This window comes from Coregonus lavaretus (genome assembly GCF_964263955.1).
Source record: "Coregonus lavaretus genome assembly, chromosome: 25".
Taxonomy (NCBI): domain Eukaryota; kingdom Metazoa; phylum Chordata; class Actinopteri; order Salmoniformes; family Salmonidae; genus Coregonus; species Coregonus lavaretus.
The window spans coordinates 17,642,177-17,762,742 of NC_140012.1; the positions used below are offsets into that span (position 1 = coordinate 17,642,177).

A 120,566-nucleotide genomic window follows, 5' to 3' on the forward strand; every position below is an offset into this window, starting at 1 on the left:
AGTGGAAACATCTACTAGCAACAACGGCTCAGCCGCGAAGTGGTAGGCCACACAAGCTCACAGAACGGGACCGTTGAGTGCTGAAGTACGCGTAAAAATCGCCTGTCCTCGGTTGCAACACTCACTACCGAGTTCCAAACTGCCTCTGGTAGCAACGTCAGCACAATAACTGTTTGTCGAGAGCTTCATGAAATGGGTTTCCATGGCCGAGCAGCCGCACACAAGTCTAAGATCACCATGCACAATGCCAAGCGTCGGAGTGGTGTAAAGCTCGCCGCCATTGGACTCTGGAGCAGTGGAAACGCGTTCTCTGGGGTGATGAATCACGCTTCACCATCTGGCAGTCTGACGGATGCATCTGGGTTTGGCAGATGCCAGGAGAACTCTACCTGCCTGTAAAGTTTGGTGGAGGAGGAATAATGGTCTGGGGCTATTTTTCATGGTTCAGGCCCCTTAGTTCCAGTGAAGGGAAATCTTAACGCTACAGCATACAATGACATTCAAGACGATTCTATGCTTCCAACTTTGTGGCAACAGTTTGGGGAAGGCCCTTTGCTTTTTCAGCATGACAATGCCCCCGTGCACAAAGCGAGGTGCATGCAGAAATGGTTTGTCGAGATCGGTGTGGAAGAACTTGACTGGCCTGCACAGAGCCCTGACCTCATCCCCATGGGATGAATTGGAACGCTGACTGCGAGCCAGGCCTAATCGCCCAACATCAATGCCCGACCTCAGTAATGCTCTTGTGGCTGAATAAAAGCAAGTCCCCGCAGTAATTTTCCAACATCTAGTGGAAAGCCTTCCTAGAAGAGTGGAGGCTGTTATAGCAGCAAATGGGGGGACCAACTCCATATTAACTTTTGGCCATGTAGTGTAATATCCTGCAATTCTACACATTTTACCATAAGGCAGAGAGAACACTTTGCAGTTTTAAATACATTTTGGGGAATAGTGTTGAGTTGAAAAATGTATAATTGGTGTAGTACTGTGTATACCAATATCCCTGTAAGCCTCCCAGGCCCATGTTGCCCAGGGTTAAGAATTGTAGATGTTTATATTAAATTGTATTGTATTGTATTACTCACTTTAAACTTATTCCACGGATCCCTTGGCCAAAAGTCGTTTAATCTGTTGTTAGTAATATTAATAATATTATTATTTATGTTTTTAATTTTATATATATATATATATACACTACTGGTCAAAAGTTTTAGAACACCTACTCATTCAAGGGTTTTTCTTTATTTGTACTATTTTGTACATTGTAGAATAATAGTGAAGACATCAAAACTGTGAAATAACACATATGGAATCATGTAGTAACCAAAAAAGTGTTAAACAAATCAACATATATTTTATATTTGAGATTCTTCAAATAGCCACCCTTTGCCTTGATGACAGCTTTGCAAACTCTTGGCATTCTCTCAACCAGCTTCACCTGGAATGCTTTTCCAACAGTCTTGAAGGAGTTCCCACATATGCTGAGCACTTGTTGGCTGCTTTTCCTTCACTCTGCGGTCCAACTCAACCCAGACCATCTCAATTTGGTTGAGGTCGGGGGATTGTGGAGGCCAGGTCATCTAATGCAGCACTCCATCACTCTCCATCTTGGTAAAATTGCCCTTACACAGCCTGGAGGTGTGTTGGGTCATTGTCCTGTTGAAAAACAAATGACAGTCCCACTAAGCCCAAACCAGATGGGATGGGGTATCGCTGCAGAATGCTGTGGTAGCCATGCTGGTTAAGTGTGCCTTGAATTCTAAATAAATCACAGACAGTGTCACCAGCAAAGCACCCCCACACCCCCACACCATAACACCTCCTCCTCCATGCTTTACGGTGGGAACTACACATGCGGAGATAATCCGTTCACCCACACCGCGTCTCACAAAGACACAGCGGTTGGAACCAAAAATCTCACATTTGGACTCCAGACCAAAGGACACATTTCCACCTGTCTAATGTCCATTGTTCGTGTTTCTTGGCCCAAGCAAGTCTCTTCTTCTTATTGGTGTCCTTTAGTAGTGGTTTCTTTGCAGCAATTCGACCATGAAGGCCTGATTCACACAGTCTCCTCTGAACAGTTGATGTTGAGATGTATCTGTTACTTGAACTCTGTGAAGCATTTATTTGGGCTGCAATTTCTGAGGCTGGTAACTCTAATGAACTTAACCTCTGCAGCAGAGGTAACTCTGGGTCTTCCATTCCTGTGGCGGTCCTCAAGATAGCCAGTTTCATCATGGCGATTGATGGTTTTTGAGACTGCACTTGAAGAAACTTTCAAAGTTCTTGAAATGTTCAGTATTGACTGACCTTCATGTCTTAAAGTAATGATGGACTGTTGTTTCTCTTAGCTTATTTGAGCTGTTCTTGCCATAATATGGGCTTGGTCTTTTACCAAACAGGGCTATATTCTACCTACCTTGTAACAACACAAGTGATTGGCTCAAACGCATTAAGAAGGAAAGAAATTCCACAAATGAACTTTTAAGAAGGCACACCTGTTAATTGAAATGCATTCCAAGTGACTACCTCATGAAGCTGGTTGAGAGAATGCCAAGAGTGTGCAAAGCTGTCATCAAGGCAAAGGGTGGCTATTTGAAGAATGTCAAATTTAAAATATATTTTAATTTGTTTAACACTTTTTGGTTACTACATGATTCCATATGTGTTATTTCATAGTTTTGATGTCTTCACTATTATTCTACAAGGTTGCTAGTTTGAATCCCTGAGCTGGCAAGGAGGAAAAAGCTGCTGTTCTGCTATTGAGCAAGGCAGTTAACCCCCAAAAACTACTCCTGGGCGCTGTGGACCTCGCTTAAGACAGTCCCCCGCATCGCTCTGATTCAGAGGGTTTGGGTTAAATGCATAAGACACATTTTGGTTGAATACATTCTTCCTGAGAGAAACTCAGAAATTAAGGTAATGGTAATGTTAGAAAATGTAAACAAATGTAAATTATTATTTTAAACAGGAAGACATTTAGACTTGGATCAGGCTCCGTGCATTTTGTTTGATATGTTTAGCACTTGACTATGCACCTTTTAAAGCCAATGTTCCGCGTTCGCGGAGACCGCATTCACGCTAAACACTTCATATGTCGGCTCAATCAGAAATTACCTTTAAATGTCAAGGGAGCTGTAACAGGGATCTAGCGCTGATTGGATTGAATCCCGGCCTGAAAGCAGTATGGGAGGAGAGCCAGAGAGAGAGGGAGGGCAGGAAAGGGGGATATAAAAGAGACAGGCTTTAAGACTTTACAATACAATGCGACTCTCAGTAGCTAATTAGTGTTATGTGTTACTCTAGTGATCCGCCTGAGTGACCATCGGTTGTTGTTGTTGTCTTGGTTGTTGTTGTTGTTGGTGGTTGTGTGTGTGTGTGTGTGTGTGGTGCAGCCAGCTATAAGGGAGGCCATTGTGTGTGTGGACAGTAGATTGTCTTTCACTGTGCTGGGCTGTGGTGTCACCAGCCTCTATCAACTACTACAGTGAGAGGAGGGAGAGGGGGAGAACTGGAACACATCAATGGTGTAGTGACCGATATGGGTGGAGTAGAGTAGGGCATTGCGTGTTGATGGTGTTGAACCACAGGGTCTTAGAGTTTGATTGAATATTAGTACTACTCTAACTCACCCTGGCTGCCAGGAACTCTCAACCGTCAATACACATCACCACCATCACCGCTAGGTTCAGGCTCTGGCCGTGTGTGTGTGTGTGTGTGTGTGTGTGCATTGGACCAGTGCAGACTACAGTGTGCTAAAGCACATGGTTCGGCTTTTCCCCCACGTGCCTGCAGCTTGGCCTATTTCCATGGTAACTAGCCGAGAAAATTACCACACACACACTCACACACACAGACATACGCACACACACAAGATCACATCAGTTCAGTACTGGATGTTGTTGTTCTTTTGAGGAAAATGTCAATGGGGACATGAACGTCACACAAATCCAGTATGAATCCATCTCTAGTTTGTCTCTCTCTCTCTCTCTCTCTCTTTTTTTTCTTTCTCTCTCTCTCTCTCTCGCTCTCTCTGTGTGTGTGTGTGTGTGTGTGTTTTAGGCCGCCCAGTGCTGTGGGATCAGGACGTCGTGAGCAGGCTGTTGATTGGAGGGTTGTTTACAGCAGGCCGTGCTTCCCATGGTGACCAGGGGGGAGGGGTTATGTAAGAGAGGATTTCTCTCTCCCCCCTCCCTCTGTTTGTCTCTACATTTCCCTATTTTGACCCCCCCCCCCCCCCCCCCCCCCCCCCCCGTTCCTCTCTCATTCTCACCTAAAATAATACAGTATAATTAGAGTAGCATAGTCATATGCTACTTGCTCCAATCAACATAGACAAACATTGGTTAGGTGTTTATGTCCTGTCGATGATGTAGTGTTGTTATTAACCGTATACTAAGTACAGCAAAGTGACTGTCCAGAGGGTACACACTGTGTCTCTTTTAATGCCCATGACTGTGTCCTGCTGTAGCCATCGCTATAGAAACAGCCCACGCCATCTTACACACACACACACACACACACACACACCACCACCCGTACACCGCAGCATCGCTGTGCCCTCTGGCCCGTCGCCAAGGGGTCGCTATGGCAGCACGGCAACGAGGGGAGGGAGGGCACTGCGGCTCCACTACTGCCCAGTCTGTTACGCAACACACACACACGCGTTTGTTTTACTATCCTTGTGGGGTACAAACAATTGATTTCCTTTCAAAATCCTATTTTTCCTAACCCCTAACCCGTAACCCTAAACCTAACCCTTAACCTTAACCCCAAACCCCTAACCCTAAACCTAACCCTAAACCTAAACCTAACCCTAACCCCTAACCCCTAACCCCTAACTCTGGTTATAACCCTAACCGTAAAACTAACCCCTAAGCCTAAAATAGCATTTTTTCCTTGTGGGGACTGGCAAAATGTCCCCACTTGTCCGAATTTTCCTTGTTTTACTATCCTTGTGAGGACTTCTGGTCCCCACAAGGATAGTAAAACCAAAAACACACACACACACAGTGGCAGCAACAACGCACAGACACAGACAGTGACAGTGACAGTACCCACACAAACGATTCAGGCATGTGCGCTGACATTCACACACACACACACACTGAGTAATACTGCTCCAAAATAAGGCTCAGATAAAACTGACCTAATATTTACATAACAGACAGCTTATCACTACTCTACTGTCTGACACAAAACTGTCTACAGTACAATACAGTACTATACTCAGTGCTATGCTCGAACTTTCAGGAACATTTTCAGGCTACAATATTGTGAGTATTATGGTATTCCTTGGAGACTTCAGTGCAGTTTTGTGGAGGTAAAATGTTGCGATGATGTAATAGGCCTATACGCTGTGAGTGTGTTTCATTAGAGATCTAGCTACCTCTGTGTTGATTGTGTTGTGTGGTTTGTCTCTTGCAGGCAGAGTGAGAGAAGAGAAGAATCAGGAGACAGAATATCGGCAGAAGTAAAGGACTGCAGACACCTGCCAGTCAAGACTTACCTGAAAGAGACCACAGCACTCTCTCCCTCTTTTTACCTCTTCTCTTTATTTCTCTCTCAATCCCGCTCTCTCTCTAATGGGAGTAACTTAGAACATGTTGTTCCATCTCATGCCCCGCCCCCTCCCTGTGTTTCCGTGGTGATGGAAGCGCCCAGCAGGAAGTGATGTCGTGGAAGAGGAACTACTTTGCGTCGGGCGGTGGCAGCGGAAGTCCCGGTGGAGGTCTACAGGGCCTGATCACGACCCCGCGGACTATGGCCTCCTTTGCCCCGAGTAAAGGACTCAGCAACGAACCTGGACAGAACAGCTGCTTTCTAAACAGTGCCCTGCAGGTACACACACACACACACACACACACACACACACACACACACACACACACACACACACACACGTAGTACCAGTAAAAAGTTTGGACACACCTACTCATTCAAGGGTTTTTCTTAATTTTTTACTATTTTCTACATTGTAGAATAATAGTGAAGACATCAACACTATGAAATAACACATATGGAATCATGTAGTAACCAAAAGAGTGTTAAACTAATCAAAATATATTTTTACATTTGAGATTCTTCAAATAGCCACCCTTTGCCTTGATGACAGCTTTGCACACTCTTGGCATTCTCTCAACCAGCTTCATGAGGTAGTCACCTGGAATGCATTTCAATTAACAGGTGTGCCTTCTTAAAAGTTAATTTGTGGAATTTCTTTCCTTCTTAATGCATTTGAGCCAATCACTTGTGTTGTGACAAGGTAGGGGGGGGGGGGTATACAGAAGATAGCCCTGTTTGGTAAAAGACCAAATCCATATTATGGCAAGAACAGCTCAAATAAGCAAAGAGAAACGACAGTCCATCATTACTTTAAGACATGAAGGTCAGTCAAAACGGAACATTTCAAGAACTTTTAACGTTTCTTCAAGTGCAGTCACAGAAACCATCAAGCGCTATGATGAAACTGGCTCTCATGAGGACCACCACAGGAATGGAAGAACCAGAGTTACCTCTGCTGCAGAGGATAAGTTCATTAGAGTTACCAGCCTCAGAAATTGCAGCCCAAAGAAATGCTTCACAGAGTTCAAGTAACAGACACATCTCAACATCAACTGTTCAGAGGGGACTGTGTGAATCAGGCCTTCATGGTCGAATTGCTGCAAAGAAACCACTACTAAAGGACACCAATAATAAGAAGAGACCTGCTTGGGCCAAGAAACACTGGTGGAAATGTGTCCTTTGGTCTGGAGTCTGAATTGGAGATTTTTGGTTCCAACCGCCGTGTCTTTGTGAGACGCGGTGTGGGTGAACGGATGATATCCGCATGTGTAGTTCCCACCGTAAAGCATGGTGGACGAGGTGTTATGGTGTGGGGGTGCTTTGCTGGTGACACTGTCTGTGATTAATTTAGAATTCTGCATGGCTACAACAGCATTCTGCAGCGATACGCCATCCCATCTGGTTTGGGCTTAGTGGGACTATCATTTGTTTTTCAACAGGACAATGATCCAACACCCCTCCAGGCTGTGTAAGGGCTATTTGACCAAGAAGGAGAGTGATGGAGTGGTGCATCAGATGACCTGGCCTCCACAATCCCCCGACCTCAACCCAATTGAGATGGTTTGGGATGAGTCGGACGGCAGAGTGAAGGAAAAGCAGCCAACAAGTGCTCAACATGTGTGGGAACTCCTTCAAGACTGTTGGAAAAGCATTCCAGGTGAAGCTGGTTGAGAGAATGCCAAAAATAAAGAAAAACCCTTGAATGAGTAGGTGTGTCCAAACTTTTGACTGGTAGTGTACATATGTACAAAACATTAGGAACACCTTCCTAATATTGAGTTGCACCCCCTTTTGTCCTCAGAACAGTGTCAATTCATCGGGGCATGGACTACAAGTTGTCAAAAGCGTTCCACAGGGATGCTGGCCAATGTTGACTCCAATGCTTCCCACAGTTGTGTCAAGTTGGCTGGATGTTGTTTGGGTGGTGGACCATTCTTGATACACACGGGAAACTGTTGAGTGTGAAAAACCCAGCAGCATTGCAGTTCTTGAGACACTCAAACTGGTGCGTCTGGCACCTCCTACCATACCCTGTTCAAAAACACTTAAATATTGTGTCTTGCCCATTCACCCTCTGAATGGCACACATACACAATCCATGTCTCAATTGTCTCAAGGCTTAAAAATCATTGTTAACCTGTCTCCTCCCCTTGATCTACACTGATTGACATCAATAAGGGATCATAGCGTTCACCTGGATTCACCTGGTCAGTGTATAGCTGTGCTAGACTGTCATTCTCAGTGAAATCTCACTCTGTGTCCCTGGGGAGCAATGATTGGGTGATGAGATAGTGAGAGGGAGAGAGAGAGAGATACAGGGACATAAAAAAAGAAAGAAAGGAAGAGAAAGATATAGACAGAAAGAGAGAGAGAGAGACAGAGATAATTAGACAGTGAGTGAGTGAGGGAGGAGAGAGAGAAGGAGAGGGTAAATAGAGAGAGGGAGGGATGGAGGTAGAGTATGTCCTCTCTCTGTCCGCTGTAGTGATGTTTCACAGCTGGAAGCCGATTAATCATAAATAAATAAATGAAGGAGGGATGGAGGAGGGAAGAGGGAGGAGGAGGGCATACACTAGCGTCAGCATGCACTGTCACCTTCCTCCTTCTTTCCCCTACACTTTTTGAATAAGGTTGAATGTCTTAATTTGAAGACTTTTTATGATTCTCTTTTTGCTGTCACAATACCCGACTCGCATCCCACCAAATGTTTACCAACAGACCTGGGATTCAAACTGTCAACCCTTCGGTTGCTGGTCCGACCTCTTGGTTACATGCCTCCTCTTAAAAATGTAAATATATCCAATATATAAAATGTAAATATATAAAGCATTTGTTTTCTCCTTAGGTTCTGTGGCATCTGGATATCTTCCGTAGAAGTTTCCGGCAGCTGACCACTCACAAGTGTATGGAAGACTCTTGCATCTTCTGTGCCCTCAAGGTAGGTACAGCTCTGTGAAGTAATAATAATAATAATAATAATATGCCATTTAGCAGACGCTTTTATCCAAAGCGACTTACAGTCATGCGTGCATACATTTTTTTGTTTTTTGTGTATGGGTGGTCCCGGGGATCGAACCCACTACCTTGGCGTTACAAGCGCCGTAGAAGTCTCTATGTAGCTAGCAACGCGCCTGCCCCGCCCATCTGAGGATCTGTCTTTTTCAGCCATATATTTCCTGTGTTTTAGGGGTACAAAATCCACTTGTCAGTCATTTAGATCTCGCTGGATTGATTGCTTTCATTTAACTCCTGCGACTCTTTCATACTCTTGCTTTTGCCTGTCATTTTTTCCCGTTAACGTTACAACCACGGAAATGTTTGTAATGACCTGTCAGACACACCCCGGTAATGGCTGAAATGGGCTCAATGGAATACATTGTCTTTCCGTTGCATCTATAAGAACGCTAAATCTTCGTCTGGGATTTAACTCATCATCTCGACACTTACATCTCAAGAAAGAGAAGAAAGATAACATTATTTTGATGTGTGTTCATTTTTGGTGGAATTGAAAAAAGTAATCATTTGATACAGTTGAAGTGTTTACAAATTAGACACGCTTAAATGAAAGCAACTTCCAAAAATGAATTATAGTGGACTATAGGGATATTATGTCTGATCTTGCAAACAATGTACAGTATAGTATGTATAGATAGGTGTGATCTAGAGCCAAGCGTATTGATTTTTAGTCCGAGGGTATACTGCTATTGACACACTTGTTGAATTATGCAACAGAACGTGACAACAACAGTAATTAATGAGGCAGTTTAGACAGCTCAGGTGAGTGCCAGTAGGCCTAGACAGAGGACCTTTTTTTTTATTGCAGCCCTATTCCACCCCTTTATGTTAATCAAATACATATATTTTTATTTAAAATAAATAAATTAAAGAAATACCTGATTCCGTTAGAACATTTATATGTGAGTGCATTCTAAGAAAAAAACAGGGACATTTTACAATAAATGTAATACCTGCAATCCCACCAAAATCATTAGATTCCATTCATTATTTGTCCGTGCCAGTAAAATGTTTTATGTGCTATAATTCATTCAATACCTGATGGATAAAAAAAATTAGTTTCTTAGAATTGTTTTAAAAACGTTTTAACAATTTTGATGACCGTTGCTAATGTAGCTCCTACTGTATGTAGCTCAGAGCATGCGCTGACCAGCTGGCAAGTGTCTTAACTGACATTTTCAACCTCTCCCTGACCCAGTCTGTAATATCTACATGTTTCAAGCAGACCACCATAGTCCCTGTGCCCATAAAAGCCAAGTCTAAATGACTGTCACCCTGTAGCACTCACATCTGTAGCCATGAAATGATTTGAAAGGCTGGTCATGGCTCACATCACCACCATCATCCCAGACACCCTGGACCCACTCCAACTCGCATACCGCCCCAACAGATCCACAGATGACGCAATCTCTATTGCGCTCCACACTGCACTTTCCCATCTGGACAAAAGGAACACCTACGTGAGAATGCTGTTCATTAACTACAGCTCAGCATTCAACACCATAGTGCCCTCCAAGCTCATCACTAATCCAAGGACCCTGGAATTAAACTAACTCTTTTGACTCATCACATACGCTGCTGTTACTGTTTATTATCTATCATGTTGCCTAGTCACTTTATCCCTACCTATATGTACATATCTACCTCAATTACCTCGTACCTCTGCATATCGACTCGGTATTGGTACCCCGTGTATATAGCCAAGTTATTGTTACTCATCGTGTATTTATTCCTCATGTTATTATTTTCCTCTCTTTTTTTCTCTCTGCGTTGTTGGGAAGGGCCCGTAAGCATTTCACTGTTAGTCTACATCTGTTGTTTACGAAGCATGTGACAAATAACATTTGATTTGATTTGTCGGTTATATCTACTGTGTGTTTAGTCCCTAAGCTCTTATGTAGCATTTAGCGCGTATAAGTGTGTGTGTTCTACAGTATACTGTGGGTGTATTATTGATGCTGGGTATCAGAACACATAACAGTGTGTGTTTCGTATGGTGTGTATAGCAATGCATTCTAATGATGGTGTGTGTAGGGAAATGTATTAGGTTGTGTGTCAGTCTGAGTACATTGTGTAGTGTAGCAGTGTTAGTGTGTGCATAGTATAATGTAGTATTGTCGGTGTGTACTATGTTTGTCTATAAGTGTGTGTCGGGCAGGGTGTGTGTGTGTGTGTGTGTATAGTGGTGTATTTGTTAGTGTCTCCTGAGCCTCTGTAATTAATTGGCTGACTGAAAGAGCTGAGACAGCAGAACACACACACACACACACACACACACACACACACACACACATACACACACACACACACATACACACACTTGCACGCAGGCACACTGGCTTGTAGGTGAAGAAGTATGGTTGGTGTATATGTGAGGCTATAGAAAAGCTAGAGTTGAACAGATTCTGTCTGCTGATTAGACATCAGGTTTTTTATCATCCCTAACTTGGGACACAATGTTCACCACCCCTTGGCCCTCCGTCCGCACCGGTAGGAGAGTGTGGGAGTGAGAAGGAGAGAGAGAGAAAGGGAGAGGCTGTGTTTACACAGGCAGCCCAACTCTGATCTTTTTTCCACTAACTGGTCTTTTGACCAATCACAACAGACCTTTTTCAGATCTGGTTGGTCAAAATACCAATTAGTGAAAAAAAATCAGAATTGGGTCTAAATTCAGCCATAGAGAGGAAGATAGCGGGGGAGTGACCGCGGGAGGGAGAGATGAATGTGGTAGTGGTGTCGATTGCTCCTGTCCTCTCTTGCTGTAGTAGAGTGATGCTTAGGAATTTTCCCCTCAGCTCAATCACACACACCTCCCTCCTCCCCCTTTCCCCTCAGTTCAATCACACACACCTCCCTCCTCCCCCTCTCTATATCTCCCCTCCTTCCTTTCTCGCTCCTTCCCTCCCTCCCTCTCTGTAGTGTATAGTCCCCCTCTACTCTCCTTGGCGCATTGCTGCAGTCAGCAGAGCCACCGTGACACACACACACACACACACACACACACACACACACACACACACACACACACACACACACACACACACACACACACACACACACACACACACACACACACATTCACACACACCTCTCTAGCCTTAAAGGGGCATCCCAGTTTGGCTATAGTGAAACAATGAGCGAACAGGTAATAGTTGTAGTACTGTTGTAATACTACTGCTCTATCCTCACACCATGGTAGACGTCCAACCAAGATGCAACCACTTGGACGGAGTTGTATTATGGGATGTTTTCCTCTGTTAAAGCTGCAATTTGTTCAGTTTTAGTGTGTGTGTGTGTGTGTGTGTATAGAGTATCTTTGCCCAATTCCAGTTCAGCAGTGAGCGTGTGTTACCGTCGGACGTGTTGCGGAGTGCGCTGGCCAAGACCTTCCAGGACGAACAGCGTTTCCAGCTGGGGATCATGGACGACGCAGCAGAATGCTTCGTAAGTCTAACACACACGCACGCCTGCACACACATACGCACGCCTGCAGACACACACGCCAACCCTCCTCATGGAGAGCTACTGGGTGTGCATGCTTTCACTCCAGCCCTAACACATCTAATTTTACTTGATTAGCTAAATAAGGTGTGTTTGAGCAGGGCTGGAACAAAATCCTGCAGGAGGAGGGTTGTCCATCTAACTCCTGTCTGTTTTGTGTCATTCTGCCTCTATTAAGACTCACAGCCCAGCTCTGCTAGCATTAGCCATTTAGCTAAGCACACTGTCCCTCTCTATAGGATTATACAAGAGTCGTGTGTGTTTATCCTAGTGTGTAAACATTGATACAGATAATTGCTTTTAAGCTAATAAGAGATGGAGAGATCAGTCAACGGACAGAGGAGGGGAGAAGAGGAAGAGAGTGGGAGGAGGAGGGGAGGGGGGGACAGAGACAGAGCTAAAGGGATAGGTGCTATTTTTCAGTGTCCCTCTCCTACACAGCGGAGTTAGATCCTCTCCTCGCCTCCACGCCTTGTGTGTGTCTGTGTGTATGTTTGTGCCTGCATACGTGTGTGTCAGACAGGTACTATTTGATCGATTGGTAGTAAATGTGTTCAGTCAGAACATCCAGCAGGTCTTATAAAATATAGATGCTGCTACCACAATCACATTAACTAGAGCACACACACACACACACACACACACACACACACACAAACACACACACATACAATCTGTGTAACTCTGTGTGTGTGTTTTTGTGTTTCAGGAGAACCTGCTGATGCGTATCCATTTCCACATCAGCGCCGAGACCAGAGAGGACATCTGTACAGCTGAACACTGTATACCACACCAGAAGTTCGCCATGACGCTGTTCGAACAGGTGGGACATTCATATATTAAACCACTTCCATAACACATTCATAGGGATATTCTATTTACAAAAGTGACATAAATGGTTCAAAAAGTGTCGGAACAGAAGACCAGCAGACACTCAGGCCCCTGAGGACTGGGGATGCACATCAGTTGTGTTCCTGCACCCATACCGGCCCTTTGTGGATAAGAGGACAGAATGTCTCTGTATGTCTTTATAATATATATATTTGTATTTTTTTCAGTGTGTCTGTAATAGTTGTGGAGCCACGTCGGACCCCCTTCCCTTCATTCAGATGGTTCACTATATCTCTACCACGTCCCTCTGGTAAGACAGACATACAGTGGCTTGCGAAAGTATTCACCCCCCTTGGCATTTTTCCGATTTTGTTGCCTTACAGCCTGGAATTAAAATTGATTTTTGGGGGGTTTGTATAATTTGATTTACACAACATGCCTACCACTTTGAAGATGCAAAATATTTGTTATTGTGAAACAAACAAGAAATAAGACAAAAAAACAGAAAACTTGAGTGTGCATAACTTTTCACCCTGCCCAAAGTCAATACTTTGTAGAGCCACCTTTTGCAGCAATTACAGCTGCAAGTCTCTTGGGGTGTGTCTCTATAAGCTTGGCACATCTAGCCACTGGGATTTTTGCCCATTCTTCAAGGCAAAACTGCTAAAGCTCCTTCAAGTTGAATGGGTTCCGCTGGTGGACAGCAATCTTTAAGTCATACCACAGATTCTCAATTGGATTGAGGTCTGGGCTTTGACTAGGCCATTCCAAGACATTTCAATGTTTCCCCTTAAACCACTTCAGTGTTGCTTTAGCAGTATGCTTAGGGTCATTGTCCTGCTGGAAGGTGAACCTCGGTCCCAGTCTCAAATCTCTGTAAGACTGAAACAGGTTTCCCTCAAGAATTTCCCTGTATTTAGCGCCATAGATCATTCCTTCAATTCTGACCAGTTTCCCAGTCCATGCCGATTAAAACATCCCCACAGCATAACGCTGCCACCACCATGCTTCACTGTGGGGATGGTGTTCTCGGGGTGATGAGAGGTGTTGGGTTTTCGCCAGACATAGCGTTTTCCTTGATGGCCAAAAAGCTCAGTTTTAGTCTCATCTGACCAGAGTACCTTCTTCCATATGTTTGGGGAGTCTCCCACATGCCTTTTGACGAACACCAAACGTGTTTGCTTATTTTTATCTTTAAGCAATGGTTTCTTTCTGGCCACTCTTCCGTAAAGCCCAGCTCTGTGGAGTGTACGGCTTAAAGTGGTCCTATAGACAGATACTCCAATCTCCACTGTGGAGCTTTGCAGCTCCTTCAGGGTTATCTTTGGTCTCTTTGTTGCCTCTCTGATTAATGCCCTCCTTGCCTAGTCCGTGAGTTTTGGTAGGCGGCCCTCTCTTGGCAGGTTTGTTGTGGTGCCATATTCTTTCCATTTTTTATTAATGGATTTAATGGTGCTCCGTGGGATGTTCAAAGTTTCGGAAATGTGTTTATAACCCAACCCTGATCTGTACTTCTCCACAACTTTGTCCCTGACCTGTTTGGAGAGCTCCTTGGTCTTCATGGTGCCGCTTGCTTGGTGGTGCCCCTTGCTTAGTTGTGTTGCAGACTCTGGGGCCTTTCAGAACAGGTGTATATATACTGAGATCATGTGACACTTAGATTGCACACAGATGGACTTTATTTAACTAATTATGTGACTTCTGAAGGTAATTGGTTGCACCAGATCTTATTTAGGGGCTTCATAGCAAAGGGGGTGAATACATATGCACGCACCACTTTTCCGGTATTAATTTTTTATAATTTCTTGAAACAAATACTTTTTTTCATTTCACTTCACCAATATGGACTATTTTGTGTATGTACATTACATGAAATCCAAATAAAAATCCATTTAAATTACAGGTTGTAATGCAACAAAATAGGAAAAACGCCAAGGGGGATGAATACTTTTGCAAGGCACTGTATCTGTCTAGTATCAGTGCGAATGTATGTGTGTGTGCGTGTGAATATATATGTGTGTGTGTGTGCGCACGTGCACTTGTGTGTGCTTGTGTGTGTATAGTACAGTGTTTGTATAGTACAGTGTGTGTTCTTGAGGATGTGTGTGTGTAGTGCAGTGTGTGTTCTTGAGGATGTGTGTGTATAGTACAGTATGTGTTCTTGAGGATGTGTGTGTATAGTGCAGTGTGTGTTCTTGAGGATGTGTGTGTATAGTGCAGTGTGTGTTCTTGAGGATGTGTGTGTATAGTGCAGTGTGTGTTCTTGAGGATGTGTGTGTATAGTACAGTGTGTGTTCTTGAGGATGTGTGTGAATAGTGCAGTGTGTGTTCTTGAGGATGTGTGTGTATAGTGCAGTGTGTGTTCTTGAGGATGTGTGTGTATAGTGCAGTGTGTGTTCTTGAGGATGTGTGTGTATAGTACAGTGTGTGTTCTTGAGGATGTGTGTGAATAGTGCAGTGTGTGTTCTTGAGGATGTGTGTGTATAGTGCAGTGTGTGTTCTTGAGGATGTGTGTGTATAGTGCAGTGTGTGTTCTTGAGGATGTGTGTGAATAGTGCAGTGTGTGTTCTTGAGGATGTGTGTGTATAGTGCAGTGTGTGTTCTTGAGGATGTGTGTGTATAGTGCAGTGTGTGTTCTTGAGGATGTGTGTGTATAGTGCAGTGTGTGTTCTTGAGGATGTGTGTGTATAGTGCAGTGTGTGTTCTTGAGGATGTGTGTGAATAGTACACTGTGTTCTGTTCATGATGATATACAGGTAACTGCCAAAATAATGGAAACACTTGAGTAAATGAGGGATACAAAGTATATTGAAAGCAGGCGCTTCCACACAGGTGTGGTTCCTGAGTTAATTAAGCAATTAACATCCCATCATGCTTAGGGTCATGTATAAAAATGCCCAGTTGCCCATTATTTTGGCTGCCATGGCTCGAAGAAGAGATCTCAGTGACTTTGAAAGAGGGGTCTCAAAGGAGCATAGGGGGTGTCAGTCACCAGATTTCCACCCAATTGAACAGTTATGGGAGATTCTGGCGCAGCGCCTGAGACAGCGTTTTCCACCACCATCAACAAAACCCCAAATTATGTAATTTCTCGTGAAAGAATAGTGTCGCATCCCTCCAATAGAGTTCCAGACACTTGTAGAATCTACTGTATGCCAAGGTGCATTGAAACTGTTCTAGTGGCTCATGGTGGGCCAACGCCCTATTAAGACACTTTGATGGTGTTTCCTTTATTTTGACAGTTACCTGTATGTGTTTGTATAGTTTATTCCAGTGTGTGTTCTTGAGGACACGTGTGTATGTTTGTGTCCTTGCTGCAGTAACCAGGCTGTGAGGATGTTAGAGTGCAGAGAGAAGCCCACGCCCGACATGTTTGGAGAGCTGCTCCGCAACGCCAGCAACATGGGAGACCTACGCAACTGCCCGGTGAGTGTACACACACACACACATACACACACACACACACACACACACACGTGTGCATGCATGCAAACAAAAACACTCACGCATTGATGAACACACATTGACAGCTCTTTGTACTGGCTTGCATGCAGGTGTGTGTGTGTGAGCTTTGTGCTGCTGCCTCATGGTAAAGAGCTGTTGGTGTGAGGCTGTGAATAGATCCAGTGCTGCTCCACACACCCTGCCCCTCTCTGCCAGAGAATCCACACAAAGGGCCTCTTCTCCGGGCAGAGCCTGGCAGCTGGCCCCTTCTACAACCCACCAGCTCTCCAGTCCCCAGTCTCCCTGCTAGTCACACCACCATTATCTTGTTATTGTGAGGCTGAGAGGATCCCTTCACTGCCTGTGATAGTTTTGGCCCTATGCTATGTCCCTTGGGCTAACTGACCGTTTATCCCATAGCCCCATGCACTTCTCCCGGTCCTATTGTGTGTTGTTCAGATGAGTGGTGTGTGTTGCTATGAGAGTGTGTGTGTCCCTTTCTCAGGACCAGGTCATCCTGGCATAATCCCTTCCTGTCAGTACCGGTGCCAGCCCAGTCCAACCCGCTGCCCATGAAGGGTGTGTGTGTGTGTTTTTCTTTGTGTGTGTGTTCTGGCACTCTCTCTGGTTGCCAGGGTGTTCTCAGGCTGTTTTCGAGCCGGCATTGCCAGCCCTGGTGTGTGTGTTTGCTTGTGTGTCTGTGCGTTTGTGTGTGTGTATGTGTGTGCGTTTGTGTGTTCGTTTCTGTGTGTGTGTTCTGCCAGCTCTGTGGTGGTTTGTGAGTCAGAGGAAGGGTCTAGAACACACGGTTCTGAACTCAACAGAACAGAAGGCTACTGGACAAACACTACTCAGCAAACTATCCCCCCTCCCTCTCTCTCTCTCTCTCTCTCTCTCTGTCTCTGTCTCTCTCTCAACAATATAGAGTCCTCTTCTCTCGCTCTCTCTCTCTCTCTTTTTACTCCCAGATTCCAAATAAGATTCCTCAGATTCCTTACAATAATCATTTGAAACCATTCTTCTACTCTTTGAATAATGTTATTATTTTCTGTTTTCTTCTGCCTCACTTCCAACCCTGTAGAGTAACTGTGGGGAGGTGTTGCGTATCCGCCGTGTGTTGATGAACTCTCCAGAGATAGTGTCCATCGGCCTGGTCTGGGATTCAGACCACTCGGACCTGGCTGAGGACGTCATTCACAGCCTGGGCACCTGTCTACGCCTGGGGGATGTAAGAGACGCACACACGCAAACACACACAAACACTTACACACGATGATTAACCTTAGCAGGCTTTAGCTCAGTGGGCTAATGTGGTCTTGATTTCTTTAGATTGCCCAGACAACATACCTCATACCTATTCTTCTCTATTTTATCCTCTAGTACATCTGATTTCTCACCTCTCTCTTTCTCTCTTTCTTTCTTTCTCTCTCCTCCTCTCCCTCTCCCCTAGTTGTTCTACCGTGTGACAGAGGAGAGGGCTCGTCAGGCTGAGCTGTACCTGGTTGGTATGGTGTGCTACTATGGTAAACACTACTCCACATTCTTCTTCCAGACTAAGATACGCAAGTGGATGTACTTCGACGACGCTCATGTCAAAGAGGTGAGTCAGTGACTGAGTGAATTAGTTAGTTAGATAGTTGATATGTGTGTTATCTAGAATTTACCTGTATAAAGGATATCATTAATGAATAGAGTGAATAGATACTTTATTGTCCACTTGGTTAGAACGGAAATTCATCGTCCCTGGATCTTTGGGGGTTAAGTGCCTTGCTCAAGGGCACAACAGTAGATATGTTAGTTAGTAGTGTGTGTCTGTGTGTGTTATCTCGATAGATCGGTCCTAAGTGGAAGGATGTGGTGGCGCGGTGTATAAAGGGTCACTACCAGCCTCTATTGCTGCTCTATGCTGACCCCCGAGGGACGCCGGTGGTATCGCAAGACAACCCCTCCTCTAACCCCCAGCTGGACCTGCACTGCAGCAAGGCTGGCTATGACAGCGAGGACTCTGGTAACCTTTAACCCCTGACCTCTGACCTCTAAACCCTAACCCTGACCCTCACCCCAAAACTCCTTAAGCTTGACACTTACCCTAAAACTCTCTCTCTTCTCCTTTTCTGTCTGTCTCTCTCCCCCTCTCTCTGCCTTCCTCCCTCTCGCTCTCTCTCTTTCTCTCTCTCTCAGGGCGGGAGCCCTCCATATCCAGTGATACCCGTACAGATTCCTCAGACAGCTCCAGCCACCGAGCATCTCGAAATCGCTCTCTCCACCAGTCAACAGGCAGCCACCTGTCCAATGATTCGCAGACCACCGTGGTCGGTAACCATGACAGCGGCACTCCTGTACACAGTGCAGACGCAACAGGTGAATTACATAATGTTACAATACCACTTCAGTAACATATCTGATTCAGCAAATGATTAGTTGATCAATTGAATCAGGTGTGTTAGTGCTGGGCTAAAACAAAAGCCTGCACACTCTATAGTCCTCCAGGATCAGAGTTGGAGAACCGTAAACACAAAAACAATCTAACCACCCTCTCTATCTATCTATCAGACTCAGTAGCAGAGGCTCCCCCCCGTCCACCCTCCCCGACCCTGCAGCAGGGGGACTATAAAGAGACAGCTGTGTTCCTCCTCTCCTCTCGTCGTCCCATGTCGTCGTGCTCTTCCTCCCATGCCGCCTCCTTTACCTGTTCCTCCTATCCCGTCTCCTCCTCCTCTTCCTCCCGTCCCATGTCCTCTTCCTCTTCCTCGGGTATAGGGGGGTCTGTGCTGGGATCTGAGGCAGGGGCCGTGGGGCCTCACTGGGAGGATGAGAGCACTAGCAGCGAGTCCAAGTCTAGGTGGGTGCTACTGAACATAAACACACATTTATACTGACACATACAGTGCCTTCGGGAAGTATTCAGACCCCTAGACTTTTTCCACATTTTGTTACGTTACAGCTTTATTCTAAAATGGATTAAATAAATACAAATTCTCAGCAACCTACACACAATACTCCATAATGACAAAGCGAAAATAGGTTTTTAGAAATGTTTGCAAATGTATTAAAAATAAAACACTGAAATACCTTATTTACATAAGTATTCAGAACCTTTGCTATGAGACTCGAAATTGAGCTCAGGTACATCCTGTTTCCATTGATCATCCTTGAGATGTTTTTACAACTTGATTGGAGTCCACCTGTTGTAAATTCAATTGATTGTACATGATTTGGAAAGGCACACACCTGTCTATATAAGGTCCCACAGTTGACAGTGCATGTCAGAGCAAAACCCAAGCCATGAGGTTGAAGGAATTGTCCGTAGAGCTCTGAGACAGGATTGTGTCGAGGCACAGATCTGGGGAAGGGTACCAAAAAATTTCTGCACCATTGAAGGTCCCCAAGAACATAGTGGCCTCCATCATTCTTAAATGGAAGAAATTTGGAACCACCAAGACCCTTCCTAGATCTGGCCGCCCGGCTAAACTGAGAAATCGGGGGAGAAGGGCCTTGGTCAGGGAGGTGACCAAGAACCCGATGGTCACTCTGACAGAGCTCTAGAGCTCTAGAGCCTGAATGCCAAGCGTCACGTCTGGAGGAAACCTGGCACCATCCCTACGGTGAAGCATGGTGGTGGCAGCATCATGCTGTGGGGATGTTTTTCAGTGGCAGGGACTGGGAGACTAGTCAGGATCGAGGCAAAGATGAACGGAGCAAAGTACAGAGAGATCCTTGATGAAAACCTGCTCCAGAGAGCTCAGGACCTCAGATTGGGGCGAAGGTTCACCTTCCAACAGGACTACAACCATAAGCACACAGCCAAGACAACGCAGGAGTGGCTTCGGGACAAGTCTCTAAATGTCCTTGAGTGGCTCAGCCAGAGCCCGCACTTGAACCTGATCGAACATCTCTGGAGCGACCTGAAAATAGCTGTGCAGCAACGCTCCCTATCCAACCTGACAGAGCTTGAGAGGATCTGCAGAGAACAATGGGAGTATCTCCCCAAATACAGGTGTGCCAAGCTTGTAGCGTCATACCCAAGAAGACTCAAGGCTGTAATCGCTGCCAAAGGTGCTTCAACAAAGTACAGAGTAAAGGGTCTGAAAACTAATGTAAATGTGATATTTCAGTTTTGTCTAAAACTGTTTTTGCTTTGTCATTATGGGGTATTGTATGTAGATTGATGAGGGAAAAAACAGTTTAATCAATTTTAGAATAACGTAACAAAATGTGGAAAAAATCAAGGGGTCTGAATACTTTCCGAAGGCACTGTACTTCCATATAGTCCAAGTCCATGTGAGTGTTACACAGTAGAAGGCTTATATAACAAGTGTTGTGGTAAAGTTTGTTCTCCTTGCTTGTTACAGTAAGTTAACCTTTTACAGTGTTACCTGCTATATGTTTGACTCTCCAGTTCCTCTGGTGGTCGATGTTATCGGCCGGCCTGGAGGCCACGGAGGGAGGCCCTGAACATCGACAGCATCTTTACCCGCCAGAGAGGCTCTCCGCTGGGCTACAGCACCCTGCCCGGGCCCGGTCTACCTCCAAAGCTCCATCAACACTGTCCAACTAACATGCCTGATCTGCAAGGGGCAGGAGAGGTGGCCTGGGGTGTAGGGGGCTTGGGGGGAGACACTGAGGGGGTGGCTGGGGTGGCAGGGAAGCCTGGGTTGCTAGGCAACGGTACGGACTGCCCCCCTCCTCCTCCCCTGTTGAGAGGGGCGGAGCTTCAGCCTTGTCTGATCCAGAGAATGGAGAGTGGCTACGAGAGCAGCGAGAGGAACAGCAGCAGCCCTGACAGGTACACACACACACACACATCATGGCAGCGCAATGTGTTTTGTCCTTGTTGTAGTCTCACAGAGTTTCTCTCTCTCTCTCTCTCTCTCTCTCTCTCTCTCAGGGAGGTAGGTCAGAAGCGTGTGTTGATGTCTGGTCCATCGTGGCGCTCGGTGCCCAAGTCTAAGAGCACCAGTGCCATCCTGCAGGAGCTGCCAGCACCTAGCTGGGGCAGGAACAACAACCTGGGTGTGTGTATATATGTGTGTGTGATATGTAATGGTGTCAGAGTGGTAGAGTGTATGTGTGTGTGTGTGTGTGTTTGTACAGTAATTATACTCAAAAGTTTGTTTCTCCCACGTTCCTGTGCGTGTGTTTGCATACGGTGTGTGTGTGTGTGTGTGTGTGTTTGCATACGGTGTGTGTGTGTGTGTTTGCATACGGTGTGTGTGTGTGCATGCGTGTGTTTGCATACGGTGTGTGTGTAGGCGCTGGCCGTAGCGAGCTGGATGAGCTTCAGGAGGAGGTGGCGAGGAGAGCGAGGCAGCAGGAGCAGCAGAGGAGGAAAGAGGCAGAGAGAGAAGCTGCCCTGGGCTTCAACCCCAGACCCTCTAAATACATGGACTTAGACCAGCTGCAACACCAGGGTGAGGGCGGGAGGGTGTGTATGTGTGAGAGGGAAAGTGTGTCACCATGACTTGACTGTCTGTTCCTTACACGTCCTCCTTTGGTGGCTGTCTGTCCCGTCCTTTTGTCTTGTCAGGACGCTAGAGAAGATACTTTTTGTATTGCCTCATTTTGGGTGTGTTTATGGATACCTACTGTGTGTGTATGTGTGTGATGCTATAACAGTGTATAGAAGAGTTTTCTCGACTCCCTGGTCTTGGAGATCTACAGTGTGTGCAGGCTTTTGTTTTGGCCCAGCACTGACACACCATCACTGGGTGGTTAATTTATTAATTGAATCAGTAGGGGCGTGTGTCCCTGTGTGTCTGGTTGTCTGTCGTTCAACTTCTTCAACACACACACACATCCGCACGCACGCATGCACGCACACACACATAACCTGCGGGTAAATCGGTGGCATTATTTATATGCGATATAATGGTTTTAGCGTTGCATACCAATGTTAATGCTTTAAGCTAATAATAACCACCTCAGTCTGCCTAGCCTGGTTCCATGTAACACATCACATCTAACAACAGGAGAGGAACATCACTGCACTTCTTGCACAGTGCAAGTCAACATTGATACAACTCATTGGGAACCTGCTTGTCGTCTCTGAACGTACCCCAGATTTGATGGTTGCTCTCCTGCTGTGTGTCTCTGCATCTTCTCCTAACCCACTAACACCTCAGACAGCACTAGGGTTAAATGCTGCACAAGCTGATACTAGATCTGTTCTGAAGGCCAGCGTCTTCCCTCGACCTCACGACCCCAGCTCTGCTCTCTCTCTTGAAAACCTCATCTCTCTGTCATTGACTAACCGACGCACGCACACACACACACACACACACACACACACACACACACAGACACACACGCATAAAGGAGCTGTTTGCATGCTGGCCCCCTCATAACCACTCCTCTACTCTGCTTCTCTTTTTTCTGCCTCTCTTTCCTCCATCCCTCTTCCCCCTCTCTTTATATTTTATTCCTCTCTTTATTTATTTCCAACTCTCTTTCTCATTTCCATTTCCAACTTTTGCACTATCATCACGCTGCTGTTCTCTCTCTCTCTCTCTCTCTCTCTCTCTCTCTCTCTCTCTCTCTCTCTCTCTCTCTCTCTCTCTCTCTCTCTCTCTCTCTCTCTCTCTCTCTCTCTCTCTCTCTCTCTCTCTCTCTCTCTCTCTCTCTCTCTCTCTCTCTCTCTCTCTCTCTTTCCATCTCTTCTCTCTCTCTCTCTCTCTCTCTCTCTCTCTCTCTCTCTCTCTCTCTCTCTCTCTCTCTCTCTCTTTCCATCTCTCGTTAACATTCCCAGCTGTGCTCAGCCCCTTGCATGAGGCTAATGCTCATAGTGGATTGGCTGTAGCTGCGTGCATGAGGAGCACTTGGGAACCAATCACACAGGATTTGGAGCAGGAGACAAGAAGCGCCCGTCCACAGGGGCATCTCAGGTACCATAACTGTCCCCTGTGTGTCCCCAAAACCCACCCCAGGACCCTTCTGTGTGTGTCCCAGCTCTGCCTGTCCAAAACAAAAACTAACTCCTCTGTGTGTCGTGGAGTGGAAAGTGTTTCTGCTCTGAGATAGGTGGTCTGTACTGGTCTGTATTTGTCTGTGTTGGTCAATGCTGGTCTTTACTGGTTTGTACTGGTACTTGTTGTGTTGATGGTGAGATATCTGGTCCAGACCTGTCTAGGAGTGGGCTGTAGGTCTGTCTGCCTTTCTGCCTGTCTGTCTGTTCGTGAGGGGCTGATGCTGTGTTGGATGGGAAGTGTACTGTATATGTAGTCAGCAGGGGAAGATGAGGAGAGGAGACTAGTGCTTTCCCCTCATTCTTTACTCCTCTCTTCCATCTCGTTATTTATTCCCCTCTTCCTCTCCTACTATGTCTTGTTCTTAACACCTCTATCTCATTTATTCTTTATTCCCTTATTATTCTTTTTTCCTCTCCTCTATCTGGTTCTTTATTTTTCTCTTCCTCTCCTCTTCTATTGATCAACGTTGAGCTGTGATTAATGGGTGACTGCTGCAAAGGCTGCTGGGTAATTACTGAGCCAGCGGAGATGTAGAGAGTTAATGTGGAGGGTGGTGGATTGTGTTTGTGTGTTTGTGTGCTTGCTTGCTGACTGGTGTCTTGATGATTAAGTGTCTTATAGCTTTATAAATCCTACATTACACAGTCATGAGCCTGACATAAGATGCTTTTATTTCAACATATTTCATTTTAAGTGTTTAAAAAAAATCCTTTATTTATTCTGATTGTGAATGGCTGCTGAGCGTCTCTGATCTGCCCCTTTTCTCCTGTCGCCCAATCAGTGAACAGCCTGGCCCGCTCCAAGTACTGCTGACGCCCAATCAGGAGGGGGAAGAGGTCCGGCCAGCCTACCAGGATGCAGCCCTGGGCCCTGGCCAGCCCTCTCTCTCCTATAGACCCTCCCCCAACCTTATCCCTTTCCACTCATCCCTCCAACCCCCTCCCAGCAACAACCCCCCAGCACAGGTTGAGGAGGGGAGAGAACAGGTCAGGAGGGAGGAGGATGGGGGGATGAGTGAGGTCAGGGGACAGGGACTGAGGAAAGTTGAGGAGGGGGAGCGGGTGAGGAGGGGTGAGGAAAGACAGGGGATGAGGCTGGAAGAGTTGTTACAGGTTGGGGGTGTGTGTGTGAGACCTCTAGGCAGACACCTGGCCATCTCTCTTCCCTCTCTACCTCTCAGACTCTGGGATATATCAGACACACACACTACCCCCTCACACACATATTCACACTCTGACTCCCAACACACACAACCTCCACCCCCACATTCAAACCCTGACTCCTCACACATATATACAAACCCTGAGCCCCCACACAAACAGTCTGACCCTACACCCAACCCCCCCTCATCCCGCAGTCAGCCCCACCCCTCTCCCCCCACCATCTCTTCTGATTGGCCCAATCAAGGTTCTGCCTCCAACACCATCACAAGTCATTGGTCCTCCTGGAGCTTGGACCGCCCAGATGCCGTGGTTACGCCATATGACACACCTCCAGACTGCTGCCTCCCCATTAAGGCACACCTCTCCCACCGAAAATACAACTCCCAGCCTGCCCCTGGGCAGCATGACACCTGTGACCCTGAGGAGGCGGAGTTATCAGAGCTGGACTTCCTTTACCGGGCCAGCCTCCAGGCAGGAAGTAGAGGTACGTACTGTAGATATTGTAGTTGTGTGTATGTGTGTTTATGTTTGAAGTGTGTATGTACAGTAGCTGTGTGTCTAGTGTGTGTATGAAGCTATGTGTGTCTATATAGTGTGTATGATCCCTGACCTCCAGCTTTTACCCTGCGTGTGTCTAGGTGGCAGCCCGGCCGGGAGGCTGCAGTGTGGGGTAAGAGGGCCAGCCCGCTCCCTCACTCCCAACACCAACATGGAGAGGAGTGTGTACCGGACTGACAGCAACAGCACAATTGTCCGCAGTCTGAGCGGCACAGTCATCAACCCGCGTCGCCATCGTCTCACTGCAGCACGCAGCTTTGTGAGTTTATCATACACAAACACCACAGGAGGTTGGTGGTAACTTAATTGGAGAGAACGGGCTCGTGGTAATGGCTGGAGTGGAATCAGTGGAATGGTATCAAAAACATGGTTTCCATGTGTTTGATGCCATTCCATTGGCTCCGTTCCAGCCATTATTATGAGGCGTCTTCCCCTAAGCAGCCTCAACTGACACACACACACGCACTGCTGCACTCCAGTGGTCATGTTGTAGAGCTGCATCTCTGTTTTTACCTCATTTACCTCATCTCATCTGCACTATCATCACACTGTTCTCTTTCACTCACTCACTCACTCACTCACTCACTCACTCACTCACTCACTCACTCACTCACTCACTCACTCACTCACTCACTCACTCACTCACTCACTCACTCACTCACTCACTCACTCACTCACTCACTCACTTCATAATCATCATTATCATCACCCAGTCCTTTCATGACCCCTTACCCTTCACCTCTGGGGCCTGTCCGTCACTGTGTTGTCCCTCCCCCTGCAGGAGATGCCCAATGGCGTGGGGAGTTTCTGGTGTCTGACGGGGGTGAAGCTGACTTCAGACCACTTAAGACAGTGGTCTTCAGACCACTGACCTGCCTCCATATGCATCTACGCTACAGGAACCTCCTAGGGCAGCTCTCTGGGCTCCTAACCCTCCACACTGCTACAGGCACCTCCCAGGGCAGCTTGATGGGGTCCTTACCCTCCACACCATTACAGGAAACTCGTAGGGCAGCTCTCTGGGGTCCTAACCCTCCACACCGCTACAAGCACATCCCAGGTTGGACCTCTAGGGTCCTAACCCTCCACACTGCTACAGGCACATCCCAGGGCAGCCTTCTAGGGTCCTAACCCTCCACAGTGCTACAGGCACCTCCCAGGGCAGCTCTCTGGGATCCTAACACTCCACACCGCTAAAGGCACCTCCCAGGACAGCTCTTTGCGGTCCTTACCCTCCACACCGCTACAGGCAGCTCCTAGGGCAGACATCCGGAGTCCTAACCCTCCACACCGCTTCCAAGGCAGCCCTGCACCTCACCCACCGCCACAATAGGGGGTTGGTCTAGGACCCCCCAACCTCAAACACACACCTCTCCCCACGTCCGTCCCTCAGTGGTCTACTAACCTCCCTCTATCCCCATCTCGCGCCCTCCGCCCTTCTTCAACTATTCAGTCTATGCAGTCATTCTCAGTCCCCCTTAGCAGGAATTACTCTGAAACCCAAAACAACAAACTCACCTAATTACTCTTCTAGCTAGCTAGCTTGTGACTTGCTAGCCTGTTAGCCTCCTAATATAGTCAGACTCTGAACGTTATCCTGCTAGCCTGCCCCTCTTTGGGTCTATAAAGGAGGGAGTAGATTAGCTAGCCTGGTTTAGCCTCTGATCTCCCTGCTTTATCTGCCTCAATCAGAGGTTGCTCTGGAACCTTTAGGTGACTGAAAGATCCACAGGGGGTTACTGATAAGCCACGGCTTCTTCCTTTTTCTTCATGGGCATTTCCTGTCTGATGACAGCACAGCACACCTGGATATGTTGTTTCCACAGGAACCCCAGGACTAGTGCGTACGTGCCTACATAGCTACGTATAGACTGAACTCTAATAATAACTAAAGTCATGTACAGAAAAACGATATATGAAACCTGTATGTTATTAAGACCTTATGGAATGTTCATATTAATAATGATAATAATGAAGATATTGATAACTTTAGTGGTGACTCCTGGTCCTGAATTGAGTGACCTTCACAAGTGTCCAGCTGGAGGTCACCTGACTGACCGTTGTAATGGCTAACGCTGCTCTCCCATTTCTATCGGGAGAAACTACCTTTTATTTTTTTTGCACACCTGATGTAACGTGAGAGAGAGCTATGATAGAGGTAGGGTAATGGAACTAAATTGTAATTTGGGAAGGGTATTTGTTGAAGGGTACTTAGGAAAGTGTACTAGCTTAATGGTACTTGCTGAAGTGTACTTGATGAAGGGTAAATGTAATCTAATTTATTTGAGGCCTCAGGTTAACATGATTGGTTCTTAGTTACTGAGATTCTTTATCTTCTGGACCTTTCAGTTCAGCTCTGACCCTGATGTTACTCAGATATGAATGGTGAAACACTATATTATAAATATACTTTATATGTACTGTATGTATTAGAGATATATTTTAAGGCCATGACATGATATACTTTTATCATGGAAATGTCTCTCATCCTCCAGTTATAACAGGGTTAGTAAGTAACACATTTTATTTATCTGACTTACCCCTAACTGAATAACACTGACATGTCTTGAAAATGTTACGATATGATTTAACCTACTGAACATGTTATGACATAATATGTACATATAATATGTATGTACAGTACATACATAATAAGTACATACATTTAATACATTATAACTAATCCCTATTTGGAGACCAATGGCCCAGTGCAGAATGAGATCTAGACAGAACTGATACATGATTGTTGTATTTAAACCAAAGGTTGGCACTTAGACAAAGACACAGATCTGTCTTTAACATTGTGATTTAAAAAAAAATGTATTTATTAATTTGTTTATTTTGTTGCTGTTTGTGTTGTGGATGTTGGAGAATGTAGCCAACTGTAGCGCATGAGTCTGCTATGCAAATCAACCTTCCCTCCTGACCCTTGACCTCTGACCTGACAGGCAGGAAGTGGACACGCCCACGAACGGATGCTTTATTTACGAAATTAAGTAAAGAAGATACGTGATTAAATGCTGCTGTTGAACTCTGTAGTAAGTCATAGGCTCGATCTCAAATGGCACCCAACTCCCTATGTAGTACACACCAATTTTGGCTAGAGCCCTACATAGGGAATAGGGTGTGATTTCCGATTTGTGCCATATACATACATAGTACTGAAGTGCTTCACTATGTAGTAAGAAGGCATACTGTGTATACTATGCTTGGAACAGCCAATGGAAATTCAATGCAAAGAGAGAGAGGAAGAAAGAGCGACGATGAATGAAAGAAAGGATGAAGTAGAGAGGAGATAAAAGTATGTCCTGTGTGTGAAATAGAGATGATGTGAGGATGAAAGAGGGCTAGGAGTCGTTTTTAGAGAGAGAGATGTGTTTGTTTGTGTGTGTGTGTGTGTGTGTTGGTACTGGGTATCATTGCTTGGCGAACGAGGGAAAGAGGGATCCTGTATTTTTGCAATAAAGTTATTACCACTGCTCTCTTACTGGGGCGTAATCACTCATCTGGCTCTGTCTTCTCATTGGCTGCTTTCTCTTTGAAGGGAGGAGCCTGGGTATCATGGCATTTAAGCCTTATTTATACTGTACCTGAGCAATTAGCTATACAAAATGGCTTCCCTGCACAGTTTCGCCCATAGCCGCGCGAAGTAGGGGTGCTGGAGGTGCTGCAGCACCACCTTCTGATAAATTCAAATACATTTTCCAAAATGTTATTACTCCTGTCTGAACAGACATCAATAAAATCGTTCAAAATACTACACCAGAGAGCCACAATTTGGGCAGCACACTCACCAAATATCAAACAGCTTGTTGAGTTGCCGCCATAGAAATATAATCTTAACACAATTGAGATCCCTACCTATATGTACATATCTACCTCAATTACCTCATACCCCTGCACATTGACTCGGTACTGGTACCCTGTGTACAGTGAGGGAAAAAAGTATTTGATCCCCTGCTGATTTTGTACGTTTGCCCACTGACAAAGACATGATCAGTCTATAATTTTAATGGTAGGTTTATTTGAACAGTGAGAGACAGATTAACAACAACAAAAAATCAAGAAAAACGCATGTCAAAAATGTTATAAATTGATTTGCATTTTAATGAGGGAAATAAGTATTTGACCCCTCTGCAAATTATGACTTAGTACTTGGTGGCAAAACCCTTGTTGGCAATCACAGAGGTCAGACGTTTCTTGTAGTTGGCCACCAGATTTGCACACATCTCAGGAGGGATTTTGTCCCACTCCTCTTTGCAGATCTTCTCCAAGTCATTAAGGTTTCGAGGCTGACATTTGGCAACTCGAACCTTCAGCTCCCTCCACATATTTTCTATGGGATTAAGGTCTGGAGACTGGCTAGGCCACTCCAGGACCTTAATGTGCTTCTTCTTGAGCCACTCCTTTGTTGCCTTGGCTGTGTGTTTTGGGTCATTGTCATGCTGGAATACCCATCCACGACCCATTTTCAATGCCCTGGCTGAGGGAAGGATTTGACGGTACATGGCCCTGTCCGTCATCCCTTTGATGCGGTGAAGTTGTCCTGTCCCCTTAGCAGAAAAACACCCCTAAAGCATAATGTTTCCACCTCCATGTTTGACGGTGGGGATGGTGTTCTTGGGGTCATAAGCAGCGTTCCTCCTCCTCCAAACACGGCGAGTTGAGTTGATGCCAAAGAGCTCCATTTTGGTCTCATCTGACTACAACACTTTCACCCAGTTCTCCTCTGAATCATTCAGATGTTCATTGGCAAACTTCAGACGGCCCTGTATATGTGCTTTCTTGAGCAGGGGGACCTTGCGGGCGCTGCAGGATTTCAGTCCTTCACGGCGTAGTGTGTTACCAATAGTTTTCTTGGTGACTATGGTCCCAGCTGCCTTGAGATCATTGACAAGATCCTCCCGTGTAGTTCTGGGCTGATTCCTCACTGTTCTCATGATCATTGCAACTCCACGAGGTGAGATCTTGCATGGAGCCCCAGGCCGAGGGAGATTGACAGTTATTTTGTGTTTCTTCCATTTGCGAATAATCGCACCAACTGTTGTCACCTTCTCACCAAGCTGCTTGGCGATGGTCTTGTAGCCCATTCCAGCCTTGTGTCGGTCTACAATCTTGTCCCTGACATCCTTGGAGAGCTCTTTGGTCTTGGCCATGGTGGAGAGTTTGGAATCTGATTGATTGATTGCTTTTGTGGACCTGTGTCTTTTATACAGGTAACAAGCTGAGATTAGGAGCACTCCCTTTAAGAGTGTGCTCCTAATCTCAGCTCGTTACCTGTATAAAAGACACCTGGGAGCCAGAAATCTTTCTGATTGAGAGGGGGTCAAATACTTATTTCCCTCATTAAAATGCTAATCAATTTATAAAAATTTTGACATCTCACTGTTCAAATAAACCTATCATTAAAATTATAGACTGATAATTTCTTTGTCAGTGGGCAAATGTACAAAATCAACAGGGGATCAAATACTTTTTTCCCTCACTGTATGTAGCCAAGTTATCGTTACTCATTGTGTATTTATTCCTTGTGTTATTGTTTTTCTATTGTTTTCCTTTTTTTCTCACTGCATTGTTGGGAAGGGCCCGTAAGTAAGAATTTCACTGTTAGTCTACATCTGTTGTTTACGAAGGATGTGACAAAATTTTATTCAATTTAAATTGAACACTTATGGGAGATTCTGGAGTGACGCCTGAGACAGCGTTTTCCACCACCATCATTTCATTTACACAACATGCCTACCACTTTGAAGATGCAAAATATTTTTTCTTGTGAAACAAACAAGAAATAAGACAAAAAAAGAAAGAAAACTGGAGCGTGCATAACTATTCACCCCCCAAAAGTCAATACTTTGTAGAGCCACCTTTTGCAGCAATTACAGCTGCAAGTCTCTTGGGGTATGTCTCTATAAGCTTGGCACATCTAACCACTGGGAGTTTTGCCCATTCTTCAAGGCAAAACTGCTAAAGCTCCTTCAAGTTGGATGGGTTCCGCTGGTGTACAGCAATCTTTAAGTCATACCACAGATTCTCAATTGGATTGAGGTCTGGGCTTTGACTAGGCCATTCCAAGACATTTCAATGTTTCCCCTTAAACCACTCGAGTGTTGCTTTAGAAGTATGCTTAGGGTCATTGTCCTGCTGGAAGGTGAACCTCGGTCCCAGTCTCAAATCTCTGGAAGACTGAAACAGGTTTCCCTCAAGAATTTCCCTGTATTTAGCGCCATCCATCATTCCTTCAATTCTGACCAGTTTTCCAGTCCCTGCCAATGAAAAACATCCCCACAGCATGATGCTGCCACCACCATGCTTCACTGTGGGGATGGTGTTCTCGGGGTGATGAGAGGTGTTGGGTTTGCGCCAGACATAGCGTTTTCCTTGATGGCCAAAAAGCTCAATTTTAGTCTCATCTGACCAGAGTACCTTCTTCCATATGTTTGGGGAGTCTCCCACTTGCCTTTTGGCAAACACCAAACGTGTTTGCTTTTTTTTTCTTTAAGCAATGGCTTTTTTTCTGGCCACTCTCCGTAAAGCCCAGCTCTGTGGAGTGTACGGCTTAAAGTGGTCCTATGGACAGATACTCCAAGGATTACTTTATACTATTCCAGGTATTCCTTAAAGAGGTAGGGTTTCAAGTGTCTCCGGAAGGTGGTCAGTGACTCCGCTGTCCTGGCGTCGTGGGGGAGCTTTTTCCACCATTGGGGTGCCAGAGCAGCAAATAGCTTTGACTGGGCTGAGTGGGAACTGTGCTTTCGTAGAGGTAGGGGAGCTAGCAGGCCAGAGGTGGATGAACGTAGTGCCCTCGTTTGGGTGTAGGGTCTGATCAGAGCCCGAAGGTAAGGAGGTGCCGTTCCCCTCACAGCTCCGTAGGCAAGCACCATGGTCTTGTAGTAGATGCGAGCCTCAACTGGAAGCGAGTGTGCGGAGGAGCGGGGTGAATTTAATGGAATTTAGTGGATTTATTGGTGCTCCGTGGGATGTTCAAAGTTTCAGATCTTTTTTTATAACCCAACTCTGATCTGTACTTCTCCACAACTTTGTCCCTGACCTGTTTGGAGAGCTCCTTGGTCTTCATGGTGCCGCTTGCTTGGTGGTGCCCCTTGCTTAGTTGTGTTGCAGACTCTGGGGCCTTTCAGAACAGGTGTATATATACTGAGATCATGTGACACTTAGATTGCACACAGATGGACTTTATTTAACTAATTATGTGACTTCTGAAGGTAATTGGTTGCACCAGATCTTATTTAGGGGCTTCATAGCAAAGGGGGTGAATACATATGCACGCACCACTTTTCCGTTATTTATTTTTTATAATTTCTTGAAACAAATACTTTTTTTTCATTTCACTTCACCAATTTGGACTATTTTGTGTATGCCCATTACATGAAATCCAAATAAAAATCAATTTAAATTACAGGTTGTAATGCAACAAAATAGGAAAAAACGCCAAGGGGGATGAATACTTTTGCAAGGCACTGTATGCCAAAGCGTATTGAAGCTGTTTTTGCGGTTCTGCCAGCTCAGTATTTCCTTTATTTTAGCAGTTACCTGTAACTGTACATTGCATTTTTGTTACACTGTTTATACACACTGCATAGTTATATATGGGATTCTTGACATAGCTCACTCTAATAAACTGAGTGTACAAAACAAGCTCTTCCATAATATGGACTGACTAGGTGAATCCAGGTGAAAGCTATGATTCCAGGTGAATCCAGGTGAAAGCTATGATCCCTTATCGATGTCACTTGTTAAATCCACTTCGATCAGTGTAGATGAAGGGGAGGAGACCGGTTAAAGAAGGATCTTTAAGTCTTGAGATAATTGAGACATGGATTGTGCATGTGTGCCATTCAGAGGGTGAATGGGCAAGACAAAATATTTAAGTGCCTTTGAATGGGGTATGGTAGTAGGTGCCAGGCGTACCTGTTTGAGTGTGTCAAGAACTGCAATGCTGCTGGGGTTTTCACGCTCAACAGTTTCCCTGGTGTATCAAGAATGGACATCCAAAGGACATCTAGCCAACTTTACACAACTGTGGGAAGAATTGGAGTCAACATGGGCCAGCATCCCTGTGGAATGCTTTCGACACCTTGTAGAGTCCATGCCCCGACGAATTGAGGCTGTTCTGAGTGCTAAAGGGGGTGTAACTCAATAGTAGGAAGTTGTTGCTAATGTTTTGTACATTCAGTGTATATCTACTGCTGTACATATAATTCTTAGTATATATTTTCGGTGTATACACACATAGATTGCATTTGGATTACTGATACTAAGTGGCGAGTGGCGCAGTGGTCTAAGGCACTTTATCGCAGTGCTAGCTGTGCCACTAGAGATCCTGGTTCGAATGCAGGCTCTATCGTAGCTGGCCGTGACCGGGAGACCCATGGGGCGGCGCACAATTGGCCCAGGGTAGGGGAGGGAATGGCCAGCAGGGAAGTAGCTCAGCTGGTAGAGCATGGCGTTTGCAACGCCAGGGTTGTAGGTTCGATTCCCACGGGGGGCCAGTATGAAAAAGTAAAAAAATAATGTATGCACTCACTAACTGTAAGTTGCTCTGGATAAGAGCGTCTGCTAAATGACAAAAATATGATATTTGGGTAGTTCATTGTATTTGTTCTGATTATTTTCGTACTTGTTTGACATTTTACTGCACTGTTAGGAGCTAGCAACATAAGCGTTTTGCTGCACCCGCTATAACATCTACTAAAGTGTGTACACGACCAATAAACTCTTATTTGATTTGACTGGTAAACTCATGGGTACACTTGCTATGGCTACCAGTCCTGACTTAAATGTGAATGTCCGTTCTATGGATTGTATTTCTATGGTTCTATTTTCTATTTTTGTTCACTGCTTCTGTGAGTGAACAGCAGCTACAATAGGCCTTTTGCAAATGTCTAAATACAATGGGGGGAACAACTTACTTTGGAAAGCAAATGTTGCCTACTGTTGAAAGAATAAGACTAATATTTATGTAGAAGCTACCAGATATTTTCTCAACAACTTCAATATTGAGCCAACAGCTCTGTTTTTCAAAGTAGCCTATATTGACATTTGGAATCTTGGCTATTGGAATGAGCACATCCGATTCGGCCATCATTGGGTGAGTGAGTGAACTGGAAAGTTTATTTAGTAGCCTATAGCCTACTGTAGCCTTTAATATCTACATTTCCTCCTAATATTGTACAATCTATGTGTCTCCCCTCTTTCATTGGCCTGGGCTATTGGTTGCATTTGTCAGTGTCAGAGTAGACACTCATTTCTGTCATTTGTGTATGTCACGAATTCAGCTGAGGCTGCCCCTCCTCCTTGCTCGGGCAGGTTTTGGCGTTCATCGTCACCGGCTTACTAGCCACTACCGCTCCATTTATCATCACTCCATTTGTCTTGTCTTGTCTTGTCAATCACACACACCTGGTACTCATTCCCTCATTAGTCTGTGTATAAGTGTTCCCTCTGCCCCCTTGTCCTTTGTGAGTGATTGTTCATTGTGAGAGTGAATAGATCGGTTGAGCTACTCTTTCCTTGTATGTAGCCAAGGTGGATTTTTCCCTTGTGCTAAGTTTCATTTTGACGCTTGCTGCGCTTTATTCATGTACATTGTATAAACTCTGGATTTCGGTGTTTTACCTCCTGTGCCTGACTCTGTTATTCACACCTCATCACAGAATCACTCACCTCTATGGAGTCAGCAGGAGAGGAGCGCATGCCTGGAATAGTGGTAAGGGTCCAGGAACATTCCACGATGCTGGCCAGCTTGGGGGAAGCGATGGATCGGGTTCTTCAGGTCGTCCAACGCCTGGAGAGAAGAGGAACCGATCCGTCGAGACCAGCTGGCCAACCGGATCCAGGCACCTACTTCACAGCACCCGGAGGGATCCAGATATCTCAACCACGGGCGTTCGATGGGACGCTGGCTCTATGTCAGGGATTCCTTCTCCAACTGGAGCTGTCCTGCTCCAGTGTCAGGCCGGCGCCATCAGATCGAGAGCAGGTGTCCGTCCTCATTTCCTGCCTCTCGGGGAAAGCCCTGGAGTGGGCCAACGCGGTTTGGAGAGAAGGAGGAGCCGCGTTGGAGGACTACAGGGAGTTCGCCTGCCTATTTCGGGCGGTTTTCGATCACCCACCTGAGAGTCGAGAGGCGGGTGAGCAGCTGGTCCACTTGAGGCAGGGGACGAGGACAGTACAGGAGTTTGCGCTGGAGTTCCGGAATTTGGCAGCAGGATCCGGGTGGAACGAGCGGGCCCTAATCAACCAGTTCCAGTGCCATCTACGGGAGGACGTCCGACGGGAGCTAGCCTGCCATGACACCAGTTTGTCTTTTACCGAACTGGTGGACATGGCCATTCGTCTGGATAACCTGCTGGCAACCAGAGGACGTCCTGGAGGAGGTCTGCCCGTTCCCGCCCCGACCAACGCGGATCCAGAGCTCATGGAGCTGGGTGGTACCGCGCACCAAGAGAGCAGAGGACGACAGCGCCAGTGCCGATCGGATGGCACGAAGGGACATTCCACCACACGTTGTCGTCAGCGCTCTTTTGGGTCAGGAGGCGGCCGGCAGGGCACTCTCGCATCACCCCAGGTATTGAGCACCCACACTTGTTCAGAGCCCTCTGCTGTGCACTGTACCATACCATATACTTCCCTGATTGCATGAGAGTTCCCAAGTGTAAGGCGCTAGTAGATTCAGGCGCAGCTGTGAACTTTATGGATAAAACTTTTGCACGCCGCCAGGGTATTTAATTAGTTCCCCTATCCATTCCACGCCCCATCAGAGCACTTGATAGTCGACCATTAGGGTCCGGGTTGATAAATGAAGTCACAGTACCAGTCACCATGATCACACAGGCGACGCATTGTGAGCAGGTCCCTTTTTCCATCATTGAGTCTCCTGCTTTCCCTGTGGTGTTAGGTATTCCGTGGCTAGCACTCCACAACCCCACTTCTCATGGCCGCAGAGGGTTCTCACGGGGTGGTCGCGAGAGTGTCAGGCAAACGCACTGTCCCGGCTGTATGATACAGAGGAGAGGCCCAGAGACAATAACCCCATACTGCCAGACTTATGCATTTTGGCGCTGGTAGTATGGGCAATGGACACAGATATAGCGCAGGCATTACGCACAGATCCATCTCCACAGCAGTGTCCAGCTGGGCTGCAGTATGTGCCTGCACTTATCTGTGATCGTCTGATCTACTGGGCACACACGTCACCCTCCTCTGGTCACCCAGGTATCGGTCGTAGAGTGCGCTGCCTGACCGAGAAGTACTGGTGGCCTACCTTGGCTAAGGACGTGAGGGTGTATGTTTCCTCCTGCTCAGTGTGCGCCTAGAGTAAGGCACCTAGGCACCTCCCAGCAGGTAAGTTAAAACCTTTACCAGTTCCACAAAGACCATGGTCTCATTTAAGTTTTTTTTTAACTGATCTGCCTCTTTCTCAAGGGAACACCACCATCCTGGTCGTTGTGGACCGCTTTTCGAAGGCCTGCCGCCTCCTTCCTCTGCCCGGTCTCCCCACGGCTCTGCAAACTGCGGAGGCCCTGTTTACACACGTCTTCCGGCACTACGGGGTACCAGAGGATATAGTGTCTGACCGAGGTCCCCAGTTCACGTCAAAAGTCTGGAAGGAGTTCATGGAACATCTTGGAGTCTCGGTCAGCCTGACCTCTGGGTTCCACCCTGAGAGTAATGGGTAGGTGGAACGGGTAAATCAGGATGTGGGTAGGTTCCTGAGGTCCTATTGCCAGGACCGGCTGGGGGAGTGGACAGTGTTCCTGCAGAATATGCCCAGAACTCTCTCCGGCACTCCTCTACGAACCTAACGCCATTTCAGTGTGTTTCAGGTTATCAACCGGTTCTGGCACCGTGGCACCAGAGCCAGACCGAAGCTCCTGCGGTGGATGACTGGTTTCGGCGCGCGGAGGTTCACCTCCAACGCGCCGTGCGTCGTCAGAAGGCCAACGCTGACCGTCACCGCAGTGAGGCCCCTGTCTTTATACCGGGGGCTCGGGTATGGCTCTCGACCCAGAATCTGCGCATCCGCCTTCCCTGCCGGAAGCTGAGCCTGCGGTTTGTGGGGCCACTCACAGTCCTGAGGAGAATCAACGAGGTCACATATAGGTTATTACTCCCCCCTGATTACCGTATTAATCCCTCGTTTCATGTGTCTCTCCTCAGGCCGGATGGTGGCTGGTCCGCTCCAGGAGTCTGAGGTGCGGGAGGTCCCTCCACCTCCTTTGGACATCGAGGGGGCGCCGGCGTACTCTGTCCGTTCCATAGTGGATTCGATGCGCCGGGTGGGGGGCCTTCAGTACCTCGTGGAGTGGGAAGGGTATGGTCTGGAGGAACTGTGCTGGGTCCCGGTGAGGGCTATCCTCGATCCCTCTCTGTTGAGGGACTTCCATCGTCGCCATCCAACTCGCCCTGCTCCGTGTCCTCCTGGGGGGGGTTTTGGGGGACTGTCACGAATTCAGCCGAGGCTGCCCCTCTTCCTTGCTCGGGCAGGTTTCGGCGTTCGTCGTCACCGGCTTACTAGCCACTACCGCTCTATTTATCATCACTCCATTTGTCTTGTCTTGTCAATCACACACACCTGGTACTCATTCCCTCATTAGTCTGTGTATAAGTGTTCCCTCTGCCTCCTTGTCCTTTGTGAGTGATTGTTCATTGTGAGAGTGAGTAGCTTGGTTGAGCTACTCTTTCCTTGTATGTAGCCAAGGTGGTCTTCCAGCAGCTATGGTTGCATCGCAATACTATGCTAAAGTATGCAACACTAAATGTCAGCCAAATGCTCTTGCATTGCATACTTACATGCGGTATGAATGAGGCTTCATGGAGTACAGCACTATATAGTGAAACTGATAGTGGTCTGACTGACTGCTCCCCAGGTCCTGACCAGCTCTGGCCAATGAGAATGAAGCTGCAGTCTGCCAATCAACCAGAAGAGGTCAGTATAGACATTTTAAGCAACAATATAGACACCTCTTCTCTGTCTCTCTCTCTCTCACTCTCTCGCTCTCTCTCTCTCTCTCATACACACACACACAAGCAAGCATGCACACACCGTCACGACTATTAACTTAAAGTTTGGTATAGTTAAGTTGGGATTGACAGTTAGCTGTAGTGGTTCCTGGAAAGGAAACAATGAATACCTCCATAGAGCTGAACAGAGAGACAGCAGGGGAGGGGAGTAAAGTGCAGCAGAGTAGAGGGTCAATCGTTATTACAACTCCCTCTTTCAATAAAGTATTAGTGTGTGTGTGTTATTTATTTAACCTTTATTTAACTAAGCAAGTCAGTTAAGAACAAATTCTTATTTACAATGGCAGCCTACCCCGGCCAAAACCGGACGACGCTGGGCCAATTGTGCGCCGCCCTATGGGACTCCCAATCATGGCCAGATTGTGCTACAGCCTGGAATCTAACCAGGGTCTGAGATGCAGTGCCTTAGACCTCTGCGCCACTGGGGAGCCCATCAGTGTGTGCCACCTGAATGTAACTGCATTCCCATGTGTCTCCTCTCCTCCAAGGAATATTAATCTGTTTGATTAACCAGCTGCAGCAATTCAATCTCACTCTCTCCATCCCTTTGTCTCTATTCATCTTGTTCTTCTTTTATGCTTCTCTCTGAGTGATGTCGTTTCAATGAGTCACCTCTCTTCCTTTCTCTCATCCTCTCCTCTTTCTCCCTCCACCTCTTTCCCTCTCTTCATCCCTTGCTCCCCCTCCTCTGTCTCTGCTCCCTCTCCATCTCTGTCCCTCCATCCCTCCCTCTCTAGTCGTGCCTGCATCATTGAGCACTGTGAGTGTTAGTGCACGTGCCGGAGCCTGCACGTGTGCTCCTATGGCAGACTGGTACACACTGCTCTCTGAATGAGAAATGTCTTGAGCTAAAAACAGGAGGAGAAAGGGAGGAGGAGAGAAATATAGAAACTGCAGTTTATTTTTACCTCCAGATTCCCCTGCCTGAACCTAAAGCATGACATCCTCATGTTATGGTTATTTATTTATCTATTTCTGTCACTTTACTTCTTTCTCTCTCTGTATCTCTGTATCTTTCCACTTGTTATCTCTCTCCCCATTAGAACATTTATTTTAAGAAGCAGGTTTTTAACAGGAAAAGGTGTTTCCTAAATGTAGATTTCCTCCTAAATAGACATACCCAAAAGTAACTGCTATTCATGTGTAATTACATGATTCTGACATGCAAAAACTTGGTATATTTGGAAAGAAGACATCTGGGAGATTATGAGGAAATGATCAGAAGATAGATAGGAATTACATCGTTCAGAATGCACAAGATCACACAAAATAACAGTTTTTGTGTTTTCTTATTTTGAAAGTAAACTTTCATTGACAAGCTATAAGTGAATTATTGATGACTAGAGCTGGAAACACATCAGATAGCTTCCACAACATGTGAACAATATCTCACCCCAAAATGGGATTGATAGACCTAACAACTAGAAATGGGCAGATGTTTTAGTAAGTGGTGTCAGGTGTGGTCATGGGACATTTCCAAGTGTCCCTAAACCTCTCCAAAGTGGCATATGTCTGTAAATTAGATAATTCCAGTGCTATTACATATTTGCAATCCCTAAATGCTATTTGTTCAGTATAAAAACACAATTTCCACCATATCAACCTCACTCAAACATTGTGGTGGTATTATGGGGTATCCAGGGTACATTCTAGTGTCCTATCAACCTCTCTAAAGTGTCTGAATGTGGTAATTGCACTGTTTTTGCACACTGGATGTGCCTAAAAGTTCTTGTTCACTATAAAAACTAAATTTCTACAACACCAACCTCTCTCAAACATTGTGGTGGTGTCGGGGGACATACAGGGGCTATGGATGCCTACAGTGCGTAAGCAGGCAACATCATATTTTTGATGCGCAAAGATATAGTCACTCTGTGGAAATTCAATGTTGCCATTAAGTCATACATCATCAGATAACATAGGCTAGATTTGTTCCTACCAACCTAAGGATGAATTTGATACCCCCCATGTAGCTATAGCTCAAACACAGACCAAATTGAGGCTTATCTTGTAAGATGTTTGCTGTTTGTTGAAAACGTTGTGTAATTGACTCTCGGGGCTGGTGATCAATAACGGTAGGTCACAGGCAGACAAATAAGATATCCTCATGATCTGTGGAGTCCCGGCTTTCGGTGTGTATCAACGCATTCCGTGTTTATTTTGTTTATGCTTCATAACACTAACCGGAATGTAGGTAGCAGCCATCTTGAAATGAGGTCATCGGCTTGGCCTGCCCTTATAAAGATAGGGGCTACCGTTCTCATACCAGACTGAATTGAATTTTAACAAATCAAATAGGGTCCCCAAATATGGGGACTTTACATTTAAGAGGTTTTAAAACACACTGTTTTGCAATGAAGGTCTACAGTAGCCTCAACTGGACTCTCTGGGGTAGCACCATGGCGTAGCCGGAAGACAGGTATTTTCCGTCTGCCTCTGGGTACATTGAATACAACACAAAACCTAGGAGGCCCATGGTTCTCACCCCCCTACCATAGAGTTACAAAGTAATTATGACGACTTCAGGAGGACGTCCTCCAACCTATCAGAGCTCTTGCAGCATGAACTGACATGTTGTCCACCCAATCAAAGGATCAGAGAATTAATCTAATACTAAAAGCATAAACTACAGATAGCTAGCACTGCAGTGCAGAAAATGTGGTGAGTAGTTGACTCAAAGAGAGAGAAAGACAATACTTGAACAGTTTTGAACAAATTAATTTATTCTAAAATTAAGGAGAAGCAGCAGAGAGAGAGAGGGAGAGATACAGTGGGGGAAAAAAGTATTTAGTCAGCCACCAATTGTGCAAGTTCTCCCACTTAAAAAGATGAGAGAGGCCTGTACTTTTCATCATAGGTACACGTCAACTATGACAGACAAATTGAGAAAAAAAAATCCAGAAAATCACATTGTAGGATTTTTAATGAATTTATTTGCAAATTATGGTGGAAAATAAGTATTTGGTCAATAACAAAAGTTTCTCAATACTTTGTTATATACCCTTTGTTGGCAATGACACAGGTCAAACGTTTTCTGTAAGTCTTCACAAGGTTTTCACACACTGTTGCTGGTATTTTGGCCCATTCCTCCATGCAGATCTCCTCTAGAGCAGTGATGTTTTGGGGCTGTCGCTGGGCAACACGGACTTTCAACTCCCTCCAAAGATTTTCTATGGGGTTGAGATCTGGAGACTGGCTAGGCCACTCCAGGACCTTGAAATGCTTCTTGCGAAGCCACTCCTTCGTTGCCCGGGCGGTGTGTTTGGGATCATTGTCATGCTGAAAGACCCAGCCACGTTTCATCTTCAATGGCCTTGCTGATGGAAGGAGGTTTTCACTCAAAATCTCACGATACATGGCCCCATTCATTCTTTCCTTTACACGTATCAGTCGTCCTGGTCCATTTGCAGAAAAACAGCCTCAAAGCATGATGTTTCCACCCCCATGCTTCACAGTCGGTATGGTGTTCTTTGGATGCAACTCAGCATTCTTTGTCCTCCAAACACGACGAGTTGAGTTTTTACCAAAAAGTTATATTTTAGTTTCATCTGACCATATGACATTCTCCCAATCCTCTTCTGGATCATCCAAATGCACTCTAGCAAACTTCAAACGGGCCTGGACATGTACTGGCTTAAGCAGGGGGACACGTCTTGCACTGCAGGATTTGAGTCCCTGGCGGCGTAGTGTGTTACTGATGGTAGGCTTTGTTACTTTGGTCCCAGCTCTCTGCAGGTCATTCACTAGGTCCCCCCGTGTGGTTCTGGGATTTTTGCTCACCGTTCTTGTGATCATTTTGACCCCACGGGGTGAGATCTTGCGTGGAGCCCCAGATCGAAGGAGATTATCAGTGGTCTTGTATGTCTTCCATTTCCTAATAATTGCTCCCACAGTTGATTTCTTCAAACCAAGCTGCTTACCTATTGCAGATTCAGTCTTCCCAGCCTGGTGCAGGTCTACAATTTTGTTTCTGGTGTCCTTTGTCAGCTCTTTGGTCTTGGCCATAGTGGAGTTTAGAGTGTGACTGTTTGAGGTTGTGGACAGGTGTCTTTTATACTGATAACAAGTTCAAACAGGTGCCATTAATACAGATAACGAGTGGAGGACAGAGGAGCCTCTTAAAGAAGAAGTTACAGGTCTGTGAGAGCCAGAAATCTTGCTTGTTTGTAGGTGACCAAATACTTATTTTCCACCATAATTTGCAAAAAAATTCATTAAAAATCCTACAATGTGATTTTCTGGATTTTCTTTTCTAAATGTGTCTGTCATTGTTGACGTGTACCTATGATGAAAATTACAGGCCTCTCTCATCTTTTTAAGTGGGAGAACTTGCACAATTGGTGGCTGACTAAATACTTTTTTCCCCACTGTAGCTATATTGCATTGTATTTGTTTCACTTTCACTTTCACGTCCTTAGCTAGCTAATGTAGCTAGCTAATTTAGCCTACTAATTTAGCCTACTTAGTTCTAGTAGCTATGTTGACTATGACGTTAGCTAATATGGTGACAACGATGTAGCGGTTAGCGGTTATGGTATGAAGGTTTGGCTTGGAAAGGTTTTTTCGACTGGTCATAGACAGCTGTTGTGTTGTGCACTGAAGCCCACAAGCGAAGGGAAAAGGTGAGCGGATGAGAGCGCATAGATGTGAGAAGGAATTATAGAATGAGCAAAGTGATGATACTGTCTGTCTGTGGCTGCTATGAAAGTGAACTGTGTGTGCAGGTGATCAGGGGTGTATTCATTCCGCCGATTCTGTTGAAAAACGTTTCTTAAATGGAAGCAAACGGAATGAAACGGGGATAAACCTACCTGAATTTGTCCAATAGAAACTCTCGTTAGCAACTGTTTGGACTAATGATTACACCGTAGATCAGCTAGATGCAGGTCTCTATACATTTCTATGTTCTGAGCGCACCTGCAAGCCATTTACTTGTTAAATACCTTATTTCCTTTGTTTTTGAGTTCAGTGCCAAACAATCCAGGCAGTTGTAAAGAACTTCTCCAGCCTTCTCCATTTTATTTCTAATATCTGTGCCTCCAATACCCAGACTTAAGTAACCCGCAATATTGTCCACATTGTACTTTATTTGTCATGTTTTAATTTATGCGCATTTAGGCACTTGTTTGGTAGAATGGTTTGCTGTTGCTGCCAGTTTAGGCTGCTGAGGGGAGGATGGCTCATAATAATGGTTGGAATGGAAAATATGGAATGGCATCAAACACATGGAAACGATGTGTTTGATACCATTGAACTTACTCCGTTCCAGACATTACCACGAGCTCGTCCTCCCCAATTAAGGTGCCACCAACCTCCTGTGGTTGCTGCGTATAGATAATGTTGGATATGCCTTGAAATTAATATATTTTGTAAATGCTTTGGAGGGATTTATGGTTATACAGTGAACAAAAGTATAAATGCAACATTCAACAATTTCAACGATTTTACTAAATTACAGTTCATATAAGGAAATACGTCAATTGAAATAAATAAATTAGGCCATAATCTATGGAATTCATATGACTGGGAATACAGATATGCATGTTGGCCACAGATACCTTTTAAAAAAGGTAGGGGCGTGGATCAGAAAACCAGTCAGTGTCTGATGTGACCACCATTTATTTGCCTCATGTAGCGCGACACATCTCCTTTGCATTGAGTTGATCAGGCTGTTGATTGTAGCCTGTGGAATGTTGTTCCACTCTTCAATGGCTGTGCAAAGTTGCTGGATATTGGCGGGAACTAAAATATGCTGACGTACACGTCGATTCTAGCATCCCAAACATGCTCAATGGGTGACATGTCTGGTGAGTATGCAGGCCATGGAAGAACTGGGACATTTTCAGCTTCCAGGAATTGTGTACAGATCCTTGAGACATGGGGCCGTGCATTATCATGCTTAAACATGAGGTGATGGTGGTGGATGAATGGCACAACAATGGGCCTCAGGATCTCATCATGGTATCTCTTGCATTGAAATTGCCATTGATAAAATGCAATTGTGTTCGTTGTCCGTAGCTTATGCCTGCCCATACCATAACCCCACTGCCACTAGTGGAGGCTGCTGAGGGGAGCCTCATAATAATGGAGTGTAATGGCTGGAATGGAATGGTATCAAACACATGAAAACCATGTGTTTGATACAATTCCATTCCGGGCCATTATTATGAGCCGTCCTCCCCTCAACAGCCTCCACTGACTGCCACCATGGGGCACTCTGTTAACAATGTTGACATCAGCAAACCGCTCACCCACATGACGCCATACACTCTGTCTGCCATCTACCCGGTACAGTTGAAACTGGGATTCATCTGTGAAGAAACAGTTCTCCAGCGTGCCAGTGGCCATCAAAGGTGAGCATATGCCTACTGAAGTCGGTTACAACGCCGAAATGCAGTCCGGTCAAGACCCTGGTGAGGACGACGAGCACGCAGATGAGCTTACCTGAGACTGTTTGTGCAGAAATTATACGGTTGCGCGAACCCACAGTTTCATCAGCTGTCCGGGTGGCTGGTCTCAGACGATTCTACAGGTGAAGAAGCCAGATGTGGAGATCCTGGGCTGGCGTGGTTGCATACGGTTGGACGTAATGACAAATTCTTTAAAACGATGTTGGATGTGGCTTGTGGTAAAGAAATGAATATTCAATTATCTGGTAACAGCTCTGGTGGACATTCCTGCAGTCAGCATGCCAATTGCACACTCCCTCAACTTGAGACATCTGTGGCATTGTAATGTGACAAAACTGCACATTTTAGTTTCCTTTTATTGTCCCCAGCACAAGGTGCACCTGTGTAATGATCATGCTGTTTAATCAGCTTCTTGATATGCCACACATGTCAGGTGGATTATCTTGGCAAAGGAGAAATGCTCACTAACAGGGATGTGCCCAACATTTGAGAGAAGCTTTTTGTGTGAATGGAACATTTCTGGGATATTTTATTTCAGCTCATGTTGCGTTTATATATAGAACCTCTACTGTCTCACAGGAAAGTGCAGCAAGTGCACATCCAGCAGGAGCTAGGCATAAAGAGGAGCCTGTTTTGGGTGGAAAGTGCCGGAGGGAGAAACAGCCCCCGGCCCATTTGAGAGATAGAGGTTTACCCCCACATAACCCGATCTCAGAAGAGATTACCCACACAACCACAATAGCTATCTGTGGCAGCCTACCTAGCTCAACACTCTCCATCCAAGCCTTTTCCCTCAGAGCCTATGGAGGCCCCAACACAAGAAGGCCTGCCATTTCACCAGTCTCTGGAAGACGCCTCACGGAGGCGGCACACTGGGGGATCAGAGCGACCGTCTGTTAAATCTCTCAGATCCACTAAATCATCACATTCAATGAGAACAGAGGGCCACTCTTCATACTGGTAATCTCTGAGTCGTGGGAGTGGATGGAGTAGTGTCCCATCAGAGGCCCTGAGTGACTCATTAGCTGCTGCTGTCAGGAAGCGTATGAAGCTTTTCAAACTAGAGGTCAAATGCTAAATCATAGAGGACACCCAAGCTGGCGAGGAGTGTAGGCACTTGGACACACAAACACGACAAGCCTTAGAAGCAGGTGGAAACCATAGCCAAACAACTAGAAAGACAGCAACATCTACGGCAAGCTGAAAGGGATCTGGAGGAGGCTCTGATGATAGCAGCCTTAGAAAGGAACCAACAGAAAATCAGTGAATCTGACCCAGAGCGACAACAATAAAGGGTTGAGCCTGACTCCCACCATAGAGCTCATGGCCCTCAACAGTGGGAGGTGGGGCTTACAGGAGCAGGCATGGCACCACAACCTGTCATGTTGTCATTCTCCTATGCCAGTGAGGAGTCAGAGGGTGAGTCACAGGTTCAAAATCCGTATCAGGATGAGTCGGAGATTCAAGATCCGGATGGATCACAGGATCAGTCACCATCACCTTATCGGCCTCTTCCTACAGCCAGCCCAAAACCACCTAGTCCACAGACTAGTGGGGTTCAAACCCAAACCCCACCCTCTCCTACACCACACCTGGCTCCAAAACCTTCTCAGCCTCCGCAGACGATTGGGATCCAAGCCCCACCTCTGCCTTCACCTCCGAGCAAGTTTCTGAACCAGCCCCTGCGTTTGCCGACTAGACGTGGGGTCCAAACTGGGCCACACCCCCCAGTCTGGCCCTGGCTCTCCACCATCTCAGCTATCCTCCCGGCCTTCCACTCAGCAACTGACTGGAATGGAGCACCCTAACCTCTTTCTCTCTTTATCGCTACCACAGCCAGACAATGGGGCCATCATGATGGAGCTCCTGGTCGCCTCCGCTTATGGTATACCCAGACCTAAGCTGCCTTACTTTAAAACTGGGAAAGAGGGATTTCATCTTCTTGAAGATGGCCCTAGACAGCCTCCTAGGTAACAATGGTCACCTCTGAGCAGTGCAATTTTCAAGTGCTCCTGGATCGTCTGAAACTGCCAAGTGCACAGAAACTGGCAAAGTCATACATGTAGGACACCAGGCCATACACCTCAGCTCTCTGCCCTGAATGTCAAGTATGGCCAGCCCCGTCAGCTCATGCAGAGTGAAATTGGCAACATACTCAATGCGCCACGTGAGGTTAGGAGATGACACAGCCTTCCAAGAATTCGCTCTCTCCATCTAATCCTTGATAGGCAATGCTGCAGACATTGGAAGGTGACCAGGCGCTGAGCTCAAGTGTGGTGGACAGGTTGCTGGGTAAACTGCCACCTGCATACTGTGATGGGTTTTTTGAGAACTACTTGACTCCTGGTATCTTAGGAGATGGAGTAGGCCAAACCTATACCCTTGTCGTGACGTGCCTTTCATTATTGTGATGACTATTATTTATTGAAAAATTACCTACTATGTTTAATTGTTACTAGATTAAATTAATCATGTAACAATTAACTCATTAGGAATTTGGGGCACCACGGGAAAAGTTGTTTAACAAGTTACCGTTTCCCGAATTAACTCTAAAGATATCTCTTATCATTTAACAGTTATTTATTAATCATTTACCTCATATCAGTCTCATTCTGAAAGTCGTAGGCTCTTTAAGTCTGCACGAACCCGGGTCTTACTGATCATTCTGTACCACACAAATTGATTTAATTATTTATTTACTAACTAATTAAAAATGATAACACAAGATACAAACACATACACGGTATAGGTAGGGATTAGAAACTTAATTCAATGAAAACGGGTCCCTAGCGGACTAACACAATATGACACTTGTTACAAAAGATGGCGAGTTAAAGAGAGAGAGAGAGAAACACATGGATCTAAGCTCACAGTAATCCTAATACTTTGCCAGAACTGCCGCCCGTTTGGTAAGAAGTAATGCATGTATTTACGTGTTTGTCTTCGTCGTCTCTGTTGGACCCAGGCCTTTGTGGGAAGGGTCGATTGGGCCTTCTCTTTTCGGATGGCCTTTTAGATGTAAGGCTCAGATGTAAGGCTGAGTCGTCTGTTTACTTTCACTCGTTCTGGAAGTGGTCTTCTGAGGACGGCTAATCAGCCCTGTAGATGATCCCCTGTGGGGTGATGAGAGCAGTGTAGTAGACGATGGTTTGAAGAGAGTAACAGGATGGTCCCACTTAAATTCACCTTCTTAGATACAGTACTTAGAACAGCTACTCAGCCGTGACATTGATTGTTAGTGGAGGCAAATTTGTCGTCTTCACCTCGTGTTGATTTTCAGGGTCGGGACCAATATGGACAAAAGCTGCAGCTTGAGGTCCGTCTAGTCTGATCTGATCATTCTTATCTCAGTCTTTTATGCACTCTGGTAAAGAGGGCCGTTTCCGTCATACTGACACGCTCTCTGAGCTCCCTCAGGCGTGGCTAGTTACGAGCCAAAAGTATTATTATCAGTATGATTTTGTTAGAAAGCTAAAATCACATTCCTATCTTCATGGAAACATTGTCTTCCTCCTTGATATTTTCTACACAACATAAATGTAGATGTAAACCTGATATACACAGTGTAAAAGCTCTTCAAGTCACAATGTTTTCATTATAACACCTTTATAAAAAAATGTATGACATCACAAAATAGACATTAATTTTCCATATTCCATTTCTCATCATTCCCAACATTTAGATGTTGAAATATATTGTCCCAATGTTCATTGTTGGATGTTGAAGTTTTGGGCGGCAAAAGTCTCTGAAACAAAGGACATTCCTTTCACCATACTAGAGGGCCAGAGATAGATTCTCCTATCTCTAATTTATGGCAGTATTAACGTGTCAAGACCGGCACAGCCCCGCTGTGGGTAAGAGGGTCTGGTTGTTGTCGTCCATTTGCCAAGCTGATATGAGGCCTTTGATCCTCACCCAGGGAGAGTCATGACACCCTCCAGAACCTGTCTGACTGGTTGCAGGTGAAGTCAAGGGCCAAAACACTCTCCCATACAGCCTCTGTTCTCTACCAGGACAAGAGGGAATTAACCAGAAAGATCCATGTCGCCTGGGTACCACCAACATGTTCCTGGCCATTGAACGTGAAGATAAACAAGCCAGTTACAGCTCTCCTCGTAGTAAGCAGCAACAATCAAACCAGAGCAAGCCCAAGTTTAAATTATATTGTCCTTACTGTGAAGGGGAAGAACACTTCCTAGGCTCATGTTCTGAGTTCAAGCAGCTCTCAAGAAAGAAGGTCAGGGATTGGATCTCAGTTAAAGGCCGATGCTGGAGGTGTGGGTGAAAACACTCCCCAAAGGAATGCACCCTAAAAAAGCCATGCAACACCTGCAAGGAGTTACACCTCACCGTGCTACATGACCACAGGAGCATCCTAATGGTCAGCACTAACAAAGACAGAGGTTATCTACCTTAATCGTGGTCAGTCATCCTACGTCATGGTGAGGATGGTCTGAACATTCCATCATACTCCCAACTGCCTTGGGTTAGAGGGTGAACCAGAGGTACTGAGCCTTCAGACTATACATCAAGATGTACTCTGAGTAAATCACCATATCCCCTGAAGGAGACAGCGGCACCCGGTATCAAGTCCACAATGCTTTCACAGCAGAAAGTCTCAGCCTACCGGAGCACACCTCCCCCTCTGACATGCTTCAGAGGAGGGACTCACACCTGAAAGACTTGGCACAGATCCACAGGGCACAGCCTCTATTGCTCATAGGGTCTGACCATCCACACCTGCTGGTCCCCATCACGCCAGTCCGTATTGGTCCTCTGGGAGGCCCTGTCACTGTCCACACCTTGCTAGGTAAGGCTGTGCAGGTTCCGGCAAGCCTAATGCCACACACAGACGTCCAACAATGCCTATTCACCACCACTACCCAGCTACTGAACTCCTGAGGAATGTAGAGAAGCTATGGCAAGTGGACACATTCCTCCATCGAGATGAAAAGGAAGTCACACATTCTAAATGAGATCAGCGTGCCTTGAATCTTACGGAGAAGACCACAAGGATCGTGGTGGAGGGGTCCAGAGAAATGCAACGCCTCTACTCCGGGCGTCCAAGAGCCCACAGCTGCATTCTACGAAACAAGCAGTAATGCCTCTCCTTCGTAGCACTGCGCGGCGGTTGTTGAAGAACCCAAGGCTGGCCGAAGTGCACCATCAGGAGATCCAGATGCTGGTAACCTCGGGCTATGTTACCAAACTCACTCCTGATGCTGACAAAGAATCCCTGGAATCCTGGTACCTGCCCCACCACCTCCCTGACCAACACAGTGGCAAATGCAGACTGGTGTTCAACTGCTCCTATAAGCACAACAGTCAGATCCTGAACGAATGCCTACTACCAGGAGCAACCCTTGGCCCTTCCCTGCTCGGACTGCTCCTCAGGTTTTGGCAACACACAATGGCTATAAGTGCCAAAATCAAAGTCATGTTTCACTTGGTGTGCCTCCGACAAGTCACTCCTCAGGTTCAATTGCAGGGATTTGGAACAGGAAGCAGAGTCCAGCACCTATGAATGGCAGGACCTACCCTTCGGAATGACGTGCAGTCCCTGCTATGCCATCTATGCCCTCCAGAGAAATGCTGGGCCCACCATGATGGCAACACGGCTGTTCAGGAGTCAGTCGAGCATGCTGTCACACCCTGGCTCGGGGACTCATTATGTTGAGCCAGGGTGTGTTCATTCTATGTTTTCTATTTCTTTGGTGGGTGTTCTAGGTTGTCTATTGTCTATGTTTGCCGGTGTGACTCCCAATCAGGGGCAACAAGTGTCAGCTGTCGGCTGGTTGTCTCTGATTGGGAGCCATATTTAATCTGTCTGTTTTTCTTTCGGGTTGTGGGATTTTGTTCGTGTGTGTGCGTGTTGTACCACAGACGTCACGGATTCGTTGTTTATTTGTTTTGCTCGTGTGAGCATTTAATAAATATACTATGTTCACTCGCAACGCTGCGCCTTGGTCTCCTGTTCTAGACGATCGTGACAGAAAATCCCACCAGTACCAGACCAAGCAGCGTGAGGAGGAGAAAGGAAGGACCTGGGATCAGGGGAGTAGGAGTTTCGGCTGGGCCACGCTAAATGAAGAGGAGAGAGGCTGGTCGATGAAGCAATGGATCGAGAGTCTGACGAGAGCTAGGGAGGCCTGGTCCACGGGGAGGAGAGAACCCCAGAACATTTTTAGGGGGGGGCTCACGACGTGGACGACGGGGCAGCAGGAGGCCGCGATGGAGCGGTCCAGCGGGTGTGAAGAGGAGGCCGCCAGGTTAAGGGGGCCACTGGTCACAGAGGAGAGGGATAGTGTGGAGGCACGGCGAGAGGTACTGGGGTGTGTGTCCAGTCCGGTCCGGCCCGTTCCTGATCTCTGCGTAGGGCCAGTGGTGTGTGTCTCCAGTACGGGCCGGCCTGGTCCTGTTCCTCGCATCGTGCCGGTGGTGCGCGTCGCCAGCCCGGTCCGGCCCGTTCCTGCTCTCCGCACCAAGTCTGTGGTGCGCGTCGCCAGCCCGGCCCGGCCTGTTCCTGCTTCCCGCACTAAGCCTGTGGTGCGCGTCGCCAGCCCGGTCCGGCCCATTCCTGCTCCCCGCACCAAGTCTGTGGTGCGTTTCGGCCGCCCGGATCGGCCCGTTCCTGCTGTCCACACCAAGCCAGTGGTGTGCGTCGTCAGTCCGGCACGGCCCGTTCCTGCTCTCCGCACCGAGTCTGTGGTGCGCGTCGCCAGCCCAGTCCGGCCCATCCAAGCTTCCCGCACCAGGTCTGTGGTGCGTCTCGTCAGCCCTGTCCGGCTCGTTCCTGCTCTCCGCACCAAGTCGGTGGTGTGCGTCGCCAGCCCATTCCGGTCCATTCCTGCTCCACGCACCAAGCCAGGGGCGCGTGTCGTCAGTCCGGCTCCGGCCAGCGGGGCTAGACAGGACCAGGAGTACTTTTGGGGGTTGGAGAGGAAGTGGGGATCAAGCCCGGAGCCGGAGCCGCCGCCGAGGAAGAATGCCCACCCAGCCCTCCCCTGTTTTGCTCGTATTTAGGCGCGGTCGCAGTCCGCGCCTTTAGGGGGGGGTACTGTCACACCCTGGCTCGGGGACTCATTATGTTGAGCCAGGGTGTGTTCATTCTATGTTTTCTATTTCTTTGGTGGGTGTTCTAGGTTGTCTATTGTCTATGTTTGCCGGTGTGACTCCCAATCAGGGGCAACAAGTGTCAGCTGTCGGCTGGTTGTCTCTGATTGGGAGCCATATTTAATCTGTCTGTTTTTCTTTCGGGTTGTGGGATTTTGTTCGTGTGTGTGCGTGTTGTACCACAGACGTCACGGATTCGTTGTTTATTTGTTTTGCTCGTGTGAGCATTTAATAAATATACTATGTTCACTCGCAACGCTGCGCCTTGGTCTCCTGTTCTAGACGATCGTGACACATGCCTTCTACAGTGGGGAGAACAAGTATTTGATACACTGCCGATTTTGCAGGTTTTCCTACTTACAAAGCATGTAGAGGTCTGTAATTTTTATCATAGTTACACTTAAACTGAGAGAGACGGAATCTAAAACAAAAATCCAGAAAATCACATTGTATGATTTTTAAGTAATTAATTTGCATTTTATTGCATGACATAAGTATTTGATCACCTACCAACCAGTAAGAATTCCGGCTCTCACAGACCTGTTAGTTTTTCTTTAAGAAGCCCTCCTGTTCTCCACCCATTACCTGTATTAACTGCACCTGTTTGAACTCGTTACCTGTATAAAAGACACCTGTCCACACACTCAATCAAACAGACTCCAACCTCTCCACAATGGCCAAGACCAGAGAGCTGTGTAAGGACATCAGGGATAAAATTGTAGACCTGCACAAGGCTGGGATGGGCTACAGGACAATAGGCAAGCAGCTTGGTGAGAAGGCAACAATAATAATAATAATAATAATATGCCATTTAGCAGACGCTTTTATCCAAAGCGACTTACAGTCGTGCGTGCATACATTTTTTTTTGTGTATGGGTGGTCCCGGGGCTCGAACCCACTACCTTGGCGTTACAAGCGCCGTGCTCTACCAGCTGAGCTACAGAGGACCACGAACAACTGTTGGCGCAATTATTAGAAAATGGAAGAAGTTCAAGATGAAGGTCAATCACCCTCGGTCTGGGGCTCCATTCAAGATCTCACCTCGTGGGGCATCAATGATCATGAGGAAGGTGAGGGATCAGCCTAGAACTACACGGCAGGACCTGGTCAATGACCTGAAGAGAGCTGGGACCACAGTCTCAAAGAAAACCATTAGTAACACACTACGCCGTCATGGATTAAAATCCTGCAGCGCACGAAAGGTCCCCCTGCTCAAGCCAGCGCATGTCCAGGCCCGTCTGAAGTTTGCCAATGACCATCTGGATGATCCAGAGGAGGAATGGGAGAAGGTCATGTGGTCTGATGAGACAAAAATATAGCTTTTTGGTCTAAACTCCACTCGCCGTGTTTGGAGGAAGAAGAAGGATGAATACAACCCCAAGAACACCATCCCAACCGTGAAGCATGGAGGTGGAAACATCATTCTTTGGGGATGCTTTTCTGCAAAGGGGACAGGACGACTGCACCGTATTGAGGGGAGGATGGATGGGGCCATGTATCGTGAGATCTTGGCCAACAACCTCCTTCCCTCAGTAAGAGCATTGAAGATGGGTCGTGGCTGGGTCTTCCAGCATGAACATGACCCGAAACACACAGCCAGGGCAACTAAGGTGTGGCTCCGTAAGAAGCATCTCAAGGTCCTGGAGTGGCATAGCCAGTCTCCAGACCTGAACCCAATAGAAAATCTTTGGAGGGAGCTGAAAGTCTGTATTGCCCAGCGACAGCCCCGAAACCTGAAGGATCTGGTCTGTATGGAGGAGTGGGCCAAAATCCCTGCTGCAGTGTGTGCAAACCTGGTCAAGACCTACAGGAAACATATGATCTCTGTAATTGCAAACAAAGGTTTCTGTACCAAATATTAAGTTCTGCTTTTCTGATGTATCAAATACTTATGTCATGCAATAAAATGCAAATTATTACTTAAAAATCATACAATGTGATTTTCTGAGATTCCGTCTCTCACAGTTGAAGTGTACCTATGATAAAAATTACAGACCTCTACATGCTTTGTAAGTAGGAAAACCTGCAAAATCGGCAGTGTATCAAATACTTGTTCTCCCCACTGTATGTTGACAACTGTCGCCAAAAATCTACCCATGGAGATGGAAGCAAGATCGTTGGTGGACAGGCTGTGCTGGTGCCTTTTAGCTGAGTGTGCAAAGCTGTCATCAAGGCAAAGGGTGGCTAGTTTGAAGAATCTCAAATATAATGAGAAATTAAGGCTATTCCATGCGAGAAATTGCCAAGAAACTGAAGATCTCCTAGAACGCTGTGTACTACTCCCTTCACAAAACAGCGCAAACTGGCTCTAACCAGAATAGAAAGAGGAGTGGGAGGCCCCAGTGCACAACTGAGCAAGAGGACAAATACATTAGAGTGTCTAGTTTGAGAAACAGATGCCTCACAGATCCTCAACTGGCAGCTTCATTAAATAGTACCCGCAAAACACCAGTCTCAAAGTCAACAGTGAAGAGGCGACTCCGGAATGCTGACCTTCTAGGTCTAGTTGCAAAGAAAAACCTGGCCAATAAAAAGAAAAGATTAAGATGGGCAAAAGAACACAGAAACTTGACAGAGGAAGATTGGAAAAAAGTGTTATGGACAGACGAATCGAAGTTTGAGGTGTTCGGATCACAAAGAAGAACATTTGTGAGACGCAGACCAAATTGAAAAGATGCGGGAGGAGTGCTTGAAGCCATCTGTCAAGCATGGTGGAGGCAATGTGATGGTCTGGGGGTGCTTTGGTGGTGGTAAAGTGGGAGATTTGTACAGGGTAAAAGGGATCTTGAAGAAGGAAGGCTATCACTCCATTTTGCAATGCTATGCCATACCCTGTGGACGGCGCTTGATTGGAGCCAATTTCCTCCTACAACAGGACAATGACCCAAAGCACAGCTCCAAACTATGCATGAACTATTTAGGGAAGAAGCAGTCAGCTGGTATTCTGTCTATAATGGAGTGGCCAGCACAGTCACCGGATCTCAACCCTATTGAGCTGTTGTGGGAGCAGCTTGACCGTATGGTACGTAAGAAGTGCCCATCAAGCCAATCCAACTTGTGGGAGGTGCTTCAGGAAGCATGGGGTGAAATCTCTTCAGATTACCTCAACAAATTGACAACTAGAATGCCAAAGGTCTGCAAGGCTGTAATTGCTGCAAATGGAGGATTCTTTGACGAAAGCAAAGATTGAAGGACACAATTATTTTTTCAATAAAGACTCATTATTTCTAACCTTGTCATTGACTACATTTCCTATTCATTTTGGTATATTTCCTATTCAAACTCATTTCATGTATGTTTTCATGGAAAACAAGGACATTTCTAAGTGACCCAAACTTTTGAATGGTAGTGTATATATGTGCATTGTTCTGTTGAAAAACAAAGTATTGTCCCACTAAGCCCAAACCAGATGGGATGGCGTATCGCTGCAGAATGCTGTGGTAGCCATGCTGGTTAAGTGTGCCTTGACTTCTAAATAAATCACAGACAGTGGCACCAGCAAAGCATCCCCACGCCATAACACCACCTCCTCCATGCTTTACGGTGGGAACTACACATGCGGAGATCATCCATTCACCCACACCGCGTCTCGCGGTGCCAAACAATCCAGGCAGTTGGAAAGAACCTCTCCAGCATTTAATTTCTGTTATCTGTGCATCCAATAACCAAACGTAAGTAACCCGCAATATTGTCTACATTGTACTTTTTTCATGTTTAATTTATGCGCATTTAGACACTGTTTATTTGTGGTAGAATGGTTTGATGTTGCTACGTGTCGATAGTAATGTTGGATATGCCTTGAAAGCAATATTTTATAAATGCTTTGGAGGGATTTGATTATAATTATGTGTATGATGAGTGAATATGCTTATTATCTAAGATATAATCATCTAGATTCTTTATATGTTTTGTTTTTAGCACACATACACAAGTCAATGGAAATTAGGATGGAATATGTTTGACTGGAGAAAATAAATGGTAGCATTGACTCTCTAAACGGAACCTCAAGTCTCTCTCCCTATGCACCTGTATCACCTCCTACCTCTCCCAGTACATTCAAAACAGGCATCCTGCCATGACAGTATGTGTAGCCCATCTATCTGATGCTGTCTGGTCGAAAAGTGCATGATATTGTTGCCGCCTTTGGCTTCCCTTGATTAAAAAAAAGTACACAATAATAGCCCATCAGCGTTGAGCTGAACTGTGAATGGTCTTTGCGCACCAAAAAACAAAAGTGTCAAGGGAAGCCAGTTTGGATTTGGCTTCACACCAATCACATCAAAAGTGGTTGACAGAAAAAAAACATTAATTGTTGCATGTTGTTGTGTTGTCCTCCGGTAGCTAGCTAGCTAAAATTGGCCCTTTCCTAAATTAGCCATGGGTGGAGAAAGGGATTTGGACTTGTGGTTTTACTTAATTCTCTGTATTGGCCAATGATTAGAACGGCGATTCTGATCCAACCATAAATTAATACGTTGTGCCTCTGGCCTGAGGATGGAAGTTCAATATGTAGCTCGATGTAGTAGGGTAATGTTAACGAGCTGGCTAATTATTGCCCATGAAAGGAAGTTAGGCTAGCGAGCAAGCATTTTAGCCACGTAGCCTAGGACAACAAAAACTAAAAGAGTGTACTGTATGACAGAGTCATAGACTGTTTCGGCAACATGAAAGAGAGGAGGATGGCATTGACGTTTCTCTACAAGTAGAGTGAGTCAACATGTTTATTTCTACATATATACACAGAAATCAGTACCATTGACAACCACATGATATTTAGCTTGTGTTGATTGGACTAAATAGTTTTTGGAACATTTTAGTTGTCACTGTATTAGACTAAGCATAAGTGATTTGATGATGTTGAAATGGTGCTAGAATAGTGGAAACAGCTCCTGTTTTCTTTGCGACTTGCGGTAACTTTCCGGTGTTCTAAATCAATAGTTGTTTAGTAGTCCGAAAATGTCGGAAACATTATCTTGATTGGCCATGCTGTAGGTCATGTAACTGTTTGTTACATGCAATATGCTTTGTGGAGTCCACCGGACAGATGTTGCTTTCCGGCTTTGTGTTGAAGCAAAGGTGTGGTTGAATTTATTCTGCCACTGTCTTCTTATTGTCTCGACCTTAGGCCTATATATCGCGGTGGCAAGGCATATAAACTAACCGGTTATAGAGCAAACAACACAATTATCATAACACACAGGTTGTAATATGGCTTTTTTTTACTGACTTGGCTTCTCCAGTGATTTTACCCATGCACCTCTACTGCCAGGGTGCAAAACTGGTTCAGATTATGTAATTCCACCCAGTTTTGGGCTGTTTTGCACGCTGGGTGAGAGTAATAAATTACTACTGTATCTGGGGTGATCGTAATCTGGCTCCTATCTTGTCCGGTCATCATGTACAACAACTCTGTTCTCAATTAACCTGAATGCTGTTAAACCATGGTCACATGATGACAGATGGCAGGAGTGCCCTCTGTCTAACTCTATGGTCAGGTATTTAAACTGGCAGGTTGTCGGGCACCTAGTGATGGAAAAATGAGGCTTTCACCAAATTGTGCCGAAAAATGGTTCATTAATCAGAGCTTTTAACACAGTGCACTTTAGTGATATCTTCTGGTCAGGAATAAATATATTCACTATATGTCAAAAGTTTTAGAACACCTTGTCGTATCGAGTGAGTGGTGGCAATTATTGCTGATGAACAAAGGAGTCCGCTCATACTGAACGTTGATCATATGGTTTATTTGTGACAGGTTAAAGGACATATTCATAGCCTGTTATACACTAAAAAGTATTAGTAAGTTCATGGTATGTAAGGATCTTAAAATATCTAAGGTTAAAAAGATAATGCATCCAGTACTAGTTCACAGAGATTGATAAAATGCATAAATGTGTTAAAATCCGTCAAGTGTAAAAGGGTAAATTATTGTAAGAGGAAGGTGTAAACGTTATATTGACAACTTTATTTTGTGGTGCCTAATTTAAGGGTAAAAGTGTTAATCTGTGATCTACTAAATGCTCTTAATCTATGAGCCTGAGATCGATTGCTCTGGTCTCCACCCAACTTTCTGGGGAAATCGCGGTCTTTTTCTCATTACACTAAATTTGTCAGTGAGGAAACATAACTGCGTCACGTTCGTGATTATTTCTCCCCTTTTTCAGGTACGTTATTGATATAAAACAAGTTAATTTGAATGTAATAACTTGCTAACATGTCAAGAGAGTTTAAGGTATGTGTTAGTAACATTTTGAGTAAATTAGAGTTAAGTTGAAGTGCATGTGTGAGTGAAATCTGCTTGGTTGCAACGAAGATTAGCTTTGTACCGAGAGTAGCTGCCATTTTATGCTAATTGTGAATGAATATGTGCGTTGTTAATAATATATTTGGGGTTATTTGTACAATGTGTTTCGAATACTTTGTTGACATGGTTGATAAATGTAGTTATGGGTTACTGAGCTAAAGCTACTTTGTGTTTGACAGTTATATTGAAACATTTGTATATGTTTTAGTGAATTACAGTTTATGCTGTTGTGACTTGAATAAGCTTTGTACCCTACAAATCTCTGGTTCCTGTAGATCTGTTGTTCTGTATAATGTGGTATTTTTGTAAAAAGATTACACTAAATTTGTCAGTGAGGAAACATAACTGCGTCACGTTCGTGATTATTTCTCCCCTTTTTCAGGGGCGTAACATTTTGGAGGCTCCGCTGAGATTGCTGCTCAGATGTCCGGCTTCCACATCCTGGTCGCTGAATTCCGAGCCAGCTAAATCCCTACATAACAACCCAGGCAGGCTGCAGTGAGGAAAGTGTTGCTGTTCGAGGGGAGCTGGAAGTTGGTGGTTAAGTACGTGTCAACTGAGGCCGTTGAGAGACCATCAGAGACAGTAAGGACCATCTAATTCAGAGTCAACTCCTGCACAGTAAAGGTTCCTCCTGTCCTGTCAACATGACAACCGCCTTGGAAGAACTACAGGAAGAGGTAGTAGGAGAATTGCAAACCCTGACTAAAGACAAGTTACTAGACGTATGTGATTTCCTTGACATATCAGGCGAACAGAGAAGAGTTGTTCAAGACAAATCCCGCATATCATTGATGACTCACATTATGATGTTCCTTGAAAGAGAGGAAGTTGCAGAGTTAGAAGATGGCGGCATGTCGGAATTATTGTTACTTAAAGACAAAATGACAGAGATGATCAGTGGCATAGATAGCAAGACAGGGCAAACTGACCATGATATTGAAACAGCCAGAACACATCACATAATCGAGGGACTGAGAACTGTAACCCCACAACAAGGGGTGGGAACTGAGCAGAGTACTGCAGACCAAGCCAGTGATTCTCTGCGCCAGCCCCAACCCCCTGCCCATCTTCAGAGGAGCATGCAGCTCTCACCCAGTGCACAGCCCGGCTCATACTGGCGCAAAGAGTTAAAAATTTCTGGTCAGATAGGTGAACCGGGCCAGAAAGATAAACTGACTTTTTCCAGCCTTGCCCATCAGATTGAGAATGGACTTAACAGAGGCTATCCTGAGGTAGAAATAGTAGACGCAGTAATCAGGGCTATTTCTCCAGGCTCACAGCTACGCAGCTACTTGGAAGGTAAACCCCAGCTAACTCTTCCCACACTTAGATGCATCCTGCGTTCTCACTTCCAAGAGAAGAGTGCAACAGAGCTTTACAAACAGCTAGCTTCAGAAGCACAGCATAGCAAGGAGACCCCTCAAAGCTTCCTGATGCGCGTCTTAGATTTGAGGCAGAAAGTACTATTTGCTTCCCAGGAGTCAGAATCAGGGCTTAAGTATGACCCTGCCCTAGTCCAGCGCATGTGTTTACACACAGTCCTTACAGGTCTCCAGAGTGACAGTATCAGGATAGACATGCAGCCTCTCCTGCTTGATAGCGAAACATCAGATGAGGTTTTGCTAGAGAAGCTTAACATTGCTTGTGCTAATGAGTTAGAAAGACGAAACAAAAAGCGTTTTAATGCCCCACAGCCTGCTACAACTGTAAGTGTAGTCCAGTTAGAAGATACGCCATCTGCAAAGTGTCCTGTGAAGGAAGCCAAAGCTAAGATACCCGCAGAACTATTAACAGAGTTAGCTGAACTTAAGACAGGTGTAGCTTCCCTAAAAGGTCTCAGTGCCGAGATTGCTCAGATTAAGGAGACATTACAGCAGCCTATGTTTCAGTCATCGCCTTATGCCCATGCCCCACTTCCAGTTAGGAGGCCAGATAGGGAACCCCAGCCACCTGTTTCCCAGCAGCAGTATTACAGCAACTACAGTCAGCCCCAAGCACCTGACCCTGCGCAGTATCAATATGCACCTAACCTGTATACCAACCGCTCTGCTCAAGCTCCAAGGAGGTGTTTTGTCTGCCAGCAGGCCAGAACAGATGCACGCTGCACACACTGCTTCCGATGTGGGAGTGGAGAACATTTTCAAGCTGGATGTAAAATCCGGGGAGTCAGACCATCCAAAGAGGCCCCTTTAAACGGGGAAGGGTTACCGCTGAGGGACAAGTGTTAACCATAGCTACCAAAAAGTCCCAGAAATGTGCAAATTGTGCCAGAGAAGAGTCATTTGAGAACCTGAAACAATGTTCATCATGTAAAGAGACACTGTACTGTTCCAAAGGATGTCAAAACCAACATTGGACTAAACATAAGGAAAAATGCACTCACCTGAAAATTGACTCTACCTGTGAAAAGCTTTCCTGTACAGAAGAAAATGCCCACTCTTTACCATCCCTAGCTCAAGGTTGCCACCCCCATAAGGTCACCTCGCTAGTCGGTAGACAGTGCCTTGTTGAGTGTCACCTGAATCGCCACCACCTCCAAGCTCTATGGGACACAGGCTCTCAGGTATCGGTCATTGATGAACGATGGAAAGCGGAATCTCTCCCAAACGCAAGGCTGAGGGATGTTTCAGAAATTCTGGACTCACCTGATGATCTAAGATTGACGGCAGCAAATGGGACTGAAATGCCGTACCTGGGATGGATTGAAACAACTTTTCGGTTAGCCTCTGAAACTGACCAAACGAAGGAACTGATCATCCCAGTGCTGGTAATGAAAGGCTGTCACCTATCTCATCCCATCATAGGTTTCAATGTTATTGAGCACATCCTGACAAGGACCGAAAAGACTAAACGGTACAGCACAGTGAAAAAAGCTTTCCCAAGCCTCAAAAGAAATAAGGTGAGGGCTTTTATACAGGCTGTTAGTGCAGAACAGACAGATGAATACGCAGTGAAAACCAAGAAAGAGAAGGTTGCTGTACCAAAACACAGTAGCATTCAGATTGAGTGCCGGGTAGCTTCCCAGCCTTTCAAAGATGACATGACAATGCTTTTCCAGCCAGACCTGAACCCGCAGTGGCCAGATGAACTTGAGTTCTTTGACACACTAGTCAGAGTTAAGAAAGGTGTTTTTCCAGTTGTCATGCTTGATGTCTCTAACCCCACTGACCACGACATTGCCCTGCTAGGACGCACCATAATCGGTACAGTACAAACCATTATGACTGTGTTACCTGCCCAAGTCTTTGAAAAAGCTGTCACCCCAGCCACAGTGAATCACACCAGTGTTCAAACCCCATGTACTGCTACTGAACAGTGGGATCCACCAGTAGGTTTAAGTCACCTAACCGAAGAACAGAGAGAGGTTGTTAGGAAAATGCTTAGAGAAGAGTGTCACTCCTTCTCCAGATCAGACAATGACATTGGCTGCATTGAACGATTGAAAATGACTATTTCTCTAAAGGACTCTGAACCAGTCAAGCGCACATACATGTCAGTGCCCAGGCCACTGTATCAGGAGATGAAGGGTTACCTTCATGACCTCATAGCCCAGGGTTGGGTTAGGAAGTCAAACTCTTCATATTCTTCACCTGTCGTGTGCGTTAGGAAGAAGGACGGGACCCTCCGGTTGTGTATAGATTACAGAGACCTGAACAGAAAGACACATCCCGACCGCCAGCCCATCCCTCGGGTCCAGGACATCATGGACAGTTTAGGTGGTAATTCCTGGTTCTCCCTTTTAGATCAGGGAAAAGCATATCACCAAGGGTTCATCTCTGAAGAAAGCAGATCACTGACAGCATTTGTGACCCCATGGGGACTCTATGAGTGGATACGTATGCCATTCGGCCTCATGAACGCTCCTGCAGCTTTTCAGCGTTGTATGGAGGAATGTTTGGAAGGGCTCCGGGACAACATCTGCATTCCTTATCTGGACGACACGCTAGTTTTCAGTAAAACTTTCGACAGCCATGTGAATGATGTGCAAAAGGTTTTGCAGCGTCTCAGAGAGTATGGCATCAAACTCAAGCCAAGTAAGTGTGATCTCTTTAGACCCCAGGTCCGTTATTTGGGCAGAATAGTGTCTGCAGACGGCAGCAAAGTTGACCCAGCCGATTTTGAAGCAGTAAGAGCATTGAAAGAGATCAGACCACAGACTGTGGGCCAGCTCAGAAAAATGCTTGGTTTACTCACTTACTACAGACAGTACATCAAAGACTTTTCTAGGAGGGCCAGCTGTCTGTATGACCTCCTGAAAGCAGATTCAGAGAAATTACCTGACCACCCACGGAAAGCAAAAACAAAGAAAGTAAGTCATGTGGTGCCCTCAAACAAGCCAATCCTGTGGACTGACCAGCATCAACAGGCACTTGAACAGCTGATTGAGTGTCTGCTTCACCCACCAGTCTTAGGTTTCCCTGACTTCACTCAGCCATTTGTTGTACACACTGATGCGTCACATCAAGGCTTGGGAGCAGTTCTTTATCAAGAGCAAGATGGGAAGCTTAGGGTCATTGCTTATGGCTCTCGAACCTTAACAGCAGCTGAGAAGAACTATCACTACCACTCTGGCAAGCTAGAATTTCTAGCTCTGAAATGGGCAATCACTGATAAGTTCCATGATTATTTGTACTATGCTCCGACCTTCACTGTATACAGTGATAACAACCCGCTCAGCTACATTCTGTCTACTGCAAAACTGAACGCAACCACTTCCAGGTGGGTTGCAGAATTGGCTGATTTCCACTTTACAATAAAGTACAGGCCAGGCAGAGAGAACGGTGATGCAGATGCTTTGTCGAGGATGCCACTGGATGTAGAGTCACTGATGAGAGAGTGTTCTGAGGAGCTTCCACCAGACACCATTGCCGCCACGATACAAGCAGTAGAGGTACAGAAAGAGCCTTTTGTGCCTTGGTCAATTTCAGCTGCATCTATGTGGGTATCAGCTGAAGGTGAGACAACTACAGCAACAATCAGCTCGATCCCAAAAGAGGGGATAAGAGAGGCACAAGAGTCTGATCCGGTCATCCGTCCTGTGCTCGATTTCAAGCTGTCTGGTTCCAAACCGCCAGTTAAAGAGCAAAAGGAATTCAGTCCAAAGACAAAATGCCTATTCAGAGAATGGGACAAATTGACAATCGACAGTGATGGTATTCTTTACAGAATCACTACAGCCCGCAAGCAGTTAGTTCTACCAGAGCAGTACAAAGGTAAAGTGATGGAAGAGTTGCACAATAACATGGGACACCAAGGTACTGACCGCACTGTATCACTAGTACGTGACCGCTTCTTCTGGCCTTATATGCAATCTGACATCGAGCACTATGTGACTAAAACTTGTAGCTGTGTCAAGCAGAAAAAGCCAGGCCATGAAACAAGAGCTCCTCTGACAAACATTGTGACAACACAGCCATTTGAACTGGTATGTATAGATTTCCTCCATCTCGACAGATGCAAAGGGGGATATGAGTACATCCTCGTGATTGTTGACCATTTTACACGTTTCACTCAAGCCTACGCCACCACATCAAAGTCAGGAAAAACTGCTGCAAATCTCATCTTCAATGACTTTGCCCTGAAGTTTGGGTTCCCCTCCCGCATCCACCATGACCAAGGGGGAGAATTCGAAAATCAGTTGTTCCATCAGTTAAAGAAACTCAGTGGCATGGCCGGGTCCAGAACAACACCCTACCACCCGATGGGGAACGGTCAAGTGGAACGAATGAACAGAACATTGTTGCAAATGCTAAAGACACTAACTGAGACACAAAAGTCAAACTGGAAGGAGTCTCTAAACAAACTGGTTTATGCCTATAACTGCACCCGTTGCGAAGTGACTGGCTATTCACCATTTTATCTTCTGTTTGGGAGATCACCCAGGCTTCCAGTTGATATGTTCTTTGGATTGTGCACAGAGGCAGGTTCCAGTAACCAGCGAGACTACGTGGAGAACTGGAAACGAGGAATGGAAGAAGCATACGCCATTGCAAATGAAAATGCTCAGAAAGCTGCTGAAAGAAGTAAGAAGTACTATGACACTAAAGTTAGGAGTTCAGTGCTACAGCCTGGCGAGCGAGTTCTGATTAAAAACCTGACACCAAGAGGAGGACCAGGCAAACTCCGTAACTATTGGGAAGATCAAATTCACACAGTAGTGAGACAAATGGGTTCAGACCTGCCGATTTATGAGTTGAGACCAGAAAAGGGTAGGGGACGCTCCAGGGTCCTGCACAGAAACCTGCTCATGTCCTGTGACCACTTACCTTTTGAGAGACAACCAGAAATGACTAAAGATGACAAAAGTAAGAAAAAGAGACACCAGCCTGGATCACAGCCTCTAGATTCTGATGAAGACAGCGGGGATGAATATGACCTTCATCATGAGCCGCTAAAGTTCCCCACATCTCCTACAGTACTTGAGAGGTATGCTGAACCAGCGAGAGAGTCGGAAAACAGGCCCCCACCAGTGAAACAGACAGTTGCGGTGCCAGTTCCTGATACGCTACCAGCACAGCCTCTTGTTGAAAATCAGCTGGAGGAGAAAACAACAGTTAAAGAACTGCCTGCTGAGGAGATGAACTTGCCTGCTGAAAATGTGCCTGATGATCGTCCACTAAGTGCCTTTCCTTCATTAACTGCTGCTGCTGAACCTGAGGAACCAGCTTACCAGCTGCCACAAAGAGAGAGACACCCTCCAAGACGTATCACCTATGATCAGCTTGGTATCCCTTCCTGCTACAGTATTCAGCCACAGCCACAGTTGTTCCCTGTCTACCCTGCACCAGGACTGGTTCCATGGCTGCCATCACTACAGCGATATTACCTTCAGCCACCCTACATGTATGGACTTCAGCAAACTTGAGCCTACAGAGTTGACATGTTTGACCATGGACTACTGACTGATTTCACAGACTTTCACGAGACAATTAGCAGACTATGCATATAGATCATTAAAACTGATGGACTGTTGACAATAGTATGAGAAAAGACTGCTTATGGACTGTTTATACAGCTGGTCAACAGATATGGACTGTGAATATAACTTCTTGGTTCTATTTGAACTGTGAACTTTGACCTCTGCTCAAGGACTATCTTACAGAAGAGGATTTTCTACGTCCAGTGCTAATAGACTGTTTAAGAAGACAATGTTGGTAATGTTGGGACAACATTTATTTTGTCGGGGAGAGTGTGACAGGTTAAAGGACATATTCATAGCCTGTTATACACTAAAAAGTATTAGTAAGTTCATGGTATGTAAGGATCTTAAAATATCTAAGGTTAAAAAGATAATGCATCCAGTACTAGTTCACAGAGATTGATAAAATGCATAAATGTGTTAAAATCCGTCAAGTGTAAAAGGGTAAATTATTGTAAGAGGAAGGTGTAAACGTTATATTGACAACTTTATTTTGTGGTGCCTAATTTAAGGGTAAAAGTGTTAATCTGTGATCTACTAAATGCTCTTAATCTATGAGCCTGAGATCGATTGCTCTGGTCTCCACCCAACTTTCTGGGGAAATCGCGGTCTTTTTCTCATTACACTAAATTTGTCAGTGAGGAAACATAACTGCGTCACGTTCGTGATTATTTCTCCCCTTTTTCAGGTACGTTATTGATATAAAACAAGTTAATTTGAATGTAATAACTTGCTAACATGTCAAGAGAGTTTAAGGTATGTGTTAGTAACATTTTGAGTAAATTAGAGTTAAGTTGAAGTGCATGTGTGAGTGAAATCTGCTTGGTTGCAACGAAGATTAGCTTTGTACCGAGAGTAGCTGCCATTTTATGCTAATTGTGAATGAATATGTGCGTTGTTAATAATATATTTGGGGTTATTTGTACAATGTGTTTCGAATACTTTGTTGACATGGTTGATAAATGTAGTTATGGGTTACTGAGCTAAAGCTACTTTGTGTTTGACAGTTATATTGAAACATTTGTATATGTTTTAGTGAATTACAGTTTATGCTGTTGTGACTTGAATAAGCTTTGTACCCTACAAATCTCTGGTTCCTGTAGATCTGTTGTTCTGTATAATGTGGTATTTTTGTAAAAAGATTACACTAAATTTGTCAGTGAGGAAACATAACTGCGTCACGTTCGTGATTATTTCTCCCCTTTTTCAGGGGCGTAACATATTCAGATCACAAGCTTCAGCATAAGTGACAGGTGACATGACACCCGGAGAACGGCGCCTCAGATTGGAATGGCCGTTCTGCCCTTTCTGTAGTCTAGCCCCTATTTATAAACAATGCAAAAAGATGGGTGGCTCCCTCTTCTGGCCAATCACCAGTCTCCCCTGGGACGTCACCCTCCAAACGGCTACATTTGACCTAACATAAACAACATTCCATTTCTTCAAGAAAAACATTTAACAAAGGCATAATCCCAATACACGACAACCTCAAGGGTTTTTCTTTTTTTGTACTATTTTCTACATTGTAGAATAATAGTGAAAACTTCAAAACTATGAAATAACACATATGGAATCATGTAGTAACCAAAAAGTTGTTAAACAATATATTTTATTTGTGATTCTTCAAATAGCCACCCTTTGCCTTGATGACAGCTTTGCACACTTTTGGCATTCTAAAATGGCTTAAATTCTTTTTTCCTCATCAATCTACACACAATATCCCATAATGACAAAGCAAAAACAGGTGTTTAGAAATATTTGCAAATTAAAGAAAAATACAAACATGAAATCACATTTACATAAGTATTCAGACCCTTTACTCAGTACTTTGTTGAAGCACGTTTGGCAGCAATTACAACCTTGTCTTCTTGGGTATGACGTGACAAGCTTGGAACACCTGTATTTGGGAAGTTTCTCCCATTCCTTTCTGCAGATCCTCTCAAGCTCTATCAGGTTGGATGGGGAGTGTCGCTGCACAGCTATTTTCAGGTCTCTCCATAGATGTTCGATTGGATTCAAGTCCGGGCTCTGGCTGGGAAACTCAAGGACATTAAGAGACTTGTCACAAAGCCACTCCTACGTTGTCTTGGCTGTGTGCTTATGGTCGTTGTCCTGTTGGAAGGTGAACCTTCACCCCAGTCTGAGGTCCTGCGCGCTCTGGAGCAGGTTTTCATCAAGAATCTCTCTGTACTTTGCTCCGTTCATCTTTCCCTCAATCCTGACTAGTCTCCAATTCCCTGCCGCTGAAAAACATCCCCACAGCATGATGCTGCCACCACCATGCTTCACCGTAGGGATGGTGCCAGGTTTCCTCCAGACGTGACACTTGGCATTCAGGCCAAAGAGTTCAATCTTGGTTTAATCAGACCAGAGAATCTTGTTTCTCAGGATGATCAATTGAAACAGGATGCACCTGAGCTCAATTTCGAGTCTCACAGCAAATGGTCTGAATACTTATGTAAATAAGGTATTTCTGCTTCTTATGTTTAATAAATGTGCAACATTTTCTAATAACCTGTTTTCGCTTTGTCATTATGGGGTATTGTGTGTAGATCAATGAGGAAAAATAGTTATTTAATCGCTTTTATAATAAGGCTGTAACGTAACAAAATGTGGAATAGGTCAAGGGGTCTGAATACTTTCTGAGTGCACTGTATATATATATTTTTTCTTAACTGTCAGGGCCCAGGTCTGACAGAACCTCTGCAGATTATCTATCTATCGCGCTCACTCTCTCACTTACGCTGTCACTCTCACTCGCTCGAGCTCTCTCTAGCTCTCACACTTTCTCACTCTCTCACATTCTCTCTCTCTCTCTCTCTCACTCACCTTCACTCACTCTCTCTCACTCTCTCTCACTCTCCCACTCTCTCACTCACTTTCAAATTCAACATGCTTTAATGGCACGAATAACAAGGTCAATGTTGCCAAAGCAAAGTGATACACACAGTTATGAAAACAACAGTGACAACAATAAAAATAGTAGGTGTTATACAAGCTGTCATCAAGGCAAAGGGTGGCTATTTGAAGAATCTCAAATAGAAAATATATTTTGATTTGTTTAACACTTTTTTGGTTACTACATGATTCCATATGTGTTATTTCATAGTTTTGATGTCTTCACTATTATTCTACAATGTAGAAAATAGTTAAAAATAAAGATAAACCCTTGAATGAGTACGTGTGTCCAAACTTTTGACTGGTACTGTACATTTATATTGTGATACTTCTGACAGAAAACTTTCTAACTACGCCCATAACTTTTGGACTTTATAGCATTCGCAGAAGGAATGGATTATTGATTCTTTGTTCGTTTTATACTTAAGACATGACTATGCCGTTGTGCTGTAGAATTTGTGATTTTTGCTAACTGTAATTTCTTTAGTGATGTTTCAACATTCTCTCCATCTTGTGCCAATATCAGTTATTTTTTAATCTTGGATGACCTAAAACTTTCTTTTTTATTCCGAGTTTTATTTGCCCATATGATAAAGAAATGTGTGAGTAAGATATGACTAAAATGTCACACCCTCAGTTAAACTAATAATGTATGACTAATTAGTAGACTAGAGCTTAGATAATTAATCAAATGTGTTTATATCCCAGCAATAGAGTATAGACTGGTTCCCAAAACACACAGGGAAAGGGGAGTGAAAGGCTTGAAGGATATTGTGAGGAGGCGATATCTAAGGAATGCAGCCTGCCCTAGCAGGAAGTAGATAAGAACAGTGTGTGTGTGTGTGTGTGTGTGTGTGTGTGTGTGTGTGTGTGTGTGTGTGTGTGAGTGTGTGTGTGTGACCTGATGGTTAGGAGAGCAGAGGAAAACATGAGCTAAACCCATGTATAGTGGAAATATACAGCCGCCTACAGAGGGGTGGGATTTTTCCTCTGACGTGTGCGTATAAAAATATTGTACGACCATTTTGTTGCAGAGCGCTCTCATGAATAAATATGCTGACCATTGCAGGATTGAGTCTTTGTTTAATTTATTTAAACTAAGAGATTTACAACCTTTTGGGAATTATTCAAAGAGTTAAGAAGTAGTTGACTTCAACCATTGAGATAACAAAATTCTCGTAACAGCTTGGTCCTTTGGAGCCGGATATCAATACCTGTCCTCTGTCCTTCCGGGGGACACCAAAAACCGTGCACAGGCGGATGATACATCCGTATAGACAAAGACCTGCCCTCCGAAATTGGGGGTTCAAATACAGGCCGGTGACAACCTGGAAACGACAGAAACGGTGACGATATCCAACCAAAATTGAGCTGCAAAAATAAGGTCAGTAATCTTTATTCATTGGATTTTGGGGGAATTGAATCTGTAACCTGCAGTAAGGATTTATGGAGTTTAAATTTGCTGTAGTGAGGTTCCATCAATAATCCACAATGGGATCGACATCCCGGTAGCCCGTTTTTAGATGTTTATCTAGAGAAAACCCAATGCGCCAGTATTCTAGATAATTATGAGATGGGGGGGGACCCGGTGTAAGATCAAAAATGGGATGGGGGTCCGAGCATGACTCCAGGTAGTTGAGGCCATTACCAAAAACAAACTGACCTTGTGTTGAGTTCAATCTGGGATTGTCAAGAGTACACAAGAAGGAGGTAAACATCTGCGTTTTTTTAGACGTTTGTCTAGAGAAAACCACGCGTGAGTATTCTAGATAAATTGAAGAACGGGGGTGAAACTTCAGGGGAGGAGAGTGTGATAGTGAGACGGTCTGGGATCATCAATAAATTTCAAGGAGGGAAATAACTATTATCGTGTGAGATAGATACATTAAACAAGTCAAAAGTCATAAACAACTGTAAGGTTGTATACGTGTGAGACCTAATGATCTATCGAAAGTCGCGATAATTAATTGTTTCAAGGAAAGGACTGAAATAGGTCGCGTGAGAAATAAGGTTAATATAATTGAGGACATTTGGACGGTTAAGATCACTAGAAAAGAGGGAGAACCCATTTCTGTTGTATGAGACATAAATTCCTCTGTAACGGTATGAGATAATTCTGGGGGACTAGTCAAGACTACATAAACAGAAAGGGGTGATCCCAGGTGTTGTGTGAATCACTTTTTAATTACTTGTTATATAGAAAAGGAGTCAAGGGATAGGAGAAACCTCCATTATGTGACCAGGTGGAGGGAGAGGTATGGTTTTGAGGGAAGTCTGGACGCAGACAAACTCAAATCCATGGTAAAACAGATGCACAAGGTGTGTAAAGGCAGAGTAGAGAGAGAGCGAGTGGAAGGGCTAGATACAGCCAAGGTGTGGCTCTCCGGAGTCTCGAAAGAGAGAGGAGGGTGAGAGACAGAAAAAGAAAGTCAGAAAGGAAGGTCTAAGACAGAACCCACAGCTCCCCCTGTATAAAGGTCTAGATCAAGACTATACACCTCCCTGGCACATCAGGCCTGGAGGAAAAATCCAGACGATGATGTGGTGGTGGTGAGGGGAAGGGTGCCACAGCAGGCTGCCGTTTTGGAGTTTCCACCCCCTTACCAGAACCAAGGGGAAGCTGAGGGAGCACAGAGGGGGGTTGAGGATAAGGCAAAGGAAGATAGTACAGTTGAGGTTCTAAGGAAATGTTTGGAACAACAGCAGCAACCCAATTGGTCATTGCAGAAATTAGAAAAAGAGAGAGCGAGACGGAAAGAGAAGGCTAAGAGAGTAACTAGAGTACTAGGATAGAATATGGGGGTCAAGGGACTGAAGAGTGGAAGACCCAGGTCCCTGAGGAGACTTGAACCCCACAACAAAAGTCCAGTTAGGAGCTAAGCTCAGGAGGGAGTCAGTATGAGTCAGGAGATGAGAGAGTAGGAGGGGGCCAGTACCCAATGATAGCCTTACCTAATCTATTGGCAGGGAATGAAGGGGCCCCAGCAACCTTAGATGTATACAGGCCATGAACACAGAGGGACGTGGCCCGAGCGGTAGAATGAATGACCCACCCCAAAACAGGAATAGTAAGGTTTGGGCTGCCGTTAGAGGGCAGTGGGTTTCAGGGGATGCCCAGAGGGCACTTTTGCCATGGGCCGATCACAGAGAGTATGTTGGGAAAATAACTGAATTGTGTAATAGCCTCAGAGAACATTACCATCGTCATGCAGACTTCTCTAAAGTACATGAGTGTAAACAAGAGGATAGTGAGACTGTCAGCCAGTACTTAGAGAGGCTTAAAGATGTGTTTAACGCAAACAATGGCATTCCCGAGCCAGACCAGAGACAGGGGAATGATACGCCCTACCATCAGCAATTAAAAATATAGCGTTCCTCAGTGGAATGAGACCAGAGATAAGCAGGACCATTAAAAATACTTTGATAGAGTGGAGAACGGCACCGCTAGTTGAGGTTAAAAGGTATACAGTTTACCAAGAGCAGATTGGGAGAGAAAAGAGGAGTAAGAGAGACCTTAAGGGAGTTCCAACTCTCGGAGAGATAGTGAGGCCAGAACAAAGGAGCAGTGTCCTGGAAATCACAGTCTGTTTTGTTTTTTTGTCAGTTCTGCTGGGAGTAGATTCTAGAGACTGAGGAGACAATTGATCCAAGTTGTGAGGTGTTTGAATTGGCTACTATTGACCTAGCACTTCAACAGGAACAGAAACCTAATTTGACATTGACAGTAATGGGTAAGAAAATTAAATTCCTATGCGATACAGGGGCTTGCAGGACAGCAATCTGTTCAGCAGACAATCCAGAGGGAGTGAGGATTGATGGGGAGAAAATCTGGTCATCAATTTATTGAATTATCAGCCCCAATAACCCTAAAACATGACCAATCAGGAGGAGAGGCAACCATACCCGTCCTGATATCTAAGCTGTGTCCGGTGAATTTACTAGGACGTGATGTAATGACTAAATTGAATGTGGCCGTCATTTCCACTGAGAGGGGAATGAAAGCACAAAGTCAGAGACAATATGGTGGTCTGTGGGGAAGGGGATCCATGTTATTGGTATAGTCAAGACTTGTTATGGGGGGGAATAACTGATATTCCCCAAACCTTAATGGAACTTGCTGATGATGTGGTACAAGGCCCCACTAAAATGTCCCCCGATGACCTACACTGTACTCTCTGGTATAACCAACACCCAGGTCCAGATTCAATCTATGAAGAAGCATTATTTAAAACCACAGAAAGAACTGTAGCACTAAAATGGTTTCACCATGACAACACCCACGCAGCAGTGGAGGTGGAACTAGGGCCCCAAAGTAAACAATAGGTTTATATTTTAATAAATTAATGCAACAGGTTTAAATCAGTAGATTACCGGAAGGTGGTTATGGGCTTGTTATTTATAGGTTTAGTGAATTTAATGAAACATGGAGTTATCCGATGTGTTCTGAGTGGGGAGTTTTTAGTTTTTTCTTTATTTCCCAGGACTGAGGAAAATCCCCTACAGTATATGTTAAGGGACAGTAGGAGACAACGTATCAAACATTTTAAAAAATAGATACCTGGAATAAAATATCACTGCTTACTTATATAAAGTAAGGGATTAGATTGACAAATGAGTGAAATATGACATTAAGAAGGGTGACAGGAACAATATACGGGGAAACTATGTCCTTGATTACATTTTGCATTTTGGCCATTTGGCAGACGCTCTTATCTGGAGCGACTTACAGTTAGTGAGTGCATACATTTTCATAATGTAAAGAAAGGGGCAATCCTACGAGATAATGTCTGGCGTAAGGATAAATTATAACATGTATTAAAGTCACTGTTTTGATATGCGGAAATATTGACACATGGGTAAAGCAATGTGTCAATAGGGGGAATGGTAGAGCAGGTTAGATGGTAGAGCAGGTTAGGAAACACTTTGTGGCCTATGGTATAACGAATTACTACAAAATATACATAAATATTTTTGGGTTCCAGATGTGTCATCTGTGCGCAGAATAATCACCAAGATAGACAGAGAGCACCCCAGGGGGAATATCCCCCTGGCAAAATATCCAGTCCAGCAATTGGAAATTGATTTTATAGAGTTATCACGGCGTGAAAGGAAGAAATTGGGTACAATGTCTACCGATAGTATTAATGACGATTAGGGTAACACCAGATAAATTGGGTTGTCCCCCTTTGAGAAAGTGTTTGAAAGACCTTACAGAATGCGACAGTTGACAGGACCAGAACAGGCAGACATAGAACTAGAGAATACACTAGCAGAACATATGAGAAAATTGTTCGTTAACCATACCCGTATGTCTAAGAATTTGTGTCCTACAGGAGAATTAAAGGAGAAGGTGACTCATAGTATACAACCTGGAGACTGGGTGTGGATCCAATCGTTGAGGAAAAAGGATTGAAAGCAGACACGCTGGGAGGGACCATACCAAGTCCTATTGGTAACTGCCTTCCCTAAAAGACTAGCTGAGAGAGCCACTTGGGTCCACGTTACCCTCTGCAAAAAGGTAGGCCCACATACCAGCACCGCTGAACACACACAGAGTTAAAGAGAAGAACTGACCCACTAGGGTTCGGGGGTAAACTCTTAACGAAGAAACCCTACCCCAACCTTTCATCACTGTGGGGTGTTCCTAGAGGCGTGGATATGGGGAAGTACCAGGCAGGTGGGTCAGGGACAGGATTGGGATGGCGGTTTTGGGGATTTTGGGGGACTCTGAGCTGCAATATTGTTAACCATATTATGGATTAATCCAGGTCAACCTAAACAGGGAAATGATGAACAAAATAATACCAAGGCACTGATTCGATCTCGTAGAAATACTGAAACCAAGAAAGACTATTGGGGGAATGATTATTTTATAGTTAAAGTCAGTTTAGGACAAGATGGGGGATTCAAGATACCATTCGACTTCTCCCATGAAGAGATAGGAGGTTTTGGGGGCTTTGGTAAGAAGGGGGCGTGTACAAGAAAGTTAGGTCCTAGAAGGTATGGTAAATACATTTGCACTGGGGAACGCTCATGTCCTTGGGGAACATACTATGAGAATGGAATGGACGCAGCACACCGATGGGGAATTAAACAAACCCATGATAAATGTAAAACGCAACTGGTGATAACGGTAAAGTCAATTATGCAAGATAACATAGCAAGGACCTATTGGGTCTGTGTTGATGATGTTGGGGCAAATACATGTGTGAGGCTCATTTTTCAGGAGAGAAATGAATCTTCCACCCCCGAGACAGAACAGCAGGTAGATCTAATGTTATCACTAGAGGTATCAAAAAATAGTCTAATACCCCTTGGAAGGCCCTCAGAAGGAATCCTAAATAGCACTAAACCACCAAGGGTAGAATATTTCCTCTTGCAGGAAATGAACCAAGGAGAAGTAGAAGGAATTTCAAATGAGAACTTCTGGGTAAGGTGGATGAACTACACAGCTAGGGCGTTGGGTCAAACTAATTGTTATGCCTGTTCAACAGGTAGGCCAACCCTTCTAACTGCACCTATGCCTCAGACCATGTTCTCTTGGGTGATAGATTTGGGATCAAACCAAACCTCACCTAATTGTTCAGATATTAAAATAACCACTCTTAAAAAGGATAATACTAAGGCACCCCAATTCACCATGACCCCCGGAGATTAAGGGTTTACAACAACGTTTTTCTGGTGGGTTACAATTGATAATTGATGTTGACTGAATTAATTACATCTACAAAGGTTCCTTAATTAGACAAGGGATGCAGTGAAGAGAATCTCAGACCAACTATTTGCCATCTCACTCATGACCTGCAGAATAGGTTGGCTCTCGATATGCTTTTAGCCGAGAAGGGCGGATTTGTAAGAGGGAGGTCATTGTTGTATGTTTATCCCCAACAATACAGCCCCAGAGGGTACAATAACTAGAGCACTGGCCGGTCTCACGGCATTAAGTGAAGAATGGGCTGAGAACTCGGGGGTGAATACATCAATGACTGGTTGGTTTGATAATATGTTTGGAAAATGGAAACAGATTGTGGCAACAGTGGTGGGGGCAGTTCTGGTGGGAATGTTCAGTTTGGTGTTATGTGGATTCTGTTTAATCCCGTGTGTGCGAGGTCTTGTGTTAAGGTCTTTGGAAAAGGCAGCGTCACTGCAGATGGTGAGGTATGGGCCCATTCCCTACTCAGACCGATGGAACTACGACCTATATCCTCCCGCTCTAGTGGACGATGCAGAAAATTTATATCCTGATGAACCTGTATTAAATGAGACAATTTTTTGATGTTTAGTATACTATAATTTAAATGAAAATTGTAGTGAAAATCCTAACAAGGAGAGTGAGTTATGGTTGGAAGTAAAATTTGGTAGCAATACAAGACAAATTGTATTTTATAGTGTGTTTTGTACTAGTGATTCATTTAATATGCAAAACAAGTTGTATGCCTTGTTGTGTGTTTCATTTTATAAGAATGTATTTTAAATGTGTGTGTGAAATTTAGTCAAAGGGTGGATTGATAAAGAAATGTGTGAGTAAGATATGACTAAAATGTCACACCCTCAGTTAAACTAATTAGTAGACTAGAGCTTAGAGAATTAATCAAATGTGTTTATATCCCAGCAGCAGAGTATAGACTGGTTCCCAAAACACACAGGGAAAGGGGAGTGAAAGGCTTGCAGGATATTGTGAGGAGGCGATATCTAAGGAATGCAGCCTGCCCTAGCAGGAAGTAGATAAGAACAGTGTGTGTGTGTGTGTATGTGTGTATGTGTGTGTATGTGTTTGTGTGTGTGTGTGTGTGTGTGTGTGTGTGTGTGTGTGTGTGTGTGTGTGTGTGTGTGTGTGTGTGTGTGTGTGTGTGTGTGTGTGACCTGATGGTTAGGAGAGCAGAGGAAAACATGAGCTAAACCCATGTATAGTGGAAATAGCCCGCCTACAGAGGGGTGAGATCTTTCCTCTGACGTGTGCGTATAAAAATATTGTACGACCATTTTGTTGCAGAGTGCTCTCATGAATAAATATGCTGACCATTGCAGGATTGAGTCTTTGTTTAATTTATTTAAACTAAGAGATCTACAACCTTTTGGGAATTATTCAAAGATTCAAGAAGTAGTTGACTTCAACCATCAAGATTAATTGTGCCCGCCTGTGTGTGTGTGTGCCAATCATATTGCAGATTTCACAGAACCCGTTTTATAAAACAAATTGATAACTGAAATTATAATTGTGTTAAGTGTTCATATTTAATTGTGTAATCCTGTGTGTGTGTATGTTCCCAACTCTGTAACCTTCAGAGAAGGTTCCCAGAACGTTCCCCGCTACCTTCATACAACCAAAAGAGAACATTCAAAGAACATTAAGAAAACCGTCCGTTTGAACCTTGGTAACCGTCAGAGTACATTCCCAAAAACTTCAGAGAACATTCCCAGAACGTTCCTAACTTTATAACCTTCAGAGAACGTTCGCAAAATGTTCCCAACTTTGTAACCTTCAGAGAATGTTCCCAGAACATTCCCTGCTAACGTTAAGAAAACCATCTGTTTGAACCTTTAGGGAACATTCGTGCAACGTGGGAACGTACAGTGCATTCAGAAAGTATTCAGACCTCTTCCCTTTTTCCACATTGTGTTACGTTATAGCATTATTCAAAAAAATAATTAAATGCAGTTTTTTCCTCAATCTACACACTATACTCCATGATGACTGGGTGGAGTCCTCTGTAGCTCAGCTGGTAGAGCACGGTGCTTGTAACGCCAAGGTAGTGGGTTCGATCCCCGGGACCACCCATACACAAAAATGTATGCACGCATGACTGTAAGTCGCTTTGGATAAAAGCGTCTGCTAAATGGCATATTATTATATTATTATGACAAAGCGAAAACAGGTTTAGACATTTTTGAATATTTCTTTTTTTTAAACTGAAAAACGTTATCTACATAAGTATTCAGACCCTTTGATATGAGACTCGAAATTGAGCTCAGTTGAATTCTATTTCCATTAATCATCCTTGAGATATTTCTAAAACTTGATTGGAGACCACCATTGGTAAATTCAATTGATTGGACATAATTTGGAAAGGCACATGCCTGTCTATATAAGGTCCCACAGTTGACAGTGCATGTCAGAGCAAAAACCAAGCCACGAGGTCGAAGGAATTGTCCATAGAGCTCCGAGACAGGATTGTGTCGAGGCACAGATCTGGGGAAGGGTACCAAAACATTTCTGCAGCATTGAAGGTCCCCAAGAACACAGTGGCCTCCATCATTCTTAAATGGAAGAAGTTTGGAACCACCAAGACTCTTCCTAGATCTGGCCGCTTAGCAAAACTGAGCAATTGGGGGAGAAGGGCCTTGGTCAGGGAGGTGACCAAGAACCCGATGGTCACTCTGACAGAGCTCCAGAGTTCCTCTGTGGAGATGGGAGAACCTTCCAGAAGGACAACCATCTCTGCAGCACTCCATAAATCAGGCCTTTATAGTAGAATGGCCAAACGGAAGCCACTCCTCAGTAAAAGGCACATGACAGCCCGCTTAGAGTTTGCCAAAAGGCACCTAAAGGACTCTCAGACCATGAGAAACAACATTTTCTGGTCTGATGAAACCAAGATTGAACTCTTTGGCCTGAATGTCAAGCGTCATGTCTGGAGGAAACCTGGCACCATCACTACAGTGAAGCATGTTGGTGGCAGCATCATGCTGTGGGGATGTTTTTCAGCGGCAAGGACTGGGAGACTAGTCAGGATTGAGGGAAAGATGAACGGAGCAAAGTACAGAGAGATCCTTGATGAAAACCTGCGTCAGAGCACTCAGGACCTCAGTCTGGGGCAAAGGTTTGCCTTCCAACAGGACAACGAGCGTATGCACACAGCCAAGACAACGCAGGAGTGGCTTCTGGACAAGTCTCTGAACGTCCTTGAGTGGCCCAGCCAGAGCCCGGACTTGAACATCTCTGGAGAGACCTGAAAATAGCTGTGCAGCAACACTGCCCATCCAACCTGACAGAGTTTGAGAGGATCTGCAGAGAATAATGGGTGAAACTCCACAAATACAGGTGTGCCAAGCTTGTAGCTTCATACCCAAGAAGACTTGAGGCTGTAATCGCTGCCAAAGGTGCTTCAAAGTACTGAGTAAAGGGTCTGAATACTTATGTAAATGTGATATTTCTGTTTTTTTTCTTCTTCTAAATTTGCAATAATTTCACAAAAACGGTTTTTGCTTTGTCAATATGGGGTATTGTGTGTAGATTGACGAGGAAAAAAAACATATTTCATCCATTTTAGAATAAGGCTGTAACATAACAAATGTGGAAAAGGTTAAGGGGTCTAAATACTGTAGGTGCGCTCAGGAGGACAATGGCGAATGTCCACCTCTACGTCCCAGAGCACGTGGGCAACGACTCGAGAATGCGGAATTATTGCTGCACAAGACAGGAACCTCTCCCGTATCGTAGAGATGGGACAGGTCATCGGCTTTGATGTTTTTTAACCTGTGCGATATGTCAGCGTGAAATCGAATCTGGTGAAGACAAGGGCCCACCTGGCTTGGCGCGGGTTCAGTCGCCTCGCTGTCCATATGTACTCCAGGTTCCAATGGTCAGTGAGGATGAGAAATGGATCCTGGGTGCCCTCCAGCCAGTGTCTACTCTCCTCTAATGCTAACTTCAATGCCAGGGGCTCCCGATCGCCAACATCATAGTTCCTCTCTGCAGGAGACAACTTTTTAGAGCAATATGCACATGGATACATTTTCTGTGGATTACCTTGACGTTGGGACAGGACAGCACCCACACCTACAGTCATGGTAAAACTTTTTGAGAATGACACAAATATTAATTTTCACAAAGTCTGCTGCCTCAGTTTTTATGATGGCAATTTGCATATACTCCAGAATGTTATGAAGAGTGATCAGATGAATTGCATTTAATTGCAAAGTCCCTCTTTGCCATGAAAATGAACTTAATCCCCAAAAAACATTTCCACTGCATTTCAGCCCTGCCACAAAAGGACCAGCTGACATCATGTCAGTGATTCTCTCATTAACACAGGTGAGAGTGTTGACGAGGACAAGGCCAGAGATCACTCTGTCATGCTGATTGAGTTAGAATAACAGACTGGGAGCTTTAAAAGGAGGGTGGTGCTTGAAATCATTGTTCTTCCTCTGTTAACCATGGTTACCTGCAAGGAAACATGTGCCGTCATCATTGCTTTGCACAAAAAGGGCATCACAGGCAAGGATATTGCTGCTAGTAAGATTGTACCTAAATCAACCATTTATCGGATCATCAAGAACTTCAAGGAGAGAGGTTCAATTGTTGTGAAGAACGTGTCAGGGCGCCCAAGAAAGTCCAGCAAGCACCAGGACCGTCTCCTAAAGTTGATTCAGCTGCGGGATCGAGACACCACCAGTGCAGAGCTTGCTCAGGAACTGCAGCAGGCAGGTGTGAGTGCATCTGCACGCACAGTGAGGCAAATACTTTTGGAGGATGGCCTGGTGTCAAGAAGGGCAGCGAGGAAGACACTTCTCTCCAGGAAAAACATCAGGGACAGACTGATATTCTGCAAAAGGTACAGGGATTGGACAGCTGAGGACTGGGGTAAAGTCATTTTCTCTGATGAATCCCCTTTCCGATTGTTTGGGGCATCCGGAAAAAAGCTTGTCCGGAGAAGACAAGGTGAGCGCTACCATCAGTCCTGTGTCATGCCAACAGTAAAGCATCCTGAGACCATTCATGTGTGGGGTTGCTTCTCAGCCAAGGGAGTGGGCTTACTCACAATTTTGCCTAAGAACACAGCCATGAAGAAAGAATGGTACCAACACATCCTCCGAGAGCAACTTCTCCCAACCATCCAAGAACAGTTTTGTGATGAACAATGCCTTTTCCAGCAAAAGTGATAACTAAGTGGCTCGGGGAACAAAACATCGACATTTTGGGTCCATGGCCAGGAAACTCCCCAGACGTTATACCCCATTGAGAACTTGTGGTCAATCCTCAAGAGGTGGGTGGACAAACAAAACCCCACAAATTCTGACAAACTCCAAGCATTGATTATGCAAGAATGGGCTGCCATCAGTCAGGATGTGGCCCAGAAGTTAATTGACAAAGGTCTTGAAAAAGAAGGGTCAACACTGCAAATATTGACTCTTTGCATAAACTGAATGTAATTCTCAATAAAAGCCTTTGACACTTATGGACTGCTTGTAATTATACTTCAGGATACCATGAAACACTGAAGCAGCAAACTTTGTGAAGACCAATACTTGTGTCATTCTCAAAACTTTTCACCACGACTCAGGAGTGACTTGCAAAAGTGTTCATCCCCCTTGGCGTTTTTCCTATTTTGTTGCATTAAAACCTGTAATCTAAATTGATTTTTATTTGGATTTCACGTAATGGACATACACAAAATAGTCCAAATTGGTGAAGTGAAATGAAAAGAATAACTTATTTACAAAAAAATGTTTTACAAAAATAACGGAAAAGTGATGCGTGCATACAGTTGAAGTCAGATGTTTACATACACCTCAGTCAAGTACATTTAAACTCAGTTTTTCATAATTCTTGACATTTAATCCTAGTAAAAATTCACTGTCTTAGGTCAGTTAGGATCACCACTTTATTTTAAGAATGTGAAATGTCAGAATAATAGTAGAGAGAATGATTTATTGCAGCTTTTATTTCTTTCATCACATTCACAGTGGGTCAGAAGTTTACATACACTCAATTAGTATTTGGTAGCATTGCCTTTAAATTGTTTAACTTAGGTCAAACGTTTCGGGTAGCCTTCCACAAGCTTTCCACAATAAGTTGGGTGAATTTTGGCCAATTCCTCCTGACAGAGCTGGTGTAACTGAGTCAGGTTTGTAGGCCTTGCTCGCACACGCCTTTTCAGTTCTGCCCACAAATGTACTATTGGATTGAGGTCAGGGCTTCATGATGGCCACTCCAATACCTTGACTTTGTTGTCCTTAAGCCATTTTGCCACAACTTTGGAAGTATGCTTTGGGTCAATGTCCATTTGGAAGACCCATTTGCGACCAAGCTTTAACTTCCTGACTGATGTTTTGAGATGTTGCTTCAATATATACACATAATTTTCCTTCCTCATGATGCCATCTATTTTGTGAAGTGCACCAGTCCCTCCTGCAGCAAAGCACCCCCACAGCATGATGCTGCCCCCCACGTGCTTCACGGTTGGGATGGTGTTCTTCAGCTTGCAAGCATTCCCCTTTTTCCTCCAAACATAACGATGGTCATTATGGCCGAACAGTTCTATTTTTGTTTCATCAGACCAGAGGACATTTCTCCAAAAAGTACGATCTTTGTCACCATGTGCAGTTTCAAACCGTAGTCTGAATTTTTTATGGCGGTTTTGGAGCAGTGGCTTCTTCCTTCTGAGCGGCCTTTCAGGTTATGTCGATATAGGACTCGTTTTACTGTGGATATAGATACGTTTGTACCTGTTTCCTCCAGCATCTTCACAAGGTCCTTTGCTATTGTTCTGGGATTGATTTGCACTTTTCGCACCAAAGTACATTCATCTCTAGGAGACAGAACGCGTCTCCTTCCTGAGCGGTATGATGGCTGCGTGGTCCCATGGTGTTTATACTTGCGTACTATTAAAGCAGACTTGTGGAGGTCTACACATTTTTTTCTGAGGTCTTCTCTGGTCGGGGACAAAGTTGTGGAGAAGTACAGATCAGGGTTGGGTTATAAACAAATATCCGAAACTTTGAACATCCCATGGAGCACCATTGAATCCATTATTCAAAAATGGAAAGAATATGGCACCACAACAAACCTGCCAAGAGAGGGCCGCCCACCAAAACTCACAGACCAGGCAAGGAGGGCATTAATCAGAGAGGCAACAAAGAGACCACAGATAACCCTGAAGGAGCTGCAAAGCTCCACAGCGGAGATTGGAGTATCTGTCCATAGGACCACTTTAAGCTGTACACTACACAGAGCTGGGCTTTACGGAAGAGTGGCCAGAAAAAAACCATTGCTTAAAGAAAAGAATAAGCATACATGTTTGGTGTTCGCCAAAAGGCATGTGGGAGACTCCCCAAACATATGGAAGAAGGTACTCTGGTCAGATGAGACTAAAATTAAGCTTTTTGGCCATCAAGGAAAACACTATGTCTGGCGCAAACCCAACACCTCTCATCACCCCGAGAACACCATCCCCAGAGTGAAGCATGGTGGTGGCAGCATCATGCTGTGGGGATGTTTTTCATCGGCAGGGACTGGGAAAATGGTCAGAATTTAGGGAATGATCTATGGCGCTAAATACAGGGAAATTCTTGAGGGGAAACCTGTTTCAGTCTTCCAGAGATTTGAGACTGGGACGGAGGTTCACCTTCCAGCCGGACAATGACCCTAAGCATACTGCTAAAGCAACACTCGAGTGGTTTAAGGGGAAACATTTAAATGTCTTGGAATGGCCTAGTCAAAGCCCAGACTTGAGAATCTGTGGTATGACTTAAAGATTGCTGTACACCAGCGGAACCCATCCAACTTGAAGGAGCTGGAGCAGTTTTGCCTTGAAGAATGGGCAAAGGGGGGGGGGGGGGAGAGAATAGTTATGCACGCTCAAGTTTTCTGTTTTTTTTTTCTTATTTCTTGTTTGTTTCACAAAAAAAATTATTTTGCATCTTCGAAGTGGTAGGCATGTTGTGTAAATTCAATTATACAAACCCCCCAAAAATACATTTTAATTCCAGGTTGTAAGGCAACAAAATAGGAAAAATGCCAAGCGGGGTGAATACTTTCGCAAGCAACTGTGCTTCTGAAGCGTCGACCTCCACCACGACAGGCAGCGTAGGATATGGATGTTTGAGCAACGGGGCGGAGTTGAAACTTCCCTTCAGTAGGCGGAAGGCTTCGTCAGCTGCAGGATTCCACCCTAACTTCCGGGGACCAACCTTGAGGAGAGTAGTGAGAGAAGAGGCGATCAATCTAAAGTTCTTAATGAATCGGCGGTAGAAGTTGGCAAACCCCAAATAACTTTGTAACCCCTTATGGTGGTTGAGACTGGCCATGACCTGACAGCATCCACCTTCTTCTCATCCATCACGACTCCTTGTGGGCTGATCTGGTAATCCAAAAAGGAGACATCCTCCTGATGGAATTTACATTTCTCCGCTTTGATGTACAGTTGGTTGGCCAGGAGGCGTTCCAGGACTACTTGGTTGTGAGCGATGTGATCCTCCAAGGTAGGCTGGGTCGTCGATATACACGACTACCTGGTGTCCAAGCATGTCCCGGAACCCCTCATTGATAAATGCCTGGAACACCAACGGAATATTGGCTAATCCAAAAGGCATCACCAAGTACTCGTAGTGACCAGACATCGTGCTGAAGGCCGTCTTCCATTCATCCCCCTCCCGGATGCGGATCAAATTGCAGGCACTCCAAAGGCCCAACTTGGTAAATAAAACGGGCCCCGCGGAGTTGTTCGATCGCGGCCGGCACCAACGGGAGAGGTTAGTGGTACTTCGTGGTGATGGTATTCAGATTTCTGTAAACGATGCACGGGTGCAACTCTCAGTCCTACTTGACTGTTAGGGCCCTTTAAAATCTGGATAAATGTTTGACTACATTATTGTTACGTCTACTCCTGCTCTCCCGTTCCAGCGCTCAACGTCACCGGTCTACTAACCACCGGTCCTGGCAACCCAAATGCACTCTAGCAAACTTCAGACGGGCCTGGACATGTACTGGCTTAAGCAGGGGGACACGTCTGGCACTGCAGGATTTGAGTCCCTGCCGGCGTAGTGTGTTACTGATGGTAGGCTTTGTTACTTTGGTCCTAGCTCTCTGCAGGTCATTCACTAGGTAATTTTTATCTTAACTCTGCATTGTTGGAAAAGGACCTGTATGTAAGCATTTCACTGTTAATCTACACTTGTTGTTTACGAAGCATGTGACAATAAACATTTGATTTGATTTGAAAGACAAAGAACTCACAATGAAAAGAGACAAATGGTTGTTGACGTTCATAAATCAGGCAATGGGTAAAAAAAAAAAGAATGAAAAAACAAGTATACAACTTAAACTATTAGGGCAACATTAACCACTGGAACACTGGTAAACTTGTCTGATAGAGGACACATGTATCTTGTCCCCACGCACAGTGAGGAAGATGGTTTGGGAGGCAAAGAAATGTCCAACAGCCACAGTTGGAAAATTACAGGACTTGGATGCATTTTGGGCTCACCAAGTCTCCAAATCTACAATTAGACGCCATCTCCATGCCAATAGCCTATTTGGAAGGGTTGCCATAAAAAAGCCTTTATTGAGAGCAACCAACAAATGTAAATGCCTGGAGTTTGCTAAACGCCATTGGCACTTGGATTGGAACCGGGTGCTATGGTCAGATGAGACAAAAATAGAGCTCTTTGGCCACACACACCAGGTGGGTTTGGCCTCGAAAGAAGGATGGATATGCAGAAAAGAACCTCATACCTACTACAATATGGTGATGGATCTTTTATGTTTTGGTGCTGTTTTGCTTCTGCTGGCCCTGGGGCCCTTGTTAAGGTCAACGACATCATAAACCAGGACATTTCAGCCATAAACCTGGTTGCCTCTGCCAGGAGGCTGAAGCTTGGCCGCAAGTGGATTTTCCAGCAAGACAATGACACCAAGCACACAACAAAATCTACAAAAAAAGGTCATTGGTAAATAAACAAGTCTCCGGACTTGAACAACATTGAAAACCTGTGGTTTGAATTGAAGAGGGAAGTCCGTAAGTGCAGACCAAAGGATATCAAGGATCTGGAAATATTCTGTATGGAGGAATAGTCTAAGAGCTCCAATCTCATAAAACATTATAAAAAAAGGCTGTGCTGTTATCCTTTCAAGGGGAGGGTGCACATAATATTGAAAACAGGGGTAGCAATAATTTTGACACCTATTCTTATTTTCTTATTACTTGTTTGCATACAATATAGCTCAGTATTTGTACTGAACAAAAATATAAATGCAACATGTAAAGTGTTGGTCCCATTTTTCATGAGCTGAAATAAAAGATCCCAGAAATGTTCCATACTCACAAAAAGCTTATTTCTTTCAAATTTTGTGCACAAATTTGTTTACATCCCTGTTAGTGAGCATTTCTCCTTTGCCAAAATAATCCATCCACCTGACAGGTGTGGCATATCAAGTGGCTGATTAAACAGCATGATAATTACACAGGTGCCCCTTGTGCTGGGGACAATAAACGGCCACTCTAAAATGTGCAGGTTTGTCACACAACACAATGCCACAGAAGTCTCAAGTTTTGAGGGAGCGTGCAGTTGGCATGCTGACTGCAGGAATGTCCACCAGAGCTGTTGCCAGATAATTTAATCTTAATTTCTCTACCATAAACCACTTCCAATGTCATTTTAGAGAATTTGGCAATACGTCCAACTGGCCTCACAACCGCAGACCACGTGTAACCACGCCAGCCCAGTACCTCCACATCCGGCTCCTTCACTTGCAGGATTGTCTAAGACCAGCCACCTGGACAGCTGATGAAACTGTGAGTTTTCACAACCGAAGAATTTCTGCACAAACTGTCAGAAACCATCTCAGGGAAGCTCATCTGCATGCTCGTTGTCCTCACTAGGGTCTTGACTTGACTGCAGTTTGGCGTCGTAACCGACTTCAGTAGGCAAATGCTCACCTTCGATGGCCACTGGCACCCTGGAGAAGTGTGCTCTTCACGGATGAATCCCGGTTTCAACTCTACCGTTGTGTGGGCGAGCGGTTTGCTGATGTCAACGTTGTGAACAGTGCCCTGTCGTGGCGGTGGGGTTATGATGTGGGCTGGCATAAGCTACGGACAACGAACACAATTGCATTATATATGGCAATTTGAATGCACAGAGATACCGTGACGAGATCCTGAGGCCCATTGTCGTTCCATTAATCCGCTGCCATCACCTCATGTTTTAGCATGATAATGCACGTCACCATGTTACAAGGATCTCTACACAATTCCTGGAAGCTGAAAATGTCCCAGGTCTTCCATGGCCTGCATACTCACCAGACATGTCACTCATTGAGCATGTTTGGGATGCCCTGGATGGACGTGTACGACAGCATGTTCCAGTTCCCACCAATATCCAGCAACTTCGCACAGCCATTGAAGAGGAGAGGAACAACATTCCACAGGCCACAATCAACAGCTTGATCAACTGTATGCGAAGGAGATGTTGCGCTGCATGAGGCAAATGGTGGTCACACCAGATACTGACTTGTTTTCTGATCCACGGCCCATTTTTTTTTAAAGGTGTCTGTGACCAACAGATGCATATCTGTATTCCCAGTCATGTGAAATCCAAAAAAAGGACTTCACGTGTCGTTATCGTTTGTTGTTTTGTTCGTGTTATCTCTATAGATAATAAAGTATGTTCGCTCATCACGCTGCGCCTTGGTCCACTCACTCTAACGATCGTGACAGAAGATCTCACCATACCAGGACCAAGCAGCGTGTCCAGGAGCAGGCAGCCTGGACATGGGAGGAAGCGCCGGGTAAGGAGCTGGAGAGGTTGGCGATGGCCCAGGTGGGCCAATTGTGGTCCTGGGAGGACATGCTCGGGGGAAAAGGGCCATGGGCTAAGATTAAGGCCCTGGCGAGAGAGGAGCAGCGGCGTCAACAGTGTCGTCGTCGGACGGACGAGAGGCAACCCCAAACATTTCTTAGGGGGGGGCACACAGCATGGGCGACTGGGCAGCAGGAGGCTGCCACAGGGCGAATTGGGAGATTAGGAGAGGAGGCCACCGGGTTTGGGGGGCCAGAAGGCAGGTTGGCAGAGCCTGGATGGAGAGCAGAGCCAACTCCCCGTACTCAGGCATGGCAGCATGAGACTGGGCAGGTTCCGGGGTATGCGGAGCTGCGTACTGTGCCACGAGTGGTCCGGCATAGTCCGGTACGTCCTGTGCGAGCACCCCGCACGTGTCGTGCGAAGGTGGGCATGCAGCCAGGACGGAGTGTGCCGGCTCAGCGCTCATGGCCTCCAGTGCCTCTCCTCGGTCCCGGATATCCTGCGCCAGTGTCACGTGCTGTTATGCCAGTACGGGTACACAGCCCTGTACGTCCTGTGCTGATGCCTCACACAGAGTGTGTGAAGGTAGGCATTCAGCCAGGACGGGTTGTGGCAGCTCTTCACTCCAGGCCTCCTATCCGTCTCCACAGCCCGGCCCGGCCTGTTCCTGCTCCTCGCACCAAGTCTCCGGTGCGCGTCGCCAGCCCAGCCCGGCCTGTTCCTGCCACTCGCACCAAGCCTAGGGTGTGCGTCGCCAGCCCGGCCCGGCCTGTTCCTGCCACTCGCACCAAGCCTACGGTGCGCGTCGCCAGCCCGGCCCGGCCTGTTCCTGCCCCTCGCACCAAGCCTACGGTGCGCGTCGCCAGCCCGGCCCGGCCTGTTCCTGCTCCCCGCACCAAGCTAATGTTGCGCGTCGCCAGCCCGGCCCGGCCTGTTCCTGCTCCCCGCACCAAGCTAAGGGTGCGCGTCGCCAGCCCGGCCCGGCCTGTTCCTGCTCCCCGCACCAAGCTAAGGGTGCGCGTCGCCAGCCCGGCCCGGCCTGTTCCTGCTCCCCGCACCAGGCCTACGGTGCGCGTCGCCAGCCCGGCCCGGCCTGTTCCTGCTCCCCGCACCAAGCTAATGGTGCGCGTCGCCAGCCCGGCCCGGCCTGTTCCTGCTCCCCGCACCAAGCCCCTGGTGCGCGTCGCCAGCCCGGCCCGGCCTGTTCCTGCCACTCGCACCAAGCCTACGGTGCGCGTCGCCAGCCCGGCCTGGCCTGTTCCTGCTCCTCGCACCAAGCTAATGGTGTGCGTCGCCAGCCCGGTCCGGCCCATTCCTGCCCCTCGCACCAAGCCTACGGTGCGCGTCGTCAGCCCGGTCCGGCCTGTTCCTGCTCCACGCACCAAGCCAGGGGTGCGCATCGTCAGCCCGGTCCGGCCCGTTCCTGCTCCACGCACCAAGCCAGGGGTGCGCATCGTCAGCCCGGCCCGGCCTGTTCCTGCCACTCGCACCAAGCCAGGGGTGCAAGTCGTCAGCCCGGTACGGCCCGTTGCTGCTCCACGCACCAAGCCAGGGGTGCGCATCGTCAGCCCGGTCCGGCCCGTTCCTGCTCCACGCACCAAGCCAGGGGTGCGCGTCGTCAGCCCGGTCCGGCCCGTTCCTGCTCCACGCACCAAGCCAGGGGTGCGCGTCGTCAGTCCGGCACAACCCGTGCCTGGGTCACCGGTGCCTGTTCAGGTACCGGTCACCGGCTCCACACCGGAGCCTAAGCTATCCGCTCCTACGATGTCCAGTCCAGCTCCAGCCAGCGGGGCCAGACCGGACCAGGGGCGCTACGGGGGGATGGTTGAAGGGTGGGGGTCAAGCCCGGAGCCGGAACCGCCTCCGAGGAGGAATGCCCACCCAGCCCTCCCCTGTTTGGTTTATGTTGAGGCGCGGTCGCAGTCCGCGCCTTTGGGGGGGGGGGGGGTACTGTCACACCCTGGCTCTGGGGACTCTATATGTTGAGCCAGTGTGTGTAAATTCTATGTGTTCTATTTCTATGTTGGCCAGTGTGGTTCTCAATCAGAGGCAACGAGTGTCAGCTGTGGCTGGTTGTCTCTGATTGGGAACCACATTTAAACAGAGAGAGAGTTAGTGAGAGTGTGGAACTGAAGGAGAGCACTCTACTAACGGGTTTTCCCTTCTCCCTCTCTCTCTAGCTATTTGACTTGCACTAACCCGTGGCCAGAATGAGCTCACGCTCGCCACTCAGCGCGGGCAGCATCCCCACACCAGACCCGTCTCTTGCGCCTCGGAACATCAGCTCTGTGAGCACGCATCGCCTGATGGAGCTGCCGCCGGCGTCCACCTCGGTAGGCTGGTTGACCGATAAGTTATCTATTTCACTTAAGTTATTTATCGTTTATTTGGTTATTCTCTGTGTCAGAATAGACCATGGTGTCATCTCTTTTAGGAGAGAGAGAGACCTGTCACTAGAAGGCAGCAATCAAACATGTGTTAGGGTATTGTTGATGAAACAAGTTTACTGGAGAACGGAGACCAAGTAGAGACTTTCGGACAAGGTGGATGATTGTATAATATAAGGCAGTTTATTCAGAGGTAAAGATATCTGTAAATAGCGTGCACGGACCCGTTCGTCAATCTCGTAGGGAGATATCTGAGAGCGCGCCCAAAACATTGTGTGCTGACATTTTATACAATAAAATAAAGTAGGTTGATTCTAGTAGTTCTGATCTTCCGATTGGTCCTGATGAGTTGGTCGAGGTCATCTCCATTGCATTGGCTCTGAGTCGGGTTCTCTGTCTTCAGATGTTCCTAAGAGAAGGGGTTTTTTGTGTGTGTGTGCTTAACAATGATGATGTGTGTGTATGTGTGTGTATGTGTGTGTATATGTGTGTGTGTGTGTATGTGTGTGTGTGTGTGTGTGTGTATGTGTGTGTATGTTTAACGATGATGATGTGTGTGTGTGTGTGTGTGTGTGTATGTGTGTGTGTGTGGGGGGGTGTGTGTGTGTATGTCCTCAGAGCAATAACTCGTGAGTTTGGGAGAGCTGAGAGACCTATGGCGTGGGTGTTGTCCATAGCCACCTGCTGATAAGGCCGACAAGATAGAAGTCTTTGTGCATTGTATTAAATCCCAAGGCCCAACACAAGATGGGTTATGCACAAGATTTTAGTCAGACCAAGCTATAACATAATATATTTACTACGACAGTATACCATACCTATATAACATCTACATTAGCCTAGGCTATACAGAGGGGTTGATTGATGTTGTAACGGAATGCCCCGGTTTTCTGCGTGCACCGCTATCCCACTGGTACGTGGTGCGTAAAAGTCTGGCAGCTCTGGAGAGAGAGGCTGTTTGATCGAAATTTTATCTTCGGTATCCTGTTTCGTCTCCTCTCCTGTCGACAGGTGTTTTGTTGTGATTTAGGATAATAACAATAGCCTATGTAGCGCATCTGTGATTTATGCTATAATAATAGCGTACATATAGCACACTGTGGATTTGCCATCTTTTTAACCGTCATTCAAGTGATTGAATAAACTTTATTTAGTCCCATGTGTAGGCTATGTATGGGCTTACAAAGTACAAACAACTTGCTACTATGTTTATGAAGTGAGTAGCCTACACTGTAAAGGGGTTGACAGTATCTTACAGACTTCTCAGTGGCAAGTAAAATTCTGAATTTCATTTTACAGTACACCTACTGTAATATAAATATGGTATCAAATCAAGTACTGTGTAATGACACAGTACAATACCGTAACATTGACTGTATTATAGTGTAAAAAAGTAAACGCTACCATAATCGGAATGAATGAATTAATTAATAAACGAAATTCATTGAGGTGATGGTTTGTATTTCACAGTATTTTACTGTAATTAAAAAGGATTGGGGCAAGCAGGTTGACTGTTAGGTAAAGTGTTTACACATTACAGCATATTAATGATTATTTGGTGTTTTATATTTGCACTTCTAGAGGCCTTGAAAGGATTCCAAACTGCTCACCCCTTTAAGGTTTAAGACTTGCTGCCACTCCAATCTGTCCCCTATACATTTAACATTTCATGGGGCACTATAACCACATATGAGTTAAATTGGTACAGCATTCTCACTCACGGGTGCACCAAATAGGGGTGCAACAAATATAGCCTCTTACAAGGCACAACTCAAAGTATGATAATGAGCCAGAAACAACAATACCATGCACCCACTAGTGGTCAAAAGGTTTTTGGCACTCCAAAGATATGGTATGGTACTGTATTCTGTGGGGTGGAATTACAGCACCATTCCAAATACAGCAATGCACCATTATTTACAGTATGCTGCAGTAACACATCACTGTTTTTTACTGTTAATAATACCTGAAATTAGTTTTCCGTTACACTGTATGTGTTGTGTTGACTCGAGCCTGACTCGCACATCAGGTGCTGCTCATTCAGCTGCGCAAATGAGTGAATGAACATTAGAGAGAGAGAGAGAGAGAGAGAGAGAGAGAGAGAGAGAGAGAGAGAGAGAGAGAGAGAGAGAGAGAGAGGCAGTGGTGGCGGGAATCAGAGCCTCGGAATCATCCACGAGCACAAACCCGTGTTTCCCAAATGATGAACAAAATCAATAAATAATTAACCAAATCAATCATATTATGTCCTAATCAATGTAGAGGGCTGGGGCTTTCCCAGAACAATCTGTTAATTAGGCAACAGAGAGCCTTGCACCCACTGTGCTCCACTATTGACAGTGTGTGTGTGTGTGTGTGTGTGCTTCTGCGTGCCTGCGAAAGCTGAGTCCTTTATTGATGTACAACAACTCATTTATCCACTAGTTGTTATGGACATGGCCTATAAAGACAATACAGCTACAGGATCAAGTGACTCTCTTCAGACACGAACAATGGACCAAAGAGATATATCTTCTTTAGATGTGGTTAGAGTCTGGGTCATGGGTTAAATTCAGTTAATGCAATCTTGGTCAGTGGGCCCGGCAACACAAAGGGGCAAATGGGGGTGTTGCCACCTAAGTTGAAACTTATGCTCCCTCAGTTTTAGTTTTATCTCCCTATAGGCCTATAACAACTTTTTATATTTAAATAGATTTGCTGCTATTATCCGAAACGTCTTATCCATCTTCCAAACCACACTCTCTCTCCATGCTTCGGGTAAACTGTTGCTGTTGCATTACGGCCATAGAAATATAATCCATAGAAGGGATTTCCACTTCTAACCCTGTCAATTTGACTGGTAAACCCATGGGTACGCTCACAATGGCTGCCAGACCTGACTTGAATGGGCATGTCCGTTGTATGGATTCTATGGATTCTATGTCTATTGTTGTATCAGCCTTTCCCAAATTTCTAAATACAATCATGGGAAAAAGTAGTTTGGAAAGCAAATGCCTACTGCTGAAAAGAGAAGACTAATCTGTCTGTAGAAGCTACCAACATTTTTTCTCAACAACTCAAACATTTTAGTGTATAGTACTGTTTTTCAACGTAGCCAGGGATGGGCTAAAATTAGAAAATATAATTAGAAAATACAATGTAGATCAATGTATGATCAGTGTATCAAAATAACCTACTAAATAGTTGTATTTTTAAATGTATTTAAGTAAAATGCATGTATTTTGTATTTTAAATACAGAAATACATTTGCACGAAGCTGGCTGGAACAGCAACAACATTTTATGTAACGGTTACAGAAACGATTAACTTTCTATAACTGTGATACACTATACAATGCATTCGGAAAGTATTCAGACCCCTTGACTTTCTCCACATTTTGTTACGTTACAGCCTTATTCTAAAATGGATTAAATCGTTTTTTTCCCTCATCAATCTACACACAATACCCCATAATGAGAACGCAAAAACAGGTTTTAAGAAATGTTTGCCAATGTATTCAAAATAAAAAACTGAACTATCACATTTACATAAGTATTCAGACCCTTACTCAGTACTTTATTGAAGCACCTTTGGCAGAGATTACACCCTCGAGTCTTCTTGGATATGACGCTACAAGCTTGGCACACCTGAATTTGTGGAGTTTCTCCCATTCTTCTCTGCAGATCCTCTCAAGCTCTGTCAGGTTGGCTGGGGAGCATCGCTGCACAGCTATTTTCAGGCTCTGGCTGGGCCACTCAAGGACATTCAGAGACTTGTCCTTGGCTGTGTGCTTAGGGTCGTTGTCCTGTTGGAAGGTGAACCTTCACTCCATTCTGAGGACCTGAGTGCCCTGGAGCAGGTTTTCATCAAGGATCTCTCTGTACTTTGCTCCGTTAATCTTTCCCTCGATCCTGACTAGTCTCCCAGTCCCTGCCACTGAAAAACATCCCCACAGCATGATGCTGCCACCACCATGCTTCACCATGCCACTCATGTGGGCATCATTACAAATCTCTTCTGCACGCCTGAACCACTTGTCCACCGCAGGAGCGTTGGTCTGGCTCCAGGTCCACGGAGCCAGGGCTGGTTGATAACCCAGAACACACTGGAAGGGAGTCAGCCCGGTGGAGGAGTGACGCAATGAATTCTGGGCGTACTCCGCCCAGGGAAGGAATCGGGCCCACTACCCCTGCCGGCCCTGGCAGTGACTCCTCAGGAACCTCCACAGCTCCTGATTCATCCTCTCCACCTGCCCGTTAGACTAAGGCCAGTACCCAGAAGTGAGGCTGACCGTGACCCCCAGCTTCTCTATTAAGGCTTTCCATACCCGTAAGAGGAAAGGCGATAGAGCTAAAGTTCTTGATGAAACGGCGGTAGAAGTTGGCAAACCCCAAAAAACGTTGTAACCCCTTTATGGTGGTTGGGACTGGCCATGACCTGACAGCATCTACTTTCTTACCATCCATCATCACTCCTTGCGGGCCGATCTGGTAACCCAGAAAGGAGACAGCTTCCTGATGGAATTGGCACCTCTCTGTATTGACATATACAGTGCTATGAAAGTATTTGCCCCCTTTCTAATTTTCTCTACTTTTGCATATTTGTGATACTGAATGTTATCAGATCTTCAACCAAAACCGAATATTAGATAAAGGGAACATAAGTGAACAAATAACACAACAATTAAATATTTATTTCATTTATTTCATAAACAAAGTTATGCAACACCCAATTCCCCTGTGTGAAAAAAGTAATGGCCCCCTTACACTCAATAACTGGTTGTGCCACCTTTAGCTGCAATGACTCCAACCAAATGCTTCCTGTAGTTGTTGATCAGTCTCTCACGTCGCTGTGGAGAGATTTTGGCTCACTCTTCCATGCAGAACTGCTTTAACTCAGTGACGTGTGGGTTTTCAAGCATGAACTGCTCGTTTCAAGTCCTGCCACAACATCTCAATTGGGATTAGGTCTGGACTTTGACTAGGCCATTCCAAAACTTCCAATTTGTTGCTTTTTAGCAATTTTCATGTAGACTTGATTGTGTGTTTTGGATTATTGTCTTGCTGCATGACCCAGCTGCGCTTCAGCTTCAGCTCACAGACGGATGGTCTGACATTCTCCTGTATAATTCTCTGATACAGAGCAGAATTCATGGTTCCTTCTATTAAGGCAAGTTGTCCAGGTCCTGAGGCAGCAAAGCATCCCCAAACCATCACACCACCACCACCATGCTTGACCTTTGGTATGATGTTCTTACTGTGGAATGCAGAGTTTGGTTTTTGCCAGGCATAATGGGACCCATCTCGTCCAAAAAGTTTAGCAGTATGCTTAGGGTCATTGTCCGGCTGGAAGGTGAACCTCCGTCCCAGTCTCAAATATCTGGAAGACTGAAACAGGTTTCCCTCAAGAATTTCCCTGTATTTAGCGCCATCCATCATTCCTTCAATTCTGACCAGTTTCGCAGTCCCTGCAGATGAAAAACATCCCCACAGCATGATGCTGCCGCAACCATGTTTCACTGTGGGGATGGTGTTCTCGGGGTGATGAGAGGTGTTGGGTTTGCGCCAGACATAGCGTTTTCCTTGATGGCCAAAAAGCTCAATTTTAGTCTCATCTGACCAGAGTACCTTCTTCCATATGTTTGGGGAGTCTCCCACATGCCTTTTGGCGAACACCAAACGTGTTTGCTTATTCTTTTCTTTAAGCAATGGCTTTTTTCTGGCCACTCTTCCGTAAAGCCCAGCTCTGTGGAGTGTACGGCTTAAAGGGTTCCTATGGACAGATACTCCAATCTCCGCTGTAGAGATTTGCAGCTCCTTCAGGGTTATCTTTGGTCTCTTTGTTGCCTCTCTGATTAATGCCCTCCTTGCCTGGTCCATGAGTTTTGGTGGGTGGCCCTCTCTTGGCAGGTTTGTTGTGGTGCCATATTCTTTCTATTTTTTAATAATGGATTAAATGGTGCTCCATGGGATGTTCAAAGTTTCAGATATTTTTTATAACCCAACCCTGATCTGTACTTCTCCACAACTTTGTCCCTGACCTGTTTGGAGAGCTCCCTGGTCTTCATGGTGCAGCTTGCTTGGTGGTGCCCCTTGATTAGTGGTGTTGCAGACTCTGGGGCCTTTCAGAACAGGTGTATATATACTGAGATTATGTGACACTTAGATTGCACACATGTGGACTTTATTTAACTAATTATGTGACTTCTGAAGGTAATTGGTTGCACCAGATCTTATTTAGGGGCTTCATAGCAAAGGGGGTGAATACATATGCACGCACCACTTTTCCGTTATTTATTGTTTCGAATTTTTTGAAACAAGTTATGTTTTTAATTTCACTTCACCAATTTGGACTATTTTGTGTATGTCAATTACATGAAATCCAAATAAAAATCCATTTAAATTACAGGTTGTAATGCAAAAAAATAGGAAAAACACCAAGGGGGATGAATACTTTTGCAAGGCACTGTATGTCCATTATAAAGTGCTGCTCTGCCTTCTTAACAACACTATCGCATCTGGACTACTGTCCAGTCGTGTGGTCAGGTGCCACAAAGAGGGACTTAGGAAAATTACAATTGGCTCAGAACAGGGCAGCATGGCTGGCCCTTAACTGTACACGGAGAGCTAACATAAATATGCATGTCAATCTCTCATGACTCAAAGTAGAGGAGAGATTGACTTCATCACTGCTTGTTTTTGTAAGAAGTGTTGACATGCTGAATGCACCAAGCTGTCTGTTTAAACTACTAGCACACAGCTCGGACACCCATGCATACCCCAAAAGACATGCCACCAGAGGTTCCTCTTGTCCAGGTGGGAAAGGGAAGTGTGGATTGCAATAGAGATTGCATCATCTGTGGATCTGTTGGGGCGGTATACGAATTGGAGTGGGTCTAGGGTTTCTGGGATAATGGTGTTGATGTGAGCCATGACCAGCCTTTCAAAGCACTTCATGGCTACAGATGTGAGTGCTACAGGTCGGTAGTCATTTAGGCAGGTTATCTTAGTGCCCTTGGGCACAGGGACTATGGTGGTCTGCTTGAAACATGTTGGTATTACAGAGTCAGTCAGCGACATGTTGAAAATGTCAGTGAAGACACTTGCCAGTTGGTCAGCACATGCTCGGAGTACACGTCCTGGTAATCCGTCTGGCCCTGCGGCCTTGTGAATGTTGACCTGCTTAAAAGTTTTACTCACATCGGCTACGGAGAGCGTGATCACATAGTCATCCGGAACAGCTTGTGCTCTCATGCATGCTTCATTGTTGCTTGCCTCGAAGCGAGCATAGTAATTTAGCTCATCTGGTAGGCTTGTGTCACTGGGCAGCTTGCGGCTGTGCTTCCCTTTGTAGTCTGTAATAGGTTTCAAGCCCTGCCACATCCGACGAGCGTCAGAGCCTGTGTAGTACGATTCAATCTTAGTCCTGTATTGACTCTTTGCCTGTTTGATGGTTCGTCGGAGGGCATAGCGGGATTTCTTATAAGCATCCGGGTTAGAGTCCCCCTCCTTGAAAGCGGCAGCTCTACCCTTTAGCTCAGTGCGGATGTTGCCTGTAATCTATGGCTTCTGGTATGTACGTACGGTCACTGTGGGGATGACGTCATCGATGCACTTATTGATGAAGCCAGTGGCTGATGTGGCGTACTCCTCAATGCTATCTGAAGAATCCCGGAACATATTCCAGTCTGTGCTAGCAAAACAGTCCTGTAGCTTAGCATCTGCGTCATCTGACCACTTTTTTATTAACCGAGTCACTGGTGCTTCCTGCTTTTGCTTATAAGCAGGAATCAGGAGGATACAGTTATGGTCAGATTTGCCAAATGGAGGGCGAGGGAGAGCTTTGTATGCGTCTCTGTGTGTGGAGTAAAGGTGGTCTAGAGTTTTTTTCCCTCTGGATGCACATTTAACATGCTGGTAGAAATTAGGTAGAACGGATTTAAGTTTCCCTGCATTAAAGTCCCCAGCAACTAGGAGCGCTGCCTCTGGATGAGCGTTTTCCTGTTTACTTATGGCCTTATACAGCTCATTGAGTGCAGTCTTAGTGCCAGCATTGGTTTGTGGTGGTATATAGACAGCTATGGAAAATATAGAAGATAAGTCTCATGGTAAATAGTGTAGTCTACAGCTTATCATGAGATACTCTACCTCAGGCGAGCAAAACCTTGAGACTTCCTTAGTATTCGATTTTTTGAACCAGCTGTTGTTTACAAATATACACAGACCGCCACCCCTTGTCTTACCGGAGTCAGCCATTCTATCCTGACGATGTAGCGTATATCCCGCCAGCTGTATGTTATCAATGTCGTCGTTCAGCCACGACTCGGTGAAACATAAGATATTACAGTTTTTAATGTCCCGTTGGTAGGATAACCGTAATCATAGGTCGTCTACCTTATTTTCAAATGATTGAACATTGGCTAATAGGATTGATGGAAGAGGCAGTTTGCTCGCTCGCCGTCGGATCCTTACAAGGCACCCCGACCTACGTCCACGATATCTCCGTCTCTTTCTCATGCGAATGACAGGGATTTGGGCCTTGTCGGGTGTCTGTAGGATATCCTTCGCGTCCGACTCGTTGAAGAAAAGATCTTCGTCCAATACGAGGTGAGTATTCGCTGTCCTGATATCCAGAAGCTCTTTTTGGTCATAACAGACAGTGGCAGAAACATTATGTACAGAATAAATTACAAATAACGCCAAAAAACACACATAATAGCAGAATTGGTTAGAGGGCTGTAAAACGGCAGCCATCTACTCTACCCTCGAGTGCCCTCCATGCCACAGCTCTCCCCTCGGCTCGTTCTTTTTCAGCCAAGGGAGGGAGACAAATTGCCAGTCGCCACCAAGTGCGGTCACCAATTTCCAGTGTCACTACACTGTCTCTTTAAATAAAACACCTCTGTAGCAACCAGGCGTCTTGCCAAGGGCACAGAGCAAAAATACTATGAAAGAGCAACTCGTTCTGCCACCACTAGTGGGAGCCCATGCACCACTGATGAGCAAGAGTCAGCCTCCACCGTGGGCTGCTCGCCAAGAGAGTAGACAACTGGTGCGCATGTGCAATCTCGCCTAGGGTCCTATCCATAGTTACCAAGGGCTACAGACTGCAGTTTGCTCTGAGACCTCCTGCCTTCAACGGCATTCTGGAATCAGCTGCGACCGGCAACTCAGCACACATACAAGAGCAGGAAATCTCCTCTCTTTTAAGCTAAAGGGCTATCAGAGTGATACCAGAGGAAGAAAGCCATCTCAGCTTCTAATCCTGGTACTTTCTGGTTCCCAAAGGGTGGTGGGGGGGGGGATGCGCCCCATTCTGGACCTTCGGGTCTATCTGAGGAAGTTAATGTTTTGCGTGCTTATACCGAACGTACTGTCCCGTTCCATTCGTCCAGTCGACTGGTTCAAGTTATTTATCAGAAATTGACAAAGAGAAAAAAATAGAACAATAATGTAAATGTGCATGTACGATTACTAACCCCTTCTTCTCATTCCTCCATCTCCTTCCCTCTCTCTCTCCCCATCCCTGTATCCTCTACCTCCACTCTCCTCTCCTCTCCCTTACTTTCTCCCTCCTTTCCCTCTCCTCTCTCCCACTCTCTCTCCTCCACCCTTCTCTCTCTCTCTCTCTCCCCCGTACCTCCCTCCGTCTCTCTCTCCAGGAGTAAGAGGTTGCGTACTACGGCCAACATGTTCATTATTAACCTGCGTTAACAGACTTCCTCATGTGTGTGACTCAGACCCCCATCTTCTTCATCAACAGCATGCACAACAGGTGGATCTTTGGAGAAAAAGGTAACCATATAAATAGGATTATGAAGATAACACCTTGGAAGAGAAGGGCAAATGACTTCCTAGAGGTTTAATGACAACTAATGAAGTCCTTCCATTCCTGGAGATTCGACCGTTACTTTGTTTGGAGTCCTCTCTCTCTTTATCACTCTCTTTTTATCTCTCTCTCTCTCTCTCTCTCTCTCTCTCTCTCTCTCTCTCTTTCTTTCTCTGGGGATGACAGTGTACTGATGCTAAATAATAGGCCTTTCTACTCTTCCTCCTGAATTAAATCAATAATAAGCTGTATTGTGTTCCTTTGATGAACTTCATGCTTAAAGCTGACTAGAAGAGGATTGTTTTTCCCTTGGAAGTCATTGCACATCATTGGATGCATGATAGAACATAAGAGTATGTACTGCAATTTTTCACGATGCTGGATGCTCCTTGTCTGAAGACTCCTACGGAATTTAATTTGGCTGCTTTGTCTATCGCTACATACATGCAGTCTGAGCCTACCATCGCAGAAGTTGTAAAAACAAGTAATCGGCGATTGGATCGTCTCTAATCATCACTAAGCTCGGGGCCCTGGGTCTGAACCCCACCCTATGCAACTGGGTTCTGGACTTCCTGACGGGCCGACCCCAGGTGGTGAAGGTAGGCAACAACACCTCCGCCACGCTGATCCTCAACACGGGGACCCCACAGGGGTGCGTGCTCAGCCCCCTCCTGTACTCCCTGTTCACCCATGCATGTCTCCAACTCAATCATCACGTTTGCTGATGACAACAGTGGTAGGCCTGATTACCAATAACGACAAGACAGCTTACAGGGAGGAGGTGAGATCCCTGGTGGAGTGGTGCCAGAAAAATAACTTCTCCCTCAACGTCAACAAAATGAAGGAGCTGATCGTGGACCTCAAGAGACCGCAGAGAGAGCACGCCCCCATCCACATCGGTGGCTGATGACCCGAAATGGTCCATTCACACAGACAGTGTCAAATCAAATCAAATCAAATCAAATCAAATTTTATTGGTCACACGCGCCGAATACAACAGGTGCAGACATTACAGTGAAATGCTTACTTACAGCCCTTAACCAACAGTGCATTTATTTTAAACAAAAAAGTAAGAATAAAACAACAACAAAAAAGTGTTGAGAAAAAAAAAAGAGCAGAAGTAAAAAATAAAGTGACAGTAGGGAGGCTATATATACAATAGAATAAAGTGACAGTAGGGAGGCTATATATACAGGGGGGTACCGTTGCATAGTCAATGTGCGGGGGCACCGGCCAGTTGAGGCAGTTGAGGCAATATGTACATGTGGGTAGAGTTAAAGTGACTATGCATAAATACTTAACAGAGTAGCAGCAGCGTAAAAAGGATGGGGTGGGGGGGCAGTGCAAATAGTCCGGGTAGCCATGATTAGCTGTTCAGGAGTCTTATGGCTTGGGGGTAGAAGCTGTTGAGAAGTCTTTTGGACCTAGACTTGGCACTCCGGTACCGCTTGCCGTGCGGTAGCAGAGAGAACAGTCTATGACTAGGGTGACTGGAGTCTTTGACAATTTTGAGGGCCTTCCTCTGACACCGCCTGGTATAGAGGTCCTGGATGGCAGGGAGCTTTGCCCCAGTGATGTACTGGGCCGTACGCACTACCCTCTGTAGTGCCTTGCGGTCAGAGGCCAAGCAGTTGCCATACCAGGCGGTGATGCAACCAGTCAGGATGCTCTCGATGGTGCAGCTGTAGAATTTTTTGAGGATCTGAGGACCCATGCCAAATCTTTTTAGTCTCCTGAGGGGGAATAGGCTTTGTCGTGCCCTCTTCACGACTGTCTTGGTGTGGTGAAGAAGGCGCAACTGCGCCTCTTCAACCTCAGGAGGCTGATGAAATTCGGCTTGGCCCCTAAGACCCTCATGAACTTCTACAGATTGAGAGCATCCTGTCGGGCAGTATCACCGCCTGGTATGGCAATTGCACCATCTGCAACTGCAGGGCTCTCTAGAGGGTGGTGCGGTCAGCCCAACGCATCACCGGAGTCACACTGCATGTCCTCCAGGACATCTACAGCACCTGGTGTCACAGGAAGGCCAAGAAGTTCATCAAGGACCGGGATTCAGCCGATAACATTGAGGAGTTTACCACAACATCCACAGGCTTCATCAACAAGTGCATAGACGATGTTGTCCTCACAGTGACTATAAGAATGTATCCCAAACAAAAACCATGGATCACAGGCAACAACCATGCTGGGCTAAAGGCTAGAGCTACCGCTTACAATGAATGGGACACGGACATGGACGCATACAAGAAATCCCGCTATGACCTCCGACGAGACATCAAACATGCAAAAGGACAATAAAGGAGGACGATAGAATCCTATTACACCGGCTACAATACTCGTCGTATGTGGCAGGACTTGCAGACGATAACGGATTACAAAGGGAAACCCAGCCATGAGCTGCCCAGAGATGCAGAACTCCCAAACGACTATCTTGCACTGACTTCCAGCACTCACTAGACTTTATATACACACCATATACACACTCACTCACACACACTACACTGTCACTCCAACACAAATCCCTCACACATTCAAACACTACGTCCGTACGCACACACACATAACACACACTTGTACACTCATCATTTGCTGATGCTACTCTGTTCTTTATTTTACTCTCATTATCTATCCTGATGCCTAGTCACTTTACCCTGCCTTCATGTACATATCTACCTCACGTACCTTGTACTGCTGCACATTGATCTTTTATTTGTCTTGTGTTAGTTACCATTTTTTCGTAAGCAAGCATTTCACTGTAAAGTCTACACCAGTTGTATTTGGCACGTGATAAATACAATTTGATTCTGATTTGATTTGTGTTAGTACCTCTAGGGCAATTCAGACTGGTGATTGAGGAAATGTTTACTGAAAAACGTGTTTGTTTTCTTTAATCGTGTTTCATAATTATTTTGCATTTCATATTTTTATTTATTGTGTGTATTTTTGTAATTACAGGGCTCCTTTGTAAAAGATACCTTTGTCTCATCATGACTTCCTGTCAAAATAAAAGTTAAATAAATAATCCAGCTCTCATTTAGGATTGCACATTCAACAAATCACCAGCAGAGGGAGTTCCCTTTGCATCCATTCACTGTGTTGGTGGTGCTCATAACATTTACCATAACTTCAAAAGCGGCAGAGAGCCCAATCTGGATATTTGATGTGTTTGTAGAGCATAGTATATGTTTTTGAGATATTTACACACACACACACACACACACACACACACATTCCCATGATGCTGGGTGCTGTGCTGACAGATTGTTGTTAATACAAGGGGGTGAGATGTAGATGGTTATAACACACTCAGGCAATAATGAGTGTGTATGTCATTCATCCTCGCTTCGCCCTGTTACAGCTCTGTGTGCGTGCATTCGTGCGGGTGTGCATGCGTGTATGTGTGTGTGTTTCTGTGAGTGTGCTGTTCTCATGCATTATGACTATGATAAAGTGATGTTTCTGGGGTAGGCAACAGGTCACCTTGATAACTGTTACTGTACTGATCACTGTTATTCTCCAGTCCGAGACGGCTACAAGGCCCTCCCCCGCCGTTCCCTTCGGCAAATCAGATCACGCCTCCATTGTGCTCCTCCCCGCCTCTTGGCAGAAATTAAAGCAGGAAGCACTGATAGTAAGGTCTGCGCAACATCGGTCGGAACATTCGGAATCCACTGGGATATGTTCCGAGTCGCCTCTGGGAATAACATCAACGACTACACTGACTCTGTCACTGGTTTCATCAGGAAGGGCCCTCTAAAGCCTTGTTCACATTGCAGGCCTTAATGCTCAAATCAGTTTTGGTTTTCTAATCCGTTTTGGAATACTGTCTTTCCAAACAGCAAGTTAAAAGTGGCCAAATTGGATTTGTGTGTGTTGAGACAGCAGTCATTTGCTGACATGGCTACCTTATTTGTCATAGTAACGACGGGTGTGTGCACAGTGGTTTAGGTTGATTGGTGATGGTGTTCGTGGTTCCTATCACTCAGAAGTTATGTAGCAAGGTAAGGTGACAACAATGCCTGCCATGAACGTTTCCCAGTTGCTTTTAAAGCCTCAAAGGATAAGATTATCCAACTTTCAAAATGAGTCCTTTTTGTCTAGCCACAGCAGTCAACTAGCTAGCTAGGTAGCTGTTTAGATTTCTAGCACATTCACTAATTTGTTTGTGAACAATAAACAAGCTAGTTAGCTACCACATGTTCTTGTCAAACTGTCAACAGAGTAGCCAGCAAGCAACAAGATATGCCAAATAACAGCCTAAAAAAAACTTCAGGGCAAAGAAATTACATTTTACCATTCAGACACAAGTTGCATGGCCAGGAATCAGATTTGTATCTGACTTCAAATAACCTACGAAGGTGGTTTGAAATGTGGCTTGAAATATCCGATTCCATGTACTTTATGGCTGTTCAGACTGCAGGAAAAAGAATACATTCGAATCTGATATTATTTTGGAGGGGGATTTGAGTCATATCAAATTGCCAATGTGAACAAGGCTAAACTCAACTCTGGACCATGAAGCCAGTTCTACTGCATTTGTTCATTGCTCCCCTCTAATCAGGGATTTATTTAGACCTAGGACACCAGCAGACGTCTGAAGCATTGTTTTGTCAAACATCCACCTGATTGGTTTGGTATTGGTTTTGGTAGAAGACAAAAAGACTACCCTGCGCACGCGCTACGGCGTGTGCAATGTCATTTATAATAATTTGGCTGTTCTAAATTATTTTGACCAGCAGGTGCCACTAGTGTACAATGTGTTGATCAAAGCCTCGCGTAATGAAAGTATTTTCGACACAATTGGCTGGGGAAAAAATCTCCCTGTACTCCCTGTTTACTATGACTGTGTGGCTACGCACGACTCCAACTCAATCCTTAAGTTTACTGGTGACAAGACAGTGGTAGGCCTGATTACCAACAACGACGAGACAGCCTACAGGGAGGAGATTAGAGCCCTGGCGGAATGATGCCAGGAAAATAACCTCTCCCTCAATGTAAAAGGAGCTGATCGTGGACTACAGGAGACAGAGTAGGGATTATGCCCCCATCCATATTAACAGGGAATTGGCTTCATGGACCCTCTCCACTTGTGCCTAAACTGCAATATTATATTGTGGCCTTTCTCTTGCATTTCAAATGTTTTTTTTGTTTATATTATCTTTTACCAGATCTAATGTGTTATATTCTCCTACATTAATTTCAAATTTCCACAAACTTCAAAGTGTTTCCTTTCAAATGGTATCAAGAATATGCATATCCTTGCTTCAGGTCCTGAGCTACAGGCAGTTAGATTTGAGGATGTCATTTTAGGCAAAAACTGAAGAGTAATGTTATTTGAGTAATCAAGGTGACAGACAGTGACACATTCAATACCGCCTTGCACACTCTTGCCTGCATCTAGCTGATCATTAGTCCAACAGTGGCAAACAAGAGTTTCTATTGGACAAATTCAGTTATGTTTATCCCAGTTTCGTTCCGTTTGCTTCCGTTTAAGATTTTTTTTCAACAGTATCAGTGGAATGAATACACCCCTGATCACACGCAAACACAGTTCACATTCATAGCAGCCACATCAATTCCTTCTCACGTACGCTCTCTCGTCCTCTAACGTTTTTCCCCTTCGCTTGTGGACTTCAGTGCACAATAATAATAATATGCCATTTAGCAGACGCTTTTATCCAAAGCGACATACAGTCATGTGCGCATACATTTTTACATATGGGTGGTCCCGGGGATCGAACCCACTACCCTGGCGTTACAAGCGCCATGCTCTACCAATTGAGCTACAGAGGACCACAACACATCAGCTGTCTGTGACCAGGCAAAAAAAAACGTTACAAACCAAACCTTTGTGTCGTAACCGCTAACTGCTACACACAGCCTAGATCGTTGTCACCATAGCTAACGTCATAGTCAACATAGCTACTAGAACTAACGCATTAGTAAACCCGCTACAATTATGCAGTTTCGCAGTTACAGTGGCAATAAATTCATATAACCAAAAGCTTACCTTGACTTGGAAGAGTTCCATTGTTGGATAGTCATAGCCAGCTAGCTAACATAGCATCCCTCTCTGTTTGAGCCGGGTGTTTGAGTAAGCTAAACTAGCTAGCTGGATTCGCTAGCTAAGTAAGTGAACATGAAAGAGGGAAAAAATACAACAAAATATAGCTAGCTCTCTCTCTATCTTTTGCTTCTCCTTCATTTTTTAAGAAATTGATTTGTTCTTTCTCTCTCTTTGAGTCAACTACTCACCACATTTTATGCAATGCAGTGCTAGCTGTAGCTTATGCTTTCAGTACTAGATTCATTCTCTGATCCTTTGATTGGATGGACAACATGTCAGTTCAGGCTGCAAGAGCTCTGATAGGTTGGAGGATGTCCTCCGGAAGTTGTCATAATTACTGTGTAAGCCTATGGAAGGGAGTGAGAACCGTGAGCCTCCTAGGTTTTGTATTGAAGTCAATGTACCCAGAGGAGGACGGAAACTAGCTGTCCTCGGGCTACACCATGGTGGTACCCTACAGAGTTCTGTTGAGGCTACTGTAGACCTTATTGCAAAACAGTGTGTTTTAATCAATTATTTGGTGACGTGAATATATTTAGTATAGTTTTATCTAAAAACGATAACTGTTTTAATGTTCCACTATTTACATTTTTATGAAATTCACTGAGGAGGATGGTCCTCCCCTTCTTCCTCTGAGCAGCCTTCACTGGTTCCTACCCACCGTGTACATCAACACCCGGGTCAAGCCACCCATGATTGTCCAGCCTAGTAGTCCTGACCCTTCTCTATTTCACCTAGGTGGTGTAGGGATTTTGGACAATCATTTACGGTGACCTGATTTAAATTTTTTGGGCGAGAGAGAATCCTCTGGGCGTTTTCTGGGCATGTGAGTTATGTTATTTACAGTGACATAGGCCTACCTTCACAATAAGGTACTCACACTATGTTACTCTGCTAGACACAGAAGTGCAAAATTGAGGGATGAACTAATTTCACTAGCTACATACACCCAATCTCTTAACTTTGAAAGCAAGCTAGCTGGTTAATTAAAACATAATTATGTTTTGTCCTTACAAGTTTGCACATTTTGATATTACTTTGTAGCATTTTGTATCACATTGGCCAGCAAGCACATTCCCTTTGACAGCTAGGTTTATTACTGTGGAGACACCTTGCAGTTTTGGAGACAGCTTCGCATTTGGTAACAAAACTAAAGCTATCTATTAACTTTCTTCATATGGATTTACTTCACCGGCTAGCTAGCCAAACTTGTATAGTTAGCGAGGAGCTGCTACTTGCTAGCTATCTACACGAGGTGTCCTAGCTGTGTTGACATTTCCCCTATCCACTTCATCCACTCATCAGAATAACATAACTATTTTCTTACTCGCCGTTTTACTGGCATCAGCCCATCCAACATCTCCCAACAGTCGTAGTGCATTGCAGACCGCAGTAAGCCACAGTAGCAAAAGGTTGTAAACAGGAAGTAAGGAGCCCACACGTGTTAGCGCTAACATATTTCTAGGTAGGTGGTTCCAAATTAACTAAAGCCAGCCCTATAACTGACACATAATTCAGAAAGAATGTACACGTAATTGACACGGATTTCCGTTAAGTTCCCACTTTGGATTTCCCACTTCAAGTCCAAATATATCATACTTAGACTAAAACTATGACTAATTGACTTAAATTGTTGTGCAACATCATGGGTAAGCTCTGGGCATCATCTTTAGCTGGTGTGGACATTTAACTTCAATGATTTTACTGTTACAGTTCATATAAGGAAATCAGTCAATTTAAATAAATTCATTAGGCCCTAATCTATGGATTTCACATGACTGGGAATAAAGATATGACTCTGTTGGTCACAGATACCTTTAAAAAAAAGTTAGGGGAGTGGATCAGAAATGTAACCACCATTTGCCTCATGCAGTGCAACACAGGTATTTCGCATAGAGTTGATCAGGCTATTGATTGTGGCCTGTGGAATGTTGTCCCACTCCTCTTAACTGGCTGTGCAAAGTTGCTGGATATTGGCAGGATCTGGAACATGCTGTCATACATCCAATTTATCTCTCTCTATCCCTCTTTCTCTCGTTCTCTCTTTTTTTTCTCTCTCTGTCTATCTCTCTACTTATCTCCACCCCCCCCCCCCCCCCCCCAGCATGTGAGCTGTATGCGTTCTGTGGAGCATTGTTCGGGATGACCAGTATGATGACTCTGCTGGTGATAGCCATGGACCGCTACTTCGTCATTACGCGGCCGCTGACGTCCATGGGTGTGATGTCAAGACGTAGGGCCCTCTACGTCATGGCTGCTGCCTGGCTCTACTCTATGGCCTGGTCCCTACCGCCCTTCTTTGGCTAGAGTGAGTACACACACAGACGGCCAGACAGACACAAACACATGCACTTGCACACACACATGCACGCGCACACACGCTATTGCTCTGTGTGTCTGAGGGATATATGACTTATCAGTGTGTGTATATCTAAGTGTGTGTGTGTGTGTGTGTGTGTGTGTGTGACCTGTCAGGTGCGTATGTCCCAGAGGGGTTGATGACGTTGTGTTTGTGGGACTACATGACGTTCACGCCTTCGGTCTGCTTTTACACCATGCTGCTCTTCATCTTCGTCTTCTTCATCCCACTCTTCATCATCATCTACTGTTATTTCTGCATCTTCACCGCTGTACGCATCGCCACACGGTGAGCACACACACACACACACATACACACGCACACACACACACTTGGCTACTCAGTGTATTAGTATTGATGTTGATGCTCTAATATACACTGCTAAAAAAAATCAAGGGAACACTTAAACAACACAATGTAACTCCAAATCAATCACACTTCTGTGAAATCAAACTGTCCACTTTGGAAGCAACACTGATTGACAATAAATGTCACATGCTGTTGTGCAAATGGAATAGACAACAGGTGGAAATTATAGGCAATAAGCAAGACACCCCCAATAAAGAAGTGGTTCTGCAGGTGGTGACCACAGACCACTTCTCAGTTCCTATGCTTCCTGGCTGATGTTTTGGTCACTTTTGAATGCTGGCGGTGCTTTCACCCCACACAAGTGGCTCAGGTAGTGCAGCTCGTCCAGGATGGCACATCAATGCGAGCCGTGGCAAGAAGGTTTGCTGTGTCTGTCAGCGTAGTGTCCAGAGCATGGAGGCGCTACCAGGAGACAGGCCAGTACATCAGGAGATGTGGAGGAGGCCGTAGGAGGGCAACAACCCAGCAGCAGGACCGCTACCTCCGCCTTTGTGCAAGGAGGAGCAGGAGGAGCACTGCCAGAGCCCTGCAAAATGACCTCCAGCAGGCCACAAATGTGCATGTGTCTGCTCAAACGGTCAGAAACAGACTCCATGAGGGTGGTATGAGGGCCCGACGTCCACAGGTGGGGGTTGTGCTTACAGCCCAACACCGTGCAGGACGTTTGGCATTTGCCAGAGAACACCAATATTGGCAAATTCGCCACTGGCCCCCTGTGCTCTTCACAGATGAAAGCAGGTTCACACTGAGCACATGTGACAGACGTGACAGAGTCTGGAGACGCCGTGGAGAACGTTCTGCTGCCTGCAACATCCTCCAGCATGACCGGTTTGGCGGTGGGTCAGTCATGGTGTGGGGTGGCATTTCTTTGGGGGGCCGCACAGCCCTCCATGTGCTCGCCAGAGGTAGCCTGACTGCCATTAGGTACCGAGATGAGATCCTCAGACACCTTGTGAGACCATATGCTGGTGCGGTTGGCCCTGGGTTCCTCCTAATGCAAGACAATGCTAGACCTCATGTGGCTGGAGTGTGTCAGCAGTTCCTGCAAGAGGAAGGCATTGATGCTATGGACTGGCCCGCCCGTTCCCCAGACCTGAATCCAATTGAGCACATCTGGGACATCATGTCTCGCTCCACAGACTGTCCAGGAGTTGGCGGATGCTTTAGTCCAGGTCTGGAAGGAGATCCCTCAGGAGACCATCCGCCACCTCATCAGGAGCATGCCCAGGCATTGTAGGGAGGTCATACAGGCACGTGGAGGCCACACACACTACTGAGCCTCATTTTGACTTGTTTTAAGGACATTACATCAAAGTTGGATCAGCCTGTAGTGTGGTTTTCCACTTTAATTTTGAGAGTGACTCCAAATCCAGACCTCCATGGGTTGATACATTTGATTTCCATTGATAATTTTTGTGTGATTTTGTTGTCAGCACATTCAACTATGTAAAGAAGAAAGTATTTAAAAAGATTATTTCATTCATTCAGATCTAGGATGTGTTGTTTAAGTGTTCCCTTTATTTTTTTGAGCAGTGTATATAAGGACATCTATACAATATGTACGTTTCTCATACATAGTATATCTTTTTTTAAAGTCGAAGAGCCTTGTGGCCTTGTCAAATAGCTGTAATTTACCACAATTGACATTGCTGCCAGGTGGCGTACAGTGCTAAGCTGCTTAACCCTGAAACTCTGGGCTACAGGATTCATGGGTTTGAGTCCCCTTCAAGTTAATGAAAAAACTGTTCACAGCTGGTCCTTGATGCTTGATTCAAATAAGGCATATGTGATGTAGTGGATGATTATAATAATGCATGTAGCCTACATAAGAAATTAAGTGGTGTTTTTGGTCTAACAGTAACATTGTACTATGCTGTTATATATGTAGAATACTAATTCATCCTTAAGTGATCATGCAAGACATTGATTCAGCTTTAATCTAAACTTCATTAAACAAGCGCCATTCTGGCAGAGCGTCATATAATTGTCATGAGCCTCTCACTCCACCGGGTTACCACCTTAATTTTCTTCCACTCTGCTCACCACTCTCTCTACTCAGCCTAACTAGCTCCACCTGTCCCTGCTCTGCTCTGCTCTAATTACTCTGCCAGCTGCGCTGCATTACCCACAACCTCTCCCAGTATTTAAAGCCCTGTCTTTCAGCTCTCCTTTGTCAGATCGTCTGCAAAGCTCACACCCGGAACCTGTTTGCTCGCGCTTCTGGCTCACCCTGGTTTTGTGACCCCGGACCTGCCTGATTTTTGGATACTCTTCTGCCCCAGGAGATCCAGACCTGCTTCTGCCATAACGACTCCTGACTACTCTTCTATCCCGGTAACTCTGACCAGCCTTCTGCCTTGCTACTACGTATTTTGGATTTCCCTTGAACTGTACTGCTGCCTTGTTTCATTCCGCCCTGTTGTGTCTGTGTCTCCCCCCCCCCAGGACTTCTGGACCACCCACCACCGGCTTCATAGGACGCATCGCTGCCACTGGGGGGGGCACAGACCCAGCACATTGGACGGGATCCCTGTTACCCCTGGAGCCTTCATTCACTCCCTACTTCCCTTTTCCCTTAAGTTTTAATAAACTTTCTGGTGTGACGCAATTGTGGTCCTCTGGTCGTCTGTCTGAACCGTGACAGTACGATCTGACCATTATGGACTCAGCGCACACTTTCCCCGACATGGAAACCGATGAGCATGAGCAGCAGTTCCAGCAGCAGCAACAACAACTCGCCATGATCATTCAACTCCTCACCAACCTTACCCCAGCCAGTCTGCCCACCAGCCCTGCCCCCGAGTTACCTGCCCCGGTCATTGCAGCCGCTGCTCCGGAACCCAAGATTGGAAACCCCGAGCGGTTCAACGGCGACTCAACCCAGGTCCGGCCATTCCTGACTAGCTGCCGACTTCAGTTCTCCTTGCAGCCAAGGACCTTCGCCACGGAGGGGGCTAAAGTTGGGTATGCCATCACTCACCTGACGGGCCGAGCTCGACTCTGGGGAACAGCAGAGTTCGAACGTCAAACCCCCGCATGTGCAACCTTCGACCTGTTTGCTGAGGAGATGCTGAAGGTGTTTGACCTGGATTCACCCACCGCAGAGGCGTCTCGTGAACTGTTCAGTATTCGACAAGGCAGACGTACAGTCGCAGACCATTCCATCGACTTCCGAACCCTGGCTAGACGAAGTTCTTGGAACACACCATCGTTGGTGGACGCGTTCTTCCATAGTTTGGCTGACTATATCAAGGACGAGTTGGTCTCCCATGAACTGCCTTCCACTCTTGATGAAGCCATCGCACTGACTGTCAGGATCGACAGAAGGATACAGACCCGTCGTCGTGAGAGGGGGCGCCAAGGTCCACCTACTACCGGCATTCGGAGAGATCCGACTGGGCTCCTGTCATCTACTGCCACTCACCCAGGTCAGCTTGATCAGTCTGAGCCTATGGAGATTGGGCGAGCCTCTCTCACTCCTGCAGAGCGCCAGCGCCGCTTCACCTCAAACCTCTGCCTCTATTGTGGAGGTGATGGACATCGTGTGGTAACCTGCCCTTTAAAGGGCCGAAGCTCACCGGGCATAGGGGGAGTCCGGTTGAGTTCAATGACCATCCAGTCCTCCGACCGCAAACCCCTGCTGCAAGTTCACCTCCGCCTCTCTGACTCAACTCACACCCTGGCTGCTCTGGTGGATTCTGGCGCCGAAGCCAACATAATGGACATCAAGCTGGCACGCCAACTGGGACTGGAGAACCTCCGTTTGACACCTCCTATTCCTGCCCGGGCACTGGACGGACACTTACTCGGATCGGTCACTCATGTCACGGCCCCGGTCTCGATGGGTCTGTCCGGAAACCATCAAGAAACTATCCAGTTTCACCTGCTCCCCTCTCCAGGCCAACCCCTCATCCTGGGTTACCCATGGCTCCGCCGGCACAACCCTCAGCTCGACTGGGTGACCGGGGTGATCAGGGAGTGGGGAGAGGACTGCCACCGAACCTGCCTGCTTGCTGCCGCACTACCCCCTCGGCCAGTACCTACTAACTCCGCTCCTGACCTCTCCAATGTCCCAGAATGCTACCATGGTCTCAGAGAGGTGTTTAACAAAGCAAGAGCCACATCTCTGCCCCCTCACCGACCGTACGACTGTGCCATCGACCTCCTCCCTGGAACAGCCCCTCCAAAGGGTCGTCTTTATTCGTTGTCTGCTCCTGAAAGAAAGTCCATGGAGGACTACATCAATGGCTCTCTGTCCGCAGGATTAATCCGTTCATCTTCATCTCCTGCTGGTGCTGGCTTCTTCTTTGTGGGGAAGAAGGACGGATCTCTTCGCCCCTGCATCGACTACAGGGGACTCAACGACATCACAGTGAAAAACCGTTACCCTCTGCCTCTGCTCACCTCTGCTTTTGAGTTGCTCCAGGGAGCCACTGTTTTTACCAAGTTGGATCTCAGAAACGCTTACCACCTAGTGCGGATCCGGGAGGGAGATGAATGGAAAACCGCATTCAATACACCAACAGGCCACTACGAGTATCTGGTTATGCCTTTTGGCCTCACCAATGCTCCTGCTGTGTTCCAGGCTCTAGTGAATGATGTACTGCGGGACATGTTAAACAAGTTTGTCTTCGTTTACCTGGATGACATCTTAATCTACTCCAGAAACCTGTCTGAACACACCCGCCATGTCCAGCAAGTCCTTCATCGTCTTCTGGAGAATTCCCTCTACGCCAAGGCAGAGAAATGTGAGTTTCACGTCAAGACAGTGGCCTTCCTGGGGTACATAGTGGCAGAGGGAAGTATCCAAATGGATCCTGCCAAAGTATCAGCAGTCACTTCATGGCCAGTTCCGGAGAACAGAAAGAAGCTGCAACAGTTTCTGGGGTTTGCTAACTTCTACAGAAAGTTTATCCGGAACTACAGTACCGTTGCTGCCCCTCTCACTGCTCTAACCAGCACCAAGCAACCCTTCACCTGGACCCCAGCAGCCGACAAAGCCTTCAGTACCCTCAAGGTGAGGTTCACCTCCGCTCCCATCCTCCAGATGCCTGATGTGGACCGGCAATTCATTGTGGAGGTGGACGCCTCGGATGTGGGAGTTGGTGCTGTGATTTCTCAGTGGGCTGCGGAGGATAGGAAGCTCCATCCCTGTGCCTTTTTCTCACGTCGGTTGTCCCCCTCTGAGTGCAATTACGACATAGGGAACCGTGAGCTGCTGGCTGTGAAGCTTGCCTTGGAGGAGTGGCGTCACTGGCTGGAGGGGTCCACCATTCCATTTCTCGTTTGGACCGATCATAAGAACTTGGAGTACATCCGCACGGCCAAACGGTTGAACTCCAGGCAGTCCCGCTGGGCCCTGTTCTTCACCAGGTTTAATTTCACTCTGTCATACCGGCCTGGATCACGCAACACCAAGCCAGACGCCCTCTCCCGTCAATTCCAGAAGGATGACACCCCCTCCAAGGACCCTGTGTCGATTCTGCCAAGTCCCTGCATCGTTGCAGCTCTGACCTGGGCTGTTGAGGAACAGGTGCTGGAGGCTCTCCGTAACCAGCCAGGTCCCAGCACTTGCCCAGCTGACCGCCTTTTTGTCCCCGAAGACCTGAGGTCCCAGGTCGTTCAGTGGGGACATGACTCCCGCCTAGCTTGTCACCCTGGCTCCACCCGCACTTACAACCTGCTCGCCCAGAGGTTCTGGTGGCCCTCTCTGAGAAGGGATGTACGGGAATTCGTCCAAGCCTGCCCCATCTGCAACCAACACAAGTCGTCCTGCCAGCCCCCAGCCGGATTGCTGCAGCCCCTGCCTGTGCCCAGACGTCCCTGGTCTCACATCGCCCTTGACTTTGTCACGGGGCTGCCCCCTTCAAGTGGCATGACCGTCATTCTCACCATAGTTGACCGTTTCAGCAAGATGGCACACTTCATTCCCCTCCCCAAGCTCCCAACCGCCAAGGAGACCGCCCAGGTGGTCCTGGAACACGTCTTCCGGATCCACGGACTGCCTAAGGATGTAGTTTCTGACCGTGGTCCACAATTCTCCTCCGCTTTTTGGAAGGAGTTCTGTCACCTGCTGGGAGCCACAGTCAGTCTGACTTCCGGATTCCATCCCCAATCCAATGGGCAGTCAGAGCGGGCTAATCAGGAGCTCGAGAAGGCACTGCGATGCATGACTTCACGCAACCCCCACTCCTGGTCGCAGCAATTGACATGGGTGGAGTACGCACACAATTCACTGACCTGCTCTGCCATCGGTATGTCCCCTTTCCAATGTGTTTATGGATACCAGCCTCCTCTATTTGCCAGCCAGGAAGAGGAGGTTACTTGCCCATCTGCACTTGCTTTTGCCCGTCGATGTCGCCGCACCTGGTCACAAGCCCGAGCCACACTCCTCAGATCCGTTGCCAGCTACACTACCGGGGCCAACCGTCGGAGAATTCCTGCTCCCACCTACCATGTTGGTCAAAGGGTGTGGTTGTCATCAAAGAACCTGCCACTCAGGGTGGAGTCGCAGAAGCTGGCACCTCGGTTCATTGGCCCATTCCCTATCATAAGAGTGATTAGCCCAACTGCTGTCCGGCTCCAACTGCCTAATTCCCTGAGGGTGCACCCCACTTTCCATGTGTCTAAGATTAAGCCCATCCATGAGAGTCCGCTGGTCCCTGCTGCGCCTTGTCCTCCTCCTCCACGGCTCGTCGATGGTGGTCTGGTTTACACCGTCCGCCGCCTGCTTCGGTCCAGACGGAGGGGTAGGGGTCTCCAGTACCTCATTGACTGGGAGGGCTATGGACCTGAGGAAAGGACCTGGGTGCCAGCTAGTCGGATTGTGGATAGGACTCTCATCACCGCTTTCCACCAACGGCACCCGGATCAACCTGCAATCCGTAGGGGCCGCCCCAGAGGGGTCCCTAACCGTCCTGCCCGCTCGGCTTCCTGTCCTGTGCCTGATCCTGTCTCGGGACCTGTCCCATCTCCCGACCACGGCCCTCCGGCTTCCTCCGAGGATGAGGACGTTCACTCGGACCGTTCGGAGGAGTTCTAGCCCTCCTCCGGCTCCCCTCCTCCCGCCCGGCGTGGTGTTGCTCTTGGGACTTCTGGGGCCGTCCCTTGGGGGGGGGGTTCTGTCATGAGCCTCTCACTCCACCGGGTTACCACCTTAATTTTCTTCCACTCTGCTCACCACTCTCTCTACTCAGCCTAACTAGCTCCACCTGTCCCTGCTCTGCTCTGCTCTAATTACTCTGCCAGCTGCGCTGCATTACCCACAACCTCTCCCAGTATTTAAAGCCCTGTCTTTCAGCTCTCCTTTGTCAGATCGTCTGCAAAGCTCACACCCGGAACCTGTTTGCTCGCGCTTCTGGCTCACCCTGGTTTTGTGACCCCGGACCTGCCTGATTTTTGGATACTCTTCTGCCCCAGGAGATCCAGACCTGCTTCTGCCATAACGACTCCTGACTACTCTTCTATCCCGGTAACTCTGACCAGCCTTCTGCCTTGCTACTACGTATTTTGGATTTCCCTTGAACTGTACTGCTGCCTTGTTTCATTCCGCCCTGTTGTGTCTGTGTCTCCCCCCCCCAGGACTTCTGGACCACCCACCACCGGCTTCATAGGACGCATCGCTGCCACTGGGGGGGGCACAGACCCAGCACATTGGACGGGATCCCTGTTACCCCTGGAGCCTTCATTCACTCCCTACTTCCCTTTTCCCTTAAGTTTTAATAAACTTTCTGGTGTGACGCAATTGTGGTCCTCTGGTCGTCTGTCTGAACCGTGACAATAATGAAGAAGGACCATACAACTTTGTCTTTGTGTAATTCAAGTACTCAGAAAGCTTTGGCAAAAAATAAATGCAGAGGTTCATGTCATTCCAAAGAGTGTTTCAGTTCATAATAAGAGCTTCCTTGCAATTTAGTATGCTAATGCCGAGTTGTCGTTTTTTGATAATTGCTTTGTATTTTTTTCCATGAGCATTAGACAAGCAAAGCAAAAATTAAATTACAGAGTAAGACAGTCACCGGTGTAGCAAAATAACCAGTTCCCAGCACAAGACAATACATAATCCCCTTTCCACTCCCAACTGCCAGGCCACCAGCCCTGGAAGATCCCCCTCACAGTTCCCCCGAGAATCATAATAAAAATAAAATAATTCCATTCGCCACCTCCAAGCCCCCCGTCCCCCCCCCCCAAGCCCCCCGTCCCCCAATGCACCAACAAAATTAACAAAAGAGAAAAAAGACAAAGACAAAAGAAAACAGAAAACAACAATGCAAACAACAAAAGACATCAAGGACAACAAAAATCATAACAGCAAGGCCAAATGAATATGTTTGAGTGCATGTATGGCACTATTTACGTGTGTGTGTGTGTCTGTGTATGTGTGTGCGTTTGAATGAGAGTGTGTGTATATGCATGTGCACACGCGTACAAACACCTGCGCGGCATCAGCCTCAGGCAAACAGGCATTAGCAACGTTGTCCCTCAGTGTCATTCAAATGTACTTATTGTTTTGTTTTATTTTTACGTTTATCTTTGACCATCATTCTATCCCCCGCCCAGCAACTCCACTCCCACATTATTCCAATTCCACATCCCAACCCTCAGCTTCCCTCAGCCCATCCCACCTATCTCTGCTGGCCACCCTCTTCGGATTTCTACGCACCATATATCTTTCAACTATGCTGTGATGTTTAACATACAATTTGAATCTATCTAATCGAATAGAATCCACAGATTGCGAGTTGAAGATGAATATTTTTACTAAGAGTATTAGTATATTAGTAATTGACTGACCAGGTCTCTCCAGATCTCCCAACAATACTATTTCTAGGGTCAAATTTAGATTAATGTTATGCTTTTTTAGCCATTCCTGAACCTGAGACCAGAAACAGCTACCTGAGGGCAATACCAAAACAAATGGTCTATTGATTCTGTATCCTCACCACAAAATCTAAATAGCTGCAATGATTGTATGCCCCAAATATTCAACATTTTGTTGGTGGCAAGAATTCTGTATAATAATTTTAGCTGAAAAGCACGAAGTCTTGAATCTTGCGTCGTTTTATATATCAACTCATACACCCTGTACCAGGAAATCGGTACATTTTTTTTTTTTTGGCAATCTCAATGGCACAGCTGTCAACCTCCTGGTCCTCAAATGACACAGGCATACTTTCCTATTTATGCTATTTTTATTCCTCTGCCAGTTTTGATCCTTTATATAGGGCAGACAGACCAGTTCCCTACCTCCTCCCGCTGCCACCTGCCTCATCCATTTTTGGGGTAATGCTGTAATCAATTGGTTGTAATCTTGGATTGAGCAGACCTTCCCATACAATTCTGATAACTCCAAGAAAGACATACAGTGAGGGAAAAAAGTATTTGATCCCCTGCTGATTTTGTACGTTTGCCCACTGACAAAGACATGATCAGTCTATAATTTTAATGGTAGGTTTATTTGAACAGCGAGAGACAGAATAACAACAAAAAAAATCCAGAAAAACGCATGTCAAAAATGTTATAAATTGATTTGCATTTTAATGAGGGAAATGAGTATTTCACCCCTCTGCAAAACATGACTTAGTACTTGGTGGCAAAACCCTTGTTGGCAATCACAGAGGTCAGACATTTCTTGTAGTTGGCCACCAGGTTTGCACACATCTCAGGAGGGATTTTGTCCCACTCCTCTTTGCAGATCTTCTCCAAGTCATTAAGGTTTCGAGGCTGACGTTTGGCAACTCATACCTTCAGCTCCCTCCACAGATTTTCTATGGGATTAAGGTCTGGAGACTGGCTAGGTCACTGCAGGACCTTAATGTGCCTCTTCTTGAGCCACTCCTTTGTTGCCTTGGCCGTGTGTTATGGGTCATTGTCATGCTGGAATACCCATCCACGACCCATTTTCAATGCCCTTGCTGAGGGAAGGAGGTTCTCACCCAAGATTTGACGGTACATGGCCCCGTCCATCGTCCCTTTGATGCGGTGAAGTTGTCCTGTCCCCTTAGCAGAAAAACACCCCCAAAGCATAATGTTTCCACCTCCTTGTTTGATGGATTAGAGTGTCTGCTAAATGACGTAAATGTAATGTAAATGTGTTCTTGGGGTCATAGGCATCATTCCTCCTCCTCCAAACACGGCGAGTTGAGTTGATGCCAAAGAGCTCCATTTTGGTCTCATCTGACCACAACACTTTCACCCAGTTCTCCTCTGAATCATTCAGATGTTCATTGGCAAACTTCAGACAGCCCTGTATATGTGCTTTCTTGAGCAGGGGGACCTTGCGGGCGCTGCAGGATTTCAGTCCTTCACGGCGTAGTGTGTTACCAATAGTTTTCTTGGTGACTATGGTCCCAGCTGCCTTGAGATCATTGACAATATCCTCCCGTGTAGTTCTGGGCTGATTCCTCACCGTTCTCATGATCATTGCAACTCCACGAGGTGAGATCTTGCATGGAGCCCCAGGCCGAGGGAGATTGACAGTTCTTTTGTGTTTCTTCCATTTGCGAATAATCGCACCAACTGTTGTCACCTTCTCACCAAGCTGCTTGGAGAGTTCTTTGGTCTTGGCCATGGTGGAGAGTTTGGAATCTGATTGATTGATTGCTTCTGTGGACAGGTGTCTTTTATTCAGGTAACAAGCTGAGATTAGGAGAACTCCCTTTAAGAGTGTGCTCCTTACCTGTATAAAAGACACCTGGGAGCCAGAAATCTTTCTGATTGAGAGGGGGTCAAATACTTATTTCCCTCATTAAAAAGCAAATCAATTTATATCATTTTTGACAGGCGTTTTATGGATTTTTTTGTTGTTATTCTGTCTCTCACTGTTCAAATAAACCTACCATTAAAATTATAGACTGATCATTTCTTTGTCAGTGGGCAAATGTACAAAATCAGCAGGGGATCAAATACTTTTTTCCCTCACTGTAACTCTACCATTCCAATTTACAATATCATTTAAAAACAATATACCCTTTCCAAACATATTTTCCATAAATACAGGTATTTTATCAACCAGCACATTTGAGTTCAGCCATAATATTTGTTGTAATATTTGTTCTATCGTTTCAGGGGGATGAAATTGAAATTGTAACCAGCTCTGCAATGTTTGTTTGAAAAAGGTTTGAACAAAAAAATAGGGTGAGCCAACTAAAGGTGTTAACCCTCTGCATCTCTCAAGACAACTGGAGCACTGGGCCAGCCACTCTTAAATAGCACCTGGGTTAGCACAGGTGAAACACCTTCCCACCAACGAGATGGCAACCAGCACACATGTAACACATACTGACTAACGAGGTGACACCAATCGGTGCGCCCTACGTGCTAACGAGCTATACGTGCCAAAGTCCAACCTCAAAACACAAATGGAAAAAACCAAAGCCTGTAACAGTCACGTCCACAAGTTTAAGATCTTTGATAGGCTGATGAGGAAGTTGTTACAGGAAATAATCATTGCCACCTGGTGATGTTAACCTGGCACACGTTAGCTCTATGCTATCTGATGGGACTAGCTACAATGCAGCATTCTTTCACATGGCACTACGTCAAACGATTTTAATTGGCTGATTCTTAAACTTAAACTTAAACTTGAACTTAAAACTTTTTCTAATGTTTGCAAGCATGGCCCCCATGTGGTTTATTGACTACGCTTGTGGCCCTTACAGGGGCAATCCACAGTTGAAACAATAACAAAGCATTTTCCCCACCACTGTTTCAGTAAAAAGATGAGGGGTGGGGCTGGGGCTGGGGAAATGTAAATACTCTCATATACATAGATAGAGCTATGATATCAAAATTATAGTTTTAAAGGACCGCCCCCAAAGGAAGTTGCCGCCACTATTTCGATGTAATTTCCTTTCTTAGAGAGGCAATGCACGTTTAGGTTCCACCTCCGAAGAATGACAAAGGCTACTTATACATATTCACAAATTGGGCGTGGGAATTTCCAGTTAATTAACATCAACAAATAGGGCACTGACAGCTGTCAGTGTAGCTAGCGAGCATGCTAACCTTATCTAGTTAGCTAGCTAGCTGTCTTGCTAACTTTATGTAGTTAGCTAATGTTATCTGTTGTTGCTGGGTTTATTTTACTACTCCGTATTCAAAAGATTAGCCAGCCTGCTCTCGTTCTGGAGCTGGATTTGTCATAAGCATTGGTTTAGGGAAAACTTTGCCACATATGGAAACCATTGGGCTATCTTTGACTTCGTCAACTATTCTTCTATAAATTGCGGATGCGAATCCGCCAAATAAATATTTAGAAAGAATAAGATGAAGCTCCGGTAATTTCTACATTGTAATGGACACGTTCAAACCGTTGGTAGGTAGGCTGCTGGCAGGCTTTGCTTCGGTACAGCAAAGCCAAGTCAGCCTGTGCTCATGGTTCTCATTGGGGAAGTGAAATGATAGGTTACAATGACTTTGCTCATGATCATGCATGCTGGAAATGACATGTGACTATAAGTTCCTTTAATTTTCTTTCGTGGGTGCCTTTTCACTATCTGGATAGACACTTGGGGTTTCTAGCTAACATTGCACCAATCAAAGCAGTTGAGCGTGTAGTGAAGCAAAACTTTAGAGGTCAAAACCATTCATCTTGGGGCAACGGGTTTACAAAATGCTATCATATCACGCAATTATACCATTTATAAAATGGTCGGTAACACTTTACTTGATACCCATAACCATAACCATAATCATGTCATTATATGTCATAACAGCTGACATAACTTGTCATAACCAGAACCATGAGCCTCCTACGTTTTGTATTGAAGTCAATGTACCCAGAGGACGACAGAAGCTAGCTGTGGATTGAGTGGATTGAGACGGAGCCCCTGCAAGTAAACAAATATCTCTAGCTTAAACTGACAGATTTTGATAGGGATTTGTTTATTATGTTACTTAGATTGAGGTTAGGGTTAGGAGTTAGGTTGAAGGGTTAAGGTTTAGGGGAAGGGTTAGCTAACATGCTAAGTAGTTGCAAAGTAGCTAAAAAGTAGTAAGTCGTTTCAAATTTGCTAATTAGTTGTCCGTGATGAGATTTGAACACTCAACCTTTGGGTTGCTAGACATTCGTATTATATGCTTACCAAATTGTTCCTGATCTGGCAGTAGGCTAACCAACTCTGGACCCTAGTTGTAGTGTATGACATAGTAATAAATCAGCTGTAAAATAAAGTTTTTTTCTATGACACCTGCTAAATTGTGTACGCTACCAGTACATTTTGATTTGATTTGATTTAAATCATTGTGCAACATCATGGGTATGCTCTGGCCTTCATCTTTCAGCTCGAAAATGTGGATTTTTACTGGTGTGGGCG

At 45.7% G+C, this 120,566-nt stretch overlaps 1 protein-coding gene and 1 pseudogene across 2 annotated transcripts; both read left to right on the plus strand.

The window, feature by feature from the left end:
- Positions 1–5,676: 5,676 nt before the first annotated feature.
- LOC311100550 (ubiquitin carboxyl-terminal hydrolase 54-like) lies at positions 5,677–49,398 on the plus strand (the record flags this gene model as incomplete). Its single annotated transcript, XM_084141457.1, has 19 exons — positions 5,677–5,844; positions 8,414–8,506; positions 11,893–12,027; positions 12,794–12,907; positions 13,143–13,225; positions 16,236–16,341; positions 17,441–17,587; positions 17,810–17,959; positions 18,193–18,367; positions 18,541–18,698; positions 19,089–19,201; positions 20,759–21,145; positions 21,200–21,372; positions 21,612–21,806; positions 24,106–24,127; positions 24,682–24,971; positions 25,126–25,335; positions 25,827–26,105; positions 49,064–49,398. The coding sequence occupies 19 exons, from the start codon at positions 5,677–5,679 to the stop codon at positions 49,396–49,398; spliced, it is 3,333 nt and encodes a 1,110-aa protein (XP_083997583.1).
- Positions 49,399–49,597: 199 nt separating this feature from the next.
- LOC311100551 (melanopsin-A-like) lies at positions 49,598–107,173 on the plus strand (annotated as a pseudogene). The gene is made up of 4 exons: positions 49,598–49,890; positions 98,286–98,418; positions 106,627–106,830; positions 106,998–107,173. The product of its transcript is annotated as a melanopsin-A-like (transcript).
- Positions 107,174–120,566: the final 13,393 nt, after the last annotated feature.